Here is a 144,179-nt window from a genome sequence, read left to right on the forward strand (position 1 = left end):
AACATGAGTGAAAATAAAACACATAATGATATAGGTCTGTGGATATTGTTATAATTTAGGGGTTTTTTAGTAAACAGCAGATGAGATAGAGAGCAAATTATTTTTGTCCATCAGCATTACCTGCAGATACACTTAGCAGAATGAAGGTGATAACAGGTTTTACTTTGTGTCTTGGTAAGACATTTCACTATATTTTGTGCAATGCTAATGCCAGTCTATCAAATCCTTATATTTTCTTATATATCATTAAGTATATTCAGTAATGATGAGTTTTGTGTTATGTCGGCTAAGTTCATAAAAAGCAGAGTGAGAAACACAGTGCACAAAGGAAACAAAGTTGACGTAACAGACAGTCTGATGAAACACAAGATTCAAGATTGCACATGTTAAAACTACTTTTTGCCCTAGTATTTATACTCTGAAATTTTCTTTTGTCATTAATTTTCTTGCTATATTGATGCTTGGGGTTTTTTTCTTCTGAGATCTCACATAAGTTATGCAAATGGAGTGACCTAAAGTTCCTTAAGAAACAAGTCTAATCCCATTCACAGAAATATTGCTAAGGAAAATGGTATTTTCAATGGTGAACTTGAAATCTGAACGTAGTCCTCAAAACCATTGACTATTTTGTTCCCATGTAAAAACTGAAGGACAACTTTTATAACTTTTATTTAAATTAGGACTCACATGCACACATTAAGCTTCCTGCTGCATCCAGAAAAAAAAAGACAGAGCAATATTAATATTATCAAAGGAGACAGCTTCTGCTGTAAGCCAGCGCTGGAGTAAAGCTAAATCTAAAATGAACTGTATCAGAGCCAAGGCTCCATTTTATGTCCTGAAAGTACATAACCACTTCTTATCACTTCATTGGTGGAAAAACAGTTAACTATAACCCTTCCTCATTTAAACATATTTCCAGATTGTCTGCTAAATTGATTAACACTGCATTCCACTTCCCTCTGTTGCTGAGTCAGCAGTTTATTGACTATTCCAGCCGCCTGCAATGCAAAGAGAGTTTAGTTCATATTGCTTAGTACACCGTAGTCAAATTTAGCTTAGGAAATCTTGCTTTCAGATTATCAGGACTGTATATTAAAAATTACCTGAAATCAATGAGTTTTTTTCCTTCTAGGAATTTCCATGTAATATGGCTTAAATATAACATTTATTCAGAAAAGCACACTGGATTGGTGACAGTTGAAAAGTGAAAAAAATTCTTCAGGTCTCTTGGTACCATAAATTGAATACAGTGTTCTGTGTGCATTACATACTCTCCTTGAAACTCAGGAGTATTTGAGAGACTCCAAAAACACTCTGTAATGATCTCACAGAGGAAATCACAGGAACTTCTTTGTGATTTAATGCAGTTTCAGTGTGTCTAAGGCAGTTCAATAGAGGGCAGACTTTCAAATTGCACTCATTGTTATCTAGTACAAGTAACAGGACGGAGGACCAGATTCCAGAAGTAAAAAGATTTTCAGGGCCTTCTGCAAAACAGTGTGTACAACAAAAGCATAAGGTGACTTTCCTTCTGATTCTCTGTGTTAAAAAACAAACCCACAGCAAAAAAACAACCCCCCCCCCAAAAAAAAAAAAAAGAAACCAAACAAAAGAAGCAAACAGAAAAACAAAAACAAACAACAAACAACCAGGAATTGTCCTTCTTCTTAGCTTTGTTCATATTCTAATGTTCATTTACAGACTTCACTCATTCCCTGATAATTAACGAAATATAAATGAAGCCCTAGAAGCAAAACATTACTTTGGGACTTGGAATGGTCAAGCAGTAGCAGTTTAGAAAATATATTGGCTCATGATAAAGGCCTCAAAACGTAAGTGTCCCATCTATAAGAATAGCAAATTTACTTCAGGATACATCAAGTCAAAGTTGGCTGTGATTCCAAATGCACGGAGTATTATTTATATGTGGTCACCTCTGTATCAAAGTGAGTTCACCTTTCTGGCATTGCTTCAGCATGTGTCCAGGACTTCAGTTGAAGCTGTGGATGATAAGCTGGTAAGTACTGGAGAAAATTTGGGGATTCTTTTGCCTATTTTATTTTTCTAAAAAGTCTACAACAGCTTCAGGAATACCTAAATAATTTGTGAATTTAATGAAACTTCAGGCAATACTTTAAACAAAAGGAAGCTGGGAAAACTAAAAAAAAAACCCAAACAGAATAGTTATAATTTTTTTGCTGCATGCTTTCTATGCAACCAATGTTTCTTGTTTCTGACTCAGAAATGTCAGCATTTATTTTGTATAGATTCTATACCCTCAAATTTTAATCTTTGGTTAAAAAACAAAGGATATGACAACCAAAACTATGCATTTTTTTTTCTCCCTGAGGATACAGCTTATGTTTTGTCAAGGGTTTTGTTTGGTTTTGGGTTTTTTTCCCTAGGTCCATCAACAAACTGAGAAATCCATCTACTGTTTGCACAGTTTTGGCTTTGTGTTCACCTGTCATCCTTCAAAATTGTTTTTTCCTTTGTTTACATTAATACAGTGATTAAAAATTCAGCAGCACAAAAATATTCACTGATTAGCATTTATGACCTCATAGTTTTCAAATTCAGTCAGCATTTATGCACATCTATAATTGAGGGTAGTGGTTGTCCTGCAGATCTTTATTACCATTGTGAGAGAAGGCAAGGACATAGTTTGTCTCAGAATACAGTCAGCAGAAATACAAATAACAATTGCAAAAATAAATCTTTTTTGTCTGTAAGCTAAAAAGGTAAAGGCTGAAATAATGAGAACCTAAACCATTTTAAGTCATTTTGCACACTGTCTTTTCTACATATCTTCAATTTTTCCTTTTAGCCAAAGGCAAAAAAGGAAAAGAGAATGAGTAAACAGCCTGAATCTGTTTTGTAAGAGATCATGTCAGTTGTTATTAACTGCTATATTATGTTTCATTGGACTGGTTGAAGCCAAACAGAAGGTCAAAATATTTGTTTTCCTTATTTGGCTTTATCTTTGAAAGAAGATTAAGTTAAAATATTTCAGTTGATGTCAGCAATTTCAAATGCATTTTATTAGAGTCACTCACTATTTTATGCAATATTTTTGGAAAGTGGAAAGAGGAACAAATGGATGCAATACCTTTTGGGTGGGTGAAAAGTGCCTATACAGTGGTATAAAAATGTCATGCCTGTAAGAACTAATACAAAGAACGTGAGTTCATTCTAGCTTAACACCATAAGCATAAGAAGATGGTTATAAATCAATAAATATAAGGAGGATATCTCATCATAAGTATTTTTTTCCATTAGGGGACCCAAAAGAACTTTAAAACTTTGTTAGAGGTTTTTTGTTTGGTTGTTTTTTGTTTTTTTGGGTTGGGTTTTTTTCATAGATGGAGTACAAGTTATCCAAGCTAAAGAGTAGGTAATGTTAGAGCCAGTAAAAGAACTTGACTTCTCTGACAACCAGCTCAAGGCTTTTCTACCAGTCAATATATTTAAGTAATTTTACAATTTTACTTTCAACTGTAATGACAAATGAAGATAATCTCCTGTAACTTTTCAGTTACAGTCACAGACTTCTGCATTTTTTTCCCATGCTGAAGACCAGTCTGAGACATATACATGTTACCACACATAGTAATGGTGAAAACTTTAAATAGTTTCAGGAGTTAGGTCTATTCAACTTTAAATTAGCAAGTTCCTCGCATAGAAGGACTTTTTGCAGCACCGAATAATTTTAACCAGCAATGATAACACATTAAGTAAATGCTTCTCTTTGTCTATTCAGTGATGGAAAATATGGGCTATGGCAGCAGACATAGAATAGTTAGGGTTGTAAAGGACCTCAAGATCATCTAGTTCCAACCCCACTGATGTGAGAAGGGATACCTCACACCAATCCAGGTCACCCAAGGCTTTGTCTAACCTGGCCTTGAACACCGCCAGAGGTGGAGTATTCACAAACTCCTTGGGCAACCCATTCCGGTGCCTCACCACCCTCACAGGAAAGAATTTCCTCCTTATATCCAATCTAAACTTCCCCTGTTTAAATTTTAACCCATTAATCCTTGTCCTGTCACTACAACCCCTAATGAAGAGTGTCTCTCCAGCATTTCTGTGGCCCCTCTTCAGATACTGGAAGGCTGCTATGAGGTCTCCACGCAGCATTCTCTTCTCCAGGCTGAACAGCCCCAACTTTCTCAGCCTATCTTCATACAGGAGGTGCTCCAGTGCCCTGATCATCCTCATGGCCCTCCTCTGGACTTGTTCCAACAGTTCCATGTCCTTTTTATGTTGAGGACACCAGAACTGCACACAATACTCCAAGTGAGGTCTCACGAGAGCAGAGTAGAGGGGCAGCATCACCTCCTTCGACCTGCTGGTATCTCTCTTTTTGATGCAGCCCAGGATACAGTTGCCTTTCTGGGCCGTGAGCGCACACTGAAGCCGGCTCATGCTCATTTTCTCATCAACAAACACCCCCAAGTCCATCTCCACAGGGCTGCTCAGAATCTCTTCTCTGCCTAACCTGTAACTGTGCCTGGGATTGTTCTGACCCAGGTGTAGGACCTTGCACTTGGCATGGTTAAACTCCATGAGGTTGGCATCAGCCCACCTTTCAAGCGTGTCAAGGTCCCTCTGGATGGCATTCATTCCTTCCAGAGTATCAACCAAACCACACAGCTTGGTGTCATCAGCAAACTTGCTGAGGGCGCACTCAATCCCACTGTCCACGTCACCGACAAAGATGTTGAACAAAACTGGTCCCAACACCGATCCCTGAGGGACACCACTCATTACTGGTCTCCAGCTGGACATTGAGCCATTGACCACAACTCTTTGCATGCAGCCATCATGATCTACAGAAGTAATGGCACAAATACGGAAGCTCAGCACTACAAAGATATGAAGAAACTTACCCTTCCCCACTGTTGAAGGGAAAGATGCTTGAAAGTATCTTGATGTTGTAGAGTATTCAAAAAAATATAAGCTTTCACAGTATGACATGATAGACAAACTAAAATCCTGCTTAAAATCAGAGATCTGAAATTCCATGTTGCAAAAAACCCTGGATTTCCTAGCACACAGATAAGACCCTTTCATCCCACTTTGCTTTGAGGAAGAAGAGATCAGTGCCTTGCTCTTACCCATGTGTAAGAAGGTTCTTGTTTGAAAATGCTGTTTGGTGAAGTTGCTGACTGGGTAAATCTATTATTTTTCTTAGAACTCAGAACTTGTTTGTGGATATTTTTCTCAGTTTCAGTAAAAAATAACCACAAAAAATAATTAAAAAAATCATAGCAATTTTTGACAGGGTTCCTGTCAGATAAAACGTGAAACAGTTCATCAAGGAAGTCGTGTTCATTTGGAAGATCCTGCACAGAGATCTCTGAGTCATCGCATTATAAGTGCCTCTAATAGCTGAACTGCTAAACGAAAGTTCTCAGGTAATTGCTCTTGGAAAATCAGCAATTGCTTGTAGCTCCCACATGGCAATATTTTTGATTACAATTGTGACAGGTGAATAAAGTGGGGCAGCCCATTTCTAAATAATACATGAGTCATATTTAGTACACAGCAGATCGAATACTGAGAATTAAGTTAATCTTGAAAGCTATGCAACAATAGAAAGTCTGTGCCACATTTGCAAATGCTGTACAACTTCCCTTGGGATTCCAAATTTTTGTCTAGAATTTTAAAAATGGATCTTTAAGACGTCAGTAGTTAATCTCCAAGGCCTGCAAATGCAGGAAAAGAAATCTTCTAATTTTTCAAATCAATCTATGTTTATTGAGTACCAGTCATAACTATGTGCTAGATACTTTCACCCAGTACAAATAGCTAGAAGGCAAAGGAGGATATATGAGTCAATAAATTGTTTATAATCATGGCAGTTTTTATTGGAATTATCCACCTGTACAATTATTTTATGGATGATTTTTCAAATAGTTATGAGCTGAATAAGCATTCCAGTGAGTTAACCTGGCAGCAAAGAGACAGAGCACACTAGTGATGAAAAAACAGATAGCAGAGGCTCTAGAAAGCACCACTTGGGTCATAAAACTCTTCTGATAGGCTAGTAGTGAGACAAAGAAACTAGACATACAGAAACAAACTCTCAGGTTGGTAAGGAGGAAAAAGTGTGAAATACAATAACTAGTAGTGAGGAGCACCTCTGATGAAGTAGGGCTTATTAAACAAAGCATGGTTTAGGTTAGGAAGAATCTGGAGGTTTTATTCTACAGGAAATTCTAAAAAATTCAGACCTGTTTTCTTCCAACCTGGACGAAAAAAACCCATCTGGTTTTACTGAAGACAATTTCCAAAAATGATGATTTGATGACATGGAAACCATTTGTTGGATTGAAGATAAAACAGTTTCACTGCAATATTGTGGTAGAATGTCTAAAATAGCTAGTTTATTGTAGTACAACTATGATAAAAATGAACCATATTTATGAAAATAAGCCATATTAAATGTTGACAGATGCAATATATTAGGTATTCTATAATTTAGAAATTAACATTTTAGTATCTCATGAAAGTCTGTGATAGAGTCAATTTTCTTCACATTAGCTCCTATAGGGCTGTGTTTTGGATTTGTGCTGAAAACAGTGTTGATAAAACAATGGACAATAGTTTTGTGTAGTGGAGGAAGTTTGCGCTCTTTTAAGATGCTTTGCAGAGAATGCAAATCTTGTTCATCATGTAAGATGGATCAGATGGTTTAAGAGAAATCTTGCTTTGCATATAGCTTGTTTTATTCGGTGAATAGGACAAGATTGGCATGGAGGATTGGTTGAAGAAAGGGAATAAAAGGGGTGGCTCCATGGTTAAAGGTATTGAATATCATACCGCAAAATTCTTCATAGCTTTGATAAAGAATTCCTGCATGAATTTAAGTGACCTCTCATGAGTAGCCATTAACTGCATTCATCATACTCTGGGCTTGACCTGAGATCATGGGGCCTGATCTGCAGAAGTGGCTGGCTTTCATGATTGTGACACAAACATGCTATGAACCTTTAAAATGCTCTGTGGTGCATGCTGGAAAATCAGATTCTATGCCCTCAACTTGGACTCTAAAAATCCATGAGTGCACTTGACCTCTTTGTCTCTTTGTAGTACCTATAAAATAGGGAATTACACCATCTCTTCATATAACTAGAGTGTTATGAAGATTAAATAATTTTTGTGAAGCACTCTGATATTACTTTTTGGGCATCATAGAGAAGCCCAGGAGAAAATTAATCATCCTGTCTTCAAAATAAGTATGCTCTATATAAATCCTAAGGCTACACATTTGACAATGAGAATAAAATTTACTGAACAGCTAGTTTTCTAGTTTGTCTGTTCTTGTTCTTTCTTCAATTATTCTGATTTTTTCCTTCTCACAACCCACAAAAGTTTCTCTCTTACACTTACCTGAGACTCCTGATGATAACTACCTTCCTCTAGCTCTCCAAAATTCATCACTTTATTCCTTTATTGGTGTCACATTCTCCTCTTCCCTTACTGCCCTTATAAGGCACTCTCCCAAATGTAAACAACAAAAAACATCTCAATATTTACTCATTGATGTATTATTCTACTTTTTGCATTTCATTTCTTTTATATAAGCTGACATTTCTTTAACTGGCTGTAGAGGAGAATAAACCATAACTTTTCATGTGTCTGTAACCTGATGCAATAAATTCTACCCCTCATCATAAATTTTGGTAATGCCATAAAATGAATATAAAATTACTGACATAGCTGGTTTATATTTTAATATTGGAACTTACACTGCATGCAGCTTAATGTAACTTTGGCCTCATCAATTTCCTGGCGTATGAAAATGAAGAGAAAAAAAAAAAAGAATAAGAACTGAGAATACTGTTGTGTGTTTTCTCATTTTCCAGTAAGTTTAACAGACTCAGTTTTTAGCAGATGTCTAGAAGACCAGTTTGTGGATTTTCTTTTTAATTCACATAATTTGTTTACAAATATATAACATACCAAATATTTCAAGAACCATCTGCCTGTATTGTTCCTCTTTATAAATTCTGTGCAAGAACTTTGCCGTTTTTTACTGAGAAAAGTCGTGCAGCCCAAAATACATCCTGAAATATCGATCTGACACACTACCTTTGATTAATGGCATCTCTTAGATAGTAAATATTAGGTACACCTTACTAAAATGGATTTTTAAGACTGTAGGGTCAGAAATAGAGATTACGTATGTCTCTGAATTTGAGTTAACAAATTACATGAACTGAGAATCAAGTTCATAGAAAAGGTTTAGAATAGTTTATGAGTGTTTTGTGGGTTGTTTTTATTTTATTTTATTTTATTTTATTTTATTTTATTTTATTTTATTTTATTTTATTTTATTATTTCCCAAGGAAATAATTTTTTTTATTTTCTTTAACAGTTGCAGCTTTTTTTCATCAACATAGGTTTGAATGTTTCCGAAAACTTCAGAAATAAAATTAACAGGAAGATAGGGAGGAAAGACCTCCAAAAATGGGACTGATTGCTAATGCATGTTTAACCTCCAGCATTTCAATTTGCTCTGATTTTAGAAGTGAAACATCCTCTTTAATAGAAGTAACTTTATTAAATTACCTGGTTTATAAAAGTTTTTAATATAAAATCTGATTTTTCAAAGAAAAAACTTTTTACCTGTGCTGCAAATAACTATAAGGATATATATATATAATATATATATATGTATCAGTTAAGGAATTGGATTTTACTATGACAGGTGTGCTTAAAAGACTGACAAATCAGACGAGTTTCAAATTTCAAGACAACTATTTACTGGGTTGACACTAGTTAACTGCACATAATCACTATCAATCACCAGCATATGCAAAACAATGAGTCCTTAACAAGCCTAACCTAAACCAGCTGTGAGTGTGCAGTACCTAGGAACTGATGCTGTTTTAGTTAGCACTGATAGCTGTGCTCCATCACCAAGGTCAAGGTCAGTAGAGGCTTTTCGCAAAGGAAGACAGATGCAGGGTGGCCTCTCTTGTTTCTTACCCATCTCGCTGCTGGTATTTTGTGCTCCTGTGTGTCCTTCCCCAAAGCAGGTGATCTCATCTGCTCTTGACACCTTATTTTTGGGATCAGGACTCAGGCTGGCTTACCTTATTCTGCAGAATTCTGGTTTTAACAGACACCGCTCCTGCCTGGTTTACATCTTTACCTCTTTTCTGGTAGATTTTACTGCTTGCATGTTTTCCTCCTCCATACTTGTGCAGCTATACCTCTGTTTGTCCCTTGGGATCTATAACTATTATTTTAATATGCAAGCACAGTTTGTCTTGCAAAATGTTATTTGTTGTGTTACAATTTTACAAAATGCTCGCACATTTTGACAGTCATCTTATTCTAAGCTTGATTTCATTTGGGTTCAAAGCAAGCAAATATTGATTATGTCTTCCTTAGTGTTCTTGGACCTTTATGGGTTCAGTTGACCTCTACTTTATGTACAACTGAGGAGCAGTAAACCTTTCACTAAACCAATTGTTTCATTTTCATGCTTTGTCCACTAACTTTATTCTTCCTTCATATTTTCATGGTCAAAATGTAGTATATTCAGGCAAATGTCACCACGTGCGCACCTTAAATACTTCTTAATCTTCCTGGGTTCCCACCCGTTCGGCTTCTGACCATAACACTTCCACTGAAATCATGTGCCTCAAAGCTGCCAGGAAATTCCTGAGCCAGTGCTTGTTCCCTTACTATGATAAAGAACCGTGTTAATAAATCTGTAGTACTTGATCTTTAACATAATTAGATTTCTGGAAGGTCCTGCAGGAAGATTGCTCCAAAACATCAGTCCTCTGAAAGCCTCTGATACTCAGACTAAATATACCCATTGACGGTCTACATACGTATGTTCTTGAGTAATAATATTGCATAGCTTTTCTAGCTTTGTGTCATTTACCTTAATTTCTAAGTTCTTCTAACCCCCTGTTATAGAAGTTTCCTCTTTCCTGACCACACCCATATAATATATTTGGTGGGAAATAGATCTTGAAGCATTCTCAGAAGAGCCATGCCATTGTCCTGGACTGTGCCAGGACCTGACGTCAACAGCCCTCCTGGTGAGGCACTGTACGTAGCGTAGCAACCTCGGACCTGTTGGGCCTGAATAATTTCTGAACAGTGGTACTAGCCATTGCCAGTCTTTGTTAGAATATCTCACCTACTTTAACCTAGAGGTAGCATTGTCAAAGGAAATTGATGTTAGAATGGTTTTCTGATGGAAAAAGCTTTTTTTCTGAAAATCAAATTTTTCCATGGAAAAATTACATTTTTACTGTGATGGTTACAAAAAATCTGCAACTGTTCACTTCTCAGTCTGTCTTGCACAGTAATCAGGAGGCACTCTGATTGTCTAAGGATGCCAAGATTACTCTGCCAATCCCTCTACTGCGTTTGTTCGGATAAAAATTTTCTTTTCCAGTAGATGACTACTGAAATCTCTCTTAATCCTGACATGTCTAGAAGGACTTGTTAGCAGTGACATTCTCCTGACTACACATTTTCATTGAAGTCAAGCCCACATGCCTTTTAAGCCAAGAGGGCTTGAATATAATTGCTGCTTTACTCCCCCTTTCTCCTCATAGCAGTCAAGATGTTAAAAATCAAATCACTTTCACTGATTTCAATGATGGTTATGTGAGTTTAGTTATAATGTGAATTTGTGTCCAAAAATAAGATTGTAGATTCATAATAGGATGAATGATTGAGCCTGCCATCTGAGTCAGAAATGTTATATTAAAAAAAAAAAAAAATCTTTTAGGATGCTTCTTCCTGTTTCCACATGCACTAAAAATACTTTTAGGGAGAACCTGTCACTGTATTTTAGTTCCTCCATTTTGATGCCTGACAGAACCTATGCAATATTTTTATTAACAAAAACTAAAAAGGAAGAAAAAAAAAGTATGAATTATTAAAAACAGAATAAAAAGCTTAGTTTAGATACAGCGATTTTTAAATAAATAGATTTTTTTTTGTTGTTGTTAGATGATTAAACCGATCACAGCAGCAGATTTGAGTACTTCTACATTTTTTGTGTCTAAATTAAACTGGTGAATAAATCCCTCAGTGCTTGTTCCTATCCAAAAGGAGACTATAGAGATCAGAAAATCTGAAGCTGGATTTTATATAATTTATGGCTGAAATGGAGTTCCATTACAATAGCTAATAAATATTTATTTAAATCTCAATCTTTAAAGTGTTTTGCTGTACATTAGCCTAATTTCCAAACAACATCATCCAAGCAATACCACAACAAAACAAAACAAAACAAAAAAATGCCTTTGGAAAAATATCAAATGGGCATTTCAACTACAAGAAATCAAGAAATCATGATTTCTTTATGCAAAATACACTCATCAGAAATTACCTTTTCTCAATTACAGTCTCAGTTTTAACAAATCACACTTCACCACTGTGAAAGTTTATGTGATGTTAAAACTCCCTTGGCATTCTTTATGCTACAGTGATATTTGGAAGATAGATAGCTACCACTTCCTACTTCTATGATTCTGGGCAACTCTCAACAAACATCCCTTGGAGAACCAAGTATTGTTTCAATGTATTTCTTCCACTATATCATGGCCTTGGCTAGTCTGTGCAAACTCATGAACATTATCTTCTGTGACTCAGTTGTCTGGTAGAAGTGGCTCAATTACAGTTCCTTGAGTCTGTATTTTTCTGTTTACCTAGGCAGGAGGTCACCTGGGGCCACAACTGCGTGCTGTTGTGGCCCCTACTTTGTGTTTCTACTTCGTCATATGATAGTAGCCTGCTTACTACTAAACAATACTAATTATGACTGTTATTTCAAAGACAGAAAACCAGAAAAAAATTACATAAAATGTTGCAATGTTGCTATTTGAAAAGCAGTTATGAAAAGCATAGATACACCTTTATTAAAATAAATAGTAGCTGGACCTCAATTCAGCTGTCATTACTCTTTTTTTACTGAAAAAAACCCAACCCTCAAACCCAACCCATAAGGTACAGGGAAATTTTTTGTCCTCCATGGAGATATCATTACTTTTTCTGGCTATAAGCAGGCTGCCCCAGCAAACAGTGCATATTTGTCTAACATTCGAGAAGATAACTTTGTCTGTGCTGTATTGTGAAATAAATCATTTTGCTCAGCAACTTTGAGTCAAACAAATATTTCAATTGATCCAAAATCTTTTATTTTCTGTCTCTCTGAACAAAATAACCTAAAAGCAGGAACACAGAAAAAACATTCTTCTTCATTTTAAGGGATTCGTTTTTTTGATCCTGTATAATAGTCAAGGATATTATAGCTACACCTAGATATGGTTACTTTCCAGTGCTCTTAAATGCAGAGTAATAACTAAAGAGCACAAACACTGTCAATTACATTTTTTTCTTTCATGATCTCTGAGCTGCAGTATGAAACACAGATTAATAAACACAGCAGCTTTCCAGTAAACACTATTTTACAGCTGTCTGCAATGTGCAGCATAGTAAGCTGGAATATCAGTATGTCTTCAAAATCACTTAAGCACTCGTCATCAAATGAAGAATTAATTGCTTCACAGTAATCTTGCACACAATGTATAGGTTCCAATTCTCTGGAAAGTATAATGATCCTAGAGCTTAGAAAGGTGCTAAGCCTGACATCTCAGGAGACTGAGAAACTGTGCTCAGCCATAAAACGTAGAGATCCCAGAGAGAGCTAGCTCGAGCATGACTCATATCCTTCAAGTCTCTCCTCCAAATGGCATGTACCCCTTCTAAAGTTGAGGGGTCCTTTTGCCTGCCTTAGACATGTACTCTATCCCTGGCTGCAGGAAACTCTAGCAACTAAAACCTGTGTGGTGACAGTGTTCTGGAAAAAAAAGTCAATGCCTGATAAGTAGTGGCAATTGCTTAATGGATTTAAAAGCAATTTGTGTTTGTTTGGAATTTTTGTTCATTTTCAATTACTTTGATAAAGCTCTTTGATAGACAGACAATAAAGATTACTTCTTTTGCTTTGACCACTACCAAGTCTGCCCCTCTCTGATCAAAGGTGATGTTTCTCTCCAGAATCAGTATACTGATACCTTCTTTTTCACAGCTATTCTTCTCACAGTTCTCTTCTGCCATTTCATAACTTCTAACTGTCCATTGCAGTTTCAGTGTGGGTCTTTTTCTTCATTTCCATTTCAAAAAAAAAGATAAGATGAACTTGTGTAAGCAACACAAGAAAAGGAGCAAGATGACTATTCTGATTCACACCAGAAAAGAATAAGTTGTTGGTTTTGCTTTACAGCTCCTTTTTCAGATACAGGCCCAGCCTCCGCAATCGAAGATGACTTGCTGAAGTGATACTCATGCCTTTACTAGTCTAAAATATGACTATATAAATTATCTATATATCTGTTATGACAAGTTAATTAAACATACAGACAAGTTTATCCCACAAAGGATTATCAGGAACCCCCCACAGCTTCCTGAAAATTTCATGAATTTTTAATTCCATTTAAAAATTCTTAGATATAACAATGGTGGGCTGATGAGAAACTGATCTTTTTTTTTACAGCTTCCTTGTGTCTTTACCACCTGCAGGTAAATGAAAGTAAACCACCTTTTGCAAATTGGTAAAAAATACTTGAAAAGGATTCCACCACCTCAGGACTGGAATATGACAGACAATAGTTCAGATTCCCAAGTCATATCTTGTCCTGTATGAGTGATAAATATAATGACTTTTTTGAGCTTGTCTAGATTTACTATTATGACACTTCAAATATGTATACAATCTGCACATGATCTTTCAGGTAAAAAAATCCCGCAAATCCCCCTCCAAATCATTTTAGTATTTCTAACCTTTAAATATCAGAGTTTCTCTAGATGGTTTGTTTTGCCCAGTCCTGCAGGAGCTGCTTGTACTACTGAACCTCCAACTGCCTTGTCACCTCACCAGACAACTGAGCCCTGCATGTGGCTGATGAAGTATTTCAATCTGCTTTAGGATTAACCTGCTCTTCTTATGGTGTAACACCTACTGCATGTGAACTGGAAAAGGTGATTAACTAATTTTCAATTTGTTTGTGGACAGACTCACACTTATAAAACAAACAGGCAAATCACTTCAGAGAGAACACTCAAAGCTAAGTGGTATATTTCTTCAGCCGATACCCAATGACATTTCAAGATGAAAGGATAATAGTCAACACAGAAAAGGAAGAAAAAAAGCCCTGTGTGCTGTTTTCAAGGTTTAGAGGTCACTTGGCTGCAGAGAGAGAAGGATACAATAGAGGCTGCAGAAAACACTGCAGAAGCAAACATGGCCGTTCATTTAGATTTGTTTCTTCTGAGCCTCACCATTCACCACTGGCCCTCTTCAGTTAACAAGAGCCTCTGTTCCCCTAACTAAGAATATGTTCTGTTTATTGTGTGGCGGAGGCTCCATTTGTGTATTAGCTGTCTATCTGCTCTCCTCTTTGGAGAGCAAGTAATTGGTCAAACCCCAAAGAAAAATGGCATGCTTATCCCATTCAGCTGTCTGGTGATCATATGACAGGGCTGAGAGAATATGATGGGGGTCTCACAGGACAAAGTAAGATATTATTCCCAGTGAAATCCTGTGGCTACATGCACCTCTGTCTACAATCAGGGCCTTTGTTCTGGTGTGGATCCAGGGAGTCAGCTTGCTTCTCCCATTGAGAAAACTCAAAGCAATTTCCCACACTTGTAGCAAGGCCATAAAGATTGTTCTGTCCTCTGAACACACAACAATGTTTAGACAGAAATAGAAAATTACAAACAATCTCCCTTTTCATTTTACTGACATTCAGAAGCTATACTCCTAAAAGTGGACACAGCAAAATGCATATGCACCAGCAGAACCTGAGTCTTAACTACACTAATATGCTTTCAGAAAAACTTTTTCCCATGCCCAGTTCTGATTAAAAATTTCTATACTGCTTCTTTTGAAAGAAATCAGTGTTTGTCAGCAAAAGTGCCAGAGATACTACTTACCTCCTACACATTTTGCTTCCTCGCACTTTTATTCTTGCCCATACAGACATCCACCCTCACAGAGCCATCTAACTAACTACTCTTCTCCCACATGCAGGCTGAGAGACAGCCCTGATAACTGCTGAGATATATTAACCTTTTTAAAAAGTAGTCACTATAGAGCTAAATGCTAAACTGACCACCATTTTTAAAAAAAATTCGAAAGTCACCTTGAACATTGTCATCAGAAATTATCTTTTACACCTAAGATATTCTGTCTCCATTAAAAATTAAAAAAAAACCCTAACCAAAACAAAAAACAAAAAACAAACTTTGTAAAAGCAAAATGCTGATGAAGCATGTTTCAGTCTTAACATTAGTTTTTACACAGGACCAGCATGTTTTCTTCTACATCTTACTACTCACCTGAAATATTACTTTATATTGTAACTACTTTTTTAACTTCTATTGTACTATTTCCAAAATCCTAGGAGATTAATTAAATTTCTGCTCTCTAGAAGTTGTCTCCAGATTCGGACTTTGTTTTGCTATGAAGCTAAAGATTTTAGAGAAGTAATACTGGGATGGTATGAATGTTAGGTTGCCTATTTAACAGGAAGTTAGAAACAGTGTTTGTTTAGTCTACTGAAACACAGGTTGAGAAGGAATAGTAAGCTAGTCTGTAAACACATCAGCTGGGTAAACATCAGGAGAGAAAAGGACCACTTAAGTGAAATTCCAGTGTCGTCACAGGAAAAAAAAGGGTGTACACAGCTGGAAAAAAAATTAGCAGGAAATTAGAAGAAATGTCCCTTCTCTTAGAGCAGTCAAGTTCTGGAAGAGAATTTCAATAGCAAAATATAAGACAACACCCCCCTGCACCCTCCCCCCAAATAATAGTTTTGAAGATAGACGTTATTAATGAATGAGTTTTCTGAAAGGCGAGAAAATATGCTAAAGAATTTCAAAGACTTTCTCCAGCCTTGGGTTCCTGGAGTCTTTTAAATGGTTTTAGTTATTATTTTGATTTACCGTAGCTGAAAAAACTAAATGGAATTTCAAAAGCAGTTTAAAGGAACTAGGTGTGGAAAAGAAGTTAATTAGGTCTCTAATTTCTGCCTGGTCTCCTTTTAAAGATCCCAGTGTTGAAATGGATCTGTCTAGATACAAGTGGGGATTACATTACCTTACTCTTGAAAAACTCAGTGCTTCCCTGGGGGACTGAAGATCTCAAACAGTTCTAGTAGATACTGTCTTAGTGACTAAAAGGCAAGGAAATTGTGTTTGAGCATCCCCTACCCCCCATGATGAGCTCTCAGACACCCACAGTTATAAATGTCTACCTGCTGCAACCCACAGCCCAGGGCCCAGCTCTTTGAAACACAGCTGTATGACCTTGCCTCAGTTTTACTGTAAAAATTATTGTTGAGCTGCAAGAGATTTTCAATGCTGAAGATGTGCATGATAAGAAAAGAAAAGTAAAACAAAGACAGAGGACAAATTTTTGGCACAATACTAGTTACCAGCTTAGGGAATAGAGAGAATACTAGCAATGTGAAGCAATATAAAATGCTGAGAAAAAGACGTAAAGAACCAAAAGGTAGAACTCAGCAACAGCCTTATTTGAAGACTGACACTCCTCCCCTTGCCTGAAGGGTTTCTGGGCAGCAGAGACTCATCAAGCACCTCATCCTAATGATTGGTCTAGTAACACATTAGTCTCAGGTATTAGCCAACATATCTATCTAATAAGCATAGTAGCCTATAAATAATTGCTGTACACCTGTAAGTTCTGCATGGGAGAATACCCAAAGGTAATTCAGCAAAGGAAGGGTTACATTATATGAACAGGAATTCAGAATACTGTCTTAGAATTCAGAGGGCCAAGACATCCATTGACAAATGCAGTTTGATCTTAGCCACAATAACTTTTTAAAATGCTATCCTCCTGACCAATCTGAATCCAAATTCTTACCACTATGAAGGAGCTGGCAAGGTATATGAGTAAGATTTAAAGCTTTCTGTCCACTGTCTTCTTGACTGTGGGCTGGATGTGTTCTGTGAATTGTGACAGAAGAGAAGGATTTCTGCTTCCACCACAGGCCATGCCATGGCCTTCCACCACACCCATACATGTCGTAACTCTTTTCTGTCAGATCCAATTGGCTCCTTACTTCTTAATATCATCTACACTGATGAGATAGATGAGCACATTTATATCTAACTGTTGTTAGACCTGCATTGCAAACTTTACTTTTTTCATGGTAATGCTTTAAGCATCTGTAATAACTAACAGGATGGTACAACACAGAGCAATTTGCCTGGAGACTGTAACTTATGCAGTTGCTAAGAGAAGTAGCTAATAAATATGATTTGAATAGAAATGCTAATGAAATAGAGCTGGATGCTTGTTATGGGATTTAACACTACTGCATATACAGCACTTAATCCTTTTCAGGATTCTCTTTATTGTCACAGAGGTTTATACCTGGTTTTACTGCAGATCAGATAAATTCTGTCACATGGCAGGAAACAGTGAACAAGTGTAGCAGTGTAAGGTTACATTCAGCTGGACACCATCTACCTGAATGATTAATTGAAGGTGTATGTAAAAAGCCGCTGAAATTCAGCAATTCTGTCAGACAGCAAAAAAATCAATAAGAACACCACTGTCTTGGTCTGTTGTACTTTTGTGGGAAACACAGAGACAAATGAAGGATATATTTTCAAACCTGCCAGGAAGTCGCTGTGAGATGAAAGCCTTTTCTTTTTTTTTTTTTTTTACCATTGAATTATAGCTTCTATTAATACAATGGCATCTGCAGTAAGGACACAATCTAATATGCAACACTCTCTCCATGCCTTTCATAATCCCTGATTTTTTGAATGTATTCTTGTTCAACCTTCAGTTAAAGATCATTGCTACTACGCAATCAATTTTTTTCTGGTCTTCTGGGTAAATGTTTAAGAAAGATTTAACTGCAGTTCCAAAAAAGGGGTCATTTTGGCACGAGGTATTCACATGTATGTGACATTTGCCATGTTGAGCTAGCTTAGCACATTGGGATATCCTGATGAAGTAACACTGATTTCTGTAGGCAATTGACTACATGCAAAATCAGCTTCTCCAGCCATGTGAGAATTCTTTGCTGGGATATTAGTAGAGAAGCAGCTTCTGCCTTAAGCCTCCAAATCAAAACCAATTGACACTTCAGGAGATGTGGAGAAGTGTCTAAATTACCCAGCCACTATGCCCAATCTATTTTCAGCAACCACATCAAGAAACTCAGTATTTCAAGCCAAGGAGCTCAAACCACATTGGAAAGTATCAAAGATATCTAGCTTCTAATCCTGAGAGTAAATGTGAACAGCCTCAGTACTGACTTTATCAGAGAATGAAGAAAATCCTATTTATGTGTTGGGTTGTTTGGTTTTTGTTTTTTGGCTTTTTTTTTTTTCCCTAAATAAAAGCTCCCAGTCCGATATATTGTGAGATTTGTAAGATCATATGAATGTTCTCTGAGAACTCTTGAAAACATTCACAAAGTATGAAGCTTCCTGAGTGCCATATGAACTCATTCTGAGGCCAATGCATTTACCAGAAAGACACAATGGATTTGTTCTTTAATCTTCTCTTTGAAAAATTGCAGTCATAAAATTAAGGGAAAGAGTATAATGTGTCTTTGCTGAGTAGCAGTATCTGAATAAGCAAAGCTTACAATCTGAATTCATGTTCAGCAGTTTTTAATGTTATTCAGAAGTAAATAAGGGTCAAATCCAGAATGATTCACTAATTCACAGATATAATGAATGCCTGAATAGTTCAATGAACTCTAATGAATGCAGTTTCCATTGACATCTCTTACTAAGATAATGTGCTCAGCCTAAAATAAATGATATTGAGAGTAATACATCAGTATAAATACCGGAAGACTTTGCATCCATATTCTGAAGCTGCATTTGAAATACTGATTTCTATGTCTGAACACATTTAGTTGTACAGCGCAACTCCTGGAAAATGAAGAGGACAAAAGATCTTTGAAGAACGCTATAGGAATCATAGAATCATAGAATAGTTAGGGTTGGAAAGGACCTCAAGATCATGTAGTTCCAACCCCCCTGCCAAGGGCAGGGACACCTCACACTAAACCATCCCACCCAAGGCTTTGTCCAACCTGGCCTTGAACACTGTCAGGGATGGAGCACTCACAACCTCCCTGGGCAACCCATTCCAGTGCCTCACCACCCTCACAGGAAAGAATTTCTTCCTTAGATCCAATCTAAACTTCCCCTGTTTAAGTTTTAACCCATCACCCCTTGACCTGTCACTACGGTCCCTGATGAAGAGTCCCTCCCCAGCATCCCTATAGGCCCCCTTCAGATACTGGAAGGCTGCTATGAGGTCTCCACGCAGCACTCTCTTCTCCAGGCTGAACAGCCCCAACTTTCTCAGCCTATCTTCATACAGGAGGTGCTCCAGTGCCCTGATCATCCTCATGGCCCTCCTCTGGACTTGTTCCAACAGTTCCATGTCCTTTTTATGTTGAGGACACCAGAACTGCACACAATACTCCAGGTGAGGTCTCACAAGAGCAGAGTAGAGGGGCAGGATCACCTCCTTCGACCTGCTGGTCACACTCCTTTTGATGCAGCCCAGGATACTGTTGCCTTTCTGGGCTGTGAGCACAAGCTGCTGGCTCATGTTCATTTTCTCATCGACCAGCACCTCCAAGTCCTTCTCTGCAGGGCTGCTGTGAATCTCTTCTTTGCCCAGTCTGTAGCCGTGCCTGGGATTGCTCCGACCCAGGTGTAGGACCTTGCACTTGGCATGGTTAAACTTCATATGGTTGGTATCAGCCCACCTCACAAGCGTGTCGAGGTCCCTCTGGATGGCATCCCTTCCCTCCAACATATCAACCAAACCACACAGCTTGGTGTCATTGGCAAACTTGCTGAGAGTGCACTCAATCCCACTGCCCATGTTAAAACAAAGATGTTGAACAAGACCGGTCCCAACACCGATCCCTGAGGGACACCACTCATTACTGGTCTCCAGCTGGACATTGAGCCATTGACCACAACTCTTTGTGTGTGGCCATCCAGCCAGTTCTTTATCCACCAAGTAGTCCATCCATCAAATTGATATCACTCCAATTTAGAGAGAAGGATGTCATGTGCAACAGTGTCAAACGCTTTGCACAAGTCCAGGTAGATGACATCAACTGCTTTACCCTTGTCCATCAGCTCTGTAGCCCCATCATAGAAGGCCACCAAATTGGTCAGGCAGGATTTCCCCTTAGTGAAGCCATGCTGGCTGTCACCAAGCACCTTGTTGTTTTTAATGTGCCTTAGCATGCCTTCCAGGAGAACGTGCTCCAAGATTTTACCAGGCACAGAGGTGAGACTGACTGGTCTGTAATTCCCCGGGTCTTCCATTTTCCCCTTCTTGAAAATGAGGGTTATATTTCCCTTTTTCCAGTCGTCGGGAACTTCACCTGACTGCCATGATTTTTCAAATATGATGGACAGTGGCTTAGCAGCTTCATTCACCAGCTCCTTCAGGACCCACGGATGGATTTCATCAGGTCCCATGGACTTGTGCACATTCAGATTTTGAAGATGGTCTCGAACCAGATCCTCTCCCACAGTGGTCACTAGGTCTTCATTCTCACAGTCCCTGCGTCTGCCTTCTAAGACTTGGGTGGTGCAGTCAGAGCCTTTGCCAGTGAAGACAGAGACAAAGAAGTCATTCAGAACCTCTAGAAACAAAGAAGAGGTGAGGAGAAAAGAAGCTTCTGGAGGGTCATGATTTGATTCAAGAAGTTGAAATTAGGTGTAAATTGTGCTTACTGTACTTGTAACAGACTATACCTGCACTGGTCTGTTGCCCTTGTTAACTGACTGCTAATGACTTCTACAGAAGCCTTTTTGATAAAGGTGACAACAGGGTAGAATTAAAAACTAACAAGAAGTATATGGCAAGCCCAGTGGCTTCTGTGTATGAAATTCTTATTCCCTGAGAGATTGTTGACATTTCAGTGTAATACAGAGTTCACATTAGTTCATAAAATCTGTCTGTCAAATAAGATTAGATAATTTTTCTAAGCTGATATAAACATTAAAGAGAATATAGTCTTAATTGCAAGAGGAGAGAGATAGAATTCTCCAAGTGGTGATATATCCTATCCTAAAATAGTAATTCTTACGTGGAATAAATTGCTATCTGGAGATATCCACTTCTCTCTATTATTCAGTCCCAGCTAAGGTAGCGTCTCAGGGAGATCTCTTCCACATCTCATATGTTTAATTACACGAATAAGGCCTCCAGATGAAGGCAGCGGATCATTGCATTGCAGTGATGCAATTACTGTATATTATTGAAGATTTTGCTAACCCTGTTTTGCTTTCATTTCTAGGAGAATGTTTAAGATGGCTCACAGATGAGATGGAAATACAGTGTTAACTAATAAATAATGAAGCAGTTAATAACTTTGATAACCTTTATACTATTCAGGAAAATTTATATGTTTTTTGATCCAACGTAAGATGCTAACAACCTAGTTTATGGCTTACTCTTGCTTACAAAAAAACAACGGAAAAATTAAGATTATGGAAACCTATATGTTTGGCTAAATATGAAAAGAAGGAAAAAGACCTTTTGTTAGTCAAACTCTTCATCAAAAAAAGAGCATTGTATTTCTCCATAGGAATGATTTTTTTTTCTTTTAATCACCTATGTCAGCAGAATATTTGCATACCAATTCATGAAACAGTGATCAGATCACAGAATCCCAGAGTTTCTGATTTTGAAACACCCCATTGAGTATTTTTACACATTGATAAGATCCCTCTGAGCCCTCTCTTCTCCAGGCTGAACAGATCCAGCTCTCAGCCTCTCCTTGTATGACAGATGCTTCAAGCCCTTGGCAATGTTTGTGGCTCAGCAGTGGATGTGCTCCAGTATATCCAGCTCACACTGATACTGGGAAGCCTAGAATTAGACTCAGCCCTCCATGTGTGTCTCACCAGGAATGAGTAGAGGGGAACGATCATATTTCTTGACTTGCTTTATTCTGACAATGCCAATTTGTCCTTATACATGCATGGAAAAAAATATTTCAGTAAATTATTAGTTTTGACAAACATAAAATATTGTAAATTATAACAAGATAAAAAGGTGTTTTCCTGACAGACTATAAAATATTGATAGTAAACAATCTCTGACAGTGTTAATTATATAATAGAAACCTCTTGGCTACTCAAGAAACATTGCGTACCCACAGGTAGGTCATCAGGGCAAATGAGTATGCTAAAAGGAACCATATCCAGGGGACCTCTGCTAGTCATGCAAAGGCACAAACCCTCAGGATTTTTCTGCAGCCAAAGGCAATGAACTATGTATGCTTGTTTTGAACTTAGCTTTCCATCCATATTCATGTATGATTGAGCTCTTTGAGTCTGTACTGTTTGCTGGAGATTGTTTATTGACCTAACGCAGAAGGCTGTTCTGCCTGATGTTAAAAGGTTATAATGAAAAAAAAAAAAGCCCCAAGAAATACTTATTTTTTGTTATTATTAAAAAAAAAAGCAGCAAAATATTACATCTCTCAATCCATACAATAAGGAGTATACTAGCTAAATTCACAGAAGAGTCTGGTCTTCAAAGAATGTTGACTTACAAATAGATTGTCAGCTTGGTACTTGTTTCACCACAAAACATTCAAGATTTATAAAATGGTCCATAAGTTCAAACATTGTTGTCAATTTTTTTTAATTTTTTAAAAGTAAATCCTACTCTTAAAAGAGGTTATTTTATTCAGTAAGTAAAATCTCTGATCTACAATAAAACTCTGAAATGGCAATAAAAATATTATTTCAAAGCTCTGGCATTGTGGTATAATAAAGGGAGAAGAATTTGCCACATCATATATCCACTGTATTGCCTAGCATTGGATAACAACTGAACTGACTTACTTTTTTCAGAGAGATTGTTCATTAGTTCTGAAGTCAACCCACTGAAAATGTTGTCAGCAACATGATTTTATGAAAAATCTTGCATTGCATGCTAACATTCTCTCAGGTGCTGTGTATTCAGGAAAATCATAATCTATTCAGAAACATTTCGAAGTTATTTTCCCATCTGTTTATTCCTTCTGTACTTTATCAAAACTGATTTTACTATGATATACTTTGGGGGTTATTATGTCTTTCATAACAAACCTGCCATTTCTTTTACACTCCTAGAGAGTTTACTGCAATGGCTGAATAGATTTTTACATATTAGAGGATACTTTTTTCAACTTTCATTGGACTCTCTGGATTTCGACTAAACATTTCTGACATTAACTGAATTCAGTGAGAGTCGTTTTCTTAGCAGACTAGAGGGTAATCATTGAGGAAATGCCAGTGACCTCCCAAGTAGGAAGGATTTGAGATTTTATACAAGTAATCCTGTATTGAAAACAGAAGTCTTTCTGAAGGTCTGCTGTAGTCCTGAGAATAAGGCTCATTTATTTTTCTTGTTATTACACTTCCAACTGCTAGCTCATTTCTTAAATAAGAAGACTTAATAGATGTCGGTGTTGGGGATTTAAAATTCATTGTAAGACTTATGAATCTCACAAGTTGAAAGATGGTCACAAATGCCAAAATGACAGACACCCCCCAACCCCCATTCAGGGGAGAAGCCAAATCTGACAGAGTGCAAAGGTTATCTTCCTTTTAACCTGAATACCACAGTAAAGTTCAAGATGTTAATAACAGACATATATCTCATGTTGTCTAAAGTTTGCTTATGTCATTGAAATTACTATACAAATATACGGATTTATTTTGTTGCTTTGGTTATTGATTTACATACTGCAGTCAACATTTTGTTCAGTGCACTATTTTCTACGTAGTTCTCAAGAATAGGAAAGTAGCGGAGTTCTTTTGGTACATACAATGAGCATTAGATTTGGGAAAGGAAGAAAGTCTCCTATAATTTATTTCAACACTTCCAGATGAGTACAGCAATTCACTTAAACAGCACTCTAGGAGATGTGAAAATGTTCACTCCCTTAAGGAGAATTTTCTTCATATGACTGGCTCTGCAAATGACTGAGACTGCTACTGAAGTGTGTGCTATTGCAAGGTAGGTTGCAAACAATGAAAAAAAACCAAAAGACGGAGCCATTAGTTCTGACCTCATTGAAACAAAGCTGCTAAGTGAAAAATGCCCTCGATGTCTCTGGTCATAGAATTCTGCTTTAAATTAAGACAAGCATATTATGCAGGCTTCAGGGTTTGGGTTTGTTTCTATTTATTTATTTGTTTATTTATTTAAAATTTAAATCTGTGCATAGCATGCAAATACATTTTCTGTGTTGGAACACAGAAATCTTTCTTTCTCAAAATTACCTTGATTTTACAGATATTTCCGGAGGGAGTGCAAGGGGCTCCTTAATGGGACAGAAAATCAGGGACCTGCTGGTCCCATTGCCTTTAGATATCAGCCCCCACACAGGGAGCAGGACAAGCTGAGATGCAGCTAAGAAACTCCTATATCTTGCATACTGTAGTTAAAGAAACGTCTTTATTTGAAGAATACTTGAACTGAGTTACATTAAAGAATGCCTTAAGGATTTGAACACAGATTCTCTTCTTGTGCATTTAGTTGCTGACTAAGGGATTATACAGTAAGTAAGAGCTGTTACCTTTTATCAAGTGGATATTAGCATATTTAAAATAGAATATATAAATTAACAGCAATTTTTATATACTATAGGCATAGGAAAGGCAAAAGGGAAATGAAAAATACAGAACACTTTGTTCTTATAAAGTTCATTATATAAAAACATTGTTTTATTGATATCTACTTACAAGGTGACTCTGTATAGAACATATGGGTAAGAAACTGCCAGTAACTGTAATTGCAGTCATAGCAAGTAAGTAATCTGAATTTGAGATTGTTGATTTATTTCCAGGGCCCAAATATACCCCTATTGAAAGATAATGTACTGGTAAAGACACTATTCTATGTCCTTTTTTTTCACCTGAGTTATGTTTTGGCCATGATTATAATATTGAACCCACCATTATTAGCCATCTATTGCCATTGGAGCGGCTAGCCTTTCCTGAGAAAAGTCTGGGAGAGAAACAGGTAGGAAAAAGTGAATGCCAACAGCTGGACAAGAGACAAAGAAGAAGGGCACTTGCACTGACAAGACATTCTTCTGAGGAGATATAAATCCTGTAGCAACTCAGCTCTCAGGGCATTTAAGATGGAACTTTGTTATTAATTTAATTAAATTCCTGACAGGAACAGAGAGAACCATGCATGTTCTAAAGGAATGGGTAAAGATTGGAGTACCTAAATTGTGGGACTAGACTGATGAATAAAAGGGTTATTGCTTTCACATTTCCTAACTGGTACTTCACAAGCGCATGGTCATTCCCAAGTAGATGTGAGAGGTTAACATTTTGCTGTATTGTTAAACTTCAGGAGAGGCAAACAGCTATGTGGAAGCAGACCTTGTCAATGATAATCACAAATCAAGCTGCCCAATCAGCAAGAAATGGGCCCAGCTCCAGTCTATGAGGGCAGAGTGAGGCTCTGAATTCTCACCAAACTGCAGATGAGATAGTTCCCGAACTAATGGCTCTCAGGAGAAGGTCATGTAGCGCAGAAAGACTGTCAGCAGTCCACTTGGACTTGGTCTCTGGGGATTGGTTGGATGCTGATGCCCCCAACATAAGGACATGAACCTGTTGAAGCAAGTCCAGAGGAGGGGCACAAAGATGATCAGAGGGCTGGAGCACTTGTCCTATGTATACAGGCTGAGAGAGCTGGGCTTGTAGTGCAGCTTCAGTTACCTACAGAGGGGCTAGAGGAAAGCTGAAGAGGGTTTTTTTGCAAGGGTAGGTAGGCATAGGACAAGTGGTAACGACTTTTTAAACTGAAGAGGGTAGATTTATATACAAGAAAGAGATTCTTCACTACTAGTGTGGTGAGGCACTGGAACAGGTTGCCCAGAGAAGTTGTGTATGCCCCATTCCTAGCAGTGTAAAGTCCAGACTGGAGCAACCCGGTCTAGTGGAAGGTGACACTGCCCGTGGCAAGGGGTTGGAAATAGATGACCCATTCCAACCCAAAACATTCTACGTTTTCTATGATTCTATGATTTCTTTCATTTAAGCTCGTCACTTCTATGTTGTCCCAACTAGCTCCCCATTAATGCAAAAAACTTCTAAGACATCAAGTTCTTAACTTACCTTGAAATTTTCTTGAAGTACTTTATATTGATAGTAGTAAATACCACCACCACAGCATCCACCCCATTTTCCTCTCCCCAATACCAAATGTTTTAGGCTGTAATTACAGACAGAACTCAACAAAAACAAGTCCTGAAGTGTCTTCTTTATCAGAATGCAATACAGTGACTGTGCAACTGCACAAATAATTTCTGAACTGGTGCAGAGATCTTTAAACATACCAGATATCAGAGAGATACTTGATTCATTCATCCTCTTTACAAGTTTTAACTCTTGAATTGGTAATTCCCTGAGAGAACTATGTATTTTTCCACTTTCAGTGAAGTTAAAAATAGGATCGCTAATGTAAATTTCTTCTTTGAAAATGGGGAAAAATATGGAAAATACTATTAGAAGCTTAGGGGTTTAGTTACAGGCTAAGATACCTGCTTAACATTTACTGCATGGCATTTTATACCACATTAGTCGTATACAGGAGGCTTAGAGTGCACTTAACTTCCTATAGGAATGGGATCACAATTTTTCTGTAAGAGTGCATAGATTACTTATATTGCTATTTATGCTTTATGTAATCACATTTTTTAAAGTTATGCTGCCTGTATTCTTATCCATGCAGTTTCACATCTGACATATTTTTCCTCATTTGGTTATCTTTCATAGATTCATAGAATCAGCTAGGTTGGAAAAGACCATTAAGATCATCAAGTCCAACTGTTAACACAGCACTGTCAGGTTCACCGCTAAGCGATGTCACTAAGGGCCTCATCTATACATTTTTTGGACACTTCAAGGATGGTGATTCCACTAGTTCCCTGGACAGCCTGTTCCAACGCCTGATCACCCTCTCGGGGAAGAAATTTTTGCTAATACCCAGTCTAACCGTCCACTGGCACAGACTGAGGTTGTTACCTCTTGTCCTATTGCTTGTTACCTCTTGTCCTATTGCTTGTTACTTGGGAGAAGAGACCAGCCACCTCTACACTCCATTCTCCTTTCAGGTACTTGTTGAGAGCAATAAGGTCCCCCCTTCTCTTCTCCAGACTAAATAACCCCAGCTTCCTCGGCCGTTCCTCATAGGACTTATTCTCCAGACCCTTCACCAGCTTCGTTGGCCATTTCTGGACCTGCTGCAGCATCTCAAAGTCTTTTTTGTAGTGAGGGGCCCAGAGCTGAATAGAACATTCGAGGTGCAGCCTCACCAGTGCCAAATACAGAGGGATGATCTCTGCCCTGGCCCTGCTGGCCATGCTATTGCTGATACAGGCCAGGATAATGTTGGCCTTCTTGGCTGCCTTTATTTTATATAGGGTATTCATCATTATTTTAAAGTGCAATTTTCCATGGATGTATTCAATCCACATTTCCCCAAATGTGTCTTAATTTGACAAGGAGGAAAATAATTCACAAGCAAAATCAGCAACAGGATAATGTTCTGGTTTCTTATGAAGACTAACATATTGCCATGAGAGAATATGACTTTTCCACGCTATCAGCTTTCTTAGAATAACAACAAAAAAAAATCTCACACACAGTAAAACCAAAAGTCTTGCTCTCATAAGCAACAAAACTCTCCATAGCTTGAAACCACAATGATCTGTGAGAGTTAGATTTAATATCAATCCTGCTGTAATAATTAGTTACATACACAAAAAGTTCCAATGGAAAATATTCAGAATAGTTTACCTCTCACGAGTGATCAGTACTACAATTTAGATTACTAGCCAGAACCAGAGACTTGAGTTTTTACCTTTCCATATCCTATACAAGCACACAGATCCCTAGGCTTTTAACAGTGCTGTGCCAAATGAGTCTTCCAGTTTAGTGAGCAATTTAATTCATGCTTAGCCTACCTCCTACATTTTTTCATGTTAAGCAGAATTTCTGACAAAAAATTAAAATAAAATACATTGTAAACTCTCCAGCACTAGTTGTCATATAATTTTCTATAAGACAGTTTATAAATGTACATGTATCAAAGATGTCAGAATATGTAAACTTACAGATTTCTGAATTTCCACAAACAGGAAATATCCACATTTTTTCTTCAAGATGTCTCAAATTAGTATTGCAAATTCAACCAGTTGAAGAAGGGTAGTTTTCATAAACTTATCCAAACAATTTATTGAACCAGAAATCTGGGGGTTTATGTTTGCTTTTTATTTCCTAGAAGCAAAGCCTATTTTAGGATTAAAGCGGGGAAAGGAAACAAAATTTATATTGAAAACATATACACATTGAAATAAATTGAAGTATTTACAAACAATCTGGACACAGTAAAAGACTCCAAGAATTCTAGCAGGGTTAATTAATAAGACTATTGTAACAGAGTCAATTTACCCCCTCAAGCATAGCATAATGCTCCCAAGCCACTTAATCAGAGCCATAAAATGCTTACAGAGAAGATCAGACAATTTTAATCATCTTCTCCACTACCTCCAAAAAGCTGATCTAAGGCAGACATCTGTGTAAATCAAATGATACCATCAGTTTCCAAATTTACTCTCTTATGGTAGCTGAGACCTTGAAATGGTCGTTTATATTGCACTAAAAAAAATAGTTTTAAAGAATATATTCACTGATGATTTCAAATATAATCTAAGCTCAATTCCATTTTAGAATGTGAGAGTACAAAAAAGTTGCATGGCTTCTTCAGTAAATTAATTCCATATCTGCATTCAGGATCATGGTCACAACTTTTTATGCTAGTAACAAATATATACTCAAATATTTTTTGTCCTGTTTACACTTTAAAAAGAATATAACTGAGACCAATGAATTTTGTTTTCTTTCTTCCATATTGTTTAGGAAATTGAGCTGAATTATAGAACATAATAACTAACGATTAAATACCTCCAAGAAAAGAGGAAAGTTTGTTGATAACCCAGTTACTGACACAGTAATTCCAAATCATAGGGTTTTATTTTTCTTTCTGATAGAATTTTTATTTTTTTTTTTCCCTAGATTTTGGAAAGTTTGCAACAAGAACTGCACATGGATATCTAAAAGAGTGAGGTTTGAAAAGTGAGCTGAGAATCAGATTGGGAATGGCAGGCAGGCAGGAAAGAAAGAAGGGAGGAAGGGAGGAGGGGGGGGAGGGGGTAAGAGGGGGAGGGGGGAGGAAGGGAGGGAGGCAGGAAGGAAGGAAATTTTTTTGCTAATATTATTGTATTGTTGGCTGTAAAGAAAATTTGGTATCTTTCAAAATGATACATCATTGAGTTTGACAGGTTATCCTAGTATTCATCAGGTTTTGCTGGCATGCAGACTGAGAGGAGAGAAATTACTTTGTCTGACCATGATGCCATGCTATTCATATGTCCGAAACAGGAAGATAATTTTTCCCATTTTGTATTTACATATGTATTTACAAACTTAAAGGGTAGGTGCTAGACACAGCAATCATAGAACTGAAGCTTTTGTATACAACACAATCTAGTACTCATTGAAATAGCATTAGAACACAAATTCAGTGTGCAGTAGGTTAAACAGCATAACACGAATCTTCAGTATTAGAACTGCACCTAGGTGTTGTGTGTCCAAAACAGATTGTATACAAAAAAAATACTCCATTCAATGCATCAAGTCAGTTTGCAATGCAAAGCAGATATATACTTACTTTGGCTTCTGCAATCAATATTTTAAATAGAAACTGGGAGCTGATGCAGAGAAATAACACTTTAACATTCAATCTCATTTTACTGCTTTGTTCCTATTTAAGCCTTAATTTCAACACTAATGAATGCACATAGTTGGTGGGGTTTTTTAGTATTTCCTTTCTTTCTTTAGCATAGAATTAGAATGTTCTCCTGTTGGAGTAGAGCAAATATAAATTAAAATTTAGGAAACAGAGAGTTCTGTTGCATCCCACATCTCTAAACACATAACTCTTTATTAGAAGCCTCATTTACTTTAATAAAGGGAATCTGTAGAATTTAGATCTTCCAGTCTTAGAAATCTCAAGGATTTTGAAAAAAGAGTCAGTATTATAATACTGTGCATAATGGTTATAGTCTAACTCAGAGTATTTTGGCAAGATTCGTAAAACAAATGAAGATGAACAAATATCTTAAAGATGCATTCTCAAATCACTTCCAATTTACAACTACTGTCCCTCAGTATTTCAAATCCCACTTTAACATACAAAAAAGTTATTGAGCCACACAAATGGGCAAATTTTAAAAATAACCAATCTAAGCAAAACTTCTTATCCTCAAGATGGCACATTTTTACTCTTATGAGCTCTCTGGCTTGATCAGATCCCAATCCTGTTTCTACTAAATTCCATGGTAAAAACCCCTCCTCTTGACCTCAGTGGATTTTAGTTTTCTAACATGTAATATTGTTGAATACGGGCCAGAAACTTTCTGTGAAACATCTGCAAATACACCAGTTGCCATTCCTGCCAGTCATATTATAACAGGAATCAGGAATTTATTTCCTCCTCCTTCCCCCCACTCCCCATCCCCTCCCTGAATTTGTACTGTGGGTGAAGGGATGCTTCTGACTGCATTATGAAACAAGATCTCAGAAATATTAGAAATATTTTGATCAAAAGCAACTCAATACTAATTTGCCAAACTAGGAACCACTCAAAGATAAAACTGTTGCAATAGAAGTAGCTGAAAATACGTTTACAGAAAATAATCATTTTATGTTGTTTGTTCAAATAACATCAGCTTGCGTTTTGAATATTACTTATTGCACATCATATAAATAACAATACTAAAGTCAGTTCTTCCTAGCCTCTAGGTGGGATGTTTTAGAATCTCTGTGTTAAAAATGATAGTTTTAAGGATTGGGGGAAAAATAAATAAAAAATATTTCCAATTCTATTTCTGACTATTCAGTAAGAGATCTGGAAATTACACTTCTTCTGTGTGATTTCTTAATGGTCACAAAAGATAACTGTTATTTCAAGCCACATTTTATCTCCTAGCATTGTGTTGATTGTAAGAAGCAAACCTAAGCATTTTTTTCTTATGTGATCTTAGGAATCTCAACATTAACTTCAATATCCACTCCATCAGAAAGTCTCAATCAGCATTTTCTGTGTCTTATAGCTGTATTGCTTACATACCCTTGTCTGTGTAACAGATTCTCTCCAAATTATTTTGAAGTCTTTTGTAGAAGTAAAGTGCTCTTTGAGTGAAAGTTGGATCTTTTATTTTTACTCTATTATTTTACCGTATTTATAGGTGTTTGCTTGTTTTGTTGAGTTTTTTTTGTTTATTGGTTTTATTTGTGGGGGGGATTTTTCATTTGGGTGGGGTTTTTTGTTTGGTTTTTTGTTTGTTTGTTGGTTTTTTGTTGTTGTTGTTTTTGAGGGGGTTTTTTGTTGGGTTTTTTTTTTTTTTTTTTTCCCTGGACTGTAAAAGCTAGTTGAAAAGCTGCCCCAATTTTACCACCTATGACTGTACTTTCGTATTCAATACAGACTTAAAAGATCCCTTGTAATGTTGCTCAAGTGTTGCTAGGCTTCCTTAGAAAAGATGCTGTACATAGGTGAACTCAGACACTATTAATAAGCTTTAAAAAACCTACAGTGGAATGGGAACTTGAGGCTTCTAGGTCTAGTCCAAAACTTCAGAACTTAAGTCAACTTAAGCAACCATTAAATTAAAAGCTATCAGTGGAAGACAACAGGTTAGAACTGCTGTGTTTCATACAGGTAATACTAGAATCATACAGTAACAACTGAACAAGGAATAACAGACTGCAAAGGATGGAAGGAAGTCCTTGAGAGGTAAAGAAAAGAAATATGCAAAAGAGTAACCAAATTAATTACATTTGCAGGTATGCTGAGTAGAACTAAGTAACTAGAATGAAACAGTCTAAGTGGTCTAAATCCACAACTGGTTCAGGTTAGGTTTAAACTGACCACACTGTTATTATCACTTTATTCTTTACAAAAAAAAAGAATTTGTGATTTTTGCATTATGCTTTACTGCTGATGTAGCCGAAGTGGTGCTGTATTAAAAAGGAGGTGCTAATCCAAACTGTGAATTCATATCATTGTGTAACTAGGATGAAACATCATTCACCAAGGAGCGCTCATGACTGAAAATTAGGAGTTTTCTAGAAAAGCTCTAGGAGTACAACACACATTTTTCATTAAATATTAATGGGATTTAGGTACCTAACTGCATTAGTGACCTTTGAAAATCCCTATCAAAGTGACTGAATTGCAAACAAAAAATACAGAATTTTTCATTAATCTTCACTATTGTGCTAATAGACTGAAAGGTAGCCAGTGTTGTAGACAACTTTAAGTGATGGGTTGGGAGTAAGCCTGAAAATTATAGACCAGTGAACATGACTTTAGTATTAGGTAAATTAGCTGAAAAAGCATTTAAAGAGACTTATAAAACACACAAATGGACATAGTACAATAGAAATCAGCAGATCTTCTGTAAAAGGAAATTGCACTGCTTAAGCCACATTTTATTCAAAAGAATTGGAATGGTAATGGATATAGAATTGTTAAATGCAATTTGGTTGGACTTCTGGAAAGTCCTTTGGAAAAAGTCTGGCCCAAAGATGTTAGCAGCAGGAGAAGGTACCCTTGGGGAAAAGTGTAATGTATAATAAGCGTGCTGACATGAAACCACAAATTTGAAAGTCATAGCAGCTATTTAAAGTAAATATTTTAAAAAATAACAAAGCAAGCAATACTGGAAATATTATTATGCTGTGGGTCCCTGTCTTGGCACTTACAGTTTGTTTTGGTCAACCAGCCTTAAAATCACATGGAAAAGATATGCAAACAAACACAGAAACATGAAAAAAAAATAACAGGGCTCATGACTGCCACTCTTTTCATCAAGCTGTAAGATAGAGTTAAAAGACAATGACATTAAAATGGTCAAAAATTAAATAATGATCAGTAGCAAAATAGTAGTTACACTATTTTTAGCTATTTTTACAAAAAAAAGGTAAAAAAGCACAATCTTGTACTTTTTTTCGCTTGTACAAAAATGTACAAGCAAATTTCTTGATACTATTTGCTGTCATTGAGGCCAGTATTTGCCAAGCACCTATGTCCCTCCTATTAAACTTTCATGGGCTCAAAGCATCTAACTTTTCTGTTAAATATTCTCTGATAAATCTCAAAAAATGCCTGATAATTATTTCAGTTTTCTATTTGTTATAGGCAAAAAAAAATGCCAAGGACTTTTCTAACAACGTGATAGTCTAAATATCCAAATTCCAGTGCCCAGGAACATTCCTTGACACTTCTTAGTTGATTACTATAGAAGTAGCCATTATGTATGACTGAAGTCCAGGTTCATTATTAGAGAAAAAAAATTAAATTAAATTAAATAATTAAATTTAATTAAATTAAATTAAAAAAAAAACACTCAAATTTTAAAAATCCACCAGAATGAATGACTTGATTTGCTACTTCCTTTTGTCATTTGTGATGGTTCAAGCAAGCATCAAGTTGCCACCAAGTCAGAATAAATTCTCAGCTTGCATTCTCCTAGAACTGGTGTAAAAGGGTATAATATACTTACGTCCAAGATAAGGCAAAATTTACACTTATAATAAAAAATTCATCTAGCCCTATGCCAGTCAGAATATAATTATAAGGCTACTAGCCACCTATCATTAGATAATAATTGTTCATTCATGTATTTAGAAGCAAGTTTGTCCATTAACAAATTATATATATCCCAACTTGTATATACAAGGATTGCAGCTCTGTCGTGGTTTTACCAGGCACTAGATGGAATAAACAACAAAGCCATGTCTACCCATTTGAACAGAGCCATAGAAATCAGTACATAAGTAGGAACAAGACTGTGACCACAATCACTTTCAGCACACTTTCTCAGCAGGCTAAGAACACTTGCACAAATCATATAAAAGGCTTTTGTGAATTGGACCCTCCATTGTCAAAGCTAAGCACTTTTTTCAATTTACAAATTCCATTCATTTATTGCCAAGAGAAAAAGATACACATGCTCTTACATAATTTAGTATCTTCATTTGCTTGAGTGAATTATTCAAAAAACAAATTTAATTTACCGTTTTATTTTGCTGTGAAATAAATTTTTGAGCACAGTATATCATGCAAAGCTAAGTTCCTTTCGTCAGTGAAAAAACACATCATCATATTAAATGCCAGAATCTTTCAAAGCACATCTTTCTTCCAACAGAGGAACTTTTAATTAACTTAGATATAATGATACATCACCTACAGATGTAAAATATCCCATCTGTCAGCCTCTTTTTTTAATTCCCTTAATGTTGAAACTATGAGGCCAAGAGCCCCACATTGATGGCTGACAGACTGCTCAAGTTTCCGCAGAGTGCTTTCTGTGAAGGTGCCATTCTACCTTTGTTCAAATCCCACATTTGTATGTCCTATGAGATAGCCTTTTTACTGTTCTCTAAAATTTCTTACTTTCTGTGCATCTAATGAGTACATCTTGTAATTAGGCCAGAAAAAATGTGCTTTATTTTTAAATTGTTTGTCAACACGCTGCAGTCCTACAGACTTTCTATTCTTCACTTACAAAAAATATTCCCACTTGCTTTCATGAGAAAATATGCAGCTCCCTACTCCTTTTTACCTAGAAACTTGTAATTTCTATTTGCCATATGCCAGCAAGAAAATGCAGAGATACTAGCTTATGAAATTAAGTAATATTAACATCCTTATTAATTTATGACTAATCATTAAACACAGACATTCAGACATTCACATCTTTCCAACCAACTCTCTTATTACATACCATAGGCTTCCATGACATATGTATTCACAATGTTCATTTGCATGCTTTTATTATAAAATTTTCCCCCAAACACTATAGAACATTAAATTCATTGGGTATTGATTTCTTTTTTTAATTTGGTGCAAAAAAACCCCACTGTTGTTTCAGTGAAGAACTCAGGCTTGCATTTCAGCAGTATAATGTTTCAATAAGCCAGACTGTGAGCAGAAGTTTATCCATGCTAACTTCTAATTAGTAATCCTTGCAGTGTTTGTAAGGAAGACAGACACACTTGTTCAGTCTTTAACGTAATTTCACATATCCAAAAATTACCTTACAGAAAAACATATGAAAATTTGATGTTTGTTGCTTTTACTAAGCTATAAGAGCTTATCTCTGTTAAATGCTTGACAGCCCACTGTTACTTATTCCTGCTGAGGTACAGTTACAGTTACATAGATAAGGGAGTCCATTTCCAAGTCTGGACTTCTTCGGCACAAGCTTAGCATTTTGTCAAGTAGAAGATTTAAACAACATGACTTATGCCGTTCCTGTTGACCAATTCCATCATTGTTCTTCACAGCTTCTTAACTGGGAAGTATTCCCCATTCCCCATCTTTGTGGTTTCCCACAGCTTTCACAAATAGTTGCTTGTGTTCTTGGAAGCTGGAGGACAGATGAAGTTACTGCAAGTTATATCACCAGTAAAAACAGGTAAGATTCAGCTAACCTAAGACATCTATTCACTCATTTAGTTTCCCTTTATGTTTGATGAAGAGATAAAGACACTGTCGGTGTGTGTGATTGATTGAATGATGTGGCTTAGATGTACACATTGGTGAGATAAGTTGTGTAGTGATTCTTTAAATATGTTGGCTATTTCTCCATAGAAGACAAGGATGACTAGTCTGAATTACAATTTTTCTTTAGTCAGATGACTCCTATGCAAAGTTTTTTTCAGTTTAGAGAAGAATCAAAACACGAACTGTGATTGTGCAGGGAAGTAATACAGGTGGAATATCAGCAGATATCAGGTGTACCCTTCAAATACTGTTTTGTATGTGGCATATTGTACTGAGTTTATAATCTTTCATGAAATACAGTCTTTGTGTTTGTTAAAAATACTATGGACTTTTCCACAGGAGGAGGTAAATTATTCCTAATGTCCTCTCTGTATAAAGGAATTATACTTTACATTTTTCCTCCTTAAGCATTGAAAGCCCTTCTTTCCTTTATTAGAAAACTGCAGGAAAAAGAAAGTAAAAATAAGAAATACATGTTCCACTAAATTTCTGAACTTTTGCTTAAACTGTGCATACAAACCCAAACGCCATTGGTGGATATAATCTAGCCTAAATTTCATGTTATTGTTCAACTGGTATTGTTTCTTTTCCAGACAGTTGTCATCATTTGCCAGTTGCTCTGGAATTTGCTTCTCAAAATGTAAAAGTAAGTACATATTCTGGAGAACACATCAAAAAGCTATCTCACTGCATGCTTAACTTCTAGCAGAGGCCATAACCACCTTCTCAGAATGAAAAGTAAATTACTTTAGTCCATAATGTCAAATAATTGGAAGCAAAATATGCTCAGAACCTTCTGTTTGCATTTTGTCTGACATTTTGGGAATTAAAAGTATCCCTAAAGCATCATCAAAATGGATATATACAAGCTTAATGATGCTAAAAGGATGATACTCAGGCACTGGAAAAATATAAAAGATTTATTTGTAGCAAGAATTTCTGGCAGACCTTGGAAGAGCAGCCTCATGTGAAAAAAGGCTATTTTGTGGTTAGAAGACATACAGTATGATTGTTAAACAGTATGGGAATAGTCTACAGTGTCTATATAGTTGTTTTACAAAGGTGACAACATAAACCATATTAGTATAAAATCAACATTATCTACATTAATAAAATTACAAAAGGACAAGGAAGAAGATATTTTTACTCTTCCGTAGATATAATTTTATCAGCAACTGTTAGTGTGCTATTTCTCAAGAGAACTCGCATACTCAAAGTAGATACTTAAAAAGGAAATACATTGTTTGAGGAGGGCTGAGGTGATATGCTTTATCTAATGTATGAATAGAACTTTAGAGAGTAGTGAAAAAAGATTTTTCTGCAGCAGCATAAAAAGATGTCTGTTTAGTTTGTCAATATATCTAAAGGAGAAAAAGTACATTCTGTAGAAAATACAACATGCAGCATTCCCTAGAAAGCAGCCTGACAACTTGAAGAACATATCCACATGAAATAGAAACTTACTTTACATCGGTTTGGAGTTGAAAATTCCTGAACATAATCTGTGAAAGTTTATGGCTGCCATATGGCTTTCATGTAATAAATTGCTAGAGTGTGTAAGCAAATAAGAATACATAAAACAAATCATACAAATTAAATCATGCAGTTCCTAACAGAATGTTTAAGATCTAGGCTACTGCTGGCAGATCAATGGTCAAGCATATTTAATTTTCAAACTAGCAGAAGATGTTTATATGGATCATTCTGATAGTTAATCAATTTACAATATGTTCAGTATGCAGCCTTCCTAGCATTGGAATGAGGTACCCTTCAAGCAAACCTTTTCCACTTCTATTTAGTACTTCTTTTTTGTACAAGTGGGATGGTTTAAAACCTCCTAGAGATGGAAATTTTTTTATTTCCAACAATAGGCTAAGCAATTAAGAGGTCCACGTCTCACTGTTTTTTTGAAGGGAAAAGAATTAAAATGTAGTATCTAGCTTTTGTCACCTCTTTTGGAAACCCTTTCTTGGGTGACTGTAGCAAAGAATTCAAATTAGTGGTCTTTCCCAACTTAGAATCATAGAATAGTTAGGGTTGGAAAGGACCTCAAGATCATCTAGTTTCAACCCCCCTGCCATGGACAGGGACACCTCACACTAAACCATGCCACCTAAGGCTCTGCTCAACCTGGCCTTGAACACCGCCAGGGGTGGAGCATTCACAACTTCCTTGGGCAACCTATTCCAGCGCCTCACCACCCTCACAGGAAAGAACTTCTTCCTTATATTCAATCTAAACTTCCCTGTTTAAGTTTTAACCCCTTACACCTTGTCCTGTCACTACAGTCCCTAGTGAAGAGTGCCTCTCCAGCATCCCTACAGTCCCCCTTCAGATACTGGAAGGCTGCTATGAGTTCTCCACGCAGCCTTCCCTTCTCCAGGCTAAAAAGCCCCAACTTTCTCAGCCTATCTTTATATGGGAGGTGCTCCAGTGCCCTGATCATCCTCATGGCCCTCCTCTGGACTTGTTCCAACAGTTCCATGTCCTTTTTATGTTGAGGACACCAGAACTGCGCACAATACTCCAAGTGAGGTCTCATGAGAGCAGAGTAGAGGGGCAGCATCACCTCCTTTGACCTGCTGGGCACTCTCCTTTTGATGCAGCCCAGGATACAGTTAGCTTTCTGGGCTGTGAGTGCACACTGCAGCTGGTTCATGTTCATTTTCTCATCAACCAACACCCCCAAGTCCTTCTCTGCAGGGCCGCTCTGAATCTCTTCTCTGCCTAACCTGTAGCTGTGCCTGGGATTGCCCCGACCCAGGTGTAGGACCTTGCACTTGGCATGGTTAAACTTCATGAGGTTGGCATCAGCCCACCTCACAAGCATGTCAAGGTCCCTCTGGACGGCATTCCTTCCCTCCAACGTATCAACTGAACCACACAGCTTGGTGTCATCAGCAAACTTGCTGAGGGCGCACTCAATCCCACTGTCCATGTCACTGGCAAAGATGTTGAACAAAATCGGTCTCAACACCGATCCCTGAGGGACACCACTCCTTACGTGTCTCCAGCTGGACATTGAGCCATTGACCACAACTCCTCGCGTGCCGCCATCCAGCCAGTTCTTTATCCACTGAGTGGTCTGCCTATCGAACTGATGTCTCTCCAATTTAGAGACAAGGATGTCATGTGGGACAGCATCAAACACTTTGCACAAGTCCAGGTAGATGACATCAACTGCTCTACCTTATCCATCATTTCCATAGCCCCATCATAGAAGGCCACCAAATTGGTCAGGCAGGATTTCCCCTTAGTGAAGCTGTGCTGGCTGTTACCAGGCACCTTGCTGCATTTTATGTGCTTTAACATGCCTTCCAGTAGAATCTGCTTCAAGATTTTGAGAGTCAAAGAGGTGAGGCTGACTGGTCTGTAGTTCCCTGGATCTTTCATTTTTCCCTTTGTGGAAATGGGGTTATAGTTCCCTTTTTCCAGTCTTATTTTTCTGCTGTGAAAGACTTTTGGAGAAAAGTGAGACTGAGATGAGGGTTGACATGGAGCGGGAATGAAGAAACAGGCAGAGCTTAAAAGCATTGCCCAGATCTACAAGAACAGGCATGATCAGGAAGTAATCACAGCAATCTCTGCATGTTTTGATGAATGACAGATCGTGTGCTAGAGTCATTTAACATAATTTTGGAGAATGATGCCTAGAAAGAGTATCATCTGCAGTGTGTGGTGAGGAAACTCAGTGGGGAGAATAAATTTTTTCTCTAAAAATATACTTGATTTATGCAGAAATGTGTAGCTCTGGTGCCAATATAAAGGAATAAGGCAGAAAGGAGAAAAGACGTAAATATTCTTGTTCATTTTGTTACAATTATGCAGCTTTTCTGGTAACCCTGTTAGGAGTACTTGGATTCCTGGTTTTGGTAGACTTTTTAAATAGTTCCTGTTAAGAAGATTCAGATGTTTCTGAAAATTAGATTACGGTAAGAATCATGTTGACAATATACAAGAAATTATATTTTTAAGTAAAACCTTGTGCTTATACTTTGGAAAATGAACATGAAATCTGGAGATGATGTCAGGGAAGTTCCTCTGTTTCTGTGAATGCTGGTTTGAATTTCCACTTAATTAGTGGATTTATTACATTTTTTAAGCTATTTATTATATTCCAAAACTCATCTAAAATGAGATAGTCCTATGTAACAAGATCACTATAACTACAATATCACAGTGCTAAAGGATTTAAGGAAGTGTCCAAATTTACTGGCCTCCATAAATTTAATTTAACTGGGTGTATTCAAATAACAAAATTGTCTTCAACAGTATGGCAATGTACTAATTTGTTCCCATGAAAGTCTTGCCAGAGAGCGGTGTAATCTCAAAGCCCTATGAGAAGTGTTGCTATTTTCATGTCCTTTTTCATTCAATAATTTATTTACTGCTCAATAGAAAACAAAGCTCCTTCCAAATTAAAATTAACATATACATTTCAAAATGCCTATTTAATAAGAGATATAATTAAAATCCAAAGATTTAACATTAGACTGCAAGGAAGAATTGACATTCTGAAACAAAAACAATCATCTAAGAACTACAGAATGCATTGTTTAATAATGGTCAGTCTAGCATTCATCGATACAGACAAGTCTTTACTCAATACTGAACACAAACAACAATTTATATTAGCCTAAGCAAAGTCGATATGATGTGAAGCAAAATCAAGTCAAATGAGATGTTGCAATAAGAAACCACAGAAACAAGCAAAGAAATCGAGACTGGAACTTGTTTTGTAGGCAAAAACCACACCTCTCTATCACAGTACATTCACCGCAGCCATGGCACACCATCCAAATGTACACCAAATACAGAATTACTAATTTTCTCACTGACTTTTCAATAGTATCTCAAATTAAATTACCATTGTATGTTTATGCTTATCTATGTGGTTTTTGTTTTCAGTTATTTAGGATGTTTATTCATTACTCGGGGCACTTTGGAAGTATCATGATATCTTCCACTGCCTCTTTTGTGTTTGTATTTTACTTTTATCACATCATAAAAATTACTTATATAAAGCTGTAGACTTTTAAATCAACATTATTAAAATTTTATCAGTGAAATGCACATTACAAACAGCGCTATAAAAGTCATAAAAAAAGAAAGTATGAAATCTCGGCTAAAATAGAAATATAGGTCACTTTCTGACATTACATCTAGAAAGTTCTTGAAAATGGAGTAATATTAAGTCACAGACACAACTTAGAATAGATCCTATTTGAAGAATAACAGTAGAACAATAACTTTGCTTCCCTTTCTAAATTTTGATACAGTACATCCTCCAACTAGGCCTGAGATAATCAAAAGAACATTTAAAAATTATTAATTTTTATTAACCTGTAGTATCCCTGTACTATAAAGACAACAGAAATGCTGTCATTTGGATCAGTTAAACTTAGAAATAAGGCATAGTTCAACAGTGGCAGCAATTAACTTAAGGAGCATCTAAGCAAAAGAAAAGCTTGATTTTCCCATTTTCTTCTTCAGGAGAAGACCTGGATACATGAGGATGTTCTCCTATGTACGGTTTGTTTTCTTATTTGTTTTGGTACAGAAGAAACCTTTCTTTATCTCCTCTATTACTCTTATATTTCATCTATTAAAATTTTTCAGCATCCTTGTGCTGCAGCTTACTGCCACCTCCAATATAAACAGATACTGGACCACTAAAGAGTCACTAAAATTATACAGGGTAGAAAAAAAGAGAAAAAAAATAACATTGATTGTCCAAGGTCAACAAGAGCTGTCTACTGTGGGATCACCCAAAGACAAAATTAGCCTGTTCTCAACAGGTATACTGTAGTCAAACACAAGTTATCAGCAACTGTGTCAGCTGTGAGGTCAGATGAAAAGACACAGTACACAAGGTGACGTTAAAGCCTATCAATCCATGAAAGCCTTATGGGAACAGAATGCTTGACTGGCAATGCAACAAGAGAAGGAGCTTGTTATCCACTTGACAAAGTTCAAATAGTTAAATATTGTTAACTGTATTTCAGCATGTCCCATCAGAATTAAAACTAATATTTTATCTTTTACAAAGAAAATCTATACTCCCTATATTGAATATTCAGGTCACTGGTGCTATACATATCTCTTTCCAGTAAAATATCCATCACCAGTATCATTTAGCTTTGGCAGTGAAATCCTAGCTCATTTTATCTTTAATATTATACTCCCTGGGCACATACAAAATATACAGGCTTTCAGAGTTAAACATATAAACCCAAAGCATTTTCTTTGTCAATTTTCAAAACTGGCAGTTATCAGAGGGAGATAAATTCAAATAAACACAGAGATATTGAATCTCATGATTTTCCAGTACTATACAAGCCCTGCTCTCTGCACTGAGGGCTGAATACGAACTCCATGTTGTCTATTTATAGCAATTAGCAGCTTAACTGTATCAGTATTTCCTGCGAGTTTTCACTGATAGAGTTACACATCTGCGTAGGTGCAGTTTGACACCAATATAGCTGATGTCATCGCAATGAACACGAGTTAGCTGTATCAGTCTGAGGATTTTTATAGCAATATCTCTGTGATTACATTAAGGAGGGCAGGGAGAGTGTTCATTTTACCAACAACACTGCTGACTGTAAAGACAGCCCTAATTTCTCAGTGAGACCAGTTTGATCAGAATGCAGCTTACTGCTGATTTCATGTGCCTTAAAAATCAAACTCCTGGTAAAAAAAAATATTCAAAGTTGGAAAAAAGGAAAAGGCACAGAAATAAAAGAAAAAATATAAAAAATAATATGATACTGTAAAGGGCCAAGCAAAATGTGGCAGATGCTCAGGAAAGGTAACAACACTTATTTAAAATAGTTTTTCATTGATAGTAACCTTCAAATCAAAGAAATTGGCTAATAAAGATATTTAAGCAGCTAATGGGGAGTCTTAAAGCCCAAGTCTGAGGAGGTGTTAGTGTGATAAGACCTCTTCTCCCAGAAAAATCCTTACTCAGAGCTGCCCAGTTTCTGTTGTAGGTGTATGTCACAGCTGAAGTATATATCCATTTCCAGAATGGTCTTGAACTTGACAGGACAATGCTACTCAGAGATACAGCCATCTCCCCTTTTAAAGTCAGGACATGTAAGTTCTGATGCCTGAGCTCTCAGGAGGCATCATCCAGTGGGAGGTAAGGTCAGACAGCCTATGCAAACCCCTGGTTATCCTTTAACTTTAAAATAATGGGTTTAACAGCTAAAGGAGAATGTTTAACTTCTCCAATAATCAAACAAGAAACAACCATGTGCACAGGACTTACAGCTGGAGTAGCTAGAACGTAATGCTTTCCTGTAATATGGGGGGAGATTGGTTTGTGCTTTCCATGACACGAATAGGAGAGCATGAATAGGTCTTCTGTATGCTGGGAGATTGCTGTAACGTCTAAACAATTACCTTATGACAACATTGTCCCTAATTCCTGAATGAAGTACCAAGATTGCAGCTTTGGGTGGGATTTCAGCCAGAGGTACTGCATTGCTGAGCTCTAGGCTGGGTCTGAAATCAGTATTGCAGCTCCTTACATTTCACCCTGAGGCACCTGACTCTTCCTATATAGCTAAAATTTTTACAGAATGTTCTACAGCCCTTGATGGAGGTTAGGCCTCTGCAGCTTTTAGGAATATAAGTCCTTTACTGATGCAGCCCTACTTAACCCTAGACAGAATTATCTGAATTGTGGCAGTTGTAAAGTATTCTGTAATGTAAAATGCTCCTTTTATGATTTGGTTCACATCTTCCAAACACATGCCTTTGAGCAGGACTTCTTCAGCATTCAGAGAGCATAATGAGGTAATGATAAATTACTGGTTTTGATGTCTGTTTGGCTAGCAGCCACTAGCAGCAGTTAGGATCAAGAGAATGACAGATGTCCTTTATAATATATCAGTTACTGGGGGGAAGATCCCAGATCTGAAGCACCATTAAGTCCCTTCAAGAGAAGGACATAAGGGTGCAAAATATCACAGAGTTAGAATTAGATTATACAAGACATATATTTCAGATGACTACCTTAGGCATCTCTTTGATTTTTTTGGGGTTGATCTGCTAAGTTGTCCTTGGTTCAGCAGTAGCAGCCATTTTTTTTCCTTCTTAGTAGCTGGTGCAGCACTGTGTTTTTGACTTTTGGCTTGGGAACAGCGCTGATAATACCGATGTTTTTAGTTACTGCTCAAATGTTTAGACTGGCCATAGGGACTTTGTGAGTCTCATGCTCTGCCAGGGAGGAGGGGAAGCTGGGAGGAAGCAGAGACAGGACACCTGACCCAAACTAGCCAAAGAGGTATTCCATACCACAGCATGTCATGCCCAGGAAGGTAACTGGGAGTTACCCAGAAGGGCACTCTCTTCTCGGTCGGGCTCGTTTCGGCGGGTGGTATTGCGTTCTCGTCCCTTGTTATTTCTCTTAACATTATCATTGGTGGTAGCAGCAGTGGTTTGTGTTATACCTTAGTTACTGGACTGCTCTTATCTCAACCCATGGGAGTTACATTCTTTCGACACTCCTCCCCATACCTCTGGGAGCTGGGGGGGTGGGGATAGGAAAAAAGACAGGTGGGAGGGAATAGAAACTGTGTGGCTGACTGGGTTTAAACCATTACATTAGTTATAAAAGATTAATTCAAGTAGCTAGATTGCTGAAATAGACTGGAATAGAATAATTAGTCTGTTCAGGACAATAAGTATGTTTATCAGGTTTACAGTGTGTCTAAATTTACAAACTGTTAGAAACAGTGTTGCTACACTTCCCAGAGATAACCTTTCTCTCTCCTGCTTTTTCTGAGTGATACTGATGCTTCCAGCTGGGAGATACTAAACCAGAAACAGCTGTATCCTCTCCACAAAATATTTTATTACTAACAGCCCATATGTCTGTTGAATGTCCTTCTTTCTGAAACAGACAACTGCATGCCACACAGCATGCTGGGGCTTGGTGCACACCACAGAAGCCAAAAAAAAAAAGAAAAACCAGCACTCAAGACTGGTGTGAATTATGTTGTTTTGCTCTGTACCATAACTAGTTGTTCACACAGGCAGGCACAGAAAGAGAAGACATTTAGCATTTAACTTTGTTAAGGTAAGATGTTTCTCACATAGTGTTTTCTTGTGCCCTGCCACAATGCAGCTCTGGCCTCCAGAAGGGACTGCACCTTGTCCTTCCTGTCCATTGTCAGAGACCTGGGTTTTCCTCTCTTAGAAATTTTCCACAAGCCTTTGCTTTCTCACACTCAAGAGTTTAAATTTATAATAAATTTCATGTTGCTTTTTCCAAAGGTCAATTTGGGCTGTTCTCTTTTGGCAGCTGGAGTATGTGCAAATCTCTGAATTTCTCATGGAGATGAAAAATGGATATATTTTTTCTTTTTCCCAAGCAGATGACTATTTATATAAAGCATTTGAATGGTAAAATAAGGCAAGAGAAAAAAAAAAAAAAAAGAAAACAAACAATAAACCAAACAAACCAACTTCTAATTTGTCACAACTGACACTCTCACAATTTTACTTTGGGCTTAGACTAAATTTGCATTCAACAAGTGAAAACTTTTCTTTTTAAACACTTTAAACTCACTACACAGAATGCCAAAACCCACTTAACACTATGTAAGAGATATCTGTGGGTACTGATACTTGTTTCCATGTGGAACAGTCTGCAGCATAGTGCAAAATAAACTAACTTGCCTCCTCAGCCTCATACAGATATGTTTGCTTATTTTCAATGTTCTGTTACTCTTTCAGCAAGACTAACTCTGTGCATAAATGGCAAATTTTATATTCAGTATAATGGCCAAGTTATGTCACCAGTAATTTAACCCAATGTAAAGTAGCACATTAATCTTGGAGTATTGTCCATAATTCCAGAGGCACCACAGTTTACATACATAGAATCATAGAATCATAGAATGGTTAGGGTTGGAAAGGACCTCAAGATCATCTAGTTCCAACCCCCCTGCCATGGACAGGGACACCTCTCACTAAACCATCCAACACAAGGCTTCATCCAACCTGGCCTTGAACACTGCCAGGGATGGAGCACTCACAACCTCCCTGGGCAACCGATTCCAGTGTCTCACCACCCTAACAGGAAAGAATTTCCTCCTTATATCCAGTCTAAACTTCCCCTGTTTAAGCTTTAACCCATTACCCCTTGTCCTGTCCAGTCCCTGACGAAGAGTCCCTCCCCAGCATCCCTATAGGCCCCCTTCAGATACTGGAAGGCTGCTATGAGGTCTCCACGCAGCATTCTCTTCTCCAGGCTGAAAAGCCCCAACTTCCTCAGCCTGTCTTCATACGGGAGGTGCTCCAGTACTCTGATCATCCTCGTGGCCCTCCTCTGGACTTGTTCCAGCAGTTCCATGTCCTTTTTATGTTGAGGACACCAGAACTGCACACAATACTCCAGGTGAGGTCTCACAAGTGCAGAGTAGAGGGGCAGGATCACCTCCTTCGACCTGCTGGTCACACTCCTTTTGATGCAGCCCAGGATACGGTTGGCTTTCTGGGCTGCGAGCGCACACTGCCGGCTCATGTTCATTTTCTCATTGACCAGCACCTCCAAGTCCTTCTCTGCAGGGCCACTCTGAATCTCTTCTTTGCCCAGTCTGTAGCCGTGCCTGGGATTGCTCCGACCCAGGTGTAGGACCTTGCACTTGTCGTGGTTGAACTTCATAAGGTTGGCATCAGCCCACCTCACAAGCGTGTCAAGGTCCCTCTGGATGGCATCCCTTCCCTCCAGCGTATCAACCGGACCACACAGCTTGGTGTCATCGGCAAACTTGCTGAGGGCACACTCAATCCCACTGTCCACGTCAGCGACGAAGATGTTAAACAAGACCGGTCCCAACACCGATCCCTGAGGGACACCACTCGTTACTGGTCTCCAGCCAGATATCGAGCCATTGACCACAACTCTTTGTGTGCGGCCGTCCAGCCAGTTCTTTATCCATCGAGTGATCCATCCATCAAATTGATATCTCTCCAATTTAGAGAGAAGGATGTCACGTGCAACAGTGTCAAACGCTTTGCACAAGTCCAGGTAGATGACGTCAACTGCTTTACCCTTATCCATCAATTCTGTAGCCCCATCATAGAAGGCCACCAAATTGGTCAGGCAGGATTTCCCCTTAGTGAAGCCATGCTGGCTGTCACCAAGCACCTTGTTGTTTTTCATGTGCCTTAGCATGCCTTCCAGGAGAACGTGCTCCAAGATTTTACCAGGCACAGAGGTGAGACTGACTGGTCTGTAATTCCCCGGGTCTTCCATTTTCCCCTTCTTGAAAATGGGGGTTATATTTCCCTTTTTCCAGTCGTCGGGAACTTCACCTGACTGCCATGATTTTTCAAATATGATGGCCAGTGGCTTAGCAACTTCATTTGCCAGCTCCTTCAGGACCCACGGATGGATTCCATCAGGTCCCACGAACTTGTGTGCGTTCAGATTTTGAAGATGGTCTCGAACCAGATCCTCTCCTACAGTGGGCCCAAGGTCTTCATTCTCACAGCCCCTGCACCTACTTTCTAAGAACTGGGTGGTGCAGTCAGAGCCTTTGCCAGTGAAGACAGAGACAAAGAAGTCATTCAGAACCTCAGCCTTCTCCAAATCCTGTGTAGCCAGTTCTCCCGAAAGCTTCCTCAGGGGGCCTATTTTGTCCCTAGTCTGGTTTTTGTTTGCTACGTACCTGTAGAATCCCTTCCTATTATCCTTAACATCCCTGGCTATGTTTAATTCTAACTGGGCCTTAGCCTTCCTAACCTGGTCCCTAGCTTCCCGGACAACATCCCTGTACTCTACCCAGGCCACCTGTCCTTGCTTCCATTTTATATAAGCCTCTTTTTTCCTTTGAATTTTCCTCAGCAGCTCCTTATCCATCCAAGGAGGTCTCCTGGCCCTCCTGCTGCACTTCCTTCTAGTTGGGATGCAGCACTCCTGAGCTTGCAGCAGGTGATCCTTGAATATAAACCAACAGCCTTGGGCCCCCCTCCCCTCCAGGGCTATATCCCATGGAACCTTACTAAGCAGGCTCCAGAAGAGGCCAAAGTCTGCTCTTTTGAAGTCCAGGGCAGTGAGCTCTGCTCACTGTCCTGGGGATCTCAAATTCGACCACCTCATGATCGCTGCATCCAAGCCTTCCCTGTAGTACCACATTCTCAATAAGCCCTTCCCTGTTGGTGAGCACAAGGTCAAGCATGGCACCTCTCCTTGTCAGCTCCTCTATTACTTGCAGAAGGAAGTTGTCTTCCACACAATCGAGGAACCTCCTGGATTGCTTGTGCCGTGCAGTGCCATCGTTCCAACAGATGTCAGGGTGGTTGAAATCCCCCATGAGAACAAGGGCCTGCGAGCGTGAGGCTTTTCCTATCTGTCTGTAGAGTGCTTCATCTGCAGGTCCTCCTTGATCAGGCAGCCTGTAACAGATCCCCACAGTAATGTCTCCCACAGCTGTTTTCCCTTTAACCCTGACCCACAAACTCTCTGTAAACTGCTCACCTGCCCCCAGACAGAGTTCCATACTCTCCAGCCTATCCCTAACATAAAGGGCAACTCCCCCTCCCTGCCTGCCAGGCCTGTCCTTTCTAAAGAGCCTGTAACCTTCCATTCCAACACTCCAGTCATAGGAGCCATCCCACCATGTTTCTGTGATGCCTATTATATCATACGCCCGTAGATGTGCACACATCTCTAATTCCTCTTGTTTGTTCCCCATGCTACGGGCGTTTGTACAGAGGCATCTGAGACGAGCTCCAATTGAAGCTGGCTCATTGGCTGGAGCAGCTGGAATATATCTACACTGTTCCGAGCATTTATTATAGGTGCTGGCAACTGACTGGGTGCGTTGGGATGGAATGATGCCCCCCTCCCCCAACACATCTAGTTTAAAGCACCCTTGACCAGTCTGGCAAGCCTCCTACCAAAACTGTTCTTCCCCTTCTTTAACAGAGCAGCTCCACCAGCCCCAGTAGACCTGGCCTACTAACTTCAGTCTTATGTTCAAGACACCCAAACCCCTGACTATGACACCACCCTTTTAACCATCTATTGACCTGGCCAATCCTCCTAGCTTTTTCTTGGTCCTCCCCTGTGTCCTGGAGAATTGACGAAAAGACTATCTGAGCACCGGAGCCCCTAACCACCTCTTCCAGGGCTCTGTAGTCTTTCTTTATGGTCCCCAGTCTATTACTACCTATATCCCTAGCACCCACATGGATCACCAGGAGCGGGCAATAGTCCGTGGAACTTACCAGAACAGGTAGCCTCTCTGTAACGTCCCTGATCCGTGCCCCAGGTAGGCAGCACACCTCCCTCGAGACGGGGTCAGGCCGACAGACGAGTGCTTCCGTCCCTTTCAAAGTAGAGTCCCCTATTACTACGACCCTCTGCTTTTTCTTTGTAGCGCCAGTAGAGATCTTAACCCGTGCATAATCCGACTGTTTGTGATGCAAGTTTGTTTCTTCATTAGTCTCCTGCAGGACAGCAAAGTGGTATATATATGTACAGCATGTATACGTATACACACACACACACACACACACACAAAAACCTGACCAATCACTGGATTCAAGTCCTGAATAGAAAAGTACAACATGGCTCCATTTTTTAGAGATGATTTCTCTTGTACACTGTCAGATATCTTTTCCTGTTTTCTAAGGCACATGAAAAACAACAAAGTAGTTGGTGACAGCCAGCACAGCTTCACTAAGGGGAAATCCTGCCTGACCAATTTGGTGGCCTTCTATGATGGGGCTATGGAAATGATGGATGAGGTAGAGCAGTTGATGTCATCTACCTGGACTTGTGCAAAGAGTTCGACACTGTCCCACACGACATCCTTGTCTCTAAATTGGAGAGACGTCAATTCAATAGGCGGACCACTCAGTGGATAAAGAACTGGCTGGCTGGTGGCACGCAAGGAGTTGTGGTCAATGGCTCATGTCCAGCTGGAGACATGTAAGGAGTGGTGTCCCTCAGGGATCGGTGTTGAGACTGGTTTTGTTCAACATTGTCAGTGACATGGACAGAGTGCGCCCTCAGCAAGTCTGCCAATGACACCAAGCTGTGTGGTCCGGTTGATATGCTGGAGGGAAGGGATGCCATCCAGAGGGACCTTGACATGCTTGTAAGGTGGGCTGATGCCAACCTCATGAAGTTTAACCATGCCAAGTGCAAGGTCCTACACCTGGGTCGGGGCAATCCCAGGAACAGCTACAGGTTGGGCAGAGAAGAGATTCAGAGCAGCACTGCAGAGAAGGACTTGGGGGTGTTGGTGAATGACAAAGTGAACATGAGACGGCTGCAGTGTGCACTCGCAGCTCAGAAAGCTAACCGTATCCTGGGCTGCATCAAAAGGAGCGTGACCAGCAAGTCGAAGGAGGTGATCTTGCCCCTCTACTGTGCTCTCATGAGACCTCACTTGGACTATTGTGCGCAGTTCTGGTGTCCTCAACATAAAAAGGACATGGAACTGTTGGAACAAGTCCAGAGGAGGGCCATGAGGATGATCAGGGCACTGGAGCACCTCCTGTGTAAAGATTAGCTCAGAAAGTTGGGGCTTTTTAGCCTGGAGAAGGGAAGGCTGCGTGGAGAACTCATAGCAGCCTTCCAGTATCTGAAGGGGGACTATAGGGATGCTGGAGAGGCACTCTTCACTAGGGACTGTAGTGATAGGACAAGGTGTAAGGGGTTAAAACTTAAACAGGGAAGTTTAGATTGAATATAAGGAAGAAGATCTTTCCTGTGAGGGTGGTGAGGCACTGGAATAGGTTGCCCAAGGAAGTTGTGAATGCTCCACCCCTGGCGGTGTTCAAGGCAAGGTTGAACAGAGCCTTAGGTGGCATGGTTTAGTGTGAGGTGTCCCTGCCCATGGCAGGGGGGTTGAAACTAGATGATCTTAAGGTCCTTTCCAACCCTAACTATTCTATGATTCTATGTAGCAAATGGCTGGGGATGGAGAAGTTCTACTGGTGTAAAACACGATTGCAAGCTACACCCAACTGAAGTCCATTTAAACAGTTCAGGGAAGTCGACGCCTTATTTCTTCATGTTTCTTTTTCATAATTTCTGTGAAGACTAAATTTAACATTCTTTAGTAGCCTGGTCAATTTACTGGAAGGGTAGATTTTGCCATTCTTTTCCACAGTGGCCTGTAGGGAGACTGAAAATTGAACACATTTTGGCTCCTAAGTTCCAAATAATTCCCACTCTAACAAATTATAGATGCAATTCACCATGCCTAATTTTCAGTTCTCCAAAAGTTAGATATCTTAGTATTAGCCATCTGACACAGTCTTTATATTCAGTGTGCAGAAATGTGTGAACTTCAGGAAAATCATTAATCTCATCCTAAAATAGGTATAAAAAAATTGAACAAATGATTCAGCTGAAAAAGTTCCTGTTCCTTTCCATTAAGTTTGTGAATTAGCTGAGATTTAAACTTTTAAGAACTTTTAAATGTTTGAGTTCACCTGAATGAATTCCAGCTATCGTGTTCATTGTGTTTTGTGGTGTGGTGTTTTTTTTTTTCTCATACCATCCTCAAAAGTAAGCGTGAGTTTTTCAGCTTAACCAAGAACATTAAATTCTGGATATCACTTTGAACACTGAGAAACAGAAACATGCAAAAATAAGAGGTGTGTAATGAGAGATTTCACTGGAAAAATCTGAAAACTGAAAATTTTCAATAGAGGTTTGTAAATTGAACTTCAAACATATTTTCTCCTTTGCTATTAAAGGGGTGCAAGCTTGTCTTTTTTGTAAATGGAGAAGTTAAATGGCCATTTTTCAAATAGACTGAGTGACAGGAAAGCTGACAAGAAGAAATCTATGGACTTAGATAGTATTATATCTGAGAATTCATGTGTACTAATAATCATACAAGAAAAAAACAGTTATTTAAAGTCTTACTATATTATAAAAGCAAATGCATTGGAAACACTCAACAGACGAGACTATATCACAAAGTATCAAGACTCACAAGCTAAAGTACATGCAGTATCCTGATGCATGATTGTTCAGTTTGCCAATTCTTCCGTCTTTGCAAAAATAATTTTCTCCACATTTTTTTCCTGTCCTCCTCACTAAACAAGTTTGTTGCACAAAATACAGGACCTATTGACAGAGCTCAGAGACAAAGCTCTTACTGAGGATCTCACTTAAGCTTCAGAGAAAGGTGATCCCCTACTTGAGTCAAAATTATAAAAGGATCTTTATGTTACTATAATGCGAGCAGACAAACAAACAAAAGGAAATGGGAATTCAATGAATTCCCACACTGCACTGATGAGACTGAAGCAATAAAATTCTTTCTTTCCTCTTGCCTTTCTACTTTGTCCCACTAAGTTGCAGAATGGAAACTGAAATCCCAGTGGCAAATAAAAATGTCTTCTTTGCAAACAAGTAGAAAGAAGAAATTATTAATGGAAATAGTAGGGAGTTTAGTTTTGTTTTTCCTAACATCTCTGTATATTGACAAAATTACAAGATATCATAGTTAGAATTACAGATTTAGACATTTGTTCGCAATTCTCATGTTCTAAGGCTTTCTACCATAGGTAGCTTAAGACACCACTACAGAGTCAGGGAATTTTATTTATACAAGTTTCATCAACTTCTTTTCAAAATTAGCAAGATCCATTGTTTCAAGACAGTAACTTAAATGGCTGAAAAGTGGAAAGCAAGAGTCCTGAGAGCTTTTTCTCTCTGAAACATCAGAAAGAGATTTTTCCTTATTTGTTTACTTTTTCATTTGGTGATTTTTTGTTTGTTTTTTTTTTTTTTTTCCCCCTGGTTGGTGACTGGAGTTAAATGTCATTGATGGGTGTCAATAACAACTGGAATAAGTACTTCCTGCCTCTGATTTCCAGTCTACATAATTTACCTTAATAGAAAATAAAAGAATTTTCATGAAAAATGGAAAGAGGCCACAGTCACAGGCATAAACAAAGACACAACAATGCAAGACAAATTTATGTGCTATGTTCATATAACAAGAATTTATTTGTATATCATTCCTAGTGTATATCATTCCTGGTGTATATTATTCTGTATATCATACCATGTTCAGCTCTGGAGTCTTCAGCACAAGAGGAATGTGGACCTGCTCAATCTAGTCCAGAGGAGGACCACAGAGATGCTCCACAGGCTGGAGTACTTCTGTAAAGAGAAGGTTGCGAGAGATCGGGTTGTTCAGTTGGGAGAAGAAAAGGCTCTGGGAAGACCTTATAGCAGCCTTTGCATACCTAAACAGGGCTTGCCAGAAGCTGCAGAGGGACTTTTTACAAAGGCATGAAGTGACAGGACAAGCTTTAAGAAGAAAGAGGAGAGATTTGTATTAGATATTAGGAAGAAATTCTTCACTGTGAATAGTTCCACACTACTTGTGAAGTTACGTAAATTTATTTGATGCAAATATCAATACGGTTAGACCCAGGAAAAAAGTTTTAAGGATCTCAATGAAAAAATCCCTGAGTCTGCTTTATACTGATTTGTTCTAAGTCAAAAAATTTAGTTTTTCTTAAAGAAGAACTACTTGCTCTCAACTAAAACATGAGTATCTTTACGATGTTTTACATGTGTATGAAAAAAAAGTTATAATCCAAATGAACTATAGTTTATATGTGCCTTTTGGACTAAGATACATTTGTTCTTTATACAAGGATCAGGATCTTGCTCTGCTTTCAAGAAACAGTGTTCACATCACAGACCATATTGCACATACACAACTGTAATGAAAATAGAGATTAATGGGTTAAAAAACTGTAAGATTGGTCATTAACATAAGTAGATCTGGTGTTGGAAAATATGGAGGATTTACTGTGATTGAATTACAAAAAGATACTGCTACAGAGCTATCTAATCCTTAAAACTGTGCAAAGATCAGCAGGCACTGGAAATAAAGGGACAAAAGCAGTTGTATCAGTAAGTCAATTTGATCTTTAATATCTATTTCTAGGTAACTCTCCTGCAAAAATGTTTGTTCCTTTGAAGTTGGCATGCTTTTCAAAGGACAATTAGCAAAGTTGTTATGCAACCCTCATCCTTCTCTGGAGAACAAAACAGCTCATCTAGGTTCACAGATGTGCCACCCTATTCCTGGACAAAAATGTCAGATCTTCTGGGACAGCACACCCATGGTTTGAGACACACAGTAATTTAAATTTAGATCAAGTCAACAGGAAAAGCTTCCTGTCACAGAGCATTCCATTAGTTGAAGGGAAGTGACAGAAGACATTGTTAAACAGATTAAAAAAATCAACTTCAAAACATTTTATAAGTGTAAACAGCTTAGTAGGAATAAAAAATTGTAATTAATAAATTCTCTCTTTCCATCTCTAGATATTCTGAAGTCCTTCCTTGAATATGTTTGTAATAATTAATTACAGAAGAGATTCAAGAAAGATTAGAAGGAAAATTCAAAACCAAGCCTCTTGGCAATCTGTGTCACATCAGTTAAGACATTACAGTTCATGAGCTGGAAAGCCCCATAGAAATTTAATTTAGTGCAGTCTTTTAAATGCACAATGCTGAATTTAGTCAAAATTATTTTTCTGTGCCTGAGGTCGTAAGAAAGTAAGCACAATATATTCTCCTACTTTGCTACTGTGAAGACAAGCAGCCTAAAGTAGAGAAAGTAGTTTCAAAAAATGGTTGGAAGAGGCACTGAAGGATCGTTTACTCTACCGACATACAAACTTTTGCTTTTACCTTAACTTCTTTACTATGAGGGTGGTGAGGCACTGGCACAGGTTGTCCAGAAAAATTGTGGCTGCCCCCTCCCTGGAAGTGTTCAAGGCCAGGCTGGGTGGGGCTTGGAGCAACCTGGTCTCCTGGAAGGTGTCCCTGCCCATGGCAGGGGGTTGGGACTAGACGATCTTTAAGGTCTCTTTCAAACCGTTCTATGATTCTATGATTCTAACATTTAAATCAAGAGGTCTACAAAGTACCATGTTTGGATAAGGACCAGAACTTTTCCTATGCTTAAGAGCAGACCTTTGAATATTGGCCTGTTTAATCCATTTGTTTTAGCTGACACTTAGGCAAAAACGCAAGACTATTCCTTCTACTAAATGAGTATGTTATGGTCCTTTTAAAGAACACCAAACATGAAAATCACTCTGGATACCAAACAAAATTGACAAGAAGCTGACTTTTAAGAATTAGTAATGCACAAACTAAATTGATTTCCAGTGGGACTGCAATATCTTCGATGTTTTTTGTCAGTGTTCTCCCCCTCTCCTCTGTCCCTTCCCAACCCCCCTCCCCTGTAAGTCTTCATGTTTCTCCTGGGGAAAAAAAGGACTTTTCTATTACTATGAATATAACTAGTTCCTTGACCATATGAAATATTAGTGTCATAGCAAAACTATGCTTTCCATAAACTTTTATTCCCCAGAAACTAAATTTGTTCTTTAAAATTGACTTCATTTTAAACCAAAGAAGTTGAGACATGAAACCAATTGTTTCAACAAGAAAATACCCTACTTTAAGGTCTGAAATTAGTGTGTCTTTTCATTACAAGAAAAGTGATTACTTTTGTGCTCCACAAGATTTTTAAAACAGGTGAAAATAAGAACACTAGAATGAAACTCTTTCAGGTAAGGTATTATGTAGGAAATCTCCATTAAAAAAAAAAAAAAAAAAAAAGAAGCCATCAAAGGTAGCTTAATTTTATATAATAAGAGCTGTGGACACTCACAGCCAGATTATTGCTTTCCTCAAACACGGATTCATTCCTCAGCACTTCTGCTCTGTGTCATCAGCATTCCAATCTGCAGGCCTCCAGCTGCAGCCACGCACACAGGCATGCACTCTGGTGCAGAGGAGCTGATTGTATAGCCTGGAGTGTATGAATAAAGGCTTATTACAAAGCAAATGTGTAAGGGTCTCCTACAGTGTCACTACCCTCAAGCAGTCAAGGCGGGAAATTGATCATGATTCTGAAAAGTAATTAAGTTTGAAAGGAAAAGTAAATCCTATTTATCTAAAGCAAGCTGTGGTTTAACTAAAGACAGCATCTGAAGCCCTAAAAATGCCTTTCTGAAGAAAAATTATAAAATAAAGCAGTTATGAAGGGCGAGACAAAATAGATGTAAATAGAAGACATGTAAATTCATGTTATGCAAACAAGGCTTTGAGTTAAATGCACCAGACATCCACACTTTCATACAATAAGAACATGAAAAGTCTACAGCACTGACAGAAATACTTTATGACATGTATTTGATGACTATGAAAGATCAACAGCTCACTTACCATAGTGAAATCTGGGAACGTGGCCAGTAATCTTTAAGAAACACAATTAAAATACTTTAGTTAGCTGTTTTATAACTTTAAAGGATATCATGCCCTACATATTGGACTTTCCAGTTGTAGATGATTTAGTAGTAGACACAACATTTGACTTCTGCTTTTGTGAGTATCACTGCAGTTTTATACTGTTTTTAAAAAGTACCACATAAAGGCTATCTAATAGGGTAAATAATGTCCAGGGGAAGGCTTGATTCCACTTACCCTAACAGGTCTAAAAATTTGCACAAATTTTATATCATGTAGCTGAAATTTGATCTCTACCTGGTTCAATGGCTGCAGTGCCTTACAGCCAGGTTTTTATTTGTAGCACGGCTCAGTTTGTGAGTTGTCTCATAATTAGATCCTCTAATACCTTTTTTACAAATAATATTTTCAAATATTAAAATATAAGCTCATCACGTTGTGAAATACAAGACTCTAAGACACTTTTAGTAGTCATTCAAATGAAAAATAAAACCCAGTGCCTGTGGGCATTTATGTCTTTATGAGCTCATACAGTATATAAAATGATAACCAGAGTGAGTGTTTTACCAAACTGAAATTCATCCAGCAGGTTTGCTATTTAATCTAGAAGAGAGCAATACCTGAACTAGCCAATACAAACCACTGGAGAAAGCAGAAGTAAGAACAGCTCTAAACAGGGTGTCCAGCCAATGTCATGCACAGCAGATCTCCCACCCTGCAGTGACTGTCTTGCTCTATGACTCATCCAGCTCTGAAGTAATCTAACAATTATATGATTCATGGCAGTGTGAGAGGAATCATGATTGATTTTGCATGTGCAGGTTTCTGACATGTACAAATGGAGAGGCCTATTTCATAGATAATTATTTGATGCCTACAGAAAGCCAAAGACATAATTCATAACACAAGCTACTTCTCTTTGTACAAGAGAATATTTTACACTATGTAAAAGCTGTGTAGAAACCCATATTTAACTTGTAATAAACTTTAAGTAAATAAAATGCTAACTCTGAACTAGAGAAATAACAAACTTACACTTTCTGTAAGTTGTTCTCCTGACTACTGGAATGAATTACTTTCAGCCGTATCATTTATGACTATTCACATGCTTGGATTTAATTAGCAGTTTTACCAAGAAAATAACGGATTTTCAGCTTATGATGTGAAATATTCCAATACTGAATTATCAGATAGGTTTTCTTAATTTCAGCAGTCTATTTGAAAAGTGTCCATCAAATCACAATAAAGAAATCATATCACTTTACCTCACAGAATGCTTGAAAATTAAGAAATGCAATTCAACAGCCATATTGCAAAAAAATAAAGATTTTAATTTTTTTCTTTGTTTCTTCATTTGTTGTTTTTTTTTCTTTAACAACTGTTCAGAAATTACCGATATGCTCAAGAAAGTCAAGAAGTTTTGATAGGCAATTCACAACCACAAAAATCAATTGACATATTTGACAGGCATTAAAAAATGCATGTTTAACACTACCACAGAACAAAGGAAACAAAACTTTATCTTTTTCCATGCTTACAAATGAGCAGTCTTGTTAGCAGTCAATACTAGAAATCAGAAAGCTATTTCATGTGGAATCATTTCCATTCTTCTCAGACTTGCTCTTCTCTTTGCTCCATACACAACCATAACAAAACACCTTAAAACTTCAGATGAACAAGTTTTCAAAAATTTTCATTAATTTATGTCAACTTTATCAAACTGTTTCAAGAACAATTCAAATAATTGAACATTTACAATTTTTTGTCAAACTTTATTTTATGATATATTATTTTGAAAGTCACTTTAATTAAGTATTGAGTCAAATGAAGGTTTAATTCAGTCTCAAATGCAATTTTGTTGCTTCCTCTTCCTCTATAAGTATATAGTATACGTATTTGTGTGTGTGTATATGTGTATAAATGATAACACATAAAGCATAACTTTACTGCTTTTTTTTTTCTTTCAGAAAAGTTGAAAAAGCGAAGGAACCCAAAACAAAGTTTGTCCTCTCCCATCAACGATATAGCTCACACCCCATTCCTGTGGCACTCCAGGCATGCGTACATTTTAAACTAGAAAGATCAGTACTGGAAACAGCTCCAAATCCTTCCTGAAGAATTTCTAGTTCTCTCTTCTTTTACCCATCAGCTTAATTTTTGTCTTAATAGCTAGTGTCAGTCAAACAGCATAAAGAAAATAGGTAGATTAACTTCAGTGAAGAAAAAAGATAAAATAAGGATAAATTTTTCAAGTATCAAAAGTCACACAGGCACTGGCATAGAATCCACAGAACGTGAAATCATAGCTTAGTTACTGCACATAGCCACCTTTCTAGCTTTTATTCTAAACTGTCAGTATCCATTACAGCTTCAATTCATTTATTACTGCACCTTTCTTTCTTTCTGCCTGTAATCATTTATAAAGAAAAGCAAACTTCTGTTGCATTTACCACTGCTGCTGAGAACTTGAATGGAACTGTTTTTCATAGATATCAGACAAGCTTATTCCCTTACCATGTAGAGTTATACTGTGAACCACTTCTACATTTAGACCACTGGCCAACACGAACTCTCATATATCTTGCTCTAAATTAATTAAATTGTTGTAAAACTACATAGACTAGCTGTGTTCTCATACACTTTAACCCAATTTTAGACTTATTTCTCTCTGAAACTGTAATGTCAGATTAAGTTAAATCACCTTACGTTCTAAATAAATGTTTTGTAACCTACAGGGCGGTTTAAGAAATTGTGTTTCATGCTATTCATTTTCATTTAACTGCACAACTACTCTACCTAAGTGATTTTATTTCCATGATTTCTCTTTAAATCTAATTTCATTTCATGATTTCCAGACGTTTGTTTGTTGTTTTGGGTTTTTTTTCTTTCTTTCTCTGTTTTTGCTCAGAAAATCCAGTTGGTTCTTGTTAGTTTGCCACTGGCTAAATTATAAGACCTATCCACATCTGTCTTTATCACCAGCATCCATGTCCATAATATTGGCAGTTATACATGCACAGAATTTTGCAATGCCCTGCAGAAGGGAATTGTCCACTCTGATATCTTGAGGCTTCTTAATGGAAGAGTAGAGACATTCAGGAACGCATTGCTGCCTGTGCCAGCAAATGGCCAATGTCAACGAACTCTAACTATACCAAGGAAAGAATTACCATCAGCAAACCTTAGTGAAGTGAAATCCACAGAATGCACCATTTCTGCATCTAAAACTGGCTACGGTAAAAGAAGTCTAAGGACTGCTAGATATCATATGCATCATTTTATTTGTCACCTTTCTCAGAACTTTTGGGAAAGATGAGGAGTTGATGTTACCTCTCAAGAGTGTCAGATGTTAGTCAAGGCACTGACACAGTTACAGCCTTAAAAGAAGGCAAAGCAAATGGTGAAGAGAGAAACAGTTATGCAACACAGTGAAAACTTTCCAGATTCTTTTCTGTCTGTAACCACTGAAACCTTCACTTCTTGGCCACTAATATTTTTTCTTTTCCCTTCCCCTGAACTTCCACATATTTTAAAGGAGCTTTGGGGATGGAGACTGGCAGCCCCTAAGCTCACTGAGGGGAATTTGCAAACTCCAGGGTGCTCCACAGTTTTGAATACCTTGATGCATATTGTGTTAGTGAGGATTTTAATTAAACTCAGTAGCAGATAGTCTGAAGCAGCTGAGCCCCATAGCTGTTGTGTATAAAGGAAAAGCACTAAAAGAGTAGATGGATAATTATATTGAAATCAGGACTCATTTCAGGCTCCCATGTAATTATCCAGGTCATCAAAACAGTCCCTCAAAAACAGGAAATCACTGTAATTCAGATGCATCCATATATTTTTTAAGTTATAATATCAAGCTAGGACAATATTATATGTGCACAGTATAATTTTAAACCACATACTTATCCCACAAACCTTTTCTTAAAATACAAACTCCTGAACAAAATAACCTCATCTTCCTCTGCATCCAGAAGTATCTGAAAGCCTACCCAACCTCACAACTGCATAACAAGTGCTGGGTTTTTTAAAGCTGATCTTCCAGTTTCTGGAAAATTAAACAGAAAAGAAAGGTGCGAAGACAAGACATGAACTTATAACTCCACACTGCTGTCAAAGAAGGAAATAATATTAGAAGGGACTTTGTCTGCATTGTGTCATGATCTCATAAAAAATCCAAGGCAGGAGTAAAGAACCAGCTATGACACTGGATAGGTGTCATAGAAATCTAAAAAGAATTACAGAAGCTGGTATATTCTTCAATAGAAGTAAATACTGATTATTTGGGGAGTATTCGGCTTAGGATGAGTGCAATGCGGTAGCTTCAGAACTTCAATTAGGACTGAAACCTAAAAAAAAAATCCCTTCTGTAAAGTTCGGATTGGAATTTCTGTCAACAATTACTATTTTATCACCTGAAACAACTTGTTTTTAAAAGAAAAAAAAAAACCAATGAAAGTCTTCAAAATTATTTGATTTTTTCTCTTCCTTACACAAAAGTGCCTTTGAACTTATGAAAATACCTGTTCACTAATCAATTCGAGATCACTTTATGATGAGGTTGAGGTAGACAGGTATAATATTCATTTTATACCAGATCACCACAGTCAGCATTGTTTGGGTGGTGACCATGGTGGTAATCACCACAGTAGACAACACCTGCCTGTGTTTTCAGAACTATGTCCCTGGCTACATGTCTTGCTTGTCCCCCTGCAAAACATCAATACACCCTTGTCACAACTGTGAACAGCACCATTATCTACTGCATCCAGACTGTACTCGTGCAGCTGGAGCCAAAGACTCTGGACTGCAGCTTTTTATGGTACACCAAAATCAGCTTTTTCTCTGGAAAGTTGGATTCTGCTGCCCTGTATAGAATACATCCCTTTCATAGAATGGAGGATCCAGAGCAGTGTTCCATACATCCAGCCACACTGCTCTACTCTTCCCTTCTTCACGTCTTTTGACCTTCTACAGCTTAGTGATTGCAAACAAAATCAATACATATTTTTTTTCAAAAGTGCTTCAATTTTCTTGAGCTTATTCTCCTTCCACATTCCCAGTCTTTCTGCTCTTCTCTGGCACCTTCTTTTTTTTGTTCCCTTTCCATCTGCTGTTCACCTCCTGGAGAGCTACAGCACTTATTTTCCCAACCCCAGTTCTTAAATATACCTTGAAAGTTTATGTTGTCATTCCCTTTTCATTAACTGACTCCCTGTCCAAGAGACCTGCTTTCCCTGTGACCTTCTCATCAGTTCGCTGGCCGTGGCTAGATTGGCTGTTCTCAGCACCAGGCAGTGAAGGCCTGACAGGGAGGATATCAGTGGTCCCGGCATTTTTCCATTCCCTTGTTTTCATGCATCTCTGGGCAGAACTCTGCTAAGCAATGTCTGCTGGCTCCTTGGATGCTTTCAGGAAACAATGAAATTGCTTGCTGGTGACCCTCCACTCACACTTCCCTTTTTATATTTTTGTTCCTTTGAATCTCACAATTCTTCCCCGTTTTCATTTCTTGGCACATGTATTCACCTGATTCCCCATTCTTTCTCCGCAACCTTCCCCCATCCTTTCCTTGAGAGGAAGATTTTGTTGGACTGTTGTCTAAGCTGAATCCAATAAAGATTGTGGCTGTAAGAGAGGGTGTTTAAGGAAAGCATGCAAGCCTGGCCAATTCCTACTGTGTTTTCTATATCTACTCCCCTATCACCCGTAATTGTTTCATTAAGGATGCTGGAGGGTACATCCTTGCCTCTTTTTTTCATTATGTTTTCACGTACCTGCTGTCCAGTAATTTATCTACTTCCTTTTTGCAGCTGTCTATACTATCTGCAACCACACTCTCTTATTGCAAAAGATTCCAGAAGCTCACTACCAGCAAGCAGAAACATGGTCTTTTATGTATTTTAAATGAAACTCCTACAATTTTCTTGAAGTACCACACAGTTTTAGCAAGCTGTTATACCAATGTTACTCTTTCCTCTTTCATGCCACCTTAATGATTTTGTAAAATTTTCTTATACCTTAGCTCAAGCAGGAGAGTCTCTGGCATTTTATTCTGTTCTCATAAGCCAGATATTCCATCACTGACATAATTTTAATTGTCCCTTTGCCTCCTCCACTTTGTCCTTCTTGAGATGCTAGAGACCAAAACAGCCCACCATGCTCAAGTTGTAAGAACATCAGTCATGTGTGGCGAACTGTCTCTCTATCCTTTTTCCAGTAGCCTTACTGACAATGATAAGCTCTGCCGAGTTTTCTTTTGTTACTATTCTTTTCAGTATCACTGCATGCTAAGAAAGTTATCTCAGACAACTGTCAGTCCAAGATCTTGTTTTTGAGTTAAGTACAATTTCCAAGTTCAGTTACAGAGAAAAGCAGCACACAATGGAAAGTTAAATTACTCTCTCTCTGTGTCACAGTAGTTGAACCAGACTAATATTTCAAAGTGTTTCTCTTCTTGGTTTTGTTTCAGTTATCAGGCAACTTCAGCTTCTTGTGTGTTAAAGTTCAGCTTTCCTAAAGGAAGCTCTCCTATTTATCCTGTAATCTGTTTACTGACTTATTTCTCTTGAAATATTTTAAAGGATAAGGGAGCAGTTCTAGAAAGCTATGGCTTCATAGTCATGCTCATAAACTCAATTTACCAAAACATAACTCACTGCCTCCACAGCTGAGACCCTGGCTTAGAACCAGCTATGCTCATGGTTTGTAGCTGCAAAGGACAAAGCATCGCAAATATAAAATAAATAGATAACATAGCATCACAGTGACACAAAAGTATATTTAAAGAGAACATGTAATTTAAAATATCCTTTGAAATCCCACTCCTAACATAGCAGACTTGAGAACAGTCTTTACACGCAGTCTTTCAGACAACCCTGCTGAACATCCTGTAAGTGAAAGGATTTTTAAGATCTCATCCACATCCAAAGCTGAGTAAAAAATTTAAGTGCTTGAGCTTTCTCCTTGTCTCATGAGATCTGTCCTCCCTGACTAATAGCTCTTCTGGTATCATAATGAAGCCTTTCCTCATTGAGCCTATTTTAAACTATTTTTATTGCTTTCTGCTATGCACATTATGTTGGCTAGGTAACTCCCTAGCTGGTTTGTGTTCTCATTCAAAGCGACAGCCTACCAGTAAATAAAAATGTTCAATTACCAAATGAGATCTGAAACTGCAGCCCTATCACTTCAGACACCATTTAAAAAAAAAACTGTGGTGGGAAAACAGGAAGTAACACTGATTTGAGTTTTGGTTTTGAGTAGCATTCACTAATTAACCATTCCAAGCACATTAAGAGCCTGAGGGACCTTCCATGTCTCAGTGGTAGAGAGGCAGTTAGTCAAAACTTTTTATTTATAACAGTCACAAGTTTATTCAAACCAGGAGCAATGTGCCTGCTAGCAAGGGAATTAAGTAGCACCTGAAGTCACACTTCTATATCATGTCTTACAATTGTATCCTACATGATATACATAATAAAATAAGTTAAAACAAAACAAAACAAAAACAAAAACAAACAAAAAAAAAACCACCAAAAAAACCAACCCACAGTTTAATGAATTTTCCTTTAGTATAATAAACCAAGCTCCCTATGGGCTTTCCATACGTACGTAAACAAAGCTCACAAGATTTAGTCTATTAGTTTCTCTCAACTGTTTGAATTAAGAAGATCTGTATTAAATGTAACATAATAATCACAATGTTAGGTGGGGGAGGTTTAGATGAATAACATATATACTGTCATATTTTTAATGCTTCTTTCACATTCCTCCTACATCTTTTCTGTTCTGCTGAAATTGAAGTTCAGAGGTGTTTCTGCCTTAACTGCATTTCTTTCCTTGTATTACCAGCCTACTAGCTTGCATATAAATACAATGGTCCAAGCTCTTCCTGTCTCCTCAGCTGACATATGTTCCCTCTAGTCCTCACATAATTGCACCCCTAGATTCTGACCTTTGCATTACTTTTATTGGGACCTCTTAATTTTTTATTTTTTTTCTTACTTAATATTTTCAGTATTACCCCACATTTTCCTTAAAAGTCTCTAAAATTTGTGTTCTGAACATCCGTAGGTTAGTAGACCATGAATGGCTAGGAAAGTTAATTCAAATCATTGAAACTCGAAGTCCACCATCTTGTATTGGTTTCAAATGCACTTTGAATGATAAAACAAGTAAGTAACCAGAAAACATGTTGTGGCTTTCCCCTCTGTAGTAGCTGGAGCTGGAGCTGGATGGAGATTGCCATCAGATATCCACCCTTTATAAAACTGTCAGTCACACAGTTAAAATCATGTCTGCTTAATACAACAGTTTTAATACTGGAATAATTTTACCTACTGATTTTGGAATAATTTTTTATTCAAAAGTAGACAAGAAAACTTGGGCTGTACACTGCCTCAGTTACTCGGCACTCAGCTCAGTTGGTCAACAGCACACCTGCAAGCAAAGCCATCATCAGTATTGACAGACAGTAAGAGTCTGAAAAGCAAATACAAGAACAATTTGCACACAGTGTAGTGGCCACTCTCTTTAGCTGCCATCTTTAAAATAAAATTTAGAGAAATTACTTTTTAGCTAGAAGAGTGACAGCTCCCATACTGCTTTTCTGCTGCATGGCTTTATATATGAAAACTATCTGTTGGTTAGCATTCAAGGACCGCTTCTTCCAAGCTCAGGATCGGAGCGTCCCAATGAGTAGGAAGTCAAGTAAGGGATCTAGGAGACCGGCGTGGTTAAACAAGGAGCTGCTGGGCAAACTCAAGTGGAAAAGGAGAATCTATGGATTATGGAAGGAGGGGCTGGCCGCTTGGGAGGAATATAGGACAGTTGTTAGAGGATGTAGGGAGGCAATTAGGACAGCTAAGGCCTCCTTGGAACTCAATCTTGCTAGTCGGGTTAAAGACAATAGAAAGGGCTTCTTCAAATACATAGCAAATAAAACTAACACAAGAGGCAATATAGGCCCACTGCTGAACGAAGTGGGTACCCTGGAGACAGAGGATATAAAGAAGGCAGAGGTGCTGAATGCCTTCTTTGCCTCTGTCTTTACTCCTGCAGACTCTCCCCGAGGGCCCCGGATTTCTATAGCCCCAGAAGGAGTCAGGACAAAGGAGGAGTTTGCTTTGGTAGATGAGGATTGGGTTAGGGATCAGCTATGCAAACTGGACATCTGTAAATCGATGGGTCCGGATGGAATGCACCCACGGGTGCTGAGGGAGCTGGCGGAGGTCATTGCTAGGCCACTTTCCATCACCTTTGGTAAGTCGTGGGAAATGGGCGAGGTGCCTGAGGATTGGCGGATGGCAAAGGTCACACCAATCTATAAGAAGGGCAAGAAGGAGGACCCGGGTAATTATAGACCGGTCAGCCTTACCTCCATCCCTGGAAAGATGATGGAACAACTTATTCTTGACTCCATCACTAGGCATATCAAGGATGAGGGGGTCATTAAGAACAGCCAACATGGTTTTATGAGGGGGAAGTCATGTATGACCAACCTTATAGCCTTCTATGAGGAAGTGACTAGGTGGAGGGATGATGGTAGAGCGGTAGATGTGGTTTTTCTTGATTTCAGTAAGGCATTTGATACTGTCTCCCACAGCATCCTCATAGATAAGCTGAGGAAGTGTGGGCTTGACGATCAAGTAGTGAGGTGGATCGAGAACTGGTTGAAAGGAAGAAGGCAGAGAGTTGTGGTCAATGGCGCAGAATCTAGCTGGAGGTCTGTGACTAGTGGAGTTCCTCAGGGGTCGGTGCTGGGACCGGTGCTGTTTAATATTTTCATCAATGACCTGGATGAGGGAACTGAGTGCACCCTCAGCAAGTTTGCTGATGACACAAAACTGGGAGGAGTGGCTGACACACCAGAGGACTGTGCTGCCATTCAGCGAGACCTGGACAGGCTGGAGAGTTGGGCGGGGAGAAACTTGATGAAATTTAACAAGGGCAAGTGTAGAGTCTTGCATCTGGGGAAGAACAACCCCATGTACCAGTACAGGTTGGGGGTTGACCTGCTGGAAAGTAGTGAACGGGAAAGGGACCTGGGGGTCCTGGTGGATAGGAGGATGACCATGAGCCAGCAATGTGCTCTTGTGGCCAAGAAGGCAAATGGCATCTTAGGGTGCATTAGAAAGGGAGTGGTTAGTAGGTCAAGAGAGGTTCTCCTCCCCCTCTACTCAGCCTTGGTGAGGCCGCATCTGGAATATTGCGTCCAGTTCTGGGCCCCTCTGTTCAAGAAGGACAGGGAATTGCTTGAAGGAGTCCAGCGCAGAGCCACAAAGATGATTAAGGGAGTGGAACATCTCCCTTATGAGGAGAGGCTGAGGGAGCTGGGTCTCTTTAGCTTGCAAAAGAGGAGACTGAGGGGTGACCTCATCAATGTTTACAAATATGTGAAGGGTAGGTGTCAGGATGATGGAGCTAGGCTTTTTTCAGTGATATCCAGTGATAGGACAAGGGGCAATGGGTGTAAACTGGAACATAGGAAGTTCCACGTTAACATCAGGAAGAACTTCTTTACTGTAAGAGTGACAGAGCACTGGAACAGGCTGCCCAGGGGGGTTGTGGAGTCTCCTACACTGGAGATATTCAAGGCCCGCCTGGACAAGTTCCTGTGTGATGTACTGTAGGTTACCCTGCTCTTGCAGGGGGGTTGGACTAGATGATCTTTTTAGGTCCCTTCCAACCCTTGGGATTCTGTGATTCTGTGATTCTGTGATATCTAACCAGAATCAACCATTTTTATGTTTGTGGTAAGGTTTTTAAGTATTCCAACTTCCATTGCTTTCCCTCTCAAACAAATTGTATTAATTTTAAGCAGCAAATACGTAGCTACAACTTGATACCACTGTGGCTGTTAAATTTTGTTTTGATAAAAAAACAATACAGAACCAAGTGAAATGCCTGCCTCCTTGGTGTTCAGATGCCCTTGCTGTGGACTGAGGCAAATATTCTTTTATTTTTGTTCCAACCTCTGTTGACTCTCCCTTGCATTCCTTTCCCCTATTTTTCCCAGTTCTAAGAATAATTAGCAACACCCATTGGTGATAGCAGGGCTGCAGCCACCTAGCAGTGATATCTTGCCAACACCAGCTGTGCTTCAGTATTTATTTATTAAGATCACACTATTTACACGGGACAAACTTGCTGAGATGGCAAAGAGATGAATACAGTTGCAGCAGCTGAATTTCGGCTTTACTTTTGAAAGGAAATAAAACCCGTACTGGGTAATATTTATCTCTAAGAAGAGGAAATCCAAGCCTTTAATTACACTTTCAAATTATGTTTTTCTGGCTCTTGAATTTGGTCTATAGGTGATGGAAGTGAATCTTGTAATGCAGAGTGTAGAAGGATGAAACTTCTTTGTGCACCACATTTAAACAGTTGACTGTAAACACATTGGACATTGTCGTGGTTTAAACCCAACCACAAACCTCGTTCACTCACTCCCCCCCTTCTTGCCCTCCCCCTGCTCCTGAAAGGACAGAGAGGAGAATCGAAAAGAATGCAACCCACGGGTTGAGATAAGAACAGTTTAGTAAGTAAGGTATAACACAAATCACTACTGCTACCACCAATAATAATAATCATGATAAAGGAAATAACAAGAGGAAAGAATACAACACCACAACACCTCAACACCAGCCGACCAATAACTCGCCCGACTCCCCCCAGCCGAGCACCGACCGATACCTTCTCCAACCCTGCAGTTCCAACCCTTCCAGGGTAACTCCCTGTTGCCTCCCTGGGCATGACGTGCTGTGGTATGGAATACCTCTTTGGCTAGTTTGGGTCAGGTGTCCTGTCTCTGCTTCCTCCCGGCCTCCCCTCCTCGCTGGCAGAGCATGAGGCTCAGAAAGTCCTTGGCCAGACCAAACATTCGAGCAGCAACTGAAAACATGGGCATTATCAGCACTGTTCCCAGGCCAAAAGATCAAAACACAGCACTGTACTAGCTCCTAAGAAGGAGAAAACTGACTGCTGCTGCTCAAACCAGGACAGACATGTAGGAAAAGGATGCAGCATTGAGGCAGACGTCCTGTTCACACTGCTAGGGCCAAGTTGTGATTGGGCAGGCCAGAGGCTGGCTTTGTGAATCATGATACACTTGAATTTTCACATCTGCTTGTCAGATCTGTTGAGCTACATGAAAACTAATGTCAGCAAGTCTGCTGCTTTCTAGTTCATTTTAGGTGGAAAAAAAAAACATTAGGGAGTCTTATGACTTAATGTGTGTATGCTTTACAGTTGAGTGAATGCAAATCTAATTTAAAGGGCTAGACTCTTCCTTTAAGAGGTCTTTGTGAGGAGGGCTGCTAAAGTGCAACATAAATTTACACTAGAAGACACTGTATACTTGGAAGATTCCTGGCTATTTTATCCATTTTATTTCATTATCACTGATTTGATTATTATTTTATATTATCCAGAAGTGATCACAGCTCCCTTAGATCTAGGAATAAAGGAGCTACCACTGAAATATAAGCCCAAAATGAACATCCAAGTATTAAGGACAGGTTTTGTTAAACCCTTCATGGTACACATAGGAGGAGTCCCTTAGTCATTTCAAAAATAATGCATTTCAAGGAAAAAGGTAAACCCAGGAAGTATTTTTCTAGAAAGTGTATAAGCTAAAGAAGAGGTGTCTTTGGAGAAGTCTTAAAATTTTAAGTTGAAAAAATTAATGTACTTTTTAATTCAAATCTGTAGCAATTGTTTTGTAGCCTTTAATTGATTAAAGCAGGAAAATATTCTATATAATTTTGGAAATATTTTTTAAAGCAATAAATGCCACTAGAAGAATCAAGAGTAAGAAGCTAAGGAAAACTCTTCAGCTGGGAAAACAGGAGAGCATTTACAGGATACTGTCCCACACTGGGATTGCAGACTTTCCTCCACCTCACTGAAACAAAATATAAAGTGACCTCCTTACGTACGAAGACAAGGTTTACATGAAAAGGTTTAACTAAAAAAGTAATGCATCACTAGGTCATAAATGCCTCAATAGAAGAATAGTTTGAATCTTTTGCTTTGGCCCTTTCTAATTTTTTGAGTGCTGAGTTATATAACCTGAAAGATTTATAAATATATTCACGTGAGACTTGTATGAGAGGCATGCCATAAAGTCAAAACTATATAGACCTCATCTCCAACTAACGATGTTTCACCTTCATGCAACTATTTTGCATGCATATTTAAATCTCAGGATATATATATATGTATTTCTATTTTTTTTCCCCCAAAGTGGGCATCTTCTCTGATTTTAATCAGTATTGAGTGATTAGCAGTCATGAAGATACACGCAAGAAACATTCTTAAGTATGGTTCATTTGACCTCTCCAGCTGTGTTAAGGATGATGTTATTTTTTATGAGCCATGAATACAGAATCATTGACTGCTAGGAGGTAGCTATAAAACCTGAAGTACATGATCAAAAGTAGTTACCCTTAGTAACTGTTTTCTGGTCTGCATAAAATAAATTGACCTTATATCGCTTTTAGATTAGCGAGCATCAATACCACAATAGCATCATTAGCGAATGTCAGGCACTTTTCAGTTTAACAACAGCCTCAACACTGAGGACAAATGATGGCATAAAGTGCTGACCTGTCTCCTCTCCCACAGGTACTAAAGATTCTGACCTGGTGGTCAGGTAAAATGCAATGTTTTCTGTGGTGGGAGTACACACATACCTGTTTTTTGGACTAAGCTTTTTTTCTGAACAGTTATAAAACTCATAATTGTGTAAGAAAACCTCTCAACTCATTTCAGCTCACCCCTCACACAACCTGGTCACCTGCACAAAACAACATACCTACAGCAGGAGGGTTGCAACTACAAGATCTTAAGGTCCTTTCCAGCCCTAACTATTCTATAATTCTATGAGTCTATGATTCTATCTTGTTTCCAAACTGTTTTACAGAGATTGTTCCCTGTCTTGGGATTCAACAACCTGTGAGCAATCTATATATTTATATATAGATACATATAATGTAGCTATATTAAAATACAAATAATACATATAATTGGTGGTTTCCACATAAAAATATTTTGTTACGTATGGACGTCTAATCCAATCTTTCCTAGCCAAGGCTGGACTGTTAAAAGTCCTTTTACCACATGGTAGTTCCTTGAGGTTTATATACAAGAATTTAGGACATTTATCTAATGTTTTTCCTGACTAGGTCTTGGTATTATAAATGTCTTTTTGCAAACGCCAGAGTTAACAGACTTGCTAAAACTACCCAGCAGCTCAGTTGGCAGTCTGGGGGATGAGCAGAGCCTCCTTGCTCCTGCCTGAGATCTAGCATCATCTGAAAACCTTATGGAGTGTCTACACAGACATAGAGGGCATGGCACAGGTCTTGTGGAGGATCCACACCTTCTGGAGCAACAGGTGGAGGCTTCGTGGCCTGCCCTAGGGCTTCTAAAATGACACTGAACACTAAGCTTAAGCAACTTAAGACTTGGTTTGAGATCAGGATATCTCAGTGTAGCAGTCTGCATGCAAGTGAGGCATTCTGACTATTCATTTAGTTCAGGATTGACTGGATCACTCTCTGTGCTCTGAAATGATCAACTCTCACTTTGCTACAAGAAAAGTTAAAAGACTGTTAAGACAGTGTCAAGGTCCAACTGGAGAAAAACCCAGTGTCAGAAATATTTCATTCATGATCACCAAAGTGAAACTAAGATGCAAACGAGGTCAAAGTACCATAATCGATCAGTTTGTTTATTATAAAAAGACAATTATTATATATATTTAGAAAAAAAAGACCAGAAAAAAAGAAATTAAGCAAGAGTTCGAAGTGCAGAGAGATAGTCACCACTGTGAGTCCAGTGGCATCCCAAGGGTCTGTAATTGTAGCCTTCATTATTGGGTATCCTCCAGGGTTCGTAGTTGTCGTTAGAGGTGGGTGGCCACACTGGTGATATTGCCTTTTCCCCCTTTTGTTATATGTTGGGGGAGTACCTCTGTTCTTAATGCCATGTACTTGCACATTCCTGGTGGATCATGTGCATCCAGTTTCACTGGTCTTCAGCCAGCTTTTCCTGTAGCCATCCTTGAGATAACAGGCAGCAGTTCCTCACACTAATTCTTGAGATAATGGATGGAGAAGTCTTATCTCAGCTCCTCAGACCCATCTTTGAAATAGTGGACCTCAGGGTCTTATACCAATCTTTGAGGCAATGGATGGTGGAGTCTGATTTTAGTTCGGTCTCTGACAGACAGACACCTCCTTGTAGATGCATACATAAGAAGATATGTAGTCACTTGCATTTTGTGTGAATACTTTGGACTGGATCTGAATCCCAAATTAGATATAGAATCATAGAATAGTTAGGGTTGGAAAGGACTTAAGATCATCTAGTTCCAACCCCCCTGCCATGGATATAGTGATATCTGTGGTTCTTCCTTTACATGAACACATATGCAAATGATCTTGATGCAATATCTGTGTAAAGAATAGGAAAGAAAGGGGATTGTAAATGGAAGGCAAGCTATGAAATGTTTATGTTACAGTATATTATAAAAAATTAAAGTAACTAAGACACCATACTTGAGTGTGTTTTTACATGTATATTATTTAGTGTTGAATGAACAATGTGCATATTTAAGAGGCATGACATTCAAATAAAAGTGAGTAGCTATGGGAACATTGTACCAAATTATGCTTGTCCTTTTATTAAATACAGTCAGTTACCCATCACTCAAGAGAAAAAAAAATTAAAAACAAGAAACAAAAAACTTGTCTGGATTATTAGAAACAGCTTTTAAACTATTTATTACAAATAAAAATATACATTCAAACAATTTTACTGACACTATTGCTATCTCAGAATGCACATATTTTTCTTCTCTTGCATGCATACAGCTTGCTACTATTCATCCATTTATAATTTTTTTAATGATACAAGATTTATTTTTCCTGCCATATGCATAATAGCACACTGGTTTAGAAAAGGTTGCATGAGGAATAATGCATAAACATATAACCGAGATTACCAGAACAAACAATTTCTTAACTTTAAATGTAAGACATGTATGCACTGACTCTAGGCTTTTACTTTTGCACAAAACCAAAAGATTTTCTGACTGTAATGAATTAACGAAACGTAGAGTGAAAGTCAAGATGTAACCCTAATTTTAGTGTATTTTTGTGCTTTCCATGACAGTGTGTGCATTAGCTGGGTAAATGATAATGCATGAGACTTTTTTTTTAATAAAAATTGGAATATAAACCAAAATAGCTCTTACTGTTAGCAAGAATCCAACAATGTAAAATAAATAGTTGTAATGTCATAAAGGCCCTAAGATGCGAATTAACCCACAGGCAAAATTTTCCCTTTTGACATTGAGGAGGTCATAAAATTGCTTAAATATTTTCTTAATTAGAAGTCATATGCAAAACATCTGTCTTGGTACATGTTTAGTTCTGCAATATTGTGCTTATGTTAGATGATGTTCTTGAAGACCTTGTAGAGCTTAATAAGGACAGAACAGAGGAACGGAGCTGTTATAGAAGCTAAAGAACTTATTTAGAAATTGCAATAAAGGTTAACACAACATTAAGATAGAAGACATGTAATGAAAATCCTATAGACAAAATCTAAAAAAATAATTCCTAGAACACTTCCTTTTTTTTTTTTTTTAATCAGTGAAGTATCTTTAAGTCTAGTTATTCAACATTTATTAACATGTACTCTACATTCCTAAGTACACAGAACTGTGACATTGGAGACATAAGATGAAAGTTTTTTAGAAGAGTAGAGATGTAGCATAACTATAGGGTCTGGAAGGACAACTGCAAATGCTCAGTGACATAATTTCTAAGAGACGTTCTTCTTTTTGCCATCAGGTAATGAAAAGATATGTCATTATTATGAGAACAGGATTAAGCGTACTCTATTTCAACGTCACACATCAGTTTTCACAGTGTTTTAACCTATGGAATTACAAATGAATGGCAATTAATAGTAAAAAAGAGTGAATGCTAGCTACAAGGAGGTTTTCTGTTTCAGTGAAACCTATGTACAGGAAATTGACTTGAAAATCAGAAGTGGAGGTTTAAGGACTGAAGGATATGAATTTTTCTTCCCTCCTTCCTAAGAATGATGAATAGTTATTGTTCCATCTATGTCTATACACATGCAAAAGCAAAAAATAGAAGACAACTACCTGCATTTGTAACAATGAATGGGAAGTGTTTGTCTCAAAATAATGATCAATAGAGATGATCTCCTGTCAGTGTGTTGGAAATGCCATTAGGTAAAGGAAAAAACAAACAAACAAACAAACAACAAACAAACAAAACCACCAAAACACAACAGACATGGGAAGAAATAAAAGCAAGGATTACTCTATGCAGTAGGTCAATTATTTTCAGACACATCAGAAACCAAGCTTCAAGCTTAGTGAATATAGATTTTCTGTTTAACTCAGTGAGCATGAAACCACTTTGAATCTACAGTGCTTTTATTGTACTTTGACATTAAATTAATGTACTTTCACATTGCTTTTCACATTTTAATGTGTTTTTCACATACATCAACTATGATTAGAGAATAAACAGTTTCACTTAGCCATAGAGTAAGACTTCTTAACTTAAAAGTATATACAATTTAGATAACAGAAAATAGATTGGATCACTCTTAAACTAATTATTCATTTCACTGATGCAGTTAATTTAATCTTAATAAAACAATAACAGTAAGACATGTATTAATCAACAGATCACTTTATGTGTTTCTGTAAGTGTACACAAAATTAGAAAAATTCACACAATAGGCATTAACATAACACAAATAATTAATATACCTTTATAAGATTGAAATACAAAGTCCAACAAGCACTTGGCAGACACTAGATGAAATAGTGACCTTTGGAAATTAATTTGGGATTTTTCATGGCCACTGGTGGGGTCAAGGCAAATCATTATTTAACAAACTGGTTTTATATTCATATTTAAAAATATGCCTAAAAATAATTTTTAATTCCATTATTTCCAACAGCATCTCTCAAAAAGCTCTTAAACAATAAGCAATATAATAAGTTTAAAATCTTATTTTTTGTATAAGAAAATAACTTACTTTACAGATGTGAAATCAAGTAAGAAAAGCTAAATTTGCTATCATAATTCCCACAGTGTGTAAATTGCAAGCTTTCACACACTTCTACAGTATGGTGGGATTTAGAATCAGCAATATTAGGAAACAATCACTCTCACAGTATGTGTCAATATCAAATATCTATATTTAGCCATTTTCTCTTGTATACAGTATTTTAGAGATTAAAATCACCTATAAGATATTCACCTATAGTTATTTTTCATTATTTCCATAGTGCTGAATACAACCAGCTCATTAAACAGCAAATAAGAATAAATATGAAAAAGTTGTCTTTTAACTCTGGGATCACCATCACATTACAGGTAAAAATCAATTTTGGTAGGCCAGACCTTTGCTCTATTGGGTGTATGTCTAGCATATATCCATATTTGACGGTTGCTTTATCAATTAAATATAAAAATCAACTAAAACCAATTAAGTCTGAGACTGAATAAATAAGCCTAGATGACCTTAAATGAAATAGATCCATGTTAAGTGCTGCATCAGCATTTAAATGCTGTCTCAGCTGCTGATGTACTCACCTGTGGTGTGGGATCTAGGTTTCATTCCATTTAGATCTGGTGAGTGCTCTAGACAGTGTTAGCTGTTGCACTGTCAACTTATCCTACTGTGGGTACCCTTTAAAAAGCAGGGAATGAGTGAATGCTCTTCAGAGCATAATAAATTTTTCTTTAAGTATCTGCTAATGGGTACCAACAAATGTATAAACAAAAAAAAATTAAAGTTCAGTAGAAAAGTTCAGTGAAATCTTTACTAACAACAAGGTATTAAAGATTAAAATACCCAGTATTTCTATTTTTACAACATTTTCCGTAACTTTGTACATTTTAGTTACATGAAAACTTGGTTGGCTAAAAGGAGATGGATATGCACAGAATTAAAGAACAATTGGCTATTAACCATGGCTCTTCATCTTATTCTACCATCTATAACATAAAAATCTAATTTACAGAAATCTTAAAACTAGACAATTGAGGCAAGACTATAAGATAAAAGATAAATGTACAAATAAGGTCTTTTCAACTCATAAGTGTAAAGACACTGCAAGTATTATTTAGTAGTTTCTCTACTATTAATAGGAAAAAAAGATCATATGAAACACACAAGGAGAAAGTTGGTATTGCATTATATTGAGCTGAAAGGTTATATTTAGTTAACGTAAACCAAATTTATTATATTTAAAACAACCTATTAGGATTAAAGGGGATTTAATCAGATCTTTGCAACCTGGTAGGTATTTCTTAGGCAGTGGTTTATCAGGTTTATCACCTTAAGATACCTCTACACGTGATTAGCTGCTTCAGAAGAGTTGTTTGGTGGAAGTAAAAATCTTGTTACAAATTCCTCTGTGAATCCAAATATTGATCATAGCATGAAAGCGCATGGTATGGGTCAAGAGCTGTGTTGTCTGATCTGTCTATGGATTTCTCACATGAGAGGGCAAGCCTTTCTTTAAGCAGAGAAAAAACAAAACAGCTTTGAAACAAACAAACAAAAAAAAAAACAGACAATGCTGCCACAAGATTTTGGTTTGTAAACAAATAGAAAAGAACTAAAAATAGAGGAAGGATGGTTTTGTGAGTGGTGGGAAAGGCCTGAGAAGCTGCATTCTTCATCTCCTTTAGATTCCCCCTGTGGCGACAAGTAAATTACTTCCATTGTTTTTCCCAGGTACTCTACTTGTGCACTTCTTTCCTAGTCCCAGTTTGAAGAACAGCATAGATACTGTCTACCAATAGATGGTCCCCCTACTGATAAGAGTGTAGACATTTCTATCTGAGCTGATTATCTACACTCCCTTTGGAGTCAATTACAGGAAAAAGTTTCCTAGGTTTGTCTGAACGCGAGCTATATCTCTAAAAAGCAATGGATGAATTGACTGAACCAGCTCCATTTTATGAAATAAAAACAAAATGACTACAATTCTCAGGGGTGTTATGAAGACATCAAGTGATACATAAAGTATGTAATGTCACCTAATTCCTGTGTAAAATATTTAATCAGTTGATTTTAATCTCTTAAAAAACAAAGCGTGTATTTTTCCTTTCTGTTTTCTCTGGGAAAACAGAACTTGGACAAGAGAAAATGTATATCCAAGACAGGGACCCAGCCAGGCTCAGCAGCTTGGACCATCCTTGTGACCAGCTAACACTGACAGTTTCTGAGAAGATGCCAGATGAGAGTTTGCAAAGAAAATATTTCTGGCAAGTGTACCCCTAGTTTTATTTTGAACAGCACATTCTGGAGAAAAATCCTCTTCTAAACTGTATGTGAGGTTGCCATTACTTTTTTTTTAAAAAAAGAATAACTGATCCCCTCTCTGATTATTCAGACTTCACAGAGGTAAGATGTACTAGAAAGTACTTTGCAAGAAAATTTTGATCTTCCCGTAATCTCAATACTCTCAGTCAGAGAAAGATGAACTTTAGCTGTTGCTAAAAATAAAGTATGTGAAAAAATCTGTTTCAACTGACAATACTCAAGATTCCCTGTATTCCTAGAACAAAGAGTATGAGCATACTGGGAACAACTTAAAGGTCATTTTTTTCTGTATCAGATAATGTTAGAACTAAGAAAATAAACAGAATGTTCTTGGCTGAAATGAGTCAGACCATTTTCAAGCATGCAGTATAAGCCATTAAGATTTGGTTCTGGCACATGGTCACTCAGTAGAATAATGACTTTTACCAAAAAGGAGATTATTTCTTGCCTAACCTGCATTATGCTACATAATAACATTGTAAGCCTTCTTAGTGCACTCTTTCCTTAAAGTATTTCATCCATTGTGTCAAATTCTGCTATTCTTTTTACCCATGCTACAATGGTTTAGGCAACAGGGCTTCACTAACCTGGCTAAAAGTGAAATCTAACCCGATTCTGTGCCCTGATATAATAGGCTTAGAGGATGAGTCTGAAAAGACTAATTCCTATATTAACTTTCTGTGCTGCAACCAGCTCTACTGGCATCAGTGAAACTCCTCAGAGTGTACAAACAGTGTACACATGCATTAATCTTTCCAGAACTAGAGGCCTAAACTCTGTGTGAATGAAACAGGTCAGGACTGTATGCTATAAAGCAATACTTTATAAAGGACAACATTATGATATGGCAAGTACAGACGTGTGATTCTTAAAATATTTTTCAGATTTTTTTTGAAGTTGAGTTTTAATTATTTTTTACAGCAGAAAGTATCTGTGAAAGCTGTATTTTTCTTTTTATGTTGTAAGGAAACGTGTAATTTCATGCATTTTTGCTCTAAAAAACAGTCCTGGGTTTTTTTCTTAAGAATGTAATGGAAGATTGCAACAAATTAAAATATACTTTCAGCATTTTTTTTAGTTGTTTCAGATTGAATTGTGAATATTTTATACATAAATTAATATTCTGGTTTACAGCAAAATTTCTAAAGGTAGAAGCAGAGTTTATTGGATAGTTTGTCATTGCCTGTTATTTCCAACTCAGGCCATAGACAAATCAAGATGCAATGTTGATCCTGAACAGTTACTATACATATCTTAAGTTCAGAAATCAACAGAGATGTAGGTACCTTAGCCTGACCTTTAATTCTAAGGAAGTGAAGACTGAACAAGTCTTATGACTTTTTCCACTGAAATCTTGTCACTAATAAAGATTTGGAAGATGTGGTGAATCTGTCATTTATAACATACATTTTGCTCTGAGTAGCAACATCACAGAATTTTATTTTAGCACAAAGACACATAGTTGGTTCCAGTCTATTCCAGACTGAGACTAATATGTTTTATTTGCCTTCATCTGGTGTTTCAAGTCCTATTCTTTCCATATATCTGTCCTACACAAGTCCTTTTCCCCTAGGTGCGATTAAAGCAGCTTGTCCAGCTGACTAAAGGTTGTTGTATTATCTGAGAGGTTGTCTTTCTCATTCTTGACACAATAGAGCATATATGGATTACAGCAGAAAGCAAAGTTAATTATAACAGATGAGTACAAAGCAAAGGCTGTTTCAACATTCAACATTAGGCAGATGACTAGTGGGCTTTCTTGGTCTTTGGTTGATATATATCAAAATAGAACAAGTGAATATTTCATATTACCTGAATTTTATTTAAAGAAAAGCATTAAGAGAACGAATTGATGAATTTAAGATAGCTGGTTAACATGCAATACTAAAACCACATATGCTTATTCTTGATTTTGCTGCTTTTAGCTTCCATGAGGCTGATAAAGCTTATAGGGCTACAAAACACATCATCTCTAACTTGGTTGAAAATGTATATGGAAGAAGCAAAGTTATTCATCAATATCTGAAACTAGCAAGAGGAGGAGTGTGGGGTACTTGAACTATACTCAGGGAGCTGAAAGAAACAAGCTAAACAACCAGAAATTTGCATGTGGTTTTTGGTTTCCTAAGGAAGTGGTTTTATAGAGCTGGGTTCAACAGAAGTATGAGAAAGAATATTGTTATGAGCAGCCCTGCCTAGACAGGAGAGGTGAATGCCTGTCTTATGCTATAAACAAGTGGCCATTTCAGAAGTATCTTCCATCTTCGCTTTTCTCAAGGAAAGGACCCAGCACAGAAAGATTTAGTTGCTGAACAGAATTCTTAATGCAGGATTCTCTGTAGGGTCCTTCCTTGCTTTGAGTGAGTTGTCTGCGCTATAAGGAAAAGAACAACTGTCATTTTTATTACCTGATTCTGAGTGCTGATGCATATTTTCAGCTTGTTTCAGCACATTTTTGCCCGCATAAAGTGGAGTTCTAATAGAAAATCCAGAAGACCACAGATGTGGAAAGTAAATTAGAGAAATAATGTACCTGCACTTAAGCATTTATTAAAAAAATTATCCTTGTGTTTCATGACATAGAATATTCAGGCTGAACTGAAGAGTATTTTTGATAACAACTGAGAAGTCTAGCTGAATTTGTTGCACTCAGATTAAGTTAAATGTTAGATACCTAACATTAAATACCTAATACTGGATACCTGTTCTTGGTACAGGTGCAAGATACATACAAAATATTCCAGAGGGATGTGTTTTGACTTCATTTTCTTTCCTCAGTTCTCATTGTTCGCACTAGATTTAGACATTGGATATATTAAAAAATAAAGTAAAAATTTTGTCCTCAGAATATTGGAATGTTCATAAAATTATTAAAAAAAGTCTTGCATGAAGGAATTGCCATGTAAAGTATTACTGATTTTGGTAATATTTCTTACAAATGGGTAATTGATAACTCATACAGTTAGATGCCTAACAGAACACTTACGGTCTAAAAATTGTGAAATCCCAGGAAAGGAACTCATGATGGTCTTGGTGTTTAAACTTTTTAGACTACTGTTCAAGAACCAGCATTTCTTTAGCTGCCCTCTTTTGGAAAAATCTTATAACATAAATCAGCTCCACAAATGCCACCTTTAATGACTCTGCTAAAATTTCAAGTTAGCCCTCCATCATATCCAATAAAAATTGTGCCTGTAACACACAAATTTTCTGATAACTGTGACATATAAATTGCCTGCAGAAGGAAATCAGAAGAGTATATCTTGAATTCAACTCATTTGTCAAAGCTTAAAGATAAATTCTGGCCACAGTGTTATAGGAATGGTTTTGAAAAACCTGTTTTGGACTGTTAGTAAACGACAGCTATTGAAGAGAAAAAAGCACCAGCTTGGAAAATGAAAACTCCTTTAAATTTCACTTAATGGAGCCTATTTATGAGTAGTTACACACCATGAAGTTTTGGTTTTGCTATTTAAAAACCTCAAGATGAAAAGAACAGCAAGAAAAGAAAGATTAGGATTGATACAGCAAGTTTATCTTTTGAGATAATACAGGAAAATGACAGTGACAGTAACAGTAACCACATAGATTATTTGCATAGTGTTCCATGAAATGATGAACCAGGTGGGTAACCTCAACAAAATGTTTTGAGGGCAGAATATAGAACAGGGAAGAATTTAATATATTTTAGAAATATTTAAGGAATTCTGAATTAAAGTTGTAGCTGTCATTTTATTAAGAAGAAAGAGAAGGAAATATCTAGATCACTAAACCACAAACACAGGCATCTAGTTAAGACTTCCTAAAGATTAACTAGCTACTGTAAGGCAGAGGCTGATTTTCCCAAATAGACGAAGCACTTGCACACAGGCCTACTCGATAACCATGAGTAAGACTTGATATGATTGTTACGTATAACAGTATGGGATGAATCATAGGATCACAGAATCGTAGAAAAGACCTTTAAGATGACCAAGTTCTTTACCCCAGGCCTGCCACGTCCACCACTAAACCATGTCACTAAAGGCATCATCTGTATTGTTTTTGAACACTTCCAGGGACAGTGATTCCACCACTTCCCTGGAAAGCCTGTTTTCAGTGATGGGGATAATCTTTCTCAAGCCATGACAAGTAATTCTAGTGGTTATTTCTGCTGCAGAAAAGGTTCGCCTTGCTTCTTGTTATTGAACACATCTAGTGTCTTTTTCCAGCTCATTGGTTCTTGTTATGTTGTTTGGTTTTTTTTCTGCATAGATGCATATAAACTAGCATTATTCTTAGTTATTTTGGTAAAATTATCCTTTGGCTTTTTTTTTTAATAAGATAAATATTTTTTTAAAAATAGGTCTTCTGCCTTTCTTAAATATATTTCATGGTGCTTTTCTATATTCTATTCAATATTTCAGTGCATTCCCCATAGCAATAGAAGGCAGGAACAAAGAATTCCAGAAGTACTTATGTCATTATCAAGATTACAAGAAATATAGTCTCTTTTCCTACTCTCACCTTCATATGCGTTAGGATTATATTATTCCTTTTGATGCCATTTTGGTATCATTACTTTTTCTGTTAATATTTTACTCAATAAAGTTCTTCTTCTTGAAGAATTGTGGACTTCATCTTTTGTTGCTACATATAGGGCCTTATAAATTAATAATATATATAGCTTTTACCAGGGTAACAATCTGATCTAGATCACAACTACTGACAGCTTCTCCCATGCTTGTATTGGTTGCACCTGTATTGGCAGCAATTCAGTACCATTTTCTTACTTTATCCATATAAAAGAGCACAATTTCATGAATTATTCCCGTTGGGAGCTACTGAAATGCAATCACTTGATTATGGCTCTCTGTTTATAATTATACTTTAAAAGGAGGTAGCTTTTAATCAATTTGTTCACTGAAATTCCATTTTAATTTTATTTTCTAAAATCTAATTTTTAGTAAATGTTCATGCTGTATTAAAAAAAATTAAAGCATAAAGAAGATAAAACCAAAAAGTATCTATAAAAAAATAGAATGTGTTAGTTTCTCAAAGTGTCTTCTAATTTTCATACCAAACTCATTATGTGTACATGGCAGGGGGAGGGAAGAGTACCAAGGCTAGCTTTCAGTTGGACAATGATGCATCTTTGCTGTATTTGTCCAGTAAACAGAAATGAGCTGCATATTTTTGGGTTTTAAATGAAGAATGCAAAGTTGATGCAAAAATGGAAACAAAACATGATTCGTATTTTAAGGCTGTATGAATTTATTTTTTTTAATACTTTTTTTAGAGTTCTAAACCAGATTTTTAAAATTGCTCAAAAAATGTCTTCTAGAAATTCTGAAAAACATTGAGAATTGGAAAAGGGAGTAATTTCCCATTAGGAATCCTTCTCTCTTTTTTCTATTTTTTTTTTTTTTTTTTTGAGAGAAGAAATATAGAGCCATGATTAAGAAATTATTCTTTGTTTAAATTGTCCTCGTTTACAGCATTATGAGTAACCATTATGTTATTTTGGTTTCATTCAATCATAGCTATCAGTTTAGCACTGGTTTATCATCCTAATGCTTTTAATATTAGCCTCCAGATTTTATGAATGTCTAAAAGCACAGACTAGAAATCCAAAACTCCTTGGAAGCAGAGATGTCAATTACACTTCTGCAGAGCAACTAAACACTGTGTAAACAATGCAACTGAAAAATACACATCAGTGGTTTTGATGACTCACGGACATGAATTTTGGGGTCATTAACCGCTGGCAGGTGTAAATACAGCAAATACATATTTGAAGATTTCGTGTGTTAGGTAATCTTGAGAAGAGATAATAGATGTTTTAATAAAATCTAACTTGTTTTTTGAGTGTCCAGGTCATTAGAGGACTTCTAGTTATTCAAAATACACTTCTACATAGAAACCTCAAAGAGCAAACCAAGTCTTCCACATAGTCACAGAGAACTTATGTTACTGCTTTTTATGAAATGCGGGGACACTACTGTCCCCCAGTTTACAACTACAACAATAGAACACATTGTTTCTATAGAAACCAAAGAATTTCAAATAAAGGTGAAAAGTAGGCTGCAACATAATTCTGCCCCTTCTTATGAGCAGGAAAAAAAACCCAGTAAGTAGACATGCAGGATGACCAAAATACTTTATCCCCTCTTCCCATTTCTGGGAAGTGTCATACAGTGCATGAATGGCAGTTGTAAGAGCAACCCGCACAAAGACAAAATAAAACCTGATAGTGTCACACTCTGTCATATACTTCCTATGTATATGGATTTGTAGTATGCTAGCAATCATCAAAAAAACAATTAAAATAAATCAGTACCTTTACTTATAAACTACTGAGAAGGCTGCCTTGCAGTGCCTGTTGCCATTTGCAGGGCCTTGCAGAGTTGCAGTTTGCACTACATTTGATAAGACATATCCCTGGCAACATTCCTGAAGTCTGAAATCTTTTAACATGCTTGCTGACTGCCAGTGTAAAATGCTGTTGGAGGTGTAACATTCGTATAATCAAACTCCAAAGAAACCTTGAAATTATTAGCTTCAAATTAGTATTACATTGCTATGTGGGGAACAAAAATAGAACAAGTATCTAACCACTTTTCGTACCAGTACATCTTTTTCACTGGGCAAAACTTTATTTTTCTTTCTAATCTATTCTTTTTTTAAGATGTTGATTATTTTTTTTCACGTCACCACGGTATTAAATAAAGCAACATCTGTAATTCCACAGAATTCACAGACCAACTCCCACATAGCAACTCTAAAAAATGAAACAGGATAAGTTAATTTCCAGAAAGAGCATTTTTTTATGACTGTGAAAAAACTAAGGTAAAAAAATAAGTAAGCATTGCATTCTGTTACTGTTTTAAAAAGCCATATTTCTAACCATCTTCTGCTGATTAGGATAGTAAAAACAGTGCCAGCCTGCAGTTGCCATTTCTGAATTTCCAGAGTTCTCTAACAGTTTTTAGTAATGTATTGCAGGTTCCTATAACATAGGACCTCTTTGGTGAGAAGCCATATGCATTTGTTTGTGTGTCTTTAAATTGGTCCTGTTATAATTTCAATGTTGTATACTTATAAATACAGAATTTTAATCGGACAGCTGAATATGTACCCCAAATATTTTAGACCTTCAAAGCATACAGATCAGAAGTTAGGAAAGAAATATCCAGTGCTCTTTGTTACTTCTGTGGAACCGCGATTCAGCATTATCCTCCATAAAGAATTCACATTTATCTGTTAGTACAAAGCAGTAGTTTAAAGAGTTTCATGGAACTAATGCTATACTGTAAAACCTTAGCAGCATCTCAAGCTGCTAACACAGACTGGTCTGATCACCAACCTGCGATTACTAGTATTATTTGACTTGGTACCTGTGTCTTCAGTCAACAGAAAGGAAGCTTAATAAAACAGAAATGCACATACAAATTTTCTGTAGTTCATCTGACCTGACAGGAAAATCCTCAGAAAGTATTATTTCTTGTGTAGAGTAGGAAAAAGAACTGATCATTTTCCCTTATGATCATGTTTTTAAGACATATTTCAGTAGAGGGTTTCTTAATGTCCCTAATTGACCAAGCAAGTAAAGAACTTGTCTGTGTTAAGTTCCTAAGGACAGTTGCTTTGCAGTGTCCTAAGGATATAAGGCTTACACCCACACAATATAGATGTGCTTGTGTACGTGAAGGTCTCCAACCATCTGACTAAAAAGCAAAAGCAAAAAAACCCCCAGCTATCTAGGGTTCTCAAAGCTATTTTGTTCCTAAGATACCAAGGAAAATAAATACATGATTAATCCACCAGCAGAGAGAGGGAATCAACAATTATAAGCACAGCCTCTCAGAGATTCCACAAAGGTAAGAAATGCCATGAAAAGCAAACTGCACAGGAGATTCAGATGGAGATTGTACCTCAGATTCAACAGGATGCAACTACAAGATGTAAGTGCATCTTCCTTTTTTTGTTGTAGTGCTCATGCTTTACCTGTTCAGACAAGATTAGTGAGTGCCTTGAGGGCAATCTGGGTCAATTTTTTGGTTTAGATATTGCTGTCCCACTGACAGAACCTGTTGGCTGGGAGTCAGCAAATGATATTGTGATAAGGTATCCCAAAAGAAGTTGCTGACCAGTTCTAACACACCATTTACAGGAATTAGGGGGTATTTTTGCAATAGAAACTGAGCTCTGGACTTGAAAGAAAAGGCTGACCAAAGGAACAAGACATGTCTTAACATAAATACATAAATACATGTTACGAGATATCATTCTGAAATGGAGACATTGTCTAACATAAGTTCCAAATAAATAATAAAAAAAAAAAGAAACAAAATCCAACCAACCCATCAAAACTTTATGTGAAACACTGTATTCATTTTAGGTATTTTTTTTTTTTTTTTTTTTTTTTTTTTGGTGCAAGTTTTCCCATAAAATAGGGTAAATACCATAAAAAGTGTTTAAAGTGTGCAATGATTTCAGGAGAGAGATATTGTTTAACATAAAGGCCTACTAAGTTTTGAGTGTGCCTGCAAGCTGAGCTGGGGAAATAAGGTTATATGGAAGTGTTAGGACAAGATTGCCAGGTTTCACATGTGAATAAGTGGTTACAGCTGAAAACGTGGTTTTTGATTATCATCATTTAACTTGGGAGAAATTCAGGCAGAATTCCTCTGGAAGCTTGTGGTAGGAAGCAAGGAAGGAATACCACCATAGCCTGACGGAGACAAAACTGTTTCAGGGCATGTCAGCACCAGGAAACAGACAATTATGCTGAAACTGTATTGCAAGGGCTGTTCTCTTCTACTGTGTCTGGCATTCAGGCAGAGTGCATATAGGATTGGAAACAGCCATGACAAGATACTTACTTGGTCAACAAGGCAGGATAGTCCTGCTGTTTTGGCACCGAGTCTAATGAGCATATGTATTGCCACATTAACATGCTTCTGCTGCTTCCAGGTTCAATGCCAGTGAAGGTCAGCTGTTTCTGCAGTTTTCTTGAAGTGAGCATATATGATGCTAGCCAGTTCCTTATTCATTTATTTCTAGGACAATGTGTCTTTGTATTCTGCAAGAAAATATGTACACTCCTTGAGGTGTATACAGATTCTGAGATGCTGACACAGTGGAAAGATTATTTTTATACTGATATTGAGCAGTAAATAAGGAATACTGTTTAAGCTAACAATTTGGTTAATGACAACTGAAACCAAATTTTCTATGAAAAAATATTTATAGACACTCTATGTTTGCAATATACATTCCCTTCTTATAGCTAACTGAATCATGCGTATATCTCTGTCAAAAAATATCCTGTAAATCACTCTAATATCTGCTCTGAAAGTATTGCAGATGGAAAATCTTCCTTGAATGCAGCTTCCAGCTGCTCAAGTTACATCAGAGGTATCCAACCAGTGCCAGACCCTTCATGCCCTACTGTGAGGTCCAGATTAGACTTATTGCCTACAGAAGTAAGAGAAGACCTCAGCAAATGCGTGTGTCTTGCCTCAAGAACAACATTCCTTACCAAGTAATGCAAACAATATAAAACCTGACACAATTACAACTTATTAAATCTGCATTTGTTGTCCTCATATCGGTAGGTCAAAGAGACCATCTTTCTGTGGCTATGCCAAAGCAATCAGTCAGACTAAGATGACTGGGAGGGTATCTGTAAATCCCAGGTAGGTATATAGGTAAAGTAAATAAATAGTGTAGCTCAGTACCATAGGTTTCTAAAATGAAGTTTGTTGAAGAGAGATTGTTGTCTTCTGGGGATTCAGTTAAAGCAACTTCATAAGATCTTTAGGAGATGCTCAGCTTTAATGCAGTGAAAATCAGGCTCCTCCATCTACATTGTGAAACCACTAGTCACTTCTCAAAATCTTAGTTGATCTTCTTTTCCTAACACATACGTTAGTTGTCATTAATGAGATATTCAAACATAAATAGTCACTGAATTTATAAGACATGTTTTGAACAGAACAATGTAATGGACAGAGTAACCACCTTCCATGTCATATGTAAATTTGGAAATACAAGCCAGTGCTTGAAATATCTTTGATACATACATACATTATGTAATTTTGTTGTACACTTAACAGAGTAATCATTGCATAAAAACTGAATAGATCTCAATGTGGGACAGGAACATTAAGGCTAGAGCTGATTCCAGAAATGGGAATTATAAACTTCTAAGTTTTGTTTTCTTTTGATGCTCCTAAGGGAATGTGCCCCAGTTCAGCTTTTTCAACTGATTCTCACCCATCACTTCTGAATCACATAATACAGAAGACTTTGTATGTATAGAGATCTTCCATTTGGGGATGAATAAGTCATCTGACACTCCATAAAGACATCCAGGTTTTGTGAAACAAGTACTAAACTGAGGCAGCCAAAATTAAAAACTTAACCCAAAGATTTCTTTCTATTCTTACTTCAAAGGCAAGAATAACGATTGATCCACCTGGCAAAGTTGTTTTTATGGAGTAATTAGTGTTTGAAAGGACTGCTGAATATGAAAAAAAAAAACAAAACCAATGTAAAATGGTATGTGTCATTATTAAAAGAAAATCAGTTACAACTCTAGAGCTCTCTGAAAGCTTAATAGTTATTGTTGAACTCAAGTACATATCCACAGTCAGTCATTCTTTAAGAGAATGTCAACCTTAAAGGGAAAAGTACAGATTTTAAACACCACTTTACACATTAATTTTTCAATAAGAGTTAAGAGGCCTCACTACATAATAAATCCTGGACACAAGGAAGAATAACAATTCTAATATTAATGGTACTAATGATTGCTGGTGACAAATGGTACGCAGGCTTATTATTTCAAGTAATTGCCCATGACTACTTAACCAAATTTTCAAACAAATGTGTTTGGCTCCACTTGTGTCTCTTTCCACTCCTGCTGATCTGGCATAAACATTTATGGAGAGTAAATATTAAACTCTGTACAAAGAGTCGCAGAAACTGAATGCAAAAGGCCTAATTCTCTGGTGGTGCAATTGTGGAATTTTGCCAGCACAGAAATTTGGCTGTACACATGCACACACAAGCAGCTGGCTGCCAGTTTTTGTGCATACAGCCAAATGCAAAACAGAAACAATAACATGTAACTTAGCCAGGCTCTCACAAGTAACCAACACGTTCTGACTGCGAATAGCAAATAGTCACATAGGTGCATGATTAATACAGAGAAAAATTCAGTCACATTCCAAAAATACTTTTGTGAAACAAAGGCATTAATGGAAATCTATTTGAAGAGGCTAAATTTGACAGATTAATTATTCATTGTGCAGTACTCCTTTATATGTAGTGCTGGGGTTAGCAATAAAGCAAGGAAGAGTTACAGTGTACTACAGCAATGCAGAGCAGTTCTTCAGAAAAACAAGCAAATATAACAGTAAGGTAAATAAAGAGAACAATGAAAACACAGGGCGCTGCTGAAGATGTAAGCAGTGTTTAGTCCAAATTCAGCAGGACTTAAAAAGTAAAGGCATCTTTTGTAAGTAAAGTGTAGCTGAGAATATGATGCAGTTGTGGAGCTCCGTATTCATGGAGAACTTTATCTTTTTTTGAAAGCAGGAATAAAAGGTATTTCAAGCATACTCTGGACCTCTGCAAAATGTAGTTAGTAGTCTGTCACAGCTGAGGAACTGTTGGGACACAAAGAGTTAAAAATCCCACAGGCAACAATGCTTAACATCCTTCTTGCTTCCAACTAGTGAGCCATTGAGCCTACAGTGATGGTATTAATACATCAGAGATACAAAGCTGAAACCCTCTGCAGCAATTTGGGGTTCAGATGTGGCTTTGCTACTCTTCAGTCACCTAAATTTGTCTCTTTCTAGTGACCTCTATTTCCACAGGCAACTACCTCACAATACTATCATCAGCAAGATGAATTAGCACATCCATTTGGAATTTACATGCATAAAGAGATCCCTTTTATCTTTACAAGGTACAGAAAAAAGAATATTTTAAAACTATTTTCTTTGTGGAAAGCCACTTACTTGGCCCTCATTTTCCATGAGCACTCCTCTTTCACATACATTTTGCAGACCTTTTAAGATGCAACAGATTCAGGAAGGACTTCCAGGATGAGGTCTCTGAGATCATAGGATAAAATAACTTGGCCATCTCTGCAGACTATACTTTCTATTCCTAATTTTTAAAAATTATTTGTCATCTTCTTTCTTCCTCTTTTGTATTCTCTGCAACAGGATGCTCTCCTGTTTTTACACATGTTTTTTCATCAGTATAAAACAGCAGAATGCCTCAGCTGAGATTAGGCTGGTTTACTGTATTTTACAGTTTAGTCAATTCTGAAAACAAAAGCTAATAATTAGCAAGGTTACACTGTACCAGTTAGAACTGTCTGAGACAGAACTGAGACATAGAAACATTTCCTGGAGCAACTCGGTCATACCGAGCTGAGTAGCTTTTTTTCACTGAAGAATATTCTGGTTTTCCTAAAGACATTTATTAATACATAATGCAATGGAGCCAAGGCTCACTGTCTTTGTTTCCTACATAATGCCTCTGTTCCTCCAGGAGCAAAGAGAACAGTCTTGTATGACCTCCTTGCATTGTACTTATTAAAGAAGAAATACAATCCATCTTTCCCTATTTAATCTACACTTTCTGATAACCTGATCATCTGATCATCTACCAACAATATTTACATTCTACAAGATCAGTAGGGAGGTTTTGGAAATATTGTTTTCTGAAGTGACCTTTCTGCTATCCTTTTCTTGTCAAATTGCACATTACCCTCCGGTGATGAATAATAGTCTATATTGTTGATCAACATGTACAACAGGAGCAGTGATAAGTAATGATGAATTTGGATCATTCTGATAGACCAAACCGAATTCCTTAGGCTTTGTGAACGATAGGCTCTTGTGCAGCCAGTGACAGATATCTGAAAGCAGAAAATGAAATCCGGCTTTAAAGGGTATCCCTTGCCTATAGACAAGGGACTTTCAAACAAAAGCTTTTGCTACAGAGCAAAAGCGGGCTTCTATAGTTAGGCAGTGTACTTACTCAAACCAAAGCTTTTGCTACAGAGCAAATGCGGGCTTCTATTTAGGCAGTGCACTTACTTCTTTCATTTACTTTTGTAAACAAAATTAGTGAGACTATTATTAGGAATATTTAGGCAGCTGCTGTAGGTTTGAACAGATTTATTTCAAAACAGACAAATTTGAACAAAAAGCATAATTTTTTATAAATTTAGAACAAATGTAACGTAAGACTCAACAGAACTTAGCAAAAAAAATTATAGAACTCAAAACATTACTTCAGGGGTAAAAATTTAACAAATCTATCTATTTTATTTGCCCCCAAATAAAAGGTTTCCCTCATAAGAGGTTTTATGATAAGAGAATTTTATGATAAGTAAAATGATACAATGTGATCAGATTTTCATACCTGCACATAATCAGACTGTGTGGAAAGAAATTTTTTCCACCTGAACGATAATTAAATTCTGGCACAACCTTTCAAAAGATGTGATGGATTACCTATTTTAAATCAGGACTGAATAAAAATATTCTGTTCTCAATTTATAGACATGTCTCACAATTTATTCAGTAAAGTTCTCCACCTGATATTGTATTAAAAATGAAACTAATTTCTCTAATGGACTTCTTAGGCCTTTATACCTAAAAAGGTAAGTCTAAATTACTATGTATTTTATTCTATACCAAATCATAAGCTATACCACCTTCTGAAAGCATCCATGTAGCAAAGTATTTATTGATAGATTTTGTAATACTAGTGTATTTTTAGAGATTTGGAAGCAGTCCCATAAACTTTTCATATGTGGTAACACAATTCTTTACTTCCTGTAAAAGCTAGAGGTCATGCTATAGAATTTACTGTTTTGGAGATCTGCTATTTGAAATTCCTTATACATGGACAACTACCTAGTGTTCCTCAAAATACATCCTTCTTATGGAAAACATTTGATATCTGGGCATCTGTTATCAATTTAAGACTGAAATAATTGAAATTTAAAAGAAAATTAAATGCCTTATTCCAGCTCTTTTTTTTCTAAAGAAACCCAACAAAACACCACCAAACTTTAATTCATTAGGAAAACCACCAAGCAAAACCCCACACTTTTCATGCATATTAATAGGGATGATAACAGGATGCATTATAACCTCATGTTATGCATCCATATTTGGACTATAGAAGAAAAAAACAACTAAATATTTTACACTGACACAGATGTACATATAGATACATATATGCATATGCATAATATATTCTTGTACTACAGATCTGTCTATGTCCCAACAAGTAATTCTCAAAGAATGCCAAAAAACATCATCAGTTTCTCTCTTGCTTCTTTTTATTCTCATCACCTGATTATGGCTGAGGAGCTGCTTGTTGTTGTTTTTCTGATCTTTGACACAACACCAGAGTATTTAAAAAATATGCTTATTTTGGATAATTTACCAGAATTTCCAAAATCTTAGGTAGCTGTTAAAAATCCAAGCAACCATACAAAAAAACAAACAAACAAAAAAAAAAAAAAAACCCCACACAGAAACATTTAACTTCAAAATTCATCAAGGTTTTATTGCAGTTCCTGTAGGATACATTGAGCTCATATATTTTTCTACTGAAGAAATAGGGTCCCTCTGCAGAAACAATGAACTTTTTCACAGGAATAGATAAATAAAGGTCTATATCTGAAATGCAGATCGGAAGCTTAGAGTGAAACTAACAGCACTGTAATAAAATAGTGAAATAATGCTCTCAATTTTATTCATATGAAACCTGTCATATGACAAATCTATAAAATATGGCAGTGTTTTCTGGAAATTTGTCAACGTGATGAAATTCATAGACTCATAGAATAGTTAGGGTTGGAAAGGACCTTAAAATCATCTAGTTCCAAGCCCCCTGCCATGGGCAGCGACACCTCACACTAAACCATCCCACCTAAGGGTCTGTCCAACCTGGCCTTGAACACCGCCATGGATGGAGCACTCACAACCTCCCTGGGCAACTGATTCCAGTGCCTCACCACCCTGGCAGTAAAGAATTTCCTCCTTATATCCAATATAAACTTCCCCTGTTTAAGTTTTAACCCCTTACACCTTGTCTTATCACTACAGTCCCTGATGAAGAGTCCATCCCCAGCATCCTTACAGGTCCCCTTCAGATAGTGGAAGGCTGTTATGAGTTCTCCACGCAGCATTCTCTTCTCCAGGCTGAACAACCCCAACTTTCTCAGCCGGTCTTCATACAGGAGGTGCTCCCAGCCCCCTGATCATCCTCGTGGCCCTCCTCTGGACTTGTTCCAGCAGTTCCATGTCCTTTTTATGTTGAGGACACCAGAACTGCACACAATACTCCAGGTGAGGTCTCACAAGAGCAGAGCAGAGGGGCAGGATCACCTCCTTTGACCTGCTGGTCACGCTCCTTTTGATGCAGCCCAGGATACAGTTGGCTTTCTGGGATATGAGTGCACACTGGAGCCGGCTCATGTTCATTTTCTCATCGACCAGCACCCCCAAGTCCTTCTCCTCAGGGCTGCTCTGAATCTCTTCTCTGCCCAACCTGTAGCTGTGCCTGGGATTGCTCCGACCCAGGTGTAGGACCTTGCACTTGTCATGGTTGAACTTCATAAGGTTGGCAACGGCCCACCTCACAAGCATGTCAAGGTCCCTCTGGATGGCATTCCTTCCCTCCAGCGTATCAACCGAACCACACAGCTTGGTGTCATCGGCAAACTTGCTGAGGGCGCACTCAATCCCACTGTCCATGTCACTGACAAAGATGTTGAAAAAGGCTGGTCCCAACACCTATCCCTGAGAGACAACATTTGTTACAGGTCTCCAGTTGTCTTTCTCTATGCTCAAATCTGCTAGAAGTTCAACAGGCTGCAGTTGTAGGGCCTTAGATTTCACTCTGAGAAGTGAATGCGTACTTGACTAAATCTGAAGTTTTATTTTCATGGAGGAGAGGATGATGCGTTGCACAGCAGTCGGTGTCCTCTAAAAGCCTCTCTAGTCTAAGATACAGCAGTGGAGAAATGTGAAACTTTAACAGAGTCCCGTTTGCAATTTGCTTCGTAGGCAAATTGGAATTTGACAGTAGATAAGTCAGGTATGGGGCCACTCGGAGCTGGCTGGCCTTGCCAAGAGTGGCATTCAGTCTCAAGCTGTTGCTATGGATAGGCAGATGCACATGTTGGGGACTGTGAACCTTCAGAGAGCATGGTGGCACAGGATGTCATTTACAGAGGGAGACTGGTTGGTGGAGCAATATTCATGGGCTGCTGTGGAGCCGCTCCTCAGCAGGAGGGAGGGATTTTCCAGGCCAGAACAATGCCCTGGCTGCAGAGCTGAGATGATGCCAGGGCGGTAGCCCTGATGGGCTGAGACAAGCTGCCAAGGCCACATTCTCATGTAGATTTAGGCCTGCCAGTGTGCAGTGAACCTGAAATTGGTACAAGGAGAGCAAATGTGGGCCCCTTTCAGAACAACTAGCCTTTCCCATTCAACTGTTTGGAGAAATTAACTCTGATCTTTGATCATATTTTTAGGGAAGAAAAACTGATTAACAGTCCCCCCTGCTGGGGTGAAAAAAAAAAAAAAAAAAACAAATATCCAATACAGCTTCAGAGAGTAGCACAATCCACCCCTCAGTCTTGCATGTGTTACCTGTGCAAAGGCTTTCTGTAAAAGGACCCCTGCATGTTTCAAAACTATTTCATCTACTTTGTAGAGAAGGGAAGCTTTAACATGTGTCTATGGTAGAAACAGAGTACTGCAAAGAAGTAGTTCTATATCATTGCAGCAAAAGGTGATATAGTGACTAACCAGTGGCTGCCACATTCCCGCTGTGGTTTTGATAAATTGGAGATGCCATTCCCTGGGGAGGAGTGGGAAGCAGAAACACAGCGTTTTGGATAAAGACCTCCACAAGAGTAGCAGTGTGTGTGTCATAGTGTATCCCCACACTCAGAGCTGGCAATCTTTACACAGTTTGTTGAAGTAATTCAGAAAGGTTAGAGCTTGTGAGAATTCCAGAAATAAAGAGGAATATTACTGGGAGAAAAATCCCATCTTGAACATATCTCTGCGGCAGACTCTTCTGCACAGTATTTTCAAAACCCGCACAATTGGACATGGTTCATGGACCGGGACATGGTTCATTAGACAAGTGTTCATAATAGCCTCCTGTTACATCTGCTGAAAGTAAAATGCTTTGATCTTGCATCCAGGAGCAGATTTTGAGACTGCCTACAATATCCCGCGTGCTGGTGGTAATTTACCCTTAATTTTCCCATTCAGTTTGCATTGCAAAGCAGCAGGGAGGTTGGCTTAACTCTAAATGCTGTAGTGTCAAAAGAATCAGCAGGAGCCACTGCCAGCATTCATGTGAATCTCTTCTCTTCAGATTTGCAACAGAAAGATCCTATGTTTGTTTATTAACATGCCATAGCCAAGCAGATATTCAAAGGCTCTACCAGCTTCCTGAAATTTTGTGAAACTCCTGGACCTCTATTAAAATCAATTAATCAGTTTACTGGTCTTCAGCACTCATCTATATATGCCTCCATCTGCTAACTCAAATTCCATATTAATGACTATATTAATTCACTATCACTCCCATCAGTATATTGCTAATAGTTATTGACAAGCCACTTTAGTTTTTGGTTCTTAATGAAGCTTCTGATATACAGCCAATAATCATTGTTTAAGAGGGCTTTGATTTTTTCCCCTTTATTTTTTAAGGATATCAATTCCGTTTGTTGGGAAAAAAAACCCTACATTTTTTCCTTTTATATGTTTCCAAATTGCCACATTAGTCTGGAATCAGAAAACCCAAAAGGCCTTTTGTTGTTGCTGCTATAAAGCAGATTGTTGCGTGCACCTGGTGTATTTGATGTTCCAAAAGGGAAAGCATTGACCTGAAAGGTTTCAAGACACAGTGAATCTGATTCAATAAATTCCTTTGGTTAAAAAAAAGCAGTCAAAAATATTAATAGAGCCAGAAGACTTCTCTGCTTAGGAACAGACTGTCCCAAGGAGTAATTTTATCCCCAAATAAATCAAAATTTTACTGTTGTTTTTCTTCAGAAATGAGATTTAACTTTCTTACTATGACAGCCAAATGCTCCGCATCATATAGATCATCATCTCTGCCACAGACTGCTGGTTCAACTCCACAGCAACAAGTTCTCTCAGCAGTGGGAGAGAGAGAGAAGTGGTGGGCTGACCTTGGCTGAACACCAGGTGCCCACCAAAGCTGCTCTAAGACTCCTCTCCTCAGCTGGATAGGGGACAGAAATATAATGAAGGGCTTATAGGCTGAGCTAAGGACAAGGAGAGATCACTCACAAATCACCATCATGGGAAAAACAGACTTCACTTAGAGGAATTAGCTAATTTATTATCAATAAATCAGAGTAGGATGATAAAAAATAAAACCAAATACTAGAACAACATTCTCCCAAGCCTTCCCTTTTTCCTAGTTTAACTTCTCTCCCAAATTCTCTCCTTCCTTTCCTCGCAGCAGCTCAGGGGGATGGGGAACAGGGGGGTTAGTTCATCATGTGTTATTTCTGCCACTCCTTCCTCTTCAGGGGAGGACTCTTCACACTTTTCCCCTGCTCCAATGTGGGGCTTATCCCACAGGAGGCAGTCCTCCATGAACTTCTCCAGTGTGAGTCCTTCCCTCGAGCTGCAGTTCTTCATGAACTGCTGCAGTGTAGGTCCCTTCCATGGGTGCAGTCCTTCACAAACAGACTGCTCCAGTGTGGGGCCCTTCCACAGATGCAGACTGCTCCAGCGTGGATCCCCCACAGGGTCACAAACCAAGTCCTGCAGCAAACCTGCTCCAACATGGGCTCATTTCTCCAAGGGGCCACAGGTCCTACCAGGACCTGCTCCAGTGCAGGCTTCCAACAAGGTCACAGCCTCCTTCAGGCATCCCCCTGCTCTGGTGTGGGATCCTCCAGGGGCTCTACCACAGACCTCTGTGTGCTGCAGGGGAACAGCCTGCCTCGCCGTGGTCTGCACCGTGAGCTGCAGGGAAATCTCTTCTTCATTCCCTGGAGCACCTCCTCCCCTCCTTCTGCCCTGATCTGGGTGTCTGCAGAGCTGTTGCTTTTACATATCTTTGCTTTGCTCTCTGGCTGCAGTTCCAGAGTTTTGCTTTTTCCTCCATTCTTAAGCATGTTATCCTAGAGGTGCTACTACTCCTGCTGATGGGCTCAGCCTTGACCAGCAGTGGGTCTGCCTTGGAGCAGGCTGGCATTGGCTCTGTCTGACACACTTGTCGCAGAAGCCACCCTTGCACCTCCCTCCACTACCAAAACCTTACCATGCAAACTCAACACACACCCTCTCAGCAGTTTGTAGAGGGAATTCACCTGTACTTTCCCTCTTCTCTTCTCTCTAGGATGAGCTGCAAATGATTTAAGTATACAGAAATGTGACAAAAAAATACAAAGAAAATCCACCTCAACAGTAAATTATTAGTTAGAACCCTCTTTACAGTGAAAGGCAGGTGGCAGAGTTAGTTTTAATAAATGAGTAAGCTCTATTTTGTAGAATGTACATTTGAAGTGCAAGTACAGAAAAATAGAAAATAAATCTTAAGTATTATTTTGAATTTTTCACTGTGGTCTGATGAAAAATAAAATGAAAAAGAAAAAACAAACAACAAAATCTTTAAAAAAAAATCCCTTCTGGTATTTTTTTCACTGGATTGTCTTAATTTCCTATGCAAACCCTTGGTAAAAATCTGAACACTCTAAGACTTGTATTTTGAGTACAGTGCTGCTTTTCATAAATTGATTATAAGATTCTCTATTATATCTTACAGTTTTATGTCTATGTATATTATGCCTCCTTATTCACCTGCAAGAAAAGGCATTAAGGCATTAAATTTTAATGGGGTAAAAGTCTACCTAATGGCAAACTAAAATGTACTATACGAATACAAAAGCTGAAAGTTTTATAACATTTAAAAATAGAATCCAGGACCTGGGAATAATCAGTCAGCACATGAACAATGGGATTCATTTCACAACTGCTAGAAGGTATTCAAAAACTACAATGATGAATAGAAGCTATGAACTTATGGGAATAAGATATCAAGAGCCCGAATCTTACTTCTATATGTTTTTTAATCCCCTCTGAGTTTATGACCTCTTAGGGTACAAACAGCTATTGTTGAATGCATCTCACTTAATATAGACATCTGAAAGTTGGTAGCCTGCATCTAAGCTAGTTGTCCAGATCTTTTCAACAAATTCTTCCTTTCCTGGGGTGAAAGTTGCATTTCCAAAAGGCAATTGGTCTCATGCAAAGACAGATGTTTAAGACTGGTGAGATGCCTTGTCATCTCTAAATATCTCTCCATAGTCTGTGAAAGGTGAATATCTTAAACTTTGAGCATTTCTTTTTCAAAAAGGTGAGATGAATTCCCTTGTCACTGCACATGCACTGCTACTTTACAAGTCCTTAGGCATGAGCTTAGGCAACATTACTGCAAATATATAATTACAGTGGAATGGAATACATTGACCTTAAGGGGATTCTTGTGAAAATATTATTCTTTTCCAACTCAAAAAGCTTTGCAGAACTGTATCATGTTTCTACTTCTGACTAATTATGTAGTTGTTATTATATTCTGTATAAGTATATAGCTCATCACCAGTGGCTCATTTTCAAAGGACCACCTCTCCCGTAGCTTAATTAATAAGGTCTGATCCCAGCCAAGCTCAAGGTAACAAAATAATACTTCTGGAGACTCGACTTACTGTCTAGAAATGTCATACCTTTTCATGGGTTGCTGAAGAAGGCTGATAAAGCAGAAAGCTGGGGGTATCTAGGTTCCTAATTGTGTTTAGTGAAATGTTGCAATTCAGGTGGAGTAGGTCAAGGCCAAGTGTCCACCTCAGGAATTAGACAAGAAAAAACAAATCCAGCTACCAAAGTATGTAAGATGGTAAGGTGGTTAAATGAGTCTTACACTAACTAAGCCTTGAAAACTTATGCTTTCACTAAAAATGCAGTACAAGTCACGAAAATTGAACTTTTTTGCTGCTCTCTTGGATTTTGTTTACAAAATCTGTGTCTGTTTCTGTTTGCCTGAGTTTGTGGACCTGTTATGGAACTCCAAGTCTGCTCCACAGCGGATATGAATCTATAACAGTTCTCTGTCTGAGACATAACCTCTAAGAAAAAAATCTTAACTGTGAGGCTAACAGTTTTAAGTCAGGAAAACTTCCTGAATGCATGGGATGTGTGACCCTGCTCACATGATGTGTTGATATCAGTGCTGATGAGGTCTGCTTGAAGGTAAGGCTGATATACCTTTATACCTGTTATACCTGTAGCTGTATTTGGCAGCTGTGAAAGTCAGATTGCCAGTCTTACAGAGAAATGAGAGATTGTATGCGATCAGAAGCATTTCAGACACACTGAGGTTACAGAAAATGTGATTGCTGCAAAACTATAAAGCAATGAAAAGAGCAATCAGCTTCAGGTATAATTCTTGAAAATACTTTCAACCCATCTAGTAAAACTGAATATCATGTTTTCCACTAAATTTTGCCTACTAATAAAACTAGAGTAATTTTTTTTTTTTTGCAGAAACATAACTCACAGTTTCTATGACTTCTGATAGAAAAAATAATACAGTTCTGCAATTTTGCAAATCAAATACTATATCATTGTGATGTAAAATTCATTGGCACAGACTGCAAAGTGAATATTATGAATCTAGTTTTACTAGATAACACAGCACTCAGTATAAGTGTTAATGATTATTATTCAAATAACTGTTTCAGTTTTGATAAGCAAGTTCCCACCAATGTCCCAGTTCCACTCTGCCCTTTAATTTTGGGGGGATCAAGTAATATTTGAGATTTCTGAAAGTTTGTAGTCCTGAAGAAGTTATAGCTATCATTTTGACAATCTAAATTAGATGGAAGAAGGTTATTGCTTCATTCGTATACACCTCCAGAATTTCTCTCCACAGAAAACTAGATATGGATCAAGGTATTTTTTTATCAAACTTAAAACCACACATGTCTTTAAACAAGTACTAACTATATTTCAAAACACCTGAAGATGTTAAATTCCTCATTGTTACCACTGCTACTTACTGGTCACAATGACAACAACAGAAATATGTTTTGAGATTTTAAAGACTAGCTTGAAGAACAGAGCTATACTTATGAGCAGTGTCGTATTATCAAGGGTTAGTCATTTGGATGATTAGACAAGACAAAAGAAGCTCACCATGTAATTTACACTTATGGGTACCTGTTTGAACAGTGAACTCAGTGGACAGTGGACTAGATTGTTGTGATCTTTCTTTGAGAATTCTTCAAGCTACTTTCTGAGAGGAGGGAGGAGGGAAACGTCTTTCTTGAAACTAATAAAATTGTAAGATTAGCTTTTTCTAGTGTCTGGATTTTTTAAAAAAGGAGTAACTAATTGTTTTGTTTGCCCAGGAAAATCTTTACTTATTAGTAGTGACACTCTGTCAGATCAGCTTTGGTTCTTTGACCTGTCAGGATTTTAATCCGTATTCAAATTACACTGGAATTAGCTTGGTAAAATTGCATCATTTTCAATGCTATAATGAGATCAAATTCAAATCTATCATTCCAAATGTGCTCCATTACTGCACCATATGTAACTTTTGATGTCATTTGTTTTCCAGCAAGGACAAAGTACATACTCCATACATATTTCCATATATGAAATAAGCTTTGTACATTAAAATGCAGTATTTGTATGTTCAGTTTATTTTCTGTAGCAAGGACTTGTCTCAAATTCGCATCTTTTACAGTATTATAAAAACAAGAACACAAGTCAATAGAAACCTGGAAGCATGCCTCTTTAGAAATTTTTACATTTTTTTTCTTTGTCATTGGTAGGACACTGTCCCACTTGCCAAGTTTCTGAAATGAACCTTGTCCTGCTGATTCACTGCATGTTCCCAAATGAATAGAGTTACAGGATAAAAATGGAATTCCTGATTATGCCACAATGCGAAAGAATGCATCCCCTTTTATGTTCTTGTGATGAATTTTCTAAAAATAAAAGACAATGAACACAATTTTCTGAACAGTGAGAGATTTGTATCAGAACTACAATTTGAGCTATTGTAGGTTTTCGTCACATCTTCACGAGGTTTGTTAATTTTTAAAATGATTTGAATGTAGCATGAAAGTTACCCAGCTGTTCAGATGAATACATTACTTTTGGCTTCTAAACACACACACAAAAAAGGAAGAAAGTCTATGATCTGTGTGTATAGAGAGAAGGAAAGGAGGAATAGACTAGATTATATGTAATTCTTTATATATAAAGTAAATATACAGGGAAACAGCAAGAAGAAAAGATGGGGGGGAATGCATATGGTATATAAAAAGTAAAAACCTTTCTATATCATGGAACTTTGGTCAAGATTAATGGGGAAGGACACTTGAGGAAATGAAGAAAGACTCCCAGCTCCAACAGTTTTGAGAACTGCTATTGTTGGCTGAAAGAAGACAGACAATGGAGATGAAGGTTTCCTAATGTGTCTTGAACAGTTCTTAGGCAGTGTCTAACACCAAATTAGGAAGCAAAAGCACTACAGAACACTGTCTGTTGCATTCTTTCTCCGAAATTCCTGCATAAATTTTCTAATCCACTGCCAGAATTTGCATATTACTTGTAGTGCATTGTAAAAACCTCCTGAAAAAGACCTTATTTTTAAAATACAGACTGAATAAGGTTTAAATTGAAACTTATTGTCTAGCTGGAATCAAATCCTCATATAAGTGCCCATGCAAGTCCTTACCTGATGAACAGTCAGGGTCCTGTTTAAAATTATCATCCCTGTTGTATCACAGAATCACAGAATTTTTGAGGTAGGAAGGAACCTCTGGAGATTATCTAGTCCATTGTTCTTTCCAAAGGTTCCTCATGAGGTCTTTAATATCTCTAAGAATGAAGACTAGAACCATCCTCTCAGTAAACATTTTCTAATTGTAATAAATATTTATTTCTAATGTTTAAGGGGAAGTTTCTCTATTTCTCTTTGTGCATTTTGCCCCTTGTCTTGTCCACCACTGAGAAGAGCCTGTCTCCATCTTCTTTACTTCCCCTGGTCAGGTATTTATACACACTGACATGATCTCCCCAAGTCTTTTCTTCTTGAGGCTGAACAGTGCCAACTCTCTTATTTGCTTTCCTTAATAGATGCGCCAGTACCTGAAGTTTTATGGCCCTTTGCTAGACTTGCTCCAGTGTATCTATGTCTGCCTTGCACTGTGGAGCTCAGAACTGGATCCAGCACTCCAGATAAGCCTCATCAAGGCTAAGCAGAGGGGAATTATTGTTTCTCTTGACCTGATGGCAATACTCCTCTTAATGAAGCCCAAGAGCCTGTTGACCTTCTCTGCTGCAAGTGCACATTCCTGGCTCTTGGTCAACTGAGTGTCCATTCAGATCCCTGGTCTTCCTCTGCAAAACTGATACACAGACAGATGGTCCCAAGACTGTAGTGTAGCATCAGATTATTCTTCTTCAGGTGCAGGACTTTGCATTTTCCTTTGCAGACTTCATGAACTTCCTTTCTGTCCATTTTTCCAAACAGTTCTGGTCCCTCTGTATGGCAATACACCACTTTGATGTATCAGGCACTCCTCACATATTTATATCATCTGCAAACTTGCTGACTCAGATCAGTCATGAAGATGTTAAATAACATTTCCCCACTATGGACCCCTGGAGTACCCCACTAATGACTGGCTTCCAGCTGGACTTTGTGCCACTGATTGAAAAGCTTTGAGCCTTACAGCTTAGTGATAGATTCTTTGTTTATATCTTAGTTTATGTGTTTCATTTAAACACTTTATCATCTTATATACTTTGGTAGCTGGGTTTGTTTTTCTTGTTTGATTCAAGTAACTTCCAGTCTGTCTATCCACTTATCTAGTCTGTACTTCATCAGTTTGTTTGTGAGAATGTTATGGGAGACAATGTTGAGAGCCTTGCTGAAATCAAGACAAAGTCAGCTACTCTCCCCTAATCCACAGAGCTAGTCACTTCATCATAGAAGACTATTGAGCTGGTCAAGCATATAAACCCGTAAATTCATGCTGACTACTCCCAATTTCCTTTTATCCCTCATATGTTTGGAATTGGCTTCCAGGGACATTTCCTCTACCACCTTCCTGGGGACTGAAATGATGCTAACCAGCTTGTAGTTCCTCAGACCTTTCAAAGATAATCGAGTATGATCTTGTAGCAACACTGGTCAACTTCCTTTGTTCTCATGAGTGCATCCCATTAGGTCCCATGGATTCATGTATGCCCCGTTTATATAAGTGTTCCCTGATGTTATCCTCCTTCACTAAAGGTAAATCTTGCAGAAGACTTCCTCACTAGTCTCAGGTACCTGGAACTGCTGAAGGCAAGTTTTACCCATAAAGGTTGAGGTTAGTGAAGGAACTCACACTTCCCCATGTATTTTAGTATAAACATGAAATACCTATATGGAACTTGGACATTTCTAGATTTCTACTGTTAATTTCAATCTAACCCTCCCTTCTTCACCCTCAAGGGAAAGGGCTGGTTTTCTTCCCTGAAATTATGGGTAAGTTAATACTGAAGTGAATTCATAGTTCAGCAGTCTAGATACACAGTATCTTCACAGTAGCTTGTATGGGGCTATGTTTTAGATTTTTGCTGAGAACAGTTTTGATAATACAGGGATGTTTTAGTTATTGCTGAGCAGTGCTTGCACAGAGTCAAGGCCTTTTCTGGCTCTTATACAACCCCACCAGCAGGTAGGCTGGGGATGCACAAGAAACTGGGAGAGGACACAACCGGGACAGCTGACCCCACCTGACCAGAGGGATATTCCATAACATATGGCATCATGCTCAGTAGGTAAAAGTTGAGGGAAGAAGGAAAGGAAAGACATTTGGAATTATGGTGTTTGCCCTCCCAAGTAACTGTTAGGTGTAACGGGCACACACATGCTTTCCTGTGGATGGCTGAACACCTGCCTGCTAATGGGAAGTGGTGAATGAATACCTTGTTCTGCTTTGCTTGAGCACACTGCTTTTGCTTTACTTGTTAAACTGTCTTTATCTCAGCCCATGATTTTTCTCACTTTTACTCTCCTGATTCCCTCCCCCATCCCACTAGGGAAGTGTGAGCAAATGGCTCTGTGTGGCTTAGTTGCTAGCTGGGGTTAAACTATGACACTATCTTTGTTTTTCTTGGTCAGCAATACCTTGGTCAGTATGCCACTTACTATAACATGAGATAGACATTAGAGACAGAATAAGAAATTAATACGAGCAGCAGTTTAATGTAATGTATGAGTCACTATTATAAGCAGCTTTGATATATTAGCTTCAGTTAGCCTAAGCAGAAATTAGAGGAATCAGGACCTTACAAGGCCCTGAAAGATGAGAAGAGATAGTCCAAGTACCCAATATAGTTTTTGTCTTATTCAGATGCTGGCAAAATCTTAAAATCAGTCATACCTGGATTAAGATGAGACATGGGTTCTCACCTAAATATGTCTGAATTGTTCTTAAAAGTTCAGTGCTGAACTCCAATTAAAAAAGTGCAGTTCCTGCCCTAATAGAAATGTCCTTGTCAGTGCTTTTTTTTTGAATTTAGTTTTGCTATTGCACATATACATTTCACAGGCAATAAAAGTAATTTATTTCATTCTGTATCTACATAATTACATTAAATCGCAATGATTTTGTTTTAAATATATTGCTATAGCAAGGAAATTTCCATGTATAGCTGTCATGCACTGTAAGTTACTTCTTGTGTCAGCTGTTTTAGTACATTTTTCATCTGTGATCATGAAAGACTTTGGGCTTTTCCAGTCATCGTGGTGGGCTCCTCGAATCATTGTGATTAATAGCCTCAACTCTAAGGAAGAAATCAAGGTGAACAGTGCCTAATCCAGATTTGTCAACAGGCTTTTTTGTTTCACTTAGGGTCTAAAGCTTTTTTTGTGTCTTCGCTCATATGGTTTCACCTGCACATTTGGTAGGCTTAGCAGAAAAGACAACTAGCAATAGTTGTGTCAGTGGGTTATTTGAGCCTTTGACGTCAGATTAGTTTCTTCCAAAACCTTAAGAGATCAAAAATGTTTATGTAAAAATAGAAATGGGTAAGAAAAAGTTTTTCCAGACTGTGATTTCGAAAGTTTCCCTATTTCTCACTGGAACAAAGCTGACCTTTTGAAGTTTTCAGCTCAGAAACCACCATGAATCCAAAAGAAACAATACTACAATAGTAACATACTTAACAGTAGAGTTATGCCTGGTTGGCCACTAAAAACTCATGTCCTACAAACTGCTTTAGTGATTTTATTGTCAAAAAGCTGATTATTTTAGAGAGCTTAGAAGGAGAAAAGATAGTGGGAACAGGAAAGAGCTGGACTAGAATGACCATTTTGCATAGATCTCCAAAAGCGAAAATAAGGTTAGGAATTCTAGAAAAAGAACACAAAGCAGTAACAGTGTCATCTTTGTTATGAATAAATAAAGCATGATTTCTCAGGTTATGCCTAAATGTTCACAATCTCCAGTCCTCCAGCCAGGGGATCAAGCAGAGAATGCACAACAAGATTGTGCAACTTTTATAAAAACAGACGGGATGTTAGAACACTCCTCAGTTCAAATGAATCTTCAACTGTACTTATGCAGGGAGAAATAGAACTTGAATTAACTCACTAAGTCTAACCTATACTTGAAAAAGAAGAAGAGACAGACCTTATAAGAGATACATGTGATCTCCCATGGAAGCATTATCTAAGACCCTGGGGGGGGGTGGGGGGGTGGGTTGGTGTTAAGATTAGTTCTGGGGGTTTTAAGATTAACTATGGGGATTTTTCAAACTAAGCCTACCACTTTGTAATCAAAAATGTAACAATTTCTTTTTCTAGAATAACTGAGCACCATTTTCATAATTACATGTACCTGGTAATGAACATTTTAATGGAGATCTGACAGGAGCTGAATTTTCTGTTCCTGAGAGGCAAATGCACAGAGCTGTATTTGGGCATAGTCTTCCCACTAGGTCCTCCACCCAAACCATCATTTGATAGTCTCAGGATTTAGGCCTTGTTTTCTTAACGTGTTTCACAACAAGTGAGTTTGAGGGTCAGCAGTGCTTCAGGTAATACCTAGCACCTGTAATTCTAGGCTGCTAGAGAGAAATTCTTCTGACAAACTTAACTGGTACCTTTACTGCAAACTGCAGCTAGCAAGCAAATAGGTTTTGTGTTCAGGAATGTCTACAAGCATCTCTGTAGTGGAAAAGGTCACAGGAAATAAAAAAGTAAAAAGCATAGTAAGAAGTGAAGCAGCAGGACAGAAAGAATGAAAACTATAACATGGGGCAGCAGAAAAACATCCATACTCAAATATTTGAAACCAAATAAGTTACTATGAATAAAATATTGGAAAGGCGAAGGAGCTGAGTGGATCTTGACTTTCCCCGTTTACCCTTGATTGCCTTTTTAGGAAAAAGGAAAGATCTGAGATGGTCTGGTATTTATTAAAATCCTCATTCAATTTTCCTTTGTTAATTAAGAAAAATCAAGGAAGAGATACACAGACTCTATTTGATTAGAAGTATTTATGCAACTTTGTGTCCAAACAGATTGCATTTCAAAGTTGTCCACAAAGTCAGGAGTGCTTTAAAGTAGCTCTCTTTTGATCTTTTAGATTCGGTTATTCAGGCTTTTTTTCTAGAGATGCTAACATCACATCACATGCAGAGTCCATCTCATGTTTGTCCAACACAGTTTATAAGACAAGGCTTTAACCGAGGACATTTATGCACTTGTGCTCTGCTTTTATGCAGCAGCCAGACACTCAATCTATCACCTTCATTAGCATCGATTCTCTTGTGTTCCTGAATCCCAATATTTTTTTCCAGCAGTACCTGTACCTCCCTGTGCTCCCCACAAATGAGCAACTTTTCACTATATAAACAGGTAGATGAATGCTTTCAGTACTAGATTCTAGCCAGTATCAATGTCCTCTGTTTCCTTCAGTTCCTTCTTCGTATTAAAATCTATGTAGGTAACTTTTGTTCTACATATAGTAAGTAACCAAAGTATCATACAGAGAGATATACCTGTCCTGTCAGTAAAGTATATGAGCCTGCATAAAAGGTAAATTATCTACTTTTTACAGCCTAACTTTTAAAATTGTGCCCAACCCTTACACCTGCTCCCTCACCCTCTTGCAAGACCTTCTGTGTCAGTACTATTTTCCCATAACATCAATTTATCTCTATTTCATTGCTGATTTATGTCATATTCTTCTGTGCCATTTAAACCACTGCTGTGATTTTTGGAGGTCCAGTAAATTAGGTTTTGGTAGATACCTTTTTCTCTCTAATAGAATCATAAAATCATAGAATCAGGCATACAAATTGGCAATAAACTTCATTAACACACACTCATTTATTTCTATTTTTGTACAAATATAAATTCAAAGCAGTAGATTTAAATTTTGACTTATGTACAACTGAAGGCAGAATTTATCCTACAGGTCTATTGGTTTTAACATTCAAATTCCTCTGCTATAGCTATGACACATTTTTTTCTGTGTAAGGCACCTGTCTTAGGTATGCGTGGGATTATTAATACTGACTAATTGCTTTAGAATTGCAAAAGCCAGAGTGCCTTTTTCTGTTTCACTTTTGCTCTCTGAATACCAGCCACAGGCTAGCTTGGGTATTAATAACCTTATTCCTTTACTGTATAAAATCAAAACAAGAGGTAACAAAACTGCAGCGCTTTCTTAAGCCTGCAAACAGACACTGTTCTAAGCTCTTTCTAGTGTGAATTAACATAACTCTCTCTTTGTTTTCTTAAACTTGCTGACACTTATACTGCCAGTTTTTTAATGTTCTGGAGGTGATTTTTCAAAGCTGCAGTGTATCTCAGCTTTTACCAGTGCACCTGGGTTAAATTCAATTAGAGAGCAGCTCTTCAAGTCAGACGCATGCATTGAAGCCATTCAAGGGATGTATCCCTTCATCTGAAGTCTGTATTGAAATATAAATATTTAATTTGGGGTCATTTTTTTCATTCTGGCAGGTATAGTTCTTTTTCCTTTTTGTTGAAAAGAAAACCAAGTCACTTGGGGTTCATGCAAAATATTTTGTTCAGTCTGAAGGAGAATATTTTCTTGTGGCATACTTGAAAGGAAAGGTAAGAGAAGCCACATTTTAGATAAGCAAATTGTATCCTGATTTTACATTTTTATCTAATAAGCTAGTACTTAGGGGATTCATATAAAGTTATGAAATGCACAGGGTCAGGACCTTTCCTGGTGTAAGGATCTGACCATTTACGGCATATTGAAATTACTGCAGCAGTCTCAAATATTTTCATAGAGGTAGCTCTCCCTCAGTATTTTCTGTCAGACCCATGATATTCTGCACAGACTATTTAAATATTCATTGGGCAGGAGAAAAGTATAAAAATGACTATGTGAACTGATTTTTCAGGGGCTCTTCTGGGCAGGATACATTAATTCAAATCCCTGTTCTAAGTCTGCCAAAAATAGAACTGTGTTTTCACAGGGTTCCAGGACCTCACTTGTGGGGAAAAGTGACTTTGACTAACCGGACTTTTTAGCAAGTGCTTATAAGCTATCTTCACATTTCAGAATGCTTTATCGCTCTTATTTGGGACAATAAAAAATTGTTAGGTTTGTCTCTAAGCTATGTATGAAAGGAGATTAGCCAGTGAAGAAGCTACCTCCACTTACCAGACAACATCAGAACCCGAGAACACCAAAATATTTGTCACTCTAGTCAATTAGTAATCTTGTTTTCTTTTTCTTTTTCCTCCTTACATGATATTTTAAAGAAATGTCATGAAGAAAAATTTCTCATGATCACATCCAGCACTGATTCCATTTCAAAGGAAGAGATTATTCCAAAACTATCTGCAGAGAAGGTATGAAGTAGTGTTTCAAGAACACAGCTTTAAGTAAACTCCCAAGGCATGTATTTTTTGGCAGTTTGATTAATGTTTCTGCACAATTCAAGGAAATTGTCTGCATCTGTGTTCATGCTGCACCTAGCGTAACGGAGATATGGTGCTGTAGTGGATCTCATTCCGTAATCTCTGGGACAATGAAAATGTGCTATGGGAGCTGGTGGGAAAAAAATCAACTTTGAAACAGCTGTGTTAAAAGTATCAGAAAGTGAGGACAACCAGCAATAGCTGGAAGATATTCTTCTTTACCACACATTAGTGTTCAGCATCAGTGGGATTGTTACAGAGCCTTGCAATCCCCTGAAGTCAAGCTTTCCTGGTAACCACAAGGAAGAAGGAGGTTTTTTTTCCAAGCAATTGTCTTTGGCTGAGCAGTTGTGAGGAAGACCAAAGACTCCGACAAAAAATGATTTCACTATTTCAGTATGAATGGCAAAAGACTGTTGCACAGATCCTTAGGTAGCCCACTTTCGTGAGCATCAGCTGCTGTGTGGGAGACAACACCCATATGAGGATGTTCATCACCGCTGTACCAGAGTACTTATCTATTTGATCATCTGTTTGAAAAATGCCTATAGGTGATCTCCCTTTTTTTTACCTAAATTTCATTTATTTTTCCATCCATCTGAATGATTATATATAAAGAAGAAATAAAACAAGCTTGATATTTTGTTTCATTTTCTATTTGCAGGTTTCAGATTTGAAACCAAGGCTCAAGGTCTGAAAGAATGATAGCACGGATTTTTTATTTTCTTATTCATAAGCAGAAGAATTGGGTATTTCTGAAGCACATGAAGCAAATAAAAGTCTCTTTTATTATTATTCATAACTAAAATTCTGGTCTATTTTTATTCTTACTGTAGCTTTTATGGAAAGCTATGCATCTGAGTCAGCACCTCAAAGCAAAACTAATTTCCAATTCATGACATCTCTTTTTCCTCCAATTACTTAGCTTCATTTCCTTCTCGTTTCATTTTTTCGCTTTTGGCTCTCACTCACTCAGATGAAATTGCTGCACAGTGCAATTCTCCATTTGAGAGAGATATATCATATACTTGAGTAGGCTTTAGTTTAACTAGGCTTTCTTCTTTGTTTTTTTTAAACTACCATAATTACATGGCCTTGACATATAGAGCTAGAGCGTAGGAAGAGAAAGACTGTATGGGAAGAATGCCCATTTGTGCATTTTATTATGGCTGTTGCAGTCATGTCTTCAAAGTGCCATTTTTCACTCTTCCTTTCCATACTGTTGTGCTAATGGCCTGTCAGGTTTCCAAATTTATCTCTTTCACATTTTCTGCCCTCTTTGGCTTTCCTCAAAGCTTGATTCTATTTATTCTAGCTCTTCTCTTTCTTTTCCATACTGTATATTTTTTTTCTGCTATGCTGTATCATCTCTGTGATTGATAAAACTTGAGCTATTTTCAGTAATATTAGAGTTAAAAGAGATGCCAGACATACGATTTTCTGTACACTTCCCCTTCAAAACTCAAAGTATTCAGTGTTCTTAAATAGTATTTACAGAGAGGATCCTATAAAGCATCTGACAGACGTGCTAAGATATTGATTAAAAATTCATCCCAATCTGTAAATATATTTCTAATCACTGCCTTTGCAGTGGATTTTCTTGGCACATATCCTGCACTTGCCTAGAAACACACTGACACTTTTAAAGGTTCCAGTGCAGCAAGGTTTTCAGTGTATGCTTTGAGAGGTAGTTCTGTGAATCATCCACCCACAGCAGTATAGAGCAAAACGATCCTCAATCGGGTCTCTAGGGAAGGAGATATTTTTTCATAATTTTCACAAACATCTTTGTCTCAAGGATGGCAGAGTCTTGCTTACATGTAAAGGAAAACACTGACAGAGCCTGCTCATTATCCTCCTGATACATGAGCATTGATGCAGCCTCCATGACTTGTACCACAGATCTCAAGCACATTAAGAAAAATTAAAATGCATTTTGTTTACTCACAAAACAAAGACAGAAAAAAAAAATTGTCCTGACTGCTAGATGTATTATTTTCCACAATAACTGTGGTTGGCTTTTTTAAGACTACTTTGTAGAAAGAGAAATGGCAGGTATAGTAGTAAGTCTGCAACTAAAAATCATGTGCTCAATGCACTAGTGTTGTCATGCTTTAACCCCAGCCAGCAACTAAGCACCACACAGTTGCTAACTCACCCCTCACCTCCCCTGGTGGGTTGAGGAGGAGAATAAAAAAAAAAAGGTAAAACCATGGGTTGAGATAAGAACAATTTAATAATGAAAATATAATTTTATTATCATTATTACTATTATTATAGTATATTTATATGCAATGTGTATACAATATGCAATTATTTTATTATATATAGTGTAGTATATTGTAAAATATTACATAAAGTATGTTCATATCAATGTTATGCTTAGTTTCACAATGTATTTATAGATATTTATTTTTACATATTATAATTATATATAGTTATATTTATTATAGTAATAATAATAATGTAATAATAATTTTCCATATATTATGTAGGCATAATAATATAATAGAATAATAATATCTTTTTTTTATCATTTGTTTTGGGGCGAGGTTTTTTGTGGTTTTGGAGGTTTTCCATTTTTGTGTGTTTTTTCTAGTTTTTTTTTCTGTAATTATGGCAGCTCCTGGTCAACACTCTCCCACTTTACATACTACACATGACATGCTGTGGTATGGAATACCCCATTGGATAGTTTGTGTCCTGCCTGTGCTCCCTCCTGGCTTCTTGTGTCTCCCTTCACTATCAGAACATGGGAAACTGAAAAGTCCCTGACTTAGGTTAAGCGCTACTTAGCAACAACCAAACCATCAACATGTTATCAGCATTCTCATACTAAATCCAAACCCACAATATTGTACCAGCTAATACGAAGAAAATTACCCCAACTGAAATAAGAACAAGTGTTATTCAATAACAGATCAAAACCAGAAAAATACACCCTGTGTATTTTTCACAGTGTTAAGACGTACTGAGCACGTGGATTCTGCAACTGAAAGCTTAATGTTAAACTTCAAATACTTTTGAAGTTTCCTTTGAAATTGAGACAGTCAGATCACTGCAACTTACATATCTTAGCAAGTTTCTTCTTTCTAAGGACATCCATATATTATTTATCTCACTGAGTGACTTATCTCACTAAGTGTACTGTGTGTCTGGGTCAGTCAAATCAAGACAGAATTCTCAGTTTACCTTAACTGATGACATGACCAAGGATCCTAAAGTTCAAGTTTTTGCTGCAAAAATGGATATTCCAAATGAGAATGTTCAGCTGCACAGAGGAGAAAACCTTCCAAATAGAGGGTTGTCCAAAATACTGACAAGGGTTCTCAGTTGTAAGTCAAACAGGATTTGTAAAACTTTTTTGTGGGTCTTTTGCTTTGCAAACAGCAAAAGCAAGATCCTGACCCCAATGAATAATATACCAAATGATAAACCCAAAGGTAATAAAAAATTATCTAAGCCATAAAGCTGTAAGTGTTCATGCCGTAGGGAACAAGGAGAAGCTAAGTGCAATTTTAACATTGGTACAATATATTAATGTATGCTTATTCACAGTAGTTTCATACTCCAGTTTTGATCAAAGTAGACTGACTGACTTTGTTTTCTGTTGTGATGGACTGCCTTAAGTTAAGAAAACATCTAAATTTCTTTTCTATGGATCTGTGGAATAAATAGATTCTCTCATACCACAGTCATACCTCTGTTGATTCTGCAGGAGTAAAATTAAAAATACCTTTATGTTGGTCAGCAGTTCCAAATACCTAGAGGTAGCAGACCTGAGTCAAGCAGTGTGAGTTTTACATAGGCACTTTTCACAGAAGTACACCAGTTCAAACATAAAGATGATGCAGTCATAACAACATGAAGAGTGAACAATTAAAATCATCAGAACTCTCTGAGTGGGGCATTGCTGGGGTAAGAAGTGAGCACATATGAAACAAGCTGAGAATCTGTCTCCAAAGGAATGGTGCTTCCAGCAGGAGCAGAAGATGGCCAAAGACAGGTGAACTGGCACTCTCCCCACACTCTATGTGCAGGACTCCCATTAATAGTTAACGGCAACAATACACAGGAAACAAGGTGAGAACAAGTCCTTACGCAGGAGTTCAAGAAAGCAATTAAATCTGAATTCCCAAAGAACATCTTTTGGCAAGCTTACGGTTAGTTCAGATGTGAATATCTTCCTTCCCCAGTGTGTTTACACTTACAAACAGACACACAACAGAGGCAATAACTGTGGCCCTGATCCTGTAAGAGTTCGTCTATCAAGACTGAGGTATTTATATCTGCCTTGCACACCTGTACATAGTGTTCTGTAAATGGTTCTGCTAATATCATATTCCATATGTTTTATTATACATATGTTACTTTATTTGATACAGAAATCCATTACCCTGAGGATAAAGTGGCTTCCGTCATCTGGATATGTTTATTTTTGAAAGCTTTTAGCACTTTCATGGCTGCATGTCAAGTTTAGATTATTACAGTATATCCTAAGTGCAAACGGAGATTTGGAATCAAAGTACAGCTTCACTTATTCAGTATTTGCTGCTCATTAATCTTTCTTTCTTTTCTTCTTGAAAATGCCCGCCAACTATTTAACAGCCCACAGTGCATTGTAATGTCATATATAAACTTGTCTTGTGGTTATAGTAAACAACATTTCTCAAGATCACATGGAGTCTCTCAGTATTCTTCAACTGTGTGGTCAAAATGGAGCTGTAAAAGTTTCAGTAGTCCATGTCTAACAAAGTGCTGGTATAATTTATAGCATTTTTTGGGTCAGCTCAGTGATTACTAGACATATATGTATGCATGTATGTATGTATAAACGTACATATGTTTATATATGAGCACATGCACATAAATAAAGACAGGAAAACATGTTGATGTGTGCCCAAAAACCCACAAAGGACCACCCATAAAACAGTGTAATTTAAGTGCCTGACTTCGAATCAGATTTCTAGTTCTCTTAGCACTGTTTTCATGAGTTTGTAACCTCTGTTACTTGCAAAGCCTCAGAACAAGTCACATCTCGCTGATAATTCAGTATCTTCCTTGCACAGAGAACATCAAGAAAAGATAGTTACATGAAATGATTTTGCCAACAGTAACACAAAAGTATTTCAATCCTATTTTCCACTCAAAATGTTGACCTTCCTTACCGAGAGATTTTGGTCAAAATTTGTCCTGCTTTCAAAACTAAATGAGTCCAAGTTCTGTGATCTGGAGAGACAGCAGGCAATTAGATATGCTTTTAGAGTAGCATCATGACTGGAATGTCCCCATCCACACAGAATAAATGTCTTTTCTATAGCAGCCATAGGATCTGCACGCAGTAATGGCAAGTGGATTGCAGGATTACATTAGAAATTGTGCTAACATCAATGCTTCATAGCTATCAAGAAGACTACTGACTCCCTGACTTGATATAGAGCACAAAAGCAAATACCAGAAGATTATGTTCATGCATAAAATGAAAATGATGCTATCATTAATCCATTCTCTAAATGCTTACATTAGGTTATAAAAACTGTTTGAAATTCAAAATTGCCTTTTCTTACGACGCACACTGAGGAAGAAAAAGGCAGATTACACTTGATTTAGGTACACTACAATTAGAAATGTGTGAATATAATTTTTGCTATTAGTAAAAAGAGTGCAAATATATTAAAATGTAGTACATCCATTATGCATTTTGTTGGTTTTCTGTCATACAAGAAACAATTTACTGTAAAATAACATAATATGCTCAATTTTTAAAAGTACTGTGTTTTTGGTTTTGATTGAACAACAAGGATGTTCTGGAAAAAGCCAATAGCAGCTCTTTCTGACATTTTACTGTTTAAAAAAAAAATAAAAATATTTCAGAACAAAAATTAATATCCAGAAATGAAACCTTTGAAACCTGTGTCCTGTAAGCTTAAAGATCTTAAAAAGCTTAAAAATAAATACAAATTTTTTTTCCAGTGCTTTACTGAGGCTTGCCCAGGTTCAGCTGCTAATGAAATACTGTCATGACAGAGAAGTAAAAGGAAGTATAATTATGAGGAACTTGGTAAATATGAGTGGAAAAAACTCAACAGATTCTGTGATTACTGATAGATTTGTCTTTTCTTTTAATATCCCATTGTCTTCTCAGCATTTCTGTTTGTTTTTCTTGAATATTCAACAGTAATGTTTGTTGATGGTCCTGTTCATTTAAAAAAATGTTTATAGATAGCTATGCCATATGGAAACTGAATGGTGAGATACAACTGGAATACAATACTGGAAACTTAATTCTACAAATTACAAGGAGCTGATTATTTTATACTACCTTATAACTTTCCAAAACTGAAAATCTGTTTTCTTGTGATATTTTAACTGCCCATCATATGCCCAATTACTTTACATTTTCTACTCCAGCTCTGTTAGTAGGTTGTTCTGACTGAGATGTGGGAAGACCTTCCCAAGTCAGGCTGCAGTTGTAACTTTGCTATGAGCAATATGAATGGCACAGATGTGAAGAATCACTGGAAATCAAAAGCTTTTCTTGCCGTCTCTTTCACTGTTCTGCAGGCCATCTTTATCCAGAAGCACCAGAAGAAGGAGAAGGCAAGTGTATGAAGCTCTGTCTACCCTGCTGTCCAGTGCGCAATGGGAAGGAGGCCAGCAGCTCTTGAAGGCTGCTTTGCTCTTGCTGTAGATAGAAAGCAAATGCAGTCTAACTCCATTGTATAAAACAACCCACAGGCAAGCAGCAATGTCACTCACTACTAGCAGTATCTGCTAAAAGAACAGTTATGTACATTTTTTGCTCTGATTTGCTATTTGAAATAGGAGGGATTTATAGTGAACAAGAAAAGGAGGAGTGGGGCTGAAGCAGATTATCCTAAACTTCAGCAGGCCTCCAAACCAGGAATTAAGAGTAGGCTACATGCACTTTGCAGACTGTGGAGATTTACAAATACTGTGAACCGTTAGTATTTAGGAATGTTTCCTGTGGTTAAAAAAACATGCTTCCTTGTGTTAAAAAAGTATGATACAAGCTCTTACTATGCTTGCATCAATGTTTATTCTATCCTCTTCACAAGAAAATACCAATGGAGTTCACTAGGTCTTGTACAATCACTGAGGAAGGGAAAATACATTTACATCACATAGTCTTGTAAAATGCGAAGATGACATCAGACTCAAGAAGACATGGATGTTATTTGTAACTAAAAAGAGAACATCCAAGAACAAGAGAAGTATTAAAACCATTGAGCCTGGAGCATTTGTAGGGTACCCTAGAATTGTGTGAAAGGCATGATTTTGCCTTAAATAGAAGTATTGCAAAACTGTGAATAGTCTCCATATGTAACAAAGATCACTGCTTTTTAAAGGGTCACCTCAGACAAACCTTAAATTCTTCTGAAGTCTTTCCTCTGGACCCTAACCTAAGATATTAACAAAAAGCATTCCTACACATCTTTGTGGTGTGTTTATGTCATTAGCTGTGGCACACTAGGTGTCCCAGGGCTATTAAAGTGGCAGACAAACAGTGACATACATAGGCTAGGATCAGTCAATGGTGAACATTCACATGACTTATTACACATATAATAAGATACTTGAAAATTCAATTGTCTGTTAACCTGTGCAAAGTTCAATTTTACATGGAGAGAGAAAATACTTTTTGTTTCCGTTTGATCATGCATTTTATTGCTGCCTGTTTAAGTGCTTATAGTTGAACATGTTAGCTTTTTATGGTCAGAAAAGCAAAGTGTGTTTTTAAAGCATTTATCATGTTGGACCTGTTTCTGAGATGGAAGGAGGAAAATAATCAATTCTCTTGTTACTTACAAGCAATTAATATTCAGGTCTTGCCTGATCTGGCATTGAATTTGTCTTGGATTACTTGGAAAATTTTCTTCTTCATAATCTTTTTGTTATGGGCCTGTAAAGCAATCCTAATGATCTGGACAAGCCCTGAAGCATCTCTAAGGCTTTATGGAAAAATTAATTGAGGATTCACTGCCCTTGGAATTTACTACAAGTGGAACTTAATAGCTCAGGCAAATTCTCTCCCATATGTTAATAAACTACTGTGGCAGTGTGGTGCTTCTGTCTTGGCTTCTCCTCAGTTATTATTCCTGTGTCATCCCAATTAGTTGCTACAGGATCTTATTAATGTAATTCCCACCCAATCCCCTTTCTCTTTCCTCATTTCCTGTGTCAGCAGCTCTTTGATATGCAATCTTTTACTGCGTACACTTGTTTGTTCCGTGTATTTTAGCACACTTTCTAATGGCTACTTCCCATTCTATTCTACTCTGCACAACATGTTAGCACTAAATCCATAATTTACTGGAGTTCCTTTCCAGAGCAGCTATGATTGGCATGCTCTTTCTTGCTCTCTTGCTCCCTTCCATCTGTCTCATACATTAAAAAAAATCTAGTATTTCCAGTTATAAATAATATAGAAATATATATTAGGAGTCAGGAAGCTTTGGTACGATATTGCTTCTGCCACTGCCTTGCTGTGTGATCTCTTCATTGGCCTTGTCTCCCAGGTCTGTAGCTTGGGAGAAAAAAGGATAGAGCATGAAAGCTCATGCAAGCATGATCTTTCTTCATGGTCCTGTGCAAGAACCAAGTACAAATGCACACGTAATTATCTTTATACAGGTAATATTCCTCATCCCACCTACTTTGAACTGTAGCTAAAGGTACTGTTTGCTCCTTCTGTCCAGCTTAATTAGTAGTTTGGATATAATATAAGAATACATATTCACCCACATTGTTCTCACTGCACTTCCAGCCCACTTCTAATTCCTGAGTGCAAGCAGTCACGGCATCATTCAGACTGGGACACTTGCAGGAGCTCACCTTGCAAGAAGCAATCACTACTTGTGCTTATGTTCTGAAGGACAAACAACACTGCAAGCAGGAACTGTGTAATTTTATCCTCTCCTCTTCCCTTCCTCCTCAGTATGCCATCTAACTTAGGTAGACCTCAAACCAGTGCAAGCAAAAAATTCCACTTTATTACCAGAAGCAGTGATGAATTATGGTTACCATGTTTGTTAAATAGGCACTTTTGTACCACTACTGAAGTCTAAAGTGCATGAAGGCCAGTTCAAAAACTGTTAATATAGTCTAAACTGAAACATGCTTTCTATAGAAAGAAGTTGCTTCTCTGAAAAAGAAAAGCCTCTGCATTTATTTAAAAGAAACAAGCTTATTTTGCTGTGCCTAATGCAATGTGTCTTTAAGAAACTTCTCAGTATTGAGGCTATAACATTTTATTTCCACAGGGAAGTTAAAGTGCTTTGTAAAGTCAGTATTTTGAGAGAGACAGAAACAAGACCATTATTTTTCCACTTGATCCTGCATTTACTACCAAACAAAGCTTTTACTCCTGTGAATAGTCCTACGAATTTTAGATTTCTATCATTTTCATATAAATTGTTTTTCACTTTTTATTTTTCATAAGAATTAATTTCAGTGGGACCACTGACACCACTAAACAGTGCATTTACTATCAAATCTCTTCAAGGTAGTCAATAAACACAATTTTTATACTTGGTACAATTAAAATAACTAATAAATGTTATTTAAAAACTATAAAAATTGGTTGCCTATTAAATTTGTATTAGATTTTATCTGTAGCACAATAATAGCAAAATAACAGTACGCTTTGCTTTCCTGGAGTAAAAATATTTACCTCAGGGAAAGGATTCTGGTATTTAAGTTCCTACTGTTCAACTTGGAATTTGGTCCAACAAGCCTCTTCATCAATAAAATTTTTATTACTTGCTGTTGTCATGATGATCCATATTTGGACTTTAAGCCTATTCTCTCAAGTTCTTCACCTTTTTCTGACCTTTCTGCTCTTTTTCTTTTTTCTATTTGCTCTTTTTCTATTTTCTTTTGTATTTACATTTTTCTTCACACAAAAGCACAAACGCAATAGCAATTACTCTCTGAAATTACTACCTAAAAAGGCAACGGCAATTATAAAAAAGGTAGTATCTTGAAAAATGACAACTGTAGGCACTTAAAGTTTGGCTCATGATTTCTGCCTGAATAAAGACCATGAGGTTTGTTCCAGTTAAACCTTTATTTTAGTATATTCAGCTGCAACAAGTAGCAAAGACGTTACTGCTTCTTCATAGACATGAAGAAAGAAGCTTCTGGTAAATTTTTCCTGTGCCTTTGTATTTGCTTGAATGGCTAAAGGGCAATGACCATAATCTCATCTTTAAAGACAAACAGGGCATAAAAACCAATAAATAATAACCTTTTTCAGTTTAAAGGTAAATCTTGTCAGGTAAACTAACACCTATGAACATGACTTTGGTATGTAAGTCTGGGAGGCTAATAATTTCAAGATACAATCAAGATTCTGAAATTATTTAACTACGCCTTCCTCTTTCCTAGAAGAAGTCTTGGATTCCACCTTTAATGTAATTCCAAATAACATTTAAATATTTATTTTAAAATGTCCTAAACTACCCAGAAAACTATGCTTAGTTTTAAGGAAAAAATCTCCAAAATTCCAAAGTTCTTATTAAATTTAACTCTGGAACACTGATACTATCAACAAATAGTAGTAAATTCAATAGCGTCATTAAACACTAAGAAATTAAGTAGCTTAGGAAATAACCTGTCAGGATGTTTTATAGGTTAGTTGTTTTTGAGAGCAGTGATTATAGAAGCAATCCTCAAATAAAAACAATTTTTATGAGAAAAATTCGTAGCTTTCTGTAATAAGAAAAAGTGCTCCCAGTTTTAGTCTGCTGAGTCAGAAAAAAGGACAAGAAAGAAGACTTCAATATTAAATAACAGAGAAATAATAGTGACCAATGAGTCAGAGCACATATACTCATTAAGCAGAAACTAGTTATAAGATTTCCTTCCAAAGATAGTTTTGAATTAACTTACATAATACAGATTTCCCTTCCCTTCCGCTGCACAAAAAGACCCCCCAAAAAGAAACCTTCGTTTCTCACAATAAAGTCGAAATACTCTATATTTTAAATGACAACATTTGAAAACCTGAAATTCTGTAAGCATTGCCTACCATAGGAGTTTAAACAAAATGCCGTAGGCATTCTGTCTTATTCCATCATACTTGGGCCTTTTGTGATTTGGCAAAGTTTAATACTGCTGTATTTGAGCAGTGGTGAATTCTGTGGGACTGTATATGGCTAAGAGGCTCCCACACATGTGATTACTTGCGCTTAAAAAAATAATTGAAAAAAAAAACCCCAAAAGAGTAACACAAAGCAAAAAATAAAAACCAGCAAAACAAAACAGAAAAAAAAAAAAAAAGAAAAGAAAAAGAAAGAAAAGAAAAAAAAAAAAACCACACCAACCACCAAACCCCCCCCACCACCACCACCACAATGATAACACAATTCACAAAATATTTTGGTCCCAAGCTTGAACTGAATAAGAAATACACATGTCCTGACTTTTTATGAAGACCTCAGGAAGCATTTGAAAGGATAGCTCTCCAGTTGTAAACATCCATTCTGAATTTAAACACAGGTAAGTCCACTTTCCTATCTTCTGTCAATACATGTATTATTGATTGCATTCATCACTGAGCAATAGCTCATACTGTCAGTACAAAACATCCCTTAAAATTTTCATGAAACACAAATATTTTAGCTGATGCTTTGGAGAAAAATGTGACTAGACTATTTTAACCATCTCTATCTCTAATTTAGCAACTTTATTTGGAATTTTGGTGTTTAGTTGGTTTTGGGTTTGTATTTTTTTAAATGAGAGAAAGGAGAATGATGAAGGCTTTCTAATAGGGGCTGCCAAGAGAATTGTCTCTCCTGCTCCACTAAGTATGAATGTTAAATTCCTCTTTAACTCTCTGCCCTTCAGTTTACTTCTGTGTGTATCTGGCTCTGCGCAGTTGGAGAAGGCATCTGATGTCTGCAGGGCTAATAATAATGTTGCCAGAGCAGTGTTGTTCTTGAGAACAGGTTGTCACAGACCAACAGGGTGTAACAACAGGCTGAGGCTATTATGGTGAATAACAGCAAAAATGGTGAATTACTTCCTGACTGAGACAGACTGTTGCTCTGCCTAAGGGATTTTCCCAGTGATACTAGCTCTGACCATTAGATGCCCAATTACAGCAGCTAACAGAGAACTGGAACATGTCTGTCTTCAGAAGGGTCAATTGAGATTGTGAAGTAAAATAAAATAAAGCAGCCTCTGTTCATAGCACGTGAAATTCCTGGAGGCCTGGTTACAAGAGCCAACAGTAAGAGGGAATAGGCTTAAGAACAGGTCAGATGTTAGGGATGAGCTGAACTTCAGAGACATTTGTAAAGGAGGTTCAGCCAAGACTCCCTTAACTCTCAGCCAACAGGGCTTGAAGAAAAAAGACAACAAAGATGTATTTTGCCTTCTCATGCATAGCTGAAGCTGCACATGGAAGTTGGCTGTTGTCAATAACAACTTAGGCTGTCAAGTCTCAGTGGTACAATGAGCTGCTGAAAATTGGTTCCTAGCTACTGCCAGTTAGAATTAGCATATTTTTAGTGTAAAGACTGTTGGCCCTGATCACAGGAATCATGATTAATTTAGCCCTAGTTTCAGCTGGGATAGAGTTGATTTTCTTTCTACTAGCTGGTATAGGACTGATGTTTTGGATTTAATCTGAGAATAATGTTGATTAGGCACTGATGTTTTAGTTGTTGCTGAGCAGTTCTTACACTAAGTAAAGGACTTTTCATCTCATGCTGCCCTGCTAGAAAAGAGTCTGGGGTTCACAAGAAGTTGTGAAGGGACACAGACAGGACAGCTGACCCCAAATGACCAAAGAGATATTCCATATCATATGGCATCATGCTCAGCATATAAACTAGTGAGAAAACTGACCAGTGGCAGCCACTCAGGAACAGGCAGGGCACTGGTTGGTTGGTGATGACCAATTGGTTTTCATTTGCATCACTTTCCTTCTTGGGTTTTATTTCACTTCCTTTTTGTTATTTGCCTTTTCATCACAACTTATTGTTATCATTGTATTTTATTTTATTGCAACTATTAGATTGTTCTTATCTCAACCCAGATGTTTTTTCACTTTTACCCTTCTGATTCTCTCCCCCATCCCAGCAGGGAGAGGAAAGTGAGAGAGTGGCTGTGTGAGGCTTAGTTGCCTGCTGAGATTAAGCTGCAATGGGAGATTCATTTCCTTCAGTAACCCAGAAGGAAAGTGCTCTTTCTTAGAAAGAGTCTTTCACACTGCAGCACTCAAGAACTTCAGGTGATTGTCTTGTGACAACTCTACCGATAACATTATACTACTTTTTACAACACTCTATTACATACTTCACATTTAAAGAAGTTGAATACTCCAGGCATTTTCCCCAGATACTCTACAAAATGGGAAAAATTTAACAGAATAACATCCAGGAAAAGATATATACTAGATAAAAATAAATTGGGGGAGGGTGGGGAGGGTGGGGAGGGTGAGGTGGACATAGTATTTAAGCCACCTTATGTTGTTCTGTAGATATATGGGGGATTTTGTCACAAAGAAAGAGAGGTGAAAAGATGTAATTATTGGCTTTATCAATGCTTCATTTACACGCCAGAGATTCTATGAGGTTCAATGGAACTGATAGTGACTACTTATTTCCATCCACTTTATCTATTAAAAGTCCTCAGCAGTTACTTATGGGGCCATCTCTGAAGCCACATTTTTCACAAGAACACACAGTCCTGCTCCACAGCTGATAAAACAGATGTTCTTTGGATTGAGTACTGTGCAGGTATGTAGAAACACATTAAGCCATGGAAAACTATTCTGATATCCATTTTCAAAATCTGAGAAACAAGAAAAAACATCCATTCTAAACATTTTAGTATAATAATAAGAAATTAATATGCAACATCAGAACAGATTTCTTTTACCCAGGAAATAACGTCCAGCATAGCGATATTTCCTGAATATAGTATTTTCTTGGGAATATTCTTTCTTACATTCTCTTGCTTTGAATAGTCTTCCCATTCCTCATGTATGAAAGATAATGTAGTTGTAGAATAACCTTTGCCTTCTCTAACAAATAACTTCATTTCTTTCTTTTCTCAATTCTTCATATATTTTTCCTAGTCTGTCCCTAAATCTGGAACATCACATTACATCTGGCATGTACTTCTATTGCTTCTTTTGCACTCTGCCTTTAAACAATGACTCCTTACTTTTCTGAAAGCGCTTTAAAAGTTGATTCACCCCAGTAAATATACTGTGTCCAGCCAGCAGTGCTTTCTATTAGAATGTTTACATTTAAATTAGAACCATCTTTACGCTGCTATCTGTAACACCCAAATCCTGTCTACCACATCATGGAATTAAGAAGAAAAGTCTATGTGTTTTCATCTTTTATACTGCTGGGTCATTCTGGTAAGAAAATAAGAGATGTCAATAAGTTTAAACTATATTAATTCTATTCAAATAGATCTGTGCAATGCTGGAAATGGATTGACTTAGCAGGAAAAGTAGAAGACCACAGGGTAAATAACAGAGGAGGAACCTGGTTTTAATCTGATTTTGAAGCAAACAATAGGTGAAGAGGACACACAGCCTCTAGTAACACTTTCCGGTTTAGCACAAATAGAACAATGACCCTGACAGCTTCATTCTGCCGAGCACCTTCACATCTTTTCCAGCAAATAAAGCCCCTCAGCACACACTAAGTTCTGTTTTGAGAATTATCCCAGGGGGAGGAGTGAGAGAGGGACTGGCAGGGTGGTAGATGAAAGTTATATCCAACTCCTGGACTTTTCTGGATCAGAACTGGAATATCCAGCGTCTTCAGGCAATTCCTGAAACATTAAGTCTATTTTGGAAAATGTTTGAAAGGGATCTAAGAAAGCTTGGTGAATTAGTAAAGCAGTAAACAGTTACATATTTCATTAAATTTGTTGGTACATTATCACAAAAGCGAACTTAAAGTCACTTAAACCTTTAATGTATCTATATCTGGAGCTGCATATTAACACCATCTTCATTGGTACACATCCATGCTAAAGCTGTCTAAAGGAAAACAGGAGAACATCAACAGAAGTACACAACTGAAAAAAATAAATACAAATGCACACACACTTCTGCAAAGTATTCTGTATGCTTGACTCCAGTTTTAAGCAAAGGTGTCAGTTCCCATTTTTTATGAATTAGTTCACCAATTCCCACATGGGAGGTAACTGCTTAGAGTTCTCACATGATTGTTCTTCTACAGGAATCTAATTTTTCATCTTCAACATGCCCAAAGCATCTGCTTTTTTTACTGACAAGACACAATCTTTTTGTCTCTGACATCAGAGGAATTATCAGTACATTTCAAAACAGTGATCTTCAGCACTGAATATAGCAATCATATAATCAAAATTAACAAGGCAGCTTAATAGAAAAACAGGAAAAGGAGGACTTGGAAAGCTTTCATTTATGTAAAAATAAAATATAAGTAAAAATCGATATTATTTTAGTTTGACTGTTAACATTTCAAGAAGTGGTGTTTTAAGACAGAAAAGGCCTCCTGTTGGTGACAGCAAAACTCTGCCTTCTCTACCAGGAAGACACTGAAGAAATGATTGGTAGTGTTTTGTATCAATTAGGATAAACTAGTTATAATTTGAAATTGTTACTCAGAGAAATGTTGATTTTGTGGCAAGAAATGACATTTGGAATATTATTCTTTTTCTATTCAGAGAAAATTTTCTGATACTTCTGTACTTGGCTTCTTTTTAATGATATTTCACTCTCTGAACACTGCTCTGTGAGCTTAAACAAGCTTTAGGAACTAGACTGTAGATCATTTTAAGCTATATAAAAAGTGACATAATCAAAACAAATATTAACAAATATCTGCACATAAGGATTTTAGTGTTAGGTCTCTTGACTCTTTACTAGAAACACAAATAACCTTGTCAATATTACAGAACACAATCCACATGTTGTATATACATAAAAGTATGTACATATATATAAATCAATTAATAAAATAACTGGTTAGATTAACGGAGGTCAGTCTGTATTAAAGAATGTTTGTTAAAGGATATCTAATCCCAAGTCTTTGCTCTGCAGTAGACTTCCAGCTTACACTGATATAATAAACCACTTGCTTTCTTCATCTTGAGTGCATCTAATACACAATTAGCAATATGGTTATGTTCAACAGCTTAAGAACAGGAATAATGTTTTCAAATTTACTTTTTTTTTCTTTAAAAGTTGAAATTCCACTTTCAAATGTCTGAAAATTGCATTCAAACGTTAGCAAAATGACTCCTGACATTTTTTGTGAGTGAACCTGGTGCCACTGAGCTATCTTCATGCTCAGGAAATAGTGATGGCCTGATCAAAGTCTTCTGAACTCAACACGTCTTCTCATTTTTTTCTAGTCAGCAGCAGTGCTTTGTTCCCCTAAAGGCTGATTTGGACCTTTTTTGATAAGCTGATAAAGGAGACTTTCTTCTGTCATATATTATTGACACTCAAAAAACCAAATAGCATTATATAATTCATAATATTATAGTTCTCAGCATGATTGATATCTAGTAAGTCATCAGAATTCATGAAATTGACAAAACTTCCAGTTTAGGAATTTAAGTTAATTTGGAGGAACCAGGCATCCATTTCAATTTTTGTGGGCTAAAACTGAATTAAAAAAAAAAAACATAAATAAAAAAAAAATCCACAGCAATGGCACTAAAGATATTTTCTTCTTCTTTAAAATCAGAAAAATAGTAATTGCAGCAGCATAAGATACTGCGACTGTTTACATTACAGTGGCAGATTGAAAGGCTGCCACCAAAAGACGATAATCTCGCAGTGTTAGGTGCTACATTACAGGCTAAGTGCCCGTGCTTACAGTTTAGATAGATAGGTATGACAGAAGGAGGCTGGATTTACAGAATCATTTCCACTGAGTCTTAGAGGAAGCAAGACAAAATCCTTGGGGTTGGTTAAGTGCCTGCCTTTCTCTGACTTAGCTACTTGAATCTTTCTACTTGCTATTCCTTAATTTGAATCTGATCATTAAATTTCAGCTGAAGTACTCTCTCCCTTTCACATCTTTTCAGCACAATATCAGTACATTCAGCTCAGTGGGACAGGGGATGAGATACTGTATGCAAAGCAGACTGAAAAAAGAAGTCTGACATCAGCCAGACTACAAATTCAGAGAACAATTGAGTAATTTAATATTTCTCTTCTAACTTATAGACTTCTTATAGTATTTATTAAAAACAAAAAAAAAAAAAAAAAACAAACAAACAAACAAAAAAAAAAAACAAAGAGCAAAGCAAAATAAAAGCAAGTGTAAGATTTAAGGTACATCAAATGACTTTTTAAGTTTCCTTACTGGGCTGAATGCAGGCATAAGCATACTGTCTCTTAAAATACCGTGCTTTGAAAACAACCTCAGTGAAAAATAAGATAGAATCAATACCTTTTGGGTTTTTTTGTCTTTTCTTCAAACAAAAGTCAGTGTACAGTCTATCTGCTTTATAAGAAAGTTTTATAGTTCGTTTACTGTACAAGACTTGCACAAAACTTCAGCACTATTCAGGCTAGTAGTAGGAAAGAGATGTGTATATATACATACCTGTAAGAATGGCATCATACTTTGTTTGTCTCCAGAATCATAATTATGGTACTGAAGGAATGAAAGATTAAATTCACAATCTAATCACAATTATCTCACAATTCTTTCATCAAAGATGCTGAGGGCAATTTTTGGTAGGGACATTTAAAAATAAAGAACACTAATTAATATTCATACAAGCAAATAAAAAATATTATCTGCCACTAGTTATTTGTCTTCTGTGCTCACTGGAAGTATAAATAGTCAGGATTTTACTGTTTGTAAATATGATGTTAACATTTTTGTGGCTTTGATCAGTCAAAGTAATCTAATATAAACGTACACCAGAAGAATATGGTAAGCTTCCTTAGGATCCTTTCCATGGCTATGTTTATCCTTGCTTTTTATTCATCCGATAGAACTTACAGGCAGCTGCAGAACTGAAGGCTGGAATGACAAAGTTTTGACTGCAATGTTTTTATACTACCCATAAAATTTTGGATATCACAGTATGGAGACTGCAGAGGCAGCTGAAGACTACTAAAAGTGCCTGTGACATATTTTCTTCTTCTGTTTAAAAATATTTGCTAGTGATAGCAGTGATATAGTGATAGCAGAATATAACTTATTTTGTTTGCTGGCCAAGGGAAAAACCCCCTGAACACTCCTGCAAAAAGAATAAAAAATTCTGTCAAGGGGATGAATGGCCTATCACTCCTCAAAAGGATTAAAGTTTTTAAACACTCTGATAAAAAGAAAGTGAGCACAAAGGAGTGAAATCAATCTAGTTTTTACCTTTGGGCCACATGGAAATTCCCGAGTAACACACCTGCCATCTTTGAACACAGATGGTTGAAAACTTGCCAGCATGTACTTTTTTCTCCTGCATTCCTTCAAATTTCTATCGTCTCCTCCAGCCACTCTTTCTTCCTGCCACACACATACTCAAGCGAATCAGAAATCCCATCTCATGCCTTGCTTCAACAAGCCAGAGAGTTCTACAAACTTTTTATTATATTTAGATGTTGGCGTGACTCAGAGGTCTATCTACTAGGAATAGTAGGATGCTTTGATAGAATAGCCAGCTTAAGGCCAAACAGTTTCATTTTTCAGCTGATTCACAAGAGCAAAGAAGGAAATTATGAGTTACTGGTACTAAACTTACTGTGTTCTACAAGTAGTCAGTTGAAATCAACAGGAAGATTGAAGGAATGAAAAGAGAAGGCTGAAGGAGAACGACCTGGGGCATTAGTTGACAAGAAGTTCAATATGACCTGTCAATGTGTGCTTGCAGCCCACAAAGACAACTGTATCCTGGGCTGCATCAAAAGGAGTGTGGCCAGCAGATTGAGGGAGGTGATTCTCCCCCTCTACTCCACTCTTGTGAGACCCGACCCGGAGTACTGCGTTCAGTTTTGGAGTCCTAAACATAGGAAGGACATGGACCTGCTCAAGTGAGTCCAGAGGACCACGAAGATGCTCTGAGGGCTGCAGAACCCCTGCTGTGAAGACACACTGAGAGAGCTGCAATTGTTCAGCCTGGAAAAGGCTCTGGGGAGACCTTAGAGCAGCCTTCCAGTGCCTAAAGGGGGCCTACAAGAAATCCAGAGAGAGACTTTTTATAAGAGCACGTAGGCAGAGGACAACAGGTGATGGCTTTAAACTGAAACAGGGTAGATTTATATTGGACATTAGGATGAAATTCTTTACTGTGATGGTGGCAAGACAGGTTGCTGGAGTTTTGAGCAACCTGGTCTAGTGGAAGGTGTCCCTAGTTATGATAAGGGTGGTGGAACTAGATGATCTTTAAGGTACCTTCCAACCTAAATAATTTTATGACTCTATATTTCTATGAAATATTCCTCAGTTGGTAAAAGCAAGTCAAATATTGAAAGCAATTATCATCCCATCTGGTTCCATGTTGACATGAATGTCAAGTGAGTTTCTGTATGGAGTCCAATGTAGACCATTCAAGAATTTGATTAGCCCCTGTTTTGGATATGGCAGAACACAGACTAAACAAATTCACTGTTGATTTGAAGGTGGAAGACAATAAATTCTTTGGAGGGTACTTATAGAGGCATATTAATAAGTTGTAACTAGTATAAAACATTAATTACTTAATGACTAGAATTATGAAAAAATCCTCTCTTAGAGGGACAATGTGTAACGGAGGTGTAAAGGTGAACAAATAATCATGTGTTCAAAAACAGAAGGCAAGGAAAGTAATGAGATAGATGCACCAGAGAACGGGAGTTTGTTCTTGGTGCAAAAGTACTTATGAGACAAACAGAACTTTCACAATAACAAAAAATGAAAAAAGTGGAAGGGAAGCAAATACTACAGTGTATTAAGTTGTATTAAGAGTAACAAATCTAAAATCAAATGAATTAATTGCCCTGTTCTACTTGGTGCTTATTAAACATTAGATGGAATCCAATATTCACTTTTAAGTGTCACATTTGAAAAATTACAGACAAATTAGGGATTTGAGAGAAAAACAAAAAAAATTGGTTTAGCATTTAGAAAACAGGCCCCACAAGACACCATCTAGGAAAGTAAAAAAGCTGAGGAAAGACCTGAAAACTGACAAAATATTCTAGGAGGTGTAGAAAAAGGGACTGAGCAGCAATTCTTGGTTAGTCTTCTGTAACTGACAACTAGTAGGTTTACTGGGAAGCTGCAGCAAGTAAAGAATACTTTGAATAAAAACAAAATCTTTAAAAAAAAAGTCTAGGTTTTAACAAATAAGTCACAAAGGGAGGTTGTTTGAACACATACACCTGAGGTCTTCAAGGTTTAGTAGATAACAGTCAACAAGGTTTAGGTATAGTGTAAATTCTTGCTACATTGTAAGGAATGAAGTCTTTGGCTTGAGAAGTCCCTTGTGGACCGAGACTTTCATTTGTCTTTACATGGATGTGAATATGCAAATGAATACCTAAATACTTCACAGCTATAAATGGAGAAGGATATGTGATGGATAATCCTTCTGTTATGACATACGTGCACTATCCAATATCTTCTCATAAGTGAAGACACGATAAATGTCATAACAGGGACTGGCCATTTATTATAGAGAATGGATTTTCACTGTTCTGCAGGCTGAAATGCTTTTTGCTTGACAGCTGTGCAGTCAGCTTTCAGGATTAGTGCTGAAACTGCTTAAATGGTGGAGAGCAAAGTACGGAAGACTATTTAACTTTCAGTAACTTCCAAGCTTTGCTAACAAATGGTGTAAGTAGGCATTGGCTCTGAACTAGAATTTTGAATTTGAACAAGCTTTGCAGATTTCAGTCTTTATTTTATAGGCTGCATCTGCATTAAAATTCATTACAGAGCTGCATTTAAAGGCCATTAACTCTTAAGCAGTTGGAGCTAGCACAGAGCTGGGTGAGGCTTCCAGCACAGGCTTAGCTGATGCGTTGCTGAAAGTGCAGAAATGCCACAGCCACCTCCTCTATGGCTGCTTTGATCTAGTAACTTTATCTTTCTTTTTTCATAATCTGGGCAATGCCTCCTCCACAGCTAGGCTCTTTGTTTTGAGATCATCACTGCCAACTGAATTGTTTAGCTGCCTTAGTCTAGCAAGTGGTATCTTGGGGTATGCAATTGCCCTGCTAATAAGGACGCTTCCTAGCAGGAAGAAGGGTAAAATTGAGAGGTAACTCTGAAACACAGTTGTATTTTTACCCCAAAACATGTCTTTTAAAGACAAGAAACTACTAATAAATACTAGGAGAGCACAAGAAGTGAAGGATCATCCTGTAAATACCAGGTATCCTACTCTTTTTCACAAATGTCTGCTATTAGTTGAAGTCTGAGACAGACTGTATTCAAGGTGACCAAGTACAGTAGCTTTGTACACAAATTAGACACACACAAGTCTATGGGTCTGTATAGGATCTATCCAAAGCCACTGAAGGAGCTGATGGAAGTGCTCATCAAGCCACTTTCAATCATTTATCAGCAGTCCTGGCTAATCGGGAAGTCCCAGTGACTGGAAGTTAGCAAATGTGATGCCCATCTACAAGAAGGGCCAGAGGGAGGATCTGGGGAACAAGCATGCCAGACTGAACTGAGTGCTGGGGAAGGTTATGGAGCAGCTCATCCTGAGTGCCATCATACAGCACATACAGGAAAACCAGACAATTCAGCACAGTCAGCATGGGTTTGTGAAAAGCAGGTCCTGCTTGGCTAACCCAATCTCCTTCTATGACAAGGTGACCCACTTAGTAGTTGAGGGAAAGGTGGTGGATGTTATCTACCTAGATTTTAGTGAAGCTTTTGATACATTTGCCTCACAGCATTCTCTTGGAGAAACTGACTGCTCATGGCTGGGTCAATGTAGTCTTTTCTGGGTAAAAAATGGGGTGGGTGGGCAGTTCCAAAAAGCGGTTGTGAATAGAGTTAAATCCAACTGGTTTCCAGTCGTAAGTGGTGTTCCCCTGGGCTCAGTATTGAGGCCAGTTCTGTTTAATATCTATATCAATGATTTGGATGAGGGGATTGAGTGCAGTCTCAGGTGACACAAAGATGGGTAGGAGTGTTGACGTGCTTGAGTGTAGTAAGGCTTTTCAGAGCAATCTGGAGAAGCTGGATCCATGAGCTGAGGTCGATTGTATGTGGTTCAACAACGTGAAGTGCTGAGTCCTGCACTTCCTGCATGGGGTCCTGCACTTCCTGCATGGTGTCCTGCAACAACCCCATGCTTGGGGAAAAATGCCTGAAAAGCTGCTCGGCAGAAAGGGACCTGGGGGTGTTGATAGATGGCTGCAGAGCATGAGCCAGTTGTGCTCAGGCAGCCAAGAAGGCCAACATCAGAAGTGTTGGCCTGTATCAGAAATAGTGTGGCCAGCAGGACTAGGGAAGTCAAGGCCACACCTTAAGCTCCTCACTACAAGAAAAACATTGAGGTGCTGGAGCATATCCAGAGAAAGGCAACAAAAGCAGTGAAGGGCCTAGAAGACAAGTCCTGTGAGGAGCAGCTGAGGGAGCTGGGGTTGTTTAGCCTGGAGAAAAGGAAGCTGATGGAGAGCTTATCACTCTGCGCAACTATCTGAGAGGAGGCTGTAATGAGTATCAGTTTTTTCTCCCAGGTAACAAGTGATAGGACAAGAGGAAACATCCTCAAGTTGTACCAGGGGAGGTTTAGACTGGATATGAAGAAAAACATTTTCAAGCACTGGAACAGTCTACCCAGGAAAGTGATAGTGTTAGCATCCCTGGATAAATTTAAAAGACGTGTAGATGAAACATCTTAGGAACATAGTTTGATAGTGGACTTAGCAATGTTAGGTTTATGGCTGGACTTGACCTTAAGTGTCTTTTCCAAACTAAATGATTTTATGATCAGACTGACAAAATTCGGCTGGTTTCAGCTATTTATACTGCTTGTTAAGTAGATTGATATTATAAAAAGGCTTTGTTTAAACAAGTAAATAGGTGTTGAAAAACTGAGAATTACAGCGGTGTCATATTTAGTCATGAAAATGAACTGGGAAAAGTAAAAGGGTGTCCTGGGTTCAGCAGTAGCAGTGATTTTTCTCCTTCTTAGTAGCTGGTGCAGCGCTGTGTTTTGATTTTCAGCCTGGAAACAGAGCTGATAACACAAATGTTTTAGTCTGACCAAGGACTTTGTGAGTCTCATGCTCTGCCAGGGAGGAGGGGAAGCCAGAAGGAAGCAGAGACAGGACACCTGACCCAAATTGACCAAAGAAGTATTCTATACCACAGCACGTCATGCACGGGATGTAATGGAGAGTTACCTGGAAGGGATAGTTGACTGGAGGGTTGGACTAGGTATCGGTCAGTGCTCAGTCGGATGGGGTTGGGTGAGTCATTGGTTGGCTAGTGGTGAGGTATTGTATTCTCTTTGCTTGTTATTTCCCTTATCATTATTATTATTGGTGGTAGCAGCAGTGATTTGTGTTACACCTTAGTTACTAAATTGTTCTTATCTCAACCCGTGGGAGTTGCATTCTTTTCGATTCTCCTCTCCATCCCTCCAGGAGTAGGGGGACGGCAAGAAGGGGGGGAGTGAGAGAGCAACTGCGTGATTTATGTCTGACTTTGTTTAAACCACGACAAAGGGCAAGAAATAGAATTAATAGGATTTTTAAGTGTTTCCCTATTCTCTATCCAATATCTGCTTTTGCAGATGTGGCTTTTTTTCATTCCATAAGAATCTCAGCTTCAGAAGAGGGTACAGAGAAAAATGTTGTAATGTTGCAGATGTATTAGGTGTCTATATCTAGATACTCAGTTGTCTTTTGTTGTTTTGATACCAACAAAACTGTCTCTCTTTCACTAGTAGTGAACACTGCATACGGTTTCTGGTCTGAATCATTTCATCACCTTCATCCTATAGTCACTGTGGCAAATCCAGTTATGTATTTCCTCATTTTACGTAAGACAGTATAACAGAAAGCTACCCCATTTGTAAGTATAGAGCAATGTGAGAACCTATATCATGTACTGTAAAATAGTGCCTTCAGGAATTTTCATTTTACTAGTAACTCTCAGTACCATTTTATGTGTGAAACACTGTCTTTTAGTTCAATAAGATGGTAAAGAACTCTCATTTGATAAAGATCTTAAAGCTGTCAGTTAGCAAAACACTGCAAAAGAGCTATAAGAGTTTTTCTAGTGTTCAACACTTGCTGGCATCATCTCACTAAGGGGGGAACAGAGGGAGGCAAGCTATAAGTAAATTCCCCTCTTGCAACTGAAACAATGCTAGAAGCTTTCTTGTTGTCAAAAGACCCAAAGCTGCCTCTAGCAGGGCTATGATCCCTTTGTTCTATACATTACAAAGGCAAGTGCATGGGCCAGAAACTGTAGAAGTGAAATAGCATCCTGATCCAATAGATGAGTTAATAAAATGGTTTGGGTTTATTTTTCAGTTTATTGATTTTAAAACAAACTGCTTGTTTCTTAGATTTCTCTCATTTCAAATTATTCAGTATGAATCCTAAAATCTGGTTTTGTTTTCAGTGTCGGCAGTGATGTTGGGTGCACCGAGCTCTGCTAACTCTAACTCTCTGTAGATATGAAGGGCAGTCTCTACAATTAGTCTTACCTACAAGAAAAATTGCCTTCCTACCATCAAGAATCCTCCTAGTATCTCACTTTCACGTTCAAAAATAGCGAATAGATCCCTCTAGGCTATCAGTGCTGCTTCACCAGCTGACAGACAGACTCTTGTGCCTTGTGATTTAGGCAGTTTCCTTCTCTTCTTTCCTTCTGGATATTGTGTCACCTTGTGGTACAGCCAGGCCTTCCACCAGTCCATGGGAAGGTTCCCAAATCCATTTGTATGAAATAACAGTCTGACAGGACTTGCTGTAGATACAGTTGCCTTTGAGTCCCAACCATGCTGTTAAATATTGTTGTATGCTATTTTGTAGTGTGGATATTTAGAAAATGCTCTGTTCATAGAGAGATGTAATGCCCACAGAAAGAAAGAATAGCCCCCCCTTCAACGTCTGTGTCACTACTGAGAAAGATAACTTTAAATTTTCCCTTTTCCTGCAGATATATTTACATGGATTTAAAGATAATAAAGGTGTAGCCTTTAAATGAAGTGTGCAAAGTCTAAATACATTGTTGAGAATTAAGTCACAGTAAATTAATCACTGATTATACAAATTAAGATAAAAAGTGAAGCTTGTGCATGGCATTCACAATGCAGTGTAAAGAGTACAAGGCAGGGACTGCCTCTTGCCATGGCAACCTCATCTGAGGATTTCTCTTCAGCTTCCTGCATGAAAGAGCTGCATTTCTGCCATAATGCATTTTGTCACTGATCTGAGGAAAAGAATGGCTCCCACCCTGGCTGGAGAGGAAACCAGAATGAGGGATGCAAGAAGGAAGATTATACTTATCCCAGAAACAGGAAAACTGTCCATGCTTACATGCCTTGCCCACAGACTTCCTGCAGAGCTTGGAAGGAACTTTTTTTTCACACAATCCATTCAGAGCTTCAAGAAGTGAGCTAGTGATCTATGATGAAGAGATGATGCAGAAAGTTACTTCCAGATCTGTCTCAAATTTTCCTTAATATAAAGTATTTTTTCAATGCTGAAAAGTAACTAAATGCTTAATGATTTGGTCTACTATACTACAATATACTGGCTACTGGCAATGAATGTAAGTTATCAACAAAGATTAAAAAGATGTAGTTTAATAAATGTAAAATGTAAATAAAGATGTAATTTAATAAAAAGCAGACCTAAAATATATATATGTTTATATGTATATAAAACATATGTTTATATGTATATATGTTTATATGTATATATGTATATGTATATATGTTTATATGTTTATATGTTTATATATATGTTTATATGTTTATATGTATATAAACATATACACTAAATATATATAAAGTCTACAAATATGTGTATATGTTTGATGTGTGTATATATAGTGTGTGTAAAGTGTGTATATGCATTTAACGTATAAATATATATAAGTAGCAAACTTGGCCATGCAGAAGAGCAAACATTGAACTCAGATTTACATTTCCAAGGATATTAATTCTGTTAATGTTATGTGTTATGACCACCCTATAAAGCATGCATTCTCATTCTTTTTTAACAGGCCTACCACTAAAATATGTAGAATAGCAAAGAGTTTGTTGCAGAATTCATAACTGGGGCAAATAATCCTTTATTCTCCAGTTGCATTAGACAAGTTAAAGCACTGTATTCTTAAAATCACAGCATTCCAACTTCAAAATCAATGAGTAACTTCATTGTGCCTACAGAGAAATAAAAATTTAGTGGCACTGGATTAGTTGGAAAAACGGGAAGACTACATATTGTGATGGTTATGAAGTTCTGCCACATGTAATGGAATATCTAGCTTCTGAGCTGACAAGTGGAGTTTTTAGGGCGATAGGGTAATAAAGATCCTGAGTGAGCAAATCAGTAGAATGAAACTACCCTGGAGATTAAACCATGCATGTACTCAGTGTTTTGCCTAACTGAAATCATAGAACAAAAATTACTTATTATTGCGTATCCCAAGATGCTTACAGTTTCTTTACTTAAAAAAAAAATACAAGAAATATATTACAAGAAGTGCAGATGAATAAATTAACAATTTTGTATAAAATTATCTGGAGTATTTTTTTAATTTAAATTCAGAGTCCCACATTCATTTGGCTGTATACGAGCTGCGGCTGATAATTGTTCTTCTGTATGCTTTAGAAAGGTAGGATTAAAGAAACAAAGCTATGGTTATTTAAAAAAAAGATGAAGACCAAGATTTTAGTTATATGTTAAGAAGCCAGCTTTTTTTTTTTTTTTCATAAATAGTCCAATATATGTGGCTTACAAAGGAAATATGAGAAGTTTTTGTCATGGTCTTGAATGTTTACTCTTTGGAGCACATTTTTTGAGACATTAATTTCCGCCACGTTTCAGCAGATATCACATCTCCAGAATTCTTTACTCTAGTGAAAGTCCATTGCTCTGTTGATCAGCCAAAGGCAACACAACACAAGCAAGTTTCTTGGTTTCTCTGGAAAGTATAATCTCTCCTTGAAAACTAAAGTTCCTTTTGTTGCTTTTTAATCAAGATTATAGATTCTTTCCATTCACTGAGGACTAGTCTTCTCAAAATTCAATTTCATTTTTTAAAATTAGCAAAACATATTAATGCATCTGATAAGCACACGCAAGCTTGATTGCTGCTTCATCTCTCCAGCACTGTGTGAAATGTAAGAACGGAGCTCCTGCAGCAGATGGCCACTTTAAAAAAGTAAACGATGCATGCCAAAGAGAAGTTCTTTCAGGGTATCAATAGCACTATCCGGAGAAAAATCATTATATTAGGTTTCTTTTCCTCACTCAAGTTTATTCAAATGCACTATATAACAGAACAAAAGACCAGCAGTGTGGAATCTACTAGCTTTGTATACATACATGACTGGATTGTGGACCATTTCTTTTTGCAAACAGTGCTATTTGGAAGAGAAATCAACAACAAAAAGATGGTTCTAAAAATAAGTAAAATAGAAGTCAACCTATGTCCTCATCTGTTACACTGTTTGGTAGATAATCTGATATAACTGGGAAATAAATACCTCATGAAGTGTTTGTTTATGTTGCTATGGCTAGTAATCATCTACTTCAGGATGCAAGTTTTTTTCCTCTTGTCTATTAGTGTCTGAATTAATTTTTTCATTGCACAGCTCCATTTCATCTCTGATTGACTGTTCTGGTTACATCAGTGTCTCAAATGGTGGGCTTAATGGGTGTATTTTCCATGTAAAAATAGCTAACCAGTGTTACGCATCTGTGTTTTTTGCCAGTTAACAAAAGATGAGGCCAAATAGGTTGAAATATTAACATATGTGAAATATTAACATATGTGCTATGTTTTTTTCTAGCACTTCTACTTTCCTACTATCCACTAACAACAAATGAAACTGTATTGTACAGTATATTGTACAAAAACTGTTGTTTTAAAGGCTTTGTAATTAATCTCTCTTCTTTAAAACTAGCTCATTCCTATGATTTCACAACACTGCAGTTAGTTACTTAAGTTGCAAGGAAAGATTAGTAGCATTTCAAGCTGGATGTGTACAAAACTGAGTCCAGCTGATTTGAAAAGTCAAAGGAAGGAAAACAGTTCATAAAGAGTAATTTGCTCACTTAAGAGCACGTTACATTAGGATACAAACGGATACAGAGCTCACAAATGCCTCGGTACTGCTGCCTTTTGGACAAGATTTCTCCTTTGAGTAGGCCCCAGCTAATCAGTGTTTGAATGATAGCCTTAATATTCAATATTTTTATTTACCTAACTCTTCTTGGAGTTAATAAATGTATGAAATAATGATTCTATTGGAAAAAGTAATGAAATCATACAGTATGTGCTGACAGAAAAACCTATTATTATACAAGAAAAGAGATATCTGACCTTTTCTCAGATCTGAAATTTTCTGCCTTGCAGTGTTTTCTTATGAACAAATACCGAGGCTCAAATGTGGAATACTACACTTGGACAGGAATAATGAGCTGCAAATACTATGTGTTTAGCAAGTGGCTGGCTGGGCATCCTGTAAAAGACTCTGGGCCTTAGGGTCCATTATGGGCTGACTATGAGTTAATAATGTTATCCCAAGTGATCACACCAAGGATCTATATAAGAAGATAGGCAGCAAGACTGTACAGTAAATAATCTTATTGCTTTAACTTGTATAAAAAAATCTCTACTAAAATCACCTCCAATTTTGGAGACTTCAAGAAAGGTGCTGAGCAATTGGGTAGACTACAATTGAGAGCAATCAAAACAATTAGAAATCTAGAGTAGATGGCTCACAGGGGAAAATGGGAGAAACAAAGACTGGACAGCCTAGAAGAAGGTTGAGAAAGAGGAAGAAAGAAGAAAACACTTTTTTGCAGCAATAAATATTCAGATATTAAAATTCTACTGATAAGGCTAGATAATCACTGCAGTAGACTTGCTGGAGAGATTGTAGTATCTATAACAATAAACTGGGCAAACATTTGTCTTGGATATGGAAAAAGCAGATTGTTTTATCACCTAGAGAGGTAAGCTATGTGACTTCTTGTCATCCAGCTCTATTTTTTCTGTCATGAATAAGACACCATGTCAAGGAGGAAGGGGAAAACTGAATCCTTATGAATGTCAATGCTGAAAAATAAATAATACCACCAGGTACATACATACTTGTTTAATTAACGAATGTCACAACTTTTTTACAAATATTAATAAAAAGACCATCACAATATTATGCGGTAGATATAAACCCACCCATTGCACAGATGAATGAACTTAATGCAAAGTGATTACACGACTTTTCACTAGGGACATTTTTCCTTATTTTCATTTGCATTTGCCCTTCTCATACATCAACTTGAGGTTTATTTTGTTGATATTATTTAATGGAAAGCCCTGTTAGTGTAGATGTTGTATAAATATATATGATTCTAAATATGCTGTATACAGTACATGTTCCCTATGCACAGTATCGGTGATCAGATCATACCCAGACTAAACAAAAGGTTCTTTAGCCAGTCTCCTAAGAGAAAAAACAGCAGATGTTAATGAGATTTCTTGTGCATCCCCAAAACTTCTTTCCATAATCCATATGAGTTTAAATATTTATGAACACATTAAGCTAAACATATCTCTTCTGTATATGTTGATCTATCTTTCCAAATACTCTATTTGTCTCACTTAAATTGCAATTCTATGATCTATAGTTTGATTTACACTTAGATTTCTGAAGTTAGATACTAAGATAAACCTTTACTGTTATTTTCCATGGTTGTCAGAGTAGGCCTCCATGACCCATATGAGATTTCTGGCTGTAAAGTTTTTATTGACTTTATTTTGGCTAAGATATATTTTACTTAGAAAAAATAAAACTGAACAAGGCATTTTATACCCCAAATGAGTATGTATCCTAAAAATCAAAAACTGTTAACTTTGCCAAGTCAGCAAAAATCTTTCAACACATATCCTCAAGGTATATAGTAGAGTTCAGTGCATTACATCTTTTATCATTTCAGTGATGCTCAATTGGAAAGAATTTATCTGTGATCTTTTTTCACTCTGAAATTTACAGCATTTGATATTCAGTACTGTAGATTAAATCTCAGTTGTTCTCTTGCAGTAATAAAAATCCTCTTAGAACTACTTTCCTGTTATTAAAATGTCCATTGTTTACAAACATACAGCATGATTACCTCTTACTTAGCTCCTGAATGGTAAAATCATTTTGTAACATTGTTATAAATTATCTATTTTATTAGAATAATTCCCAGGAAACAAGGACTTCATCAACACAGAAAAGTAATACAATTTACAGTAATAATGGGGGGAGAGGGGGAGAACAGTATTTTTCCACTACAAGTTATGTATCAAGAAAAATTGTACAACTATCAGCTTCTTATTGTGGCATGACTCTATGAAAAATTCCTAGTTCCATTTACATGTGTACAATGCCACCCTAGGGAAAACAAGCTTCTGAACTCTCCTAACCTGTCACTTTAAACTATTCACCTTCATAAGAGCTGGAAGTAGAAATTAGTCCCCAATCTTAGGTTTTCTAATGAACTGGATTTCACAAAACTTCATTTTTTAACAAGGCATCTCAGAATTCTGCCAGGTTTTCCACACTGTGCTATTTTCCATGTTGTGTTTGGAAGGCATGCCTTCCAAAACACAGCAGACTGTTGGAGGAGCAATTTCTTCTCACAGTGGCAGAGTGCAGCCCATCAGCACTCCCTTCTTTCCCTGGAAAGCCTGGTTTCTCAGTCTAAGTTCCCACTAAATACTGAGCTGAGAAACACTGTGACTCAAGTGGTGAAATCTTCTGGTGGGACAGAGCATCCTTGATCAATGCTCCTCTGAATGTTGAGCTCAGGGTAGACCAACCACAGGACTCTCCTGGCACGAGACAGCCCACAGGGAGCAGGACCAGCTGCCATGCTCTGCAGTGAGATGCTGTCCCTTAGAGGGTTTCTGTCTCCAGCTCCTGCTGATCTCAGTAGCTCCTTGGTACCTGAGCCTGACTTCTTCGGGAAGAGGACTGCAACTTCCCTCACTACCTTCTCTGGGCACTTGTGTGTGCATGCTGCTGCAGAGGATGTGGGAATGGGGATAAGATATTGCAGCTGACTAACTCAGTTAACTGGCTGTAACCGCAGCTGGACCAATGCAGAGTTTATCCACAATCACTTTGATCCTTTATTTTGTTCTCAGCAATGGCTGAACATATTCTCCAGCTATTCTGAAAAACTTCCCTTTGATCTGCTTTATCTTCATTGTGTTAATTCTAATGGCAGAAATAAGCTTGTGCTAGCAGCCTGCAGAATCATCCTGCCTGCTTCCCGCAAATCTCCCTTTCATGACACAAGGCATTTCACTGATATTTGAAGGACAGTAGCCCTGATTCTATTTCCACCTAGATTCATTGTAAAACAATCCACCCACTTCTCCTCTTACACCAAGAAAAGAACATTTTCCAAGAAGGAAAACATTTGTGCCACTTTCATCATGATTATTTTTATCATCAAAGGCATTGCAGACTTCTTTGCTGCAGGTCTCTGGTCCATACAGAGTTTGCTAGACATACGAATAATGTTGCAAAGAAAACAGGTTCAATCCGTGTGATTCACATGAGAGCATCACGCTCAGAAAAAGAGAAAATACTACTCAAATTATCTAGGAATGAGAAGAGTACTGAGAAACCAAAATAAAGGGACAGAAAATATTCACTTGCTCAGCAAATCAGAAGTGCAGTTGTGCAAGAAATATACAGCCATATAGTTTGGTCCAGAAAGGCTATCTTTATTTTAATATGTGCTTAGTTTTTTAAGCACCAATTTTATTGTTCAGGAGAAAAAGGAGCTCACATCTTACTGTAAATTTCAGGGTCACAGGATAAAGACATATCTTAATTTGCAAGACCCTTGGAATGCAAGTAGCAGAAATCAATTCATACCATCTGCAAATATATTACACATTTTCAATAACTTGGGGAAGAAGGGGTTATCAGAAATTTATAAAATAATTTCTGTTACTGAATAATGCTGTGGTAACACAAGAGATGGAAAACTATGACTGCATCCTCAAGAACAATCTGCAGTCAGCATTAATTGCAAAAATGATCATAATGCTGCCATCTGTTTCAGTAGAAACCATTAACAGTTTGTGGTACTTTGAATACGTAAGCCTCTTTGTGCTCCTGGAAAGTTACAGCACAAACATGAACGGTTTCACAAGAGCAAGTCCAATGTTAGCAGCTACAACTCAAGGGTTATTTCTCCCCCACCACTACCCCCGTGCTACTTTTTTTTCCTTTTAAGCCTTTTAAAATTCATTGCACTTGTATAATGTATTATGACATTAACACTTCAAATTGCTTTTCACTATTAAAGAGTCATTTACAGTCTCCTTTATGACATAACATCTTTTTTTATTTCTTCCTTATGAAGTCACTGATAGTGTTTACCTTTCAGATGTCTAACTCAAGTGCTCTGAAATACTCTGAAAGATTGACTCGCCTTCTTGCTGTAAGAGGGAATAATCTGTAGAGATCAACTTTCTTACTTAGATGCCTCATATAAGTGATTAAAATTAGGCCAAGTCACTAACTACATAATAACAGTATAAGATTAAAAGATGAAATAAAGAAGAGATTTACATATTAGTGCTACCATGTCAATTGTGGGAAATTTAGAAATCCAATTATATACTTTACAATTCTGACAAACAATAATGCAGAGAAACAAGAGTCTGCTGTCTGAATGTCCAAAGCTAATATTCGTTCTTCAAATTTGCATTATGGTGTTATCACACACTGGACTATAAGTACACTTCATCCAGATTGCTTACCTGAAAGATGACCATGCCTTTCCAAGGAAAACAGCATGATAGAACTGTTAACATCTTCCTGCTCAACATCATTCCTAAATATGGGGCAAAAGAGATCTATAATTAGATGCTTACCATCATTCTTTTCATGATATGTTGATGTTGAGATAATATTGAAAGTGGCTACAGAATGCATTTCTATCAGTTTAGTTCTGTGAAATGCAAAATTCATAACATGAGCATAAACCTTTGATGGGTTTCATTTTTCTTGTGCTTACTGGAAATGCTGTTTAATCTTTTCCAAATCAGTTGCTTCCTACTCGTTCCTCCAGACATGGCTAACCTGAGGTATGAATCACACTACTATGAGTTATTCAGACTTAAACAGGGGAAGTTTAGGTTAGATATGAGGAAGAAGTTCTTTACTGTGAGGGTGGTGAGGCACTGGAACAGGTTACCCAACGAAGTTGTGAATGTTTCATCCCTGTCAATGTTCAAGGTCAGCTTGGACGAAGTCTTGAGGGACACGGTTTAGTGTATGGTGTCCCTGCCCACGCCCACTGGACAGGAGGGCAGTAGGAACTTAGGAAAGAAGAAAATGGCATTTAAGAATACAGGCTAATACAGATTTCTTGTTCTCTTCAGCTGTGTATTTAAACATTAAATATTATGGGTGGGATGGTTTAGTGTGAGGTGTCCCTGCCCATAGCAGGGGGGTTGGAGCTAGATGATCTTGAGGTCCTTTCCAACCTTAACTATTCTATGATTCTATGATTATTGTTTCCATTTAGAAAGAAAACCCTTTTGTTGTGCTTCCTTAAAACTTTCCTGACTAGGCAAGAACTAGTTAAACATCTCCAAAATAATTTAAAATTCAAAGATGTGTAATAATTAGGGTTGAGGAGAAAGAAAAAAAAACACCAAACCAACAACAAAATAACAAACAACCTAACACAAAACACTATACCAAACCCTAAGAATGATAATTAAGAGTCTGAAGTACAAAAGGGTAATGCACTGTCCTCTTCCCCAGTAGGGAAGTTCATTAGCAGTGGAATCGTGTTATTTGCCCATCTGTTCGTAATTGCATTCACTGCAGGAACTAAGTGACGGAAGTGACATCACCCAGGCTAGGCACAGGCAGCTCCATAAATCATAAGCATTTCAGCTCCACATGGGCTCTTGCTCAAGCTCTTCTGCATGACCCGGGTAGCTCATCCGATTTATGCCCATTGCCTGAGCAGGGCTGGCCTGCATCAGGTCACTGAGAAGGGGACTGAAATTATAAATTATAAAAAACAAAATGTGATGCAGCTTCTGGGTAAGAGCAAAGCCTTATTAAGGGGGTAATTACCCTTCAACTGGTTGAAGGCATACCTCTTGTTTGTATGCCCTAAACATTGGGTGCTTAGCAGCTGCTGTAATATCAATGGGCTATTTAAACAGGCCCTCATTAGATTAGTGCTGAGCTTATTGCTTGTGCCAGTCTCATTATTATTGGTGACTAAACTGGCAGATTGTCAGGATGCCTCATGGCGAGATGAGCTTTTGCAGCTCTTTGTTTGTAGTTATTATAAACAATGAAGTGAAAGCAATCCCCTGGGCATAGTCATGTCTCAGATGTTTTTTGCAAGCAGCAATCAGCTTGCAGAAGCAGCAATGGTAAACAACTTCTTATTTTAAGAAGCGATATTAATTAAAGCATGAGGCATGGTTCTGAAAGAGAACTTGTTAATTATTTAATGTCACCTGCACTATCAAGCCCACCAGTTGGAAATTGTTTCATTTTGCTTCAGATGGGCTCTGCCTGTCATCTGAACTAGTGGAAAATAATGTGTGGTGCCAAGTGCCAAAAAATTAGGCAGTGTACAGCTGGGAGTCATATCACATTTTAATGTACAATCCAGCTTTATTACTTCGAAAGAATTCTGGATGTGAATAGTAGGCCATATTACACAGTGTGTATAAATGCTAAACTTAATTGGGAACATTACATTCCTCATAAGAATACAGAGAATATTAAGTGGGCTGCAATTGTAGATATTTAAGGTTATTGAAATTCCTGGCTATCCACTGATGTCACAGCATACCACTAGATGTTTTGGAAACTCTGCCCAGCTTAAGTTAAATATTGTGAATCGAGGGTTTGACATCTGCTAAAACGCATGCACCTTAAGAAGAAGAGACAAGTTTTTCAAGCTTTTAACAAGGACTGGGTTTTGTGGTTTGTGTGTTTTGTTTTGTTTTGTTTTGTTTTGTTTTGTTTTGTTTTGTTTTGTTTTGTTTTGTTTTGTTTTGTTTTGTTTTGTTTTGTTTTGTTTGGGTTTTTTTTGCTGTCTGTGTAGCACAAGAAAAGGGCTCCTACTTTTTGAAAGACCTATAGATATGACCAGAAAAATCAGAGTATGAAGTGTAATCACTGAAAGAGTGCTCAGAGGTGAGCATGGACCAGCTGACTTTGCTTCAATGAAAAGCAAAGCCCCACTGAGAACCACTGGGACTCATTTGGTCACAAAGGTCACTGGTACCACGTGAAGCTATTTCTAGTTTCAATTGAGCTAGAAAATTCCAACACATGAGTTTTTGTCATAGGATGAAAATTTTCTTGTTGAAAGTTGAAAAAGTGAACACAAGACAAACTGTTTTGTGACTGTGACAAGTTGCAAATACGGAAAAAGTAAAAAAAAACACCATCTTTTATATATCAATAAAAATCTAGGGTTTTTTTCAAGAGAGTAGCAATTGGTGACTTAGTTTTCTAAATTGCTAGACACTGTGATTTTGCTTTTCAGAGAATAGCATCTAATATTTATGTCTATTCCTTCTGCTATGTAAACAGAAATTCAGGTGAAAAAGGACCTGGCAGAACAGGCTTGCAAGACTAAGAATTGTCCTCAAGCTGACTTTAAGCCATTAAACTGCAATAGCAAAGATAGTACTTTAAGGGTCATTAGTCCCTGCTAGAAAATTTGTCTGAATTGTCACCTCAGTCTTCTCAGTACACATACCTAAATTCCAGCTTGCAATAAGCATCAATCCAAAACACCACAGCAGTTCAGGCTTTCAACTCTGATGCAGAGGATACAAAACTGACCAAGTTAATAAAATTATATGAAAATAACCCATGTTCTGAGAAGATTTTCTACAGAAGCATCAAACTAAACAGGACAGTAGTTAAAAATAGGCAAGCATAACAAAGTTACAGGCATCAATAGCTTCAGTAAAGAGAAAATGAAATTAGGGAGTAAGCATGCAAGAAAGGACAAGAACATTGATTTACTACCTGCTGATTTGAAAAGCATGATCATATTTCTTTTCCAGCATACACTGTGCAAGAAAAAACCCCGGAGCTCTGCGGGGGCAGTTTTAACCAAGGGGTCTGCGATATTAATGAATTGCAATTCTGATAAACTGTAAAAGCCATCAAAGATTGAGAAGGATGCAAAGCTTATCAGAGAGGTTAATTAATAATTTGATAGGTAGAGATAAGACAACAGAGATCCATATCCCATGTTGATCTCACCCAAATTTTGACAGGGCGTATCAAGAAGGATGTTAGCCCCAGAAAGGAGTATATACCTAGGACAAGCAATCAACATATTTAGATCTGGCAGTCACTCAGAGGTAATGGTGAGGTACACATGGTTAAAATGAAGCACCAAGGAATTTAAAAGTAGGATTTGAAATTATTAAACTGTCTATGGGCTGCTTGTTCCTTTAAGAAACATTTATGATTTGTGAGAACAAAATA

Source organism: Lathamus discolor, chromosome 5 (assembly GCF_037157495.1).
Source record: "Lathamus discolor isolate bLatDis1 chromosome 5, bLatDis1.hap1, whole genome shotgun sequence".
In the NCBI taxonomy this organism is placed as follows: Eukaryota; Metazoa; Chordata; class Aves; order Psittaciformes; family Psittacidae; genus Lathamus; species Lathamus discolor.